This window comes from Ictalurus punctatus, chromosome 29 (genome assembly GCF_001660625.3).
Source record: "Ictalurus punctatus breed USDA103 chromosome 29, Coco_2.0, whole genome shotgun sequence".
NCBI lineage: Eukaryota > Metazoa > Chordata > Actinopteri > Siluriformes > Ictaluridae > Ictalurus > Ictalurus punctatus.
Genome location: NC_030444.2, coordinates 4,619,083 through 4,763,261, shown reverse-complemented (window position 1 = coordinate 4,763,261; position 144,179 = coordinate 4,619,083). Strand labels below are relative to the sequence as shown.

General features: G+C 39.0%; 4 protein-coding genes across 15 annotated transcripts in view; all 4 read right to left on the bottom strand.

Moving 5' to 3' along the window:
- fam184b (family with sequence similarity 184 member B) overlaps positions 1–16,869 on the bottom strand; it is a 67,192-nt gene extending 50,323 nt beyond the window's left edge. The window contains exons 1-5 of one of the 2 annotated variants that reach the window (XM_017461795.3): positions 16,425–16,869; positions 7,574–7,753; positions 6,800–7,450; positions 2,593–2,728; positions 1–25 (exon numbers count right to left, since the gene is read on the bottom strand). The exon at positions 1–25 is cut by the window's left edge and continues 127 nt beyond it. In XM_017461795.3, coding sequence (XP_017317284.1) covers positions 1–25; positions 2,593–2,728; positions 6,800–7,450; positions 7,574–7,753; positions 16,425–16,565 — 1,133 coding nt within the window. In that variant the 5' untranslated portion in view covers positions 16,566–16,869. The remainder of the gene's footprint in view (positions 26–2,592; positions 2,729–6,799; positions 7,451–7,573; positions 7,754–16,424) is intronic. The other variant, XM_047152200.2, reaches the window with a different exon arrangement.
- Positions 16,870–27,526: 10,657 nt separating this feature from the next.
- On the bottom strand, positions 27,527–64,352 carry tasp1 (taspase, threonine aspartase, 1). Of its 3 annotated transcripts, XM_053677318.1 has the most exons (15): positions 64,197–64,352; positions 62,261–62,478; positions 60,435–60,530; positions 58,817–58,884; positions 56,359–56,427; positions 49,209–49,329; positions 40,200–40,284; positions 39,902–39,981; positions 35,941–36,047; positions 34,085–34,225; positions 33,819–33,897; positions 33,519–33,629; positions 30,265–30,372; positions 29,614–29,687; positions 27,527–28,859 (listed from the first exon to the last, which is right to left on the bottom strand). In XM_053677318.1, exons 5-15 carry the CDS (start codon positions 56,422–56,424, stop codon positions 28,767–28,769), a joined length of 1,065 nt encoding a protein of 354 aa, XP_053533293.1. In that variant the 5' UTR covers positions 56,425–56,427; positions 58,817–58,884; positions 60,435–60,530; positions 62,261–62,478; positions 64,197–64,352; the 3' UTR covers positions 27,527–28,766. The 3 variants fall into 3 exon arrangements, with proteins under 3 accessions (XP_053533293.1, XP_017316940.1, XP_017316941.1); XM_017461451.3 differs by lacking the exon at positions 60,435–60,530; XM_017461452.3 differs by lacking the exon at positions 60,435–60,530 and having other exon boundaries at positions 34,085–34,222.
- Positions 64,353–67,917: 3,565 nt separating this feature from the next.
- On the bottom strand, positions 67,918–83,940 carry memo1 (mediator of cell motility 1). 5 transcript variants are annotated; one of them, XM_017461446.3, is made up of 10 exons: positions 83,805–83,928; positions 83,474–83,551; positions 78,258–78,339; positions 77,941–78,009; positions 77,734–77,846; positions 77,262–77,373; positions 74,890–75,032; positions 71,387–71,463; positions 71,065–71,169; positions 67,918–68,787 (listed from the first exon to the last, which is right to left on the bottom strand). In XM_017461446.3, the coding sequence occupies exons 1-10, from the start codon at positions 83,848–83,850 to the stop codon at positions 68,656–68,658; spliced, it is 957 nt and encodes a 318-aa protein (XP_017316935.1). In that variant the 5' UTR covers positions 83,851–83,928; the 3' UTR covers positions 67,918–68,655. The 5 variants fall into 5 exon arrangements, with proteins under 5 accessions (XP_017316935.1, XP_017316936.1, XP_017316938.1 ...); XM_017461447.2 differs by having other exon boundaries at positions 83,474–83,555; positions 83,805–83,927; XM_017461449.3 differs by lacking the exon at positions 83,474–83,551 and having other exon boundaries at positions 83,805–83,940.
- A 4,375-nt stretch (positions 83,941–88,315) lies between these two features.
- thbs2a (thrombospondin 2a) lies at positions 88,316–138,460 on the bottom strand. 5 transcript variants are annotated; one of them, XM_017461699.3, is made up of 23 exons: positions 138,246–138,459; positions 137,927–138,000; positions 137,603–137,674; positions 136,710–137,263; positions 133,703–133,787; positions 131,601–131,794; positions 130,231–130,371; positions 130,051–130,144; positions 129,294–129,464; positions 128,495–128,671; positions 122,210–122,383; positions 121,755–121,882; positions 121,357–121,509; positions 113,001–113,219; positions 112,806–112,913; positions 112,329–112,488; positions 111,469–111,587; positions 110,101–110,335; positions 107,561–107,788; positions 107,209–107,480; positions 99,738–99,835; positions 91,524–91,663; positions 88,316–89,690 (listed from the first exon to the last, which is right to left on the bottom strand). In XM_017461699.3, exons 3-23 carry the CDS (start codon positions 137,667–137,669, stop codon positions 89,683–89,685), a joined length of 3,525 nt encoding a protein of 1,174 aa, XP_017317188.2. In that variant the 5' UTR covers positions 137,670–137,674; positions 137,927–138,000; positions 138,246–138,459; the 3' UTR covers positions 88,316–89,682. The 5 variants fall into 5 exon arrangements, 4 of the variants coding, with proteins under 4 accessions (XP_017317188.2, XP_017317189.2, XP_017317190.2 ...); XM_017461700.3 differs by having other exon boundaries at positions 137,927–137,964; XM_017461701.3 differs by lacking the exon at positions 137,927–138,000.
- Between the last annotated feature and the right edge of the window lie 5,719 nt (positions 138,461–144,179).

The window sequence follows — 144,179 nt, the reverse complement described above, 5'->3', positions numbered from 1 at the left end:
GAGGAGCTTTGGTTCAACAATTCCTCTAAAGAGTAATTAAGAATTGTCTCTGTATTTTCTCAACCACTTTCAGAGTGAGACACAAAGACATATCTTAGGGCAGAGGTTTTAAGGGCTCAAAATTCTCACAACCTTTGAAACGTAAATAGTGAATGCTGTGTCTTACAAATAGTCAGGTTCGTGTATAGCATTTCATATAAGAATCCTTTTTTTAATCCTCCCTGCCTATCTTCAACTTTTCATATCCCTACGAAACCTGCTGCTGAAACCCCATCTTTATATCTCCTAACTCCCTAGCTTCCAACATCCTAACAAATCTACAACACCCTGACTCCTTTTCCTCTCTACCACTTCAATCAGCTACAAATCTCTTGATCGCCTCTGACTTCTATCTTTCAGACCAAGAAAGTATTTTTGCCTTGCGTCTTGGCTGTCAGATCTTCTATGCAGCAATCGGAGACAATTAAGAGCCACTGAGAGTAAGTGGAGGAAATCACAACTTGATACAGGTCATCTCTCATACTGCTCTCTTCTGTTAAAGTCCCCCTCCTGCTTCACCCTCCACCCTGACTGTTGATGACTTTGTCATCTTCATTGATAAAAAAAAACCCCAAAACCTGCCACTTTTTACCTCCTAGCTCAATTCCTGTGGTGCGCTATCCTTCCTGTCTTTAACATATTTTACATTTCCTCCTCTTTCTACAGTAGAGATCCTACAGATTCTGATGTCCAGTAATCCTACCACATGCCTGCTGGATCACATTCCTTCAACAATGGTCCTGATCATCTTGCAAGACCTTCTCCTCTCCATCATTTCCACTGTAAATTACTACATAAATCTGATCAAAACAGCAAAAGTTACAGCGCCCTCCACTAATATTGGCACCCTTGGTAAATATAAGCAAAGAAGGCTGTGAAAAATTTTCTTTATTGTTTAAACTTTTGATCTTTTGTTTTAAAAAAAATCACAAAAATACTCTGCTCTCATGGATATCAAACAATTGCAAACTCAACATAGGTTTATCCAGAAATTATATCTTTGTTAAATATAAGTGTGCAACAATTATTGGCACCCTTATAGTCAATACTTTGTACTAACTCCCTTTGCCAAGATAACAGTTCTGAGTCTTCTCCTATAATGCCTGATGAGGTTGGAGGCAAGGGATCTGAGACCATATTCTTCACAGCCTGCTTTGTTCATGTTTACCAAGGGTGCCAATATTACTGGAGGGCACTGTATATCAATCCTGAAAAAGCCCACACTAGTTACATCTGGTCTGTATCTACATCTACATAGATACATCAGAAACTACTGATCAGTATCACTTCTATCCTTTCTTTCAAAATCCCTTGAATATGCTGAATACAGTCAGTTTTTCCTTTTTAGGAGCCACATGCTTCATGCTGCTAGATCAGCCAACTGTTATTGGTCCTTATTCTCCTTCACCTCTCAACAGCATTGGACATAATCAGTCGCGACTCTCAATCCTCACAAGCCTTGGAATTAGTAGCAGAGCATGTAATGGCTTGCTTCTTACCTTGAGGAGGGACAGTCATATCAGGTGACATGTAGGGGATATGCTCAATGGAGACTCTACATTGGTGTCCCGCAAGGCTTAGTGCTGTGTCCTTGTTTGTTCTCCCTCTATGTCCACTCTCTCAGTGGTAATGTTGTCACAAAGTTTAATATACTCACATGGTATTTCATACCACCGCTATGCTAACAACACTCAACTTCTCTCCTTTCCTCCCTAAGATTCCAAAGTTTCGGCACAGATGTCAGCACTGTCTGATAGACATCTCATTATCAATGACTGAACCTAAATCCCAGCAAGACTGAGCTACTCTATATCCCTGCAGATGCTTCCAAACATCAATATCTGGGCAGAGGAAATTCGATTTCCTGGCATCTTATTCCCCCCACTGCTGAACGGTTTGACAGAAAATCAATTTTGACCCACGTGATTTCAGTAGATCGCCAACTTTATACTCGTCTATCTCAGGGAAAGTAAATGCTCCGAAAATGTATTTTGTTCTGAAGATTATTTAGAGAGTCCATTCACTTCTGTTATAAATTACTCTGTCATATTTCAAACAATGTGATAGAATAACAAAACTCTTCTTCTGGAATGGTAAAAGACTCCACATCCACGTTGGCAAATTGCAGTGGCCAACTGACAGAGGGGGTCTGAGGCTGCCAAAACATAGAGTGCTGTGACCAATTGCATGTACTGCTGGCTTTGTCTGCTGACAGATGCTTTTTTTGTGCATCCATAAAAAAAAATAATAATAAAAAAAAAAAAAAATATATATATATATATATATATATATATATATATATATATATATATATATATATATATATATACAGATGCTTTTTTTGTGCATCCATAATATATATATATATATATATATATATATATATATATATATATATATATATATATATATATATATATATATGGAGAGAGAGAGAGAGAGAGAGAGAGATACTGCTGCTAAAATACAAGAATCAACATTTAAATATAAGTTTCCTGGGTGCTTGTGGCCAGTTCACCAGAACATGGCTGTAGGTGTTTTTTTTCTGTTTACCTGATTTGTTTTGTAGTTCATTTTCTTGTAGCAATAATCGTTCTTTTGCCACAGCTAGCTCCTCCTCTGCTTTCCTAGTTATTCTTTCTGCCTCTGCAACTCTATGATGGCAATTTTCCAGCTGCTCCTCTAGATCCTAATGCAACATGAGAGAAAAAAGTACACTTGGTGCCTTTCAGTCAGATATATAGTCAGATAGTCAGGTCCATAAGTATTTGGACAGTGACACAATTTTTGTAAATTTGCCTCTGTATACCACCACAATGGATTTGAAATGACCAATCAAGATGTGATTAAAGTGTAGACTTTCAGCTTTAATTCAAGGGGTTTAACAAAAAATACTGAATTTAGGATTTTTAGCCATTTTTTTTCATAGTCTTTCCATTTCCACAGGCTCAAAAGTAATTGGACAAACTAACATAATTATAAATATAAGGATTATTTTTAATACTTGGATGTAACATGCCTTCAGTTGCTTCTTCAGTAAGTGAAAAGCATGCTCAGTTGGGTTGAGAGCAGGTGACTGGCTTGATCATTTAAGAACTTTCCATTTATTCGCCTTCAGAAAATCTTAGGTCATTATACATTTGTACTGTGAAGTACTGACCAATCAGTTTTGCAGCAGTGAACTGAATCTGAGACGAAAGTATAGCTCTATACACTTCAGAATTCACCCTGCTACTTGTATCAGCAGTCATATCATCAATAAACACCAGTGACCCAGTTTCATTGGCAGCCATACATACCCATGCCCATACCCACTTTGGATCATGAACCTTTCATTTCCTTCTCCAATGTTTTACTCTTTCCATGATTCTGGTACAAGTTAATATTAGTCCAAATAATCTTGTTCCAGAACTGGACAGGCTTTTTTTTATTATTTATTTATTTATTTTTTAGATATTTTCTAGCAAAGTCTAATCTGTTAACAGTGTATTGCATCTTGAGGTAAAACAGGGTATTTACGTTCATGAAGGTGCCTCTTGATTGTGATAGGTCTGTTTTGTTTTTTCAACCTAAAGATGGCCTCCTTCACTTGAATTTCTGTCTGTTACCACTGTCTGTGCAGTTCCCAATGATGAAGTATACTTGTGGGTTACTTCATTTCCCTGTCTACTTTGTCACTCATTCTGCAGGAATGAGCTCTGGTGAAAGTGAAGCCAGGGCAGGTATACAATGGATATAAAAAGTCTACACACCCCTGTTAAAACAGCAGGTTTTTGTGATGTAGAAAAAATCTGAACATTTTCCACCCTGAATGTGAAATTACCGTGTATACAAATTAAGTGAAAAACAATCAGAAACATTTTAGTAAAAAATAGGATAGCTGTATACATATGCACACCCTTTTATAGCTGGAGATGTGGCTGTGTTCAGAATGGACCAATCACGCTCAATGTTCAAAAGTAATTATCATGCAGTTGTCATCGATTAATTCATTCTGATTAACACCAAATAAAGATCAGCTGTTTCTGTAGCGGGGTATCTGCAGGTATCAGCACTTCAAATTTAATACTTTTAAATACCTTATTCAAGACATTTCCAAAAGATTTTAAGACCTACACGTCTCTTGAATCATGCTACACGATAAATCCGCTATAATGGATTGTGTTCATGCATATACATCCATTTCTGGGTTTAAGCAAACTAAAACCGGGTAAACTTCTATAGCAGGATATGGGAAACCGTAGCAAAAATCCTTTTTACATTACCATTTGCTCCAACAGTGAAAGAAAAAAAAACAATCCAGTATTTCATTTCCATGACTTTCCAAGATAGGACAAAAGCCGCCCTAAAACACTGATGAGCCACACACACACTCTGAGTGCAACACAGTCACATGGCTTTACCATTTCAAAAAGCAAAGAGCAAAAATAAAATCTAAATCTTCTTTACGGTGCTGGTCCGTTTGCATTTTTAAGACCTTTGAAACATGGATTTAATACATTTTAATGCTAATTAAGGCCTTATTTTTACATTAAGGCATTTAAGATATTTTAAGACTTTTTAAGGATCTGCAGACACCTTGTGTAGGATGTTCTTCACATCTTCTTGGTTTCATCCGACTGCTGAAGCCATGGTCAGCCAAGGAACATTGTAAAAGGCCGTCAATAACAAATAGAGACAATGGAGCACCATAGTGATATCACCAAGAACAGGACCTCCCTCTGAAATTTATCAATGGGCAAGTCAAAAACTTACCAGGGAGGCTACCAAGAGACATTCAGCAACATTAAAGAAGCTGTAGAAATCTCTGACAAGTACTGTTTACTCTCTGCATGTGACAGCATATCAACAATCTCACATATCTGGGCGATGGTATAGGGTGGCTAGATGAAAGCCCTTTCTCACAAAAAAAACATCCAAGCTCAACCAAATCACCCTAAAACATGTGGCAAAATGTGTTATGGTCTGAAAAGACCAATTCCAGAAGGTATAATAATTCAATAATTCCAAAAGGTATGTTTGGTGCAAACAAAACGCACATCACCAAAAGAACACCATATCCACGGTGCAGCATGGTGGTGGCAGCACTATGCTTTGGGGCTGGTTTTCTTCAGCCAGAAATGGGGCATTTATCAAGATGGAGGCAATGATGAATAGCTACTAATACAGTACCAGTTGAGAAAACATCATAAAGAGATCAGATGAAAACGGATGGTAAATGCCTCTCCCCCAAGATCTTCAGTTCAATTCAATTTTATTTGTATAGCGCATTTTACAATAGACATTGTCTCAAAGCAGCTTTACAGAAATATCAACATGGTATACAGATATTAAAGGTGTGAATTTATCCCAACTGAGCAAGCCACTGAGTGGCGACGGTGGCAAGGAAAAACTCCCTAGAGATCTTCCTATCTAGATCTAACACTCATACCCCATGCACCACTTTGAAGAGTATAATGACCAAAGTATTAAATGGGATAGAAACAATGTATTTTATGGCAGGATGGACCATGCTAAATAGGTTTCTGGGAATGAGTTTGTGAAACAATGGCCTTGTGTGGTATGTATACGTGTAGGTGTATAGTAGATGTGTGTGTGAGAAGGACAAGCAAAATATAAAACCATATACTATAAATGATATTTTGTAAACTTGTATGATACTTTTGATGCCACCACATTGCTCACCATGAAATACATATTAAATTGATACCAAACATTTTTTTGTTAAACATAGTTTAGATGACCAGATTTAGATCACATGATATCTCTGACCCACATTCCTGATCATTGTAATCTTGATCAGTCCAGCGTTAGCTTACTGCCACAATTCATAACGCTACTACACTATTACTTATTCAGCTTTAAATTTTGGAATGAAGGTTACAGGCATTCAGGCTTTTTTCAGATTTGTATCATTACAGCCTTTTTGTATCTATATGCGTGAGCAAAATGAGTACTGTAAGAAACGTGAGTACTGATAATTATCTGTAATTTCAGGTCTGGCCTCTCTAATCTCTGTCTCAGTTAAAGATTGAAGTTTCACCCACATCAGTAGCCTAGTTCTATCTTTGCACATGGACAGACCCATAATGAGTAAGTCCGTGCACAATCAGGCATAAAGCAGGGCACTTCCATGTTTACTTGGAAAAACATGATTAATTGAAACAATAATCGGCCATTTAATCAATCTTGAAAATAATCATTAGTTTTTCACTAGTCTTTCCCCAAACTGTTACCACAAAGCTGGAAGTACACAATTGTTTAGGATGTCTTTGTATGCTGTAGTATTATAATTTCTCTTCAGTGGAACTAAGAGGTCTAGAGCAACCATGTTTCAGTATGCCAATGACCCTGTGCACAAAGTGAGGTCCATAAAGGCATGATTTTCCAAGGCTGGAGTGGAAGAATTCAAGTGGCCTGCACAAAGCCCTGACTGCTGACTCCATGCCAGGCCTTCATGCCCGACATTAGTGCGTGGCCTCACTAATGCTCATGTGGCTGAATAGGCAAATCCCCACAGCCATATTCAAAAATCTATTGGAAAGCTTTCCCACAAGAGTGGAGATTATTCTACAGCAAAAGGGGGACTAAATCTGGAATGAGATGTTATGGGGACATAGGGGTATGAAGGTCAGTTGTCCAAATACTTTTGGTCATATAGTGTAAAAAAAAAGTGTTTCACGTGTTTCATATAAAAATGTTGAAAAATGCTGAAGTACTCCATTAATGCTTGAAGTTTTCTGTGTGTGTGTGTGTGTACCTCTATTCTTGCTTGCAGTTTACTGCTGTGTCTGTTGCACTTGATCAGTCTCTCTTCTTGTATTTCCAGCTCTGCGTCTGCTTTCTTCAGTCTCTGTTGCAGCAGTGAATTCTGGAATTTACAGTTCTCTTGCTCTCTCAGCTGCCATTGGCTTATATGTTCATCGAGGCTTTGCTGTAAAGCTTTTCTCGCTGCTTCCTTCTCTTCCCTCCTTTCCTTCTCTATGACCTCCATTCTGTTCTTCCACTCCTCCTTCTCTATCCCCCACTGTTCTTCTAATCTTTCTTTTTCCTCCTCTAGTGTTTTGAGTGTACTTCTCAGTGTGAGCAAACGTTCCTCCCATTCTTTCTCCACTTTCTTCCTTTCTTCTAAATCTCTCCTCTGTTCCTCACCTTCTTTCTTCCTCTCTTCTTCTTCTCTTCTCTTAGCATCCTCCTCCCTCTTGCTGTTCTCATCCCTTACTTGGCGTAAGTGCTGGCATTCTTCTTCTAGGCATTTTTTTTCCTCCTGAATTTGCTGCAGTAGTCTGGACTGGTTATCTCGTTCCATCTCGAGGCTGTGGTAGTTTCGGCGGAGATCTGCAGCCTCTCGGGTTAGCACAGCAACATGCTCAGCATGGTCTGCCTCAGCCCTCTGTTCCCGCTCCTCTACCTGAAAAACACGCACCACATAAATATTAAAATACTACATTCATTACTTGCCCTATGGCATACCACATAATTTGAATTCATGTGAGTCTGCAGATGTATATGCATGTATGTGTTTGTTTTCAACCTCTTCTACTGCGGCCTGGAGCTCTAAGAGACGGCTCCTAAGGGCAGATGTGGATTCCTCTCCGTCCTCATCCTGACTTGTGGATGGCTGAAAGTTGTCTGCTGTGTCTGTAGTAACATGTAGTAGCATTTGCAAAGTTGCTTCCTGCTCCTCATTCTTAGTGTTGAGAGAGTATATTACCTACAAACATACAGTAAAAAAAAAATAAATAAATAAAAAAAAATTTTTTTTCTTGATATTTGGTAAATTGGTGAAACTCATTTTGAAGGAAGACTATATACATAGAATATATACTTTTGTATATATCTGCATAAATATGACTTAAAACATCACCAGATTTTCGCATAAGTCTTAAAAGTAGAAAAAGAGAACCCAATTAAACAAATAAGACAACAATATTATACTTGGTCATTTATTTATTGAGGAAAATGATCCAATATTAAATATCTCTGAGTGGCAAAAGTATTTGAACCTCTAGGATTAGCAGTTAATGTGTAAGTGAGATTAGATTCAGTTGTTTACAATCAATGTTATGACAATCAGGTGTGAGGGGCACCCTGTTTTATTTAAAGAACATGTTTGTGGAAGTGTATCCTGGCATGAATAAATGAGACTTCTGAGGACCTCAGAAAAAGAGTTGTTGATGCTAATTGGGTTCTCTTTATCTACTTTTGGGACTTGTATGAAAATCCGATGATGTTTTAGGTCATATTTATGCAGAAGTGTAGAAAATTCTAAAGGGATCACAAACAAAGTACCACTGTGTGCTATGGCATTCACTGTGCTCTGGGTAATGGTGTGACTTCCAGTGTGAGCAGCACTTCTGTGTTTTCTTTTGATCTCATTCCATGTGCATTTGATTTGATTTGTGTATCTATCCATCCTGTCATTGGTGTATTTCCCTAGTGTGTCTTGATTGTTCTCACTTGTTTTCAGTTCTTTGCCTGCTTATGTTTTCTATTTAATCCCTTCTGTTTCTAGGTTTAATCACAAGGTCTTATCATGCTTTATGTTTGTTTACGTTCAAAGCTATGATTCCTGCTCCTGGAAATTCATCGTTGCTTCCTGTTTTTGACCTGTACTTGTTTTTAAAAACATTTTGAATAAGGATTTGTCCTGTCTGTTGTTGCCTGCCTGTGTAATAACTCATGCCGGGAATAATTGATGCAAAATTTTAGACTGCATTAAATAAATTAAACGCTGAGTTCAGGCTCCTGCATCCGGTCTCTCAACCTCACTGTATGTTACAGAAGACCTAGCTGCTCAAGGACGCACCAAATAAGCATTTACATTGCGAGTATGGAAATCCCTTTGGTCGCCCAGGGACACCATGGGCTGGGGAACGTGGTGGAGTTCTCTGGCCTCATGAGGAGGATGTTTCTGGTAACCAGAGAGGAGCCTTCCCTGGAAAAGCACTGCTGAGGATGCTGCTCCTCCTAGCCAATGCCTGCCTCAAGGCCCATGGCAGATTATGGATGTTCTCGCGAAGGGTCCAGGCCATCCTGTTTTGAAGCTGCAGGAGCCATGCCATAAACAGGGAGCTATGTCATGCATTACATAGCTTTCAGCGTGTTTGTTTCTTGTATCCACCCCCAACCTGTCTTGATTGTTCTCACTTGTTCTGACTCATTAGTTTATTTAAGCCCTTCTGTTTGGACAGCTGACATCTCTGATAGAGAGTAAAAGATGTAATAGTCAGGGACCCCTCATAACTGTATGGGCCACTTCTCTTTCAGTTTTATGCTGCCACACTGGGACTTGCTGAAGTAGTAATAATAATAATGTGGTACTCAGATTATTAAAATTTTCGCATGTGCACATCTATACTATTTTGAGGGGAATATATTGTGAAAATGTATTTTTTCAGTTTTTGATGGTTTTCAGACAATAAGGAGTTGCAGAAACATTGAAAAAATATGTGATCTGTACCTGGAGCCAGTTTCTTGCTAATATTATTTATGCCATGTCAGAGATTCAATTGAATAATCTTCTGTTATTGGCATCTGGTTAAAATCGACATACAGAAAGCAAGTGCATCATGCAGGATGACTTTGAATAAATCACAGTGACTGGCCCAGGGCACAAATGCTGAGATCGTCCAGCAAGGTCATGTAGTGATATATGATTGCCATAAATACCATAGTCATACAGCATTTTCTTTCTTCTTCTCACCTGTGTGCATGTCAGACTATATGAACACAGTATGAAGCTAAGCTACATATTACAGCCAAAACTATGCAGACACCCATATGTGCTTGTTGAACATCCCACTCCAGAGGCAGCCATCATTTGCTGTAATAATAACCTCCACTCTTCTGGGAAAGCTTTGAAATAGATTTTGGAACGTGGCTGTAGGGATTTGCCCATTCAACCACAAGAGATTAGTGAGGCCTAGGATGCGGTTTTCCAGTTCATCCCAAAGGTGTTCAGAGGGGTTCAGGTCAGGGCTCTGTGCAGACCACTTATGTCCGTCCATGCCTATCTTGGCAAATCATGTCTTCGAACCATGGATTCATGACTTTGTTTCATGCACAGGGGCACTGTCATGCTGGAACATGTTTAGGAGAGACCCTTTAGTTCCAGTGAAGAAAAACTGCAACAGTGTGATATTCAGATGTCCACATACTTTTATATAGTTTTCATATAGTCTAAGTTAGGACTGGCGCCCTGTCCAGGGTGTACACCGCCTTGCGCCCGATGCTCCCTGGGATAGACTCCAGGTTCCTTGTGACCCTGAAAAGGAGTAAGTGGTTGAAGATGGATGGATGGATGGATAGTCTAGTTAGTTATTTGTTCTTCAGCCAGTCCACAAGCGTTCATGAGTGTCTATATTTCTGCCTACTGGATTGATGTAAAAGGAGCCATCCATTCACTGGCCATCCCAATAGACATCAAAGTTGTTACTGCACATGTACCTATCATTCTCCATTTTCCACCATGGAAGAGTAATCAGTGAACAGCACCTTATCCAGATTCTGTACAGGAGTGGTTTGAAGATGTTGATCATGTCCTAGTGTCTGAACAAGTTCAGAGCAGTTGTGCTCATCATTAATAGAATCACCTGTATACAGAAAAGTAAAGAAATTGGAAGGTGTGACCTTCTCAGTGACAGCATTTTCAGAGCTGTTGACCATTTGTCCAGCTTGAAGCTGTAACATGTGAGGCTCACCCCAATGTTAGAAGGGCATGTGCACGGAGACATTGAATATCGAGTCTGATCAAATATCACCCCTTATATAGCTTGAAGTGCCAGTTATATTGCTTGTAAGAAGGGGCCAACTTCAAGCAATGCAGTCCAGCTGTGTAGAGTACAATAGCATGGGTTTATATTGATCTCCCCATTCTTGTGTCAACATAGCAGTCATGTAGCCCATTTAATCAGTCACATGGAGGACAAAAGGTTTCCTTATATCTGGCATTCTTATAGCTGGAGCTTGGGTAAGAGTTTTTTTAATCCCTCAAATGCTTGAACTGCTTCATCTGTCCATGCCACTGGATCATTCCCTTCAATATTTAATTCAAGGGCTTGCTCAACTCTATTCATCCATGATCTGACATAACTGCATAAGCCTATGAATGATCAAGGCTCTTGTCTGTGACGTTGGTGTATTTACGATGGCCAAACTGTGGTTCCGTGTTATTTCATGTCTTCTCTGAAAATTCTTTTGCCCCAAATAGACAACTGACTGCTGGTGCAGCTGGAATTTTTTTAGGTTAGCTTTTTGTACTTTAGATGCTAAAAGTTCAAGGAGGTAGACAACTTGTTCATGCTGCTCCTCATATTCTGAGGCAATCACAATGGCATCACTGTACTGGATTACAGTTGAGGGCAGATTAGGCAGTTTGTGGAGGCGTTGCCTCCAGAGAGTCTGGTGATGAATTGTAGACTAGTTATGGAGACTCTAGGGTCAATGGCCATGTCAATCAGAGAGAACTATCCATGTTCAGATTTTAGAGCACAGAACATAGTAGAGCACTCAGCTACTAGTGGGGTGCATTTACAGGTATGAATAAACTGGTTAGCTATCCAGTAGTCCACTGATATTCTGAAATTCTCAAGGTCCTATCAGATTTCTTATCTGGCCAAATAGGGCTTTGCTGGAACTGTTGATTCGAACTATAATGTCAGTTTTCTCTAACTGTTCAGTGAATTACGCTATTAAAATCTTGTAACCCTCAATGAGCATGAGCCTCCAGAGCATTCCTTGCAGTGCACATTAAATGTTCTACAGGGTTACTTGAATTGTTACTGAATTGTAGCCATACAATCCTTAGACCAACTGTTTATTGACTATGTAGTAAAACATTGGGGGTTCTCTTGTCTAACCAGAGGCTGACCCACTGCTTGATGGACATCATCACCTTAGCCTATAGATGGGCTGGATGCCCAGCTCCTACTGTGACATGCCACTTTACGATGAGTTTCCCTCCTCATTAACCTTATATAGAGCTCCTAGCACTTGGGACTTGTAGGACCGTACATGTTGTTCTGCAAATGCTGTTGAATCAGTCTATTACAACCTTGCATCCTTCAGTGAGTGTGAGCCTAGACAGTATTCCTTGCAGTGCACAGTAAATGCTCTACAGTGTTACATGAAATGTTACTGAATGACAGCCATCCAATCCACAGAGGAGGAGGTTCCCATTTCTAACCAGAGGCTGACCCACTGCCTAATGGAGGTCATCAGCTTGGCCTACAGTCCCCTCCAAAATTATTGGAACAGCAAGGTCAATTCTTTTGTTTTTGCTATGCACTGAAGACAATTGTGTTGGACATCAAAAGATCAATATGAGACAATAGGTCTCATAGTGACCTATTGTCATCTACATCTAGATGTGATAAACAACTTAGAACATGGCACCTTTTGTTTGAACCCACCCATTTTTCAAGTGATCAAAAATATTGGAACATGTGACTGACCAGTGTTTCTTATTGCTCAAGTCTGTCCTGTTAGATTGTTTGTTTAAACAATTACTAATTGTCTACTCTTGGTTTGAGCTGTGGCTTTTGCCTGTGAAGACTGCATTTGTTGTTAAAAAGGATCAACCAACATGAAGAGAGCTGTTTATTGGAGAGCCATTGCACAAGCCAGAGTCAAGCTTTTTATTTCCTCCTTCTCCATATTTCACCCAGCCCTGGAATATACATATTGCTCACCCTGGCTCGAGCACAGCATTTTAGACAGATCTTTGATGTCACAGAGTCCACTTTGAAAACCATAATCCATTACAATGACAGACTTTCATTGCTACTTGAAGTACAACTTTTCACATTCCAGGCACTGCAAAAATTCCATTGGTTATTCACAGCTAATCAGACTTGATGAAATGCATCTGCAGTGAGATGCATTTTTCTCCAGAAAAATAAGGAAAAGTGCAATTATTTGTTTATAGCTGTGGATTCCCTAAGAACGTCTTAGATTGTGCCATGACCTGTGTTAACACTATTGAGAGAACCAAGACACTGACCTCTACACATTCTACTTCTAGGACAGAGACAATTTCTTTGGTGCTCATTTATCAACCCACTAATAAAACAGTGATGGAAATTATCTTCAAAAGCTTAAAATTCCTCCAGGACAATCTTGAAGTAGCTTCCCTTAATAAGTAACCTCCACTCGTTTCCTATAGAAGGGATGAAAACATCAAAAAACCTGCTTACCAGGAGAGAATTGACACAGCCACTAACATCGCAGGCCCTAATGGATCATTTTTATTGCTCATCACTCCTTGTGCATTAGTGCAGGAGTTGTTTATTGTCTTTCCTCTAAGAGATGTAATGAACTATATATTAAGAAACCAAGAACAGACTGTCCAATTGTTTTGTCAAGCATATCCGTACCATCAGAATAAAGAATTTCTACTTTCCAGTGGCAAGACAATTCAACAGCAATTGACATAACATTAATAGCATATCTGTGTACAATTCCAGATGTTGATATGAGAGCAATGAAGTGAGGAAACATAAGCATAAGGAGCTCATCTACAGTCTCAAAACTTTGGAACACCATGGAATGAATATCAAGGGTCAGCGCATCTCCAAAACAGCAGGTATTATGGGGTGTTCCTGCCGTGGTTAATACTTACAGGCCTATTGAGGCCTGTCATGATAATTACTTTATTGACTTATCGTACGATATATGGACATGGCCTCAATCATTTTTGCTGACCTCGATATTGCCCATTGCCAATGTGTGTTTGTTCACAGAAGAATGAATGTCACCATGTCGTGTTCGGCGAGTAGAGACGGATAAAAATGCAGTTTAAGCATTTTATTTGTGAGGCAGGCAGACAAATCCAAATTGTGAATCAAAATCATTAAAGAGAACACAGGCACAGGTCAGGCGATCAGCGAACAGCAAAAGCAGGGATAATCCGATATAAACAAACGAGAAAACGGAACTAGATCAATAACACCAAGGATAACAAAATGAAACTAAAGGCTCAGCAAAGTCAGGTGGCAAAACACTGAACATGATTACGCACTGAACAGAGACAAGGGTTTAAATATACAAACTAATTAAAGACAAACTGAAAATAGGCCTGACACGTGAGGGAGACAACCAATGACAGGACGTGGGTGGAGATAAGACATGACTCAAAACAAAAACACATGCTGCACGTTGAGGGCTTCTGCACACCAACATTTTAGCCATTCGCACTGCTTCTGTCCTCTCGTCTGCTCCAGGGCTATCAAATACAAATCCGAACTTCGAATATTCGTCGAATTTAAGATATAAATGCACAATCAAATGCAAAAACTCTGCATATAAAGACTGCTACGTATCCTTCAACGTTCTCAGGGAGAAAACTTTCTCACACTTTAAAGAAGATTATTATTATTATTCATTACTGAGACATGTTTTTATAGAATAACTTGCTAGTGTTTTCCCTTCAAACAGTTACAGTATGTTTGAGTCAACAATGTTTTCTCACTTCCTTAAAACTTTGACACTTTCAACGTTTTTCCCCTCTCTGCTGAAAACCCCCCCAAAACAATAGAAACCATTACAGAAATTCTAATAGTTTCCACTACGAATACCATTACAAAGCATCAGTTAATCATTAAAACCATTACCATTATTTGTCCTTAATGGTATCCACTAGACATAACATGCCACCAATAGAAGGCAACAAATTACCCACAGGGACCATTACAGTTTCCATTAAAACCAATACAATTCCCATTATACATTCTATGAGGGTTTCTATATAGTTCCATCCATCCCTCTTTTATAAAGCTTATCCTTCCTTCAGGGTCACGGGGGAACCCTGAGCCTATCCCAGGGAGCATCGGGCACAAGGCAGGGTACACCCTAGACAGGGTGCCAATCCATCGCGGGGCACAATCACACACTCATACACTACGGACACTTTGGACATGCCAGTCAGCCTACCATGCATGTCTTTGGACCGGGGAGGAAACCAGAGAACCCGGAGGAAACCCTCACAGCACAGGGAGAACATGCAAACTCCACACACACAGGGCCACGGTGGGAATCGAACCCCCGACCCTGGAGGTGTGAGGTGAATGTGCAACCACTAAGCCACCGTGCGCATTTCTATATAGTTTTTTTTTTATTATTATTATTGTTTACACACATATCACTGTCAATTCAACATTAAAATGTAATTGGCCTGAATTGCATTAGTCACTTTTCATAATGATTAAAAGTTACAAACAAAGAAGCTTATTTTTTACTTTATTTGATCATTTTATTAATTAATTCATACATTTTTGATGAGTTAAAGAGCTTTTAGACCGCATGCAGCAATGTCTGTATGGAGGACAGATATTGGTACATCATAATGATCCCTTCCACATGGAGAAATGTCTATTTAGACGCTAAAGCATGTATTGTACTTACATGTGAATCTCTGCATAAGCCCAGGTCATATATTACACCTAATTAATTCGCAATCAAAGCATTTTAAATGCAAAGATGAATAGATTAGATAGATTACTGACCAGTGGCACCAATGATATACACAGTGGCAATGATATACACAGTAGCAATGATATACACAGTGCCAATGATATACACAGTGGCAATGGCATACACAGTGGCAATGATATACACAGTGGCAATGATATACAAAGTGCCAATGATATACATAGTGGCAATGATATACATAGTGGCAATGATATACACAGTGGCAATGATATACACAGTGGCAATGATATACAAATTGCCAAGGATATACACAGTGGCAATGATATACACAGTGCCAGTGATATACACAGTGGCAATGATATACACAGTGGCAATGATATACAAAGTGCCAAGGATATACACAGTGCCAGTGATATACACAGTGGCAATGATATACACAGTGGCAATGATATACACAGTGCCAGTGATATACACAGTGGCAATGATATACACAGTGGCAATGATATACACAGTGCCAGTGATATACACAGTGGCAATGATATACAAAGTGCCAATGATATACATAGTGGCAATGATATACACAGTGCCAGTGATATACACAGTGGCAATGATATACAAAGTGCCAAGGATATACACAGTGCCAGTGATATACACAGTGGCAATGATATACACAGTGGCAATGATATACACAGTGCCAGTGATATACACAGTGGCAATGATATACAAAGTGCCAATGATATACATAGTGGCAATGATATACACAGTGCCAGTGATATACACAGTGGCAATGATATACACAGTGACAATGATATACACAGTGGCAATGATATACACAGTGGCAATGATATACAAAGTGCCAATGATATACATAGTGGCAATGATATACTCAGTGACAATGATATACACAGTGGCACGATTCAGCACCGTGCTTTTGACTCTTACTGCCTTTGTCCTACCTTTGTAAGCTGCGCTATTTTCTTGCACATTCTGGTGTGCATTTGATAATCATAAAGCTCGTCTTCTACGCTGGAGAAGTCTGCAGCGGTCCCGTTACATGCATCCAGAGGCAGGCTCATCTTCCCCGAGCTAGACGTCATAACCCTGGAGCCAAGTCTTCATTTAGAAACTGCTGACAGATCACAAATCCGGCGATTGTTGTTGCGCTCCTTGATTCACTTCTAGGCATTTTAATGATAGTGTCATTTAGCCTGAGAAAACGTTCATGCGACCGTACCGAACGATATTCTATGACAAGTTGTCCGCTGGTTGACCCGATACCCCGTGAAATCAAAGTCTAATTCTATTGGCTACACGTTCACAGACATTTCTTCTCCCCCGTGATGCCCCGCCCCGCTGCACCGCACCGCACCGCACCCCGCTGTACAGAACACGCAGCAGCGGCACGCGCGCCTGGCCACGCGCCTGGATTCCTGGATTCACAAGGCGGGGACGGAGCCTTTGTGGAAAGCCAAAACTGTGAATCGTATGAGACACGTGATCACGTCTATACATTTTGGCACATTGGAAAATTACTTAAGTAGTTATTATTCTTGGCGTATTTACACTTCACTTGAGTATTATTGAAATGGAATAATTGTACAAAATGGTACATTTTGTACTCCTAAAATTAGTATTTTCATTCAAAGTAGTCAATACAAGTCAGAAAGGTCTCTATTTCTGTTATACAGCAGATAACTGTACGCTTTATATCAGTTCAGTGGATTCAGTCTAGCATCCAATCAAGTTCATGAATGCAGGGGGGAAAAAAACAAGAATCATTCATCAACAAAAAAAACAACAATCATGAATCATTCATCTGCTGTGAAGTCCTCATGTTATACAGTTTGGTTAAGCTATAGTTATCTGAGTGTGTTTGAAAATGTAGAAGCCACTGGATGGTGCCAAACTTGAAGATAAGCATGCCTGGTGTTACCTCAGTAAAAAGCTTCAGAATGCTGGAGTAAGCAAAGGCCCACCTAAAACACGTGATGTGATGTGATGTGATGTTCATTATCAAACTACTGTGCATTAATCATGCATAACACCAGCAAACATACAGAGATTGAATGATGTTTCTGGTAAAACAGCATGACTGCTTTAAAACAAAATCTTCTAATAGTTTAAGATAAGTAATACAAGTTGCACTAAAACAATGACATTAACTTAATTCCATCAGAAAAGGAGTACAATTAATTGGCACCCTGTCCAGGGTGTACCCCGCCTTGTGCCCGATGCTCCCTGGGATAGGCTTCAGGTTCCCCCGTGACCCTGAAAAGGATAAGCGGTATAGAAGACGGATGGATGGATGGAAGGAGTACAATTAAATGTAACCTTTATTTATTTATTTATTTATGTATTTATTAAACTTTCATCTGAGTATATTTTTGGCTGGATTCTACCACTTTTACCTGTGTAAGATTTTGACACGTTGTCTAAAATTTCACTTAACACTGCATTCAACTTGTCATGGAAGTGGGAAGTCAGAGCTTGGAATGAGAACATTATTGACCGTGTATTCAAGCTACAAAGTAGGGGAAAAGTCTTTTGTTATCAACAAGGCAGCCAGATAACTGTGATGAGTGATGTATATTTTCCTCTTCAAAACAGCGAGCTGTATAGTCATTGTTATATATTCAACAAGCGAATGTGTCTGTGTATTGATTTATCTAAAAACGAATAGTTGTATATACGTACAGAAGAACTCATTTAAAGGTAAGAATGGATACGTTGTTTACTGCTGATGCTATGTTCAGCCATATTGATCGCATGTTACCTACTGAACTTAGAAGGAACTCAGAATTGAGAAGACCACGAGTTGGAATTCCAAGTTGAGGGCTTTTTCTTTGACTGTTCTTGGTCAGAGGTCAGGAATAATGGGTTGCAACCTTTAGTTTAATTTCTCAGTACTTTTTGCACACCTGTTTGCGGTTAATTACTAAAAGAACAGGGTGTATTTCCAGGCACTTATGACCCTTTCTCCCTCCACTTGATAGCTTTACATTACAATGGCAACTGCAATACAAGCTGCCCATTCCCATCTCATGCACACTCACATAGACACACACACACACTTTTGTCTTACTATCCTTTGGAGGACTTTCCATCGACGTAATTATTAATGCAGCTAATTAATGCTGTAGTTACTCCTGAGTTTAACACTAATCTCAGCGCCGAAAAGAAATCCCTTCGACTCTTTCAGTATTTTTTAATAAAAGTTGCAGTTTAAAAAAAAAAACAAAAAAACAACAACAACAAAATGCACATGCGCACACACAAAGTCTTATAATAAATGAGTAAATAAAAGTCATTTCATATTGTGTTACAGTAGTGTAGATTAATTACGGGACTAAGCACATTAACATAGATATAATTAGGAGATTATTTATATCATGTACATTTATAATCTATATTTGATTTTCTTCATCAGTGGTTTGTTCCAGTAACCTGAATTAAACACTGCCTTACTGAGCTCCAAAATAAAACACGAGTGTGTTTTAGTGTAGTAAGAAAAGAATTACAGTCCCCACCGAAACTATTGGAACGGCAAGGCCAATTCCTTTGTTTGCGTGTTGTGTATAAAAAATACATTAAATAAACATGAGGGAGACCAAGTATGATTAATATGTAAGTTTACTGAGGTTTTACAGACCAAGTATGAATAGCATGTAATTTTATTGAGAATTCACAGGACTGGTGGGATTTTACACCAAAGACACACTGTACACCAAAGACATTTGGGTTTGAACTCTAAAGATGGATATGCGTTGAGAGTTTAGGATTTTAGCTTTTATTTCCTGGTATTTACATCTAGTTGTGCTAAACAACATAAAACATAGTCCTTTTGTATCAGACCATACAATTTTAAGGTGAGCAAAAGTATAGGAACGGATAAGGCTTGAAGTAAATTTAATTAAGTAACACATAATATTTGGTTACATATCCCTCGTTTGCAATAAGTGCATCAAGTCTGCGACTCATTAACATCACCATGTTTTTGGTTTCTTCTTTTGTGATGCTTTTCCAGGCTTTTACCGCAGCCGCTTTCAGTTGTTATTTGTTTCAGAGGGTTTCTCCCGTCAGTCTCCTCTTCAGGAGGTGAAATACATGTTCAATTGAGTTAAGGTCTGGTGATTGACTTGGCCAGTCTAAAACCTTCCACTTTCCACCCGATAAAGTCCCTTGTTGAGTTGGCAGTGTGTTCTGGGTCATTGTCTTGCTGCATGATAAAGTTCCTCCCAATTAGATTGGATGCATTTCTCTGTAAATTGGCAGACAAAAGGTTTCAGTAAACTTCTGAATTGATTCTGCTGCTACCATCATGAGTTACATCATCAATAAAGATACGTGAGCCTGTTACAGAAGCAGTCATGCAAGCCCAAGCCATGACAATACCTCCACCATGTTTCACAGATGAGCTTGTATGTCTTGGATCATGAGCAGATCCTTTCTTTCTTTACACCTTGGCCGTTACATCACTTTGGTAGAAGTTAAGATTGGCTCATCTCTGTGTTTCATTGCAAATTCCAATCTGACTTTCTTATTCTTACTGTTGATGAGTGGTTTTCATTTTGTGGTATGGCCTCTATATTGGATATTATTTTGAATTTGGCTTGCCAGAACTGAACAAATCGGTTGTTGAAATGCAGAAAAGAACTGTGAAATAACAAATAAAATAAAAAAGAATATAGAAAAGAAAATGTGCCAATAAGAAAATGTATGGAATACCTTATGTTTGTTTATTTGTCCAATTTTAAAGTGCCATTTGCTTGTTGTAACTCTACCAATTAAACTTCATTTTTAAAATCTGAATCTAATACACATATTTAACAATGTGTATCAGTAACCTCTAAGGTAGCTGAGAATGGAACAGGTGGAGTAGACACTGCTGCAGTGGGTTGTGTCTTTGACATCTCCAATGCTGACCGTCTGGGCTTCTCTGAGGTGGAGTTGGTACAGATGGTTGTAGATGGTTGTCTGGAAGCTGGCCAGTCAATTGATGATCTGATGCCTGAGCAGAAGTGAACACTGCTTTATGACCCAACCATAATCCCAAATTGACTCCTCCTGCCTTCAGCAGCACTCTTTTCCTCCAAACCAGTAATGTTAACCACATCAAGGAGCTCACTCTGCCCATGTTAGTGGCATTAAAGTTAGACAAGTATCTCAGGTAACCTTATTTCATATTTTTTTTGTAAAGTTTCTAATCGGAAGATGGTTGCATTTTTCTCAGTCCTGTTACCAAAACTCATGAGACATTTAAAAAGCATATTTAAAAGCATGTCAACTATTTCTTTTTCCTCTTTTTTCTATTCAAGAAAGTGTTTTTTTTTTTCAATTGTTGCACACATATTTAACAAAGTTATTTATTTTGGATAAACATTTGTTGTGTTTGCAATTGTTTGATATCCATGAGAGCAGAGTATTTTTTTGTGAATTTTTGGAACAAAAGATCAAAAGGTTAAACAATAAAGACAATTTTTCACAGCCTTCTTTGCTCATATTTACCCCAAGGGTGCCAATATTAGTGGAGGGCACTGTATATATATAGAGGTATTAGCAAAGCCAGCTGTCATTCAAAAGAACTTACATGACTGCAGAACGTGGCAAACAAGTTGAAAGGCTATCAGTTAAGAGGTGTGTGTCAGTTGTAAGGCTACTTGTGGCCTAATTCACAGACATACTGTCATCACAAATGCCAGTTGTTTACTGTAGCACTCTCTCTCTCTCTCTCTCTCTCTCTCTCTCTCTCTCTCACACACACACACACACACACACACACATCCAGCGAAAGAGAGAAAAAAATCTACTGAAGATATATTTGTGCTCTTTTCTGTCTTTTCCCTCTCTATCTCACGTGCCATCATGTCAGCGTGGTCATGCACTGTTCACCTGACAGGAGCATGTTTTTTATTTTCTGAATCATTTTCTCCTTCTTTGGGAAATCCGCAAACAGTCCAGTTGCCATACTCAACATGCATGACTTTACATATCCTGTGTCAATAAAAGGTTTCCTTGTCTTACAATCTTCAATGAGCCAGAAAAGCTGCCAGCATTCAGGCTTCCAGTTACCCCTGTCCACGCTTGCAGCTGCTGCTGTCCACAGTGCACAACACTGCATACGTGCACCGGCCGGAACAACTTGAAATATATATTATTGTTAATTGACCTTTCATTAAGTTCGGTAGGCGGTACAACAACTGAATTGTAACTGACTTTGCATTTGCTGCAGGAAACTGATCTCTAGTGATGTGTCTAAGTTTTTAACAATCATGTTGAAAAAAGATGAGGTACCTGGCGAGCCACATGATTTGTGTCAAAGAGCCATAGGTTCTCGACCACTGCCCTATAGCTTCACCAATGTACTAAAGATCTATGTGGCAATTTTTGCACTGTCATACAGCACAGTGTATAACACCTGCATGGGGGCTCCCCCATGTGACAAGTGACTTCCCCCACCATGGTTCCCCAGGAGTCTGCCACAGGATCTCTCTCTTGTGCTGGATTTCCTTAAGCCCCAACTGATGAGCCTATGTAAGATGCCAAACTGAAATTGGTCTCTTTAAAAAATGCCTTTCTGCAAGCAATTACTCCAGCAAAAGGAGTGGAAGAATTGCATGCTTTAGTGATACAGTTCATCCTGCATACATTGGTGGCAAGATGACTCTGGAGTGACCATGTGGTTAAACCCAGGATTTCTATCCAAAGTCATATCACACTCTCCAAACCAAGCTATTGATCTTGCAGCATTTCCATAAAGGTTAGCCTATAGAGTGTCTCTTGTTGTGAGAGTACTCGGTCCTATTTAGCCTGGATAGTAGCGAGCTGATCCTCAGAGGAACCATTCATATGACACAGAGGAAAGTCATGAAGAGCTCTATTGTCTAAACAGAGTCTGATTGTGTACTTCATCATGATGGCCAACAGATGGACCGGACACACTATCCCAACCATGACTTGCCACTCCAACATAAGTGGCTCCTCAACATAGGCATTACTTATAGGAGTGCCATGCCAGGAGGTATACACTGCTGCTACCTGGATGTCACAGTGCACTTTCTTTAGGTTGTACAAGTTTAAAATAACCTCTCACAGTAGCATAAGCACAGCAGTTATCGCCTTTCCAGTTAGTCATAAGGTGTGTTGATTCCTCGTGCCATTGGGGCACATTATCCATGCGATTCTCACTGTTCCTGGATATTAATGGGGGTAGTAAAGAATGCTAATTACATATGTAACTGTGGTTCTACATTACATGGCCAAAAGTATGTGCTCATCTGACCATCACACCCATATGTGCAATCTCATTTCAGATTTGGATCTCTCTTTGCTGCTATAAAAGCCTCAACACTTCTGGGAAGTCTTTGGCAAACATGAGTCAGCACACAGACTGGTTTGATCATCAAACTCTGGATGTTTATTCACATGATTGAAGTCTCTTCGGATCAACTTTTCATCAACAGAAGCATAACTTCAGAAAGATCTCATCAGCTCACTCTCAAAATAGAGAGGAGTGAAGGGAGGGAAGAAGAGAAGCAGGCCTAGCCAGACAATATCAGTATCAAGGTCACCTCTGACCTTGGTATGTTCTGATATCATACAGTATTCTGAGACAGTACTGAAGCACAAAGAAATAAGAAACATTCCATTCAGAATATTTAACATAGAGAGATAGATCAGTGATTATTGATCAATTGATCAACTTGTCCAGATAAAATATGAACCTGATCTAATGACTGCATTACCTGGTAAGTAAGAATACCCTAGCATGTCAGGAAGTTGAGGTCAGTCATGATACAGTGCCCCTGGAGCAGAGAGGGTTAAAGGCCTTGCTCAAGGGCCAAACAGTGGCAGCTTGGCAGTGGTGGGGTTTGAACCACTGACCTTCCGATCAGTAACCCAGAGCCTTAACCGCCAAGCCACCGCTGCCCCATGTGAACAAACTATATACTGTATAGTTTGTTCACATGTAACACCTGAAAGACATGGTTCTTCTGTATTACCACCATTTAAAAGCGCGTGGCTTTATTACCTAGAAGTGCTTGTTTCTCATACAAGGATATAAGTACACCAAAGTGCATCTGCCATTAAATCTAGAAGGAAGTTCAGGCCAAGCGGTTCTTCCACACAGCCAAGAGGTGCTGGTAGCACAGAAGGTCTGCAGAAACAAGCCAAAGATAATAAGTCGTGCCAGTGTGCTCCTTCTCTAACACAGTCTTCAACATCAACTGGCTTCTTAAGTGTGGATTGTTTTGGAAGATTACCAGAAGTGTATGTCATGCAGTTTTGTGAGTAATGCTACTCTCACCTATGATATCTGTTCACAGGCTCTACTTTTTTTTTAACCTAGGAATGAAACTTCAGTGCTTTCTACACACCAGGGAAAACTTTTTGGAGTGATACGATCAGTCATATTAATCCTAGGCATCGAAGTAAATTGCATATTTTCTTCTATGGGACACACCAGGCATTAATTACAGGCATTGTGATATGACAGCTATGAATATCAATTGGTTTAGTAGAGTGTGCTTGTTAGATGAGTCACAGCTAGAAATTGGGTGGCAGATCAAGAAATTTCCTTGTGTACACTCAAATTTTCGAACACATGCAGATTGATTTCTAAAACAAAGGATTAATTTTTTTTTTGTTTTTTTACACAAAAATGTCTCATTCGTGCAGATTACTGAGACATAGTGATTAGCTTTAATGTAGTGGTGGTGTGAGTCCTCATGTGGCATGCGAATGCAATCCAACAAAGCCAAGCATATCAGCATGATCCTTCCCATGATCAGTGGTATCAGAAGTTCCGTAGCTTCAGCTGGTTATCCTCACTGGTCTCCTCTTGCAGGCAATGAAAGGCTTCAGCTCCTGTGGTAAGAAAAGAGAGGGAGAGAGGGAGAGAGAGAGCGAGCAAGAGATGCGTAGTGAACTGTTCATCATTATTTTGAGGTTTAACCCACCGTAATTATACCGATTTTGCCAATTGGTATATTGTGGGTGTTAAGTCAATTGTTATGCTTGTCTCCATTCACCTTTTTTTTTCCCCCAGATTGTACCAATCATTTGTGTCAACTGTATTCATATTCGTTAAGGAGATTCAAAACAAATCTTTAGATAATAAAATCTTTAATGCAATCTTATATATGCATATCCTATTCTAGTTGACTGCTATTTTTCCCTACCTACCATTGAGTCCTACACATCAGGAGGAGCACTAGATGAAAAAGGGGGTGTAGGGAAGCTCTATTCTGAGTTTGACCCCAGGAACCTAAGTTGACCAGATCCTCTCAGACCGCATTCCCTGGTTCACCCACGTTTCCTTCCTGGGCTGGTGGTACAACTTTAACAACACAAGGTCCCCCTTGTACTGCCAAAACAGCTCTGAGCTGTCTAGGCATGGACTCCACAAGACCTCTGAAGTTGTGCAATGTATCTGGCACTAGGACGTTAGCAGTAGATCCTTTAAGTCCTGTAAGTTGCGAGGTGAGGCCCCCATGGATCAGACTTGTTTGACCGGCACATCCCACAGATGCTCGATCGGATTGCGATCTGGTGAATTTGGAGACCGAGTCCACACCTTGAACTCTGTCATGTTGTTCAAACCATTCCTGAACAAGTTTTTGCAACATGGCAGGGCACATTATCCTGCCGAAAGAGGCCACTGCCATTAGGGAATACCGTTGTCATGAAGGGATGTACTTGGTCTGCAACAGTGTTTAGTTAGGAGGTATGTGTCAAAGCAACATCCACATGAATGCCAGGACTCAAGGCTTCCCAGCAGAACATCACCCAGAGCATCACACTGCCAGCTTCCATTATTTCCATAGTGGGACTTGGTGCTATCTCTTCGTCAGGTAAATGGCGCACATGCACCCAGCCATCCACATGCTGTAAAAGAAAACTTGTTTCATAGGCCAGGCCACCTTCTTCCACTGCTCCATAGTCCAGTTATGATGTTCTGTGGGGGGAAATTTTTCCCATCTCCCACATAGGTTCGAGGATAAGCAAGGAAAACAAACCTTCTTAGAATCAGCACGAAATTTATTACAAAGGTAAACCAAAGCAATAAAGGAGGTTGTTCTCGAGAGTGAACACTGAAGAGCTGACCATATTGCACAATCTGAAAATCCCCAAGGGCGTGACATATTTGCCCCCTTTAATTGACCAATTCTAATTTGTCTTACACATTCTAACTGCTTTTCGCACCACTTGATGTCTCCTCATCCCTTTAAATCACCCATTTAACATTTATGTTATCTATAGCATGCAAGGCTGCTGAGACTGCACCAGGTCAGGATGACCTCCTTATCGACATCTGACCTTCTACTGTGAGTTCTGCCTGTTAATCTATCAAGGTTTTTACTTCTCCTCAGCTTAAGCAGTCCTCTGCATAACTTGCTCAAACTAAATTTATTACAGACTCACTGGAGCCTGCCTAGGCAGTGGAATGTGTTTATTCTGCACTTCTTCTGATAGTGATGTGCAAGTCCTAGGAATTGAGGCCATTTAATAATAATGAACTTGTTTTTCTCATGTCAAGTTGCCCTCCACACGTAGCCCACAATCCAGCTTTCATTTTCGAGTTACATAAAGACCAACATTATAGATTATATGCAGTATAAAATAGGTAATAATAAATATATAAATGTATTTTCTGATTACTTTCCACATGTTCACATGCCCATTGTAGGCTCTCTGAGCGGTGGAAGAGGGACAGCATGGTCTGTGGCTGAAATCTTTACTTGTTACTGCTCATGAACAAGGGCCCATACTACATGCTAACAATATCAAACTTAGCAGAGTAATAAGTTACAGGATGTTGCAAACAACCATATTGCTGCGTCAGGCGTGAACCCACTTCATGTACAAAGGTAAGTGTATGGCTTGCTTGGGTCACAAAGGCCTAGAGCTGCAGCAGACACCAAGCTGATTTTAACTCTTCAAATGTAGCCCGTGTGGTGTCAGGGCGTGTGATGGAGTCATGATGTCGAGGGTTACGTATAAAAAGATTTAGAATAGTTGTGAAATGGCATCATATGAATCAATCCATGGCCTACAATAACTGCAAAGACCTAAAAAGTCCTGCAATTTATGCAATGTAGCAGGGAAGGGCATTGCCACTAACTGTCTAGCAGGCAAAATTCCCCTACAGCTGTGTAACACACGGACTGAAGCATTGGACACTTTTTGGAATTTTCTGGAACATGGCTATGGGGATTTTTTTTGCTCATTCATCTACAAGAGCATTAGTAAGGATAGGCACTGATGTTGGGCAAGAAGGCCGGTGCATAGTCCAAGTGCTAATTCATCACAAAGGTGTTCAGTGGGGCAACTCAAGTTCTTCCACACCAACCTTGGCAAACCATGTCTCTATAGGCGTTGATTTGTGCACAGAGGCATTCTCATGCTGGAATACGTTTGACGTTGTTGAAGGTATCTGCATGCGTGCGCTTATGCACAAGAAGATACTGTATGCAGGTGATTCTCACCACCACTGCCAGTTATCCAGGGTTCGTAGAGCTACAGTTACTGTACATATGTAAATAGACTTCACTTACTCAGATTTGAGGACAGGCGAGGGTTAGGTTCCTACCAACACAGTTCATTACTGTATGTATTATGGAAGCAATGTCCAGTCAAATTTCTGAAAGAAATGTGACTAGACTAGAATAACCAGAAAACCAAACCTGATTTCATTTTTTAATTGTAAAAAAACAAAACAACCTAGTAGCTGTTTTCAGTGAACAGGTGTATGCAGGTTTACCTGATATTAGAAAGTGATTTGTCCTCGCTATCAAAATACTATTTATGTGATAACATTGCTATAACTATGTAACATGTTACAACAATATAATTTGCTATTGAATTCACACTCAAATGTCATCAATAATTAAAGTTCCATTGTATCCGTATTGCTGTAATACAGAATGAAACACTGTAAATTGTTTAATCAAGGATTCATTTTGGTGTTCTGTATAACAGTGTTTCTGATAAAGATATAACCCGAGAAATAAAAACTTAACCCCAAACATGCAGTCAAAATATCTCAATCGCAGGACAATTTCAAGTGTGAGCTGAAATTTATTTCACTATTTCACTGAACTAAACAAGCAAGGGGAAGTAAATTCAAATCAATGCAATAAGGACAAACTATAATAGAACACAAAGCTTTGCAAAGACACTGTTAATTGCATTTTGGCAATATGAAAAGAAAACATTTCATCATAGATAGCTACATCCTAATAATATACGCCATTGGATCTTTTAGATATATTATGAGAATGGAATTTATAACTCTCCTTACATTAAGCAATCATTTCTAAAAAGTAAATGAAATGTCACTGCACAAAATACATACAAAGATGTATAGCAGACATTAGGCCAGGTTTAATACAAAAATAGTGCAATTTTAATTTCTAGCGCAATCAGCACAATCAGTCATGCTTTCTAAAGAGGATATTTCCCTGCCCATAAACATGTATGGGACAACTTACAGTCACAGCAAAAATTTTACTAAAATATTATGCTACTGCAATTATACTTCAACATCAGCTTCCAAAAGTTAATTTGTGCAACAGTGATGAGAATGATTTATAATAAACATGTAACACAATTTAATGTTGCAGTGATTTAAAAAAAAAAACAAAAAAAAAAACATTCCCAGACAAATGGAAATGCCAGTACAGAGACTAGTGGCCAAATAAGGTGCATTTATGAGCCATAGTCTCTTTTTAAAATTAGCAATGCTCATAACAATACAAAGATACCATAAAAGCATTTTGTAATAGTCAGAACAAGCTTTGGTAAAGATGCTGTCTGATCCATTTTAAACAGTTTATTTAATAAAGGGGCAAAGCAAATATATATATATATATATATATATATATATATATATGGATTGTATAATATATACGAGTAATACAACTGAAAAACATTTATCTGTGCAAAGCAAGAGCAGCAGCCTGTATGTTAGCAAAACGCCTATTCAATAATTAGGTCCTGTTTACCTCCATGTCGCTTGCATGCTCCCCAAACATATATAAATATTGCCTGTTCGTCTTGTAGCGGTGTAGCTTATTAAAAAGAGACTAAAGACTAAGACTAAAGCTTTATTGATAAAATTACTCCTTTATGACCAAAATGAACAAGATGTAGCTTTAGGTCATCAGCCATTAAAACCGTTTATATGTTACATAATTGATGCCACATTCCCCAGACTTGTCAATAATGACTTTAGCATATGCATATTGCTATGTGTTTCACAAAAAAAAAGAAAAAAAAAGAAAAAGCGATCTCTCTGTTCAGTCACCCACACCCCCCAGTCGACACACTCCACCTTCAATCGCTAGTGACTGTCCTGCCACAGCCCCAGGAGGCAGTCTGGATATATGAGCCTAGAGAGAGAGAGAGAGAGAGAGAGAGAGAGAGAGAGAGAGAGAGAGAGAGAGATTCACTTAAGTTAGTGTTCACATCAATTCCAAAGTTTAAATTAATATAAGAGAAGACAAGGTATAAGATTGCGTTTTTGTGCTTAGCATCAGCACCATTTAGATTGAAGAGTCCAAGAAAGCTTTAAACATACAAGTAATATTGAATACATTGTAGTAGTACATTTAAGTAAATGGCGCACTTATATAGCGCTTTTATCCAAAGTGCTTTACACTGTCTCATTCACCCATTCACAACAGTGGTAGCAGAGGTGGGGTTGGGGGTTAACTCCATATTAATGCCCATGATTTGAGAATGGAATGTTCAACAAGCACATAGCGCAGTGATGGTCAGTTGTCCACATACTTTTGGCAATATAGTGTATGTGGACCACTGACCAATCACACTCATATGTGCTTGCATGGACACCTAAAGTGAAGGTCAACAAAAGAAGCATTCACTGAACACATCTGACTTGGCCTAACTCCCTAGGTGTTTAGGATTGTTTTCGCTTTATTGATGCACAGCAAAGCTGCAATGGTGCAATTTCCCTCCATTTAATAGAACTTCTAAAGGCACCTGTAAGTGGAAAAAAGATTCAACCCAAGCTCCACTGGATAGACTTGCTGTTACTAGACAAGTTTACGCAAAATTTCATTTTCATATTAATGGTACCAGTAATTTGAAGTGGTCTATAATTCTGTGATAATCTGTTCTTACCCTAGCTTTCCTGTCATTTGCAGACATGTAGCCCACACACATACTCTCCGTAGTATGAGTCCACAGGAACTCCACTGTATGTTAGGGGCAAAAAAGCAAGTTATTAGCGTTTACATACAGATAAACAAGGGATACACAAAGAAATACACAAAATAATCCCAGAAACACCAAGAAAAATGACAGCTTCCCACTTCTATATTGTAGACGAGATATACCCTGACTGTACTTCTGTCACACCCAAATTAAAAATAAAATGTGATTTCTTTGCATGTACAAACATTTTTAGGGTTTAAACACAATCTCTATTTGTATCTGTATATTGCGCCGAATAATTGGACCTCGATCTGCATTCAAAAAAAAAAAATGTGAGTGGTGTTTTTGGTTTGTTTGTTGTTCCACCTTTGTAGGCAAAGGAATTTACAGAATTCACAAGAAATAGCAACTTACACAACATAACTTGTTCAAATCCTGATTGTGTACATTTACTCAAAGAGCAAAACAAATATTCTTATTTAATGCCCAATTACCATTACAGAAGGTCTGGCTTTTTAGTATGGGTTAAGTAGTGTGATGCTGAAATATATAAATTGCTGCAAACATTGTGTCACTAAAATACGAGTGCTGTGCTGCAATTAGGAGTACAGAACATACCCAATAAGGCCGGCAAATTGTCAGAGCTGTGGTCCTCTCCACAGCTACAGCATCTCAGAACAATTATTCCACCCAGAACACCATCCTCGCTGGCCAGAAATGGTGAGCCTGTAAAAGACATAGTCTCCACCTTTACACATGCAGCCTCTTACAATTTTGTATGAATACACTCAGCAAAAAAAAAAAGAAATGTCCCCTTTTCAGGAGACTGTACATTAAAGATAATTTAGTAAAATCGAAATAAGCTTTACAGATCTTTATTGGAAAGGGTTTAAACGATGTTTTTCATGCTTGTTCAATGAACCATAAACAATTATTGCACATGCACCTGTGGAACAGTCCTTAAGACACGAACAGTTTACAGGCGGGAAGTGATTAAGATCACAGTTACAATAAGTTAGGACACTAAAGAGACCTTTCTACTGACTCTGAAAAACACCAGAAGAAAGATGTCCAGGGTTCCTGCTCACCTGCGTGAACATGCCATAGGCCTGCTGCAGGGAGACATGAGGACTGCAGATGTGTCCAGAGCAATAAACTGCAATGTCTGTAATGTAAGACGACTAAGACAGTGCTACAGGGAGACAGGAAGGACAGCTGATCGTCCTTGTAGTGGAAAATTACATGTAACCATGTGTACCCCCAGACGTGATCGAGAACTTGCGAATGCCTTGGTGGAAGAGTGGAGTAACACAACAGATTATTTGGACAGATGAAACCAAGATGATCTTGTAGAAGTGACGGGTATGGAGAAGGAAAAGAACGGCTCATAATCCAAAGCATACCGCATCTTTCTTGGATCAAAGATGGTGACGCGGTAGCACGCAGCGTCCACTTCAGGGTCCACAAATACGGTTCATGATATGTGTAGTTTATACCAAATGGGAAACTTTTTACCAGAGATGCACATCAGAGCCACTGGGGAACATGTCCATCATCGCCAACTTTTGCTGAACATTGGAAAACAAAGCTCAGGAGGAATAAATGATCGACTGTGGGAAGAGCTGCATGACCTTGTGCTGCAACATCAACCACGCCCTGGGACCGCAGTATTGCCTGATGCCACTGGCCAGGATTGAGAGATACGGAAACAGTGTATGAGGCAATGGAGGCCGGTGTCTGTGGTAGCCCAAACCTTGAAAAACAGACTCTCCTACACAAAACATTACTGTTGGCACTATGCATTCTGATAAGTATTGTTCTCCTGGCATCTGCCAAACCCAGATTCATCCATCAGACTGACAGAGAGTAAACCGTGATTCATAAGTTGACACTGGGCATTGCATATAGTGATCTTAGGTTCGTATGTGGCTGCTTAGTAATGGAAATTTTTGGAAATTTCATGAAGCACTCAAGCACAGTTCTTGTACAAATATTGCAGCTAAAAGCAGTTTGGTGAGTGATGTGAGACAAAAGTGAGCGATGTAACAGAGGACAGGTGAATTTGTGTGGTCATGGCTGAGCTGTTGTTGATCCTAGACACTTCCAATATCATAACAATAGCACTCTCAGTTGACTGCGACAGATCTAGCATGCCAGAAACTTTCCCTTATTACCTCTTAGCTCCCCCCTAGCATCATGATGCCTTCGGGTCCTTCTAACCTGGTTACTGAGTTTGGCCAGATGGTAAGCTGGTGGTTCCAAACTACTTCCATTTCACAATGATGGAGGCCACTGTGATCTTGGGAACATTCAATGCTTTAAGAAATGGTTTTATACCCTTGCCCAGGCATTTATCTTGAAACTATTTGATTGCAGAGGTCTACGGAGAGTTCCTTGGACTTCATGGCTTAGTTTTTGGTCCTGTACTGTGAAGTGTGGGACCTTACACACACACACACTTTTCTAAAATCACGTCTAAATCAATTAAATTTGCCACAGTTGGACTCCAGACAAGTTCAAGAGATATCTTGAGTAGGGATGTCATGAAAACCAATACTTCGGTACCAAGTCGGAACAAACATTCTTAAAATGTGACGGTACTTGTTTTTCTGCATTTCATGCGTACCGTTGGTAATGAAGGTACCGTGGTTGATATTCTTCCGGACCTGAAGGGGGCAGCAAATACGTGCAAGTGTTTTAGTTGGTCCCCACGTAGAGAAGAAGAAGAAGAATGCTTACAAGCACACGGGAAAAACTACAGAAAATGGCGACAAGTTTAGCTCCGCCCCAACTCGTTGAGAGGAAAGGTGGTAAGCGTCAAATATAGAAATACTTTGCAATCGAGGCAGATGACAACAAATGTATAATTGATGCTCTGAAGCCGGTGTGCAACTGATGCTATCGTTCATTTCAAACAAAGCGAGGAAACACCTGGAATTTGGCGAAGAACCTGAAAGACGGTCCTATATTATGTAAGTTTGAGGCAGCTGTCATTGCAGCCGTGAAAACCAGCTATCATTATGCTCCATGTAATGTTTGCGATAGCCAGTTATTTGTTAACAACGCTAACGCATTGCGGTGTTATAAACTACCTGAGAATGGGCCACCATGCACCGCCATTCAGCCCGTGTCCTGTCAGCTAAATGTAGCCTAGAGTCACTAATAATTATTCAAATGTTCATGCTTTTATTAAATCTTTTTGGCCTGTCACCTTATCAGTGTGAATTTAAACTAATGCTTGCATTCAGAGTATAAGGGGTGTGTGTGTGTGCGCTCGCGTTTCGGAGTGCACCTTAGCACTTGTTATTAGCACTGTTTTATTAGTCATTGTCAGACAGTGTTTGATAACTAAAATATCCCTCTCTCTCTCTTTTTGCCAGTATTAGCCAGAGGAGGATGTCCTCCAGGAGAGTTTTTAATTTTATGAAAAAAAAAAAAAAGGATTATTATTATTATTTTTAAAACCACACCGTGGTATCGACTTTGGTATCGAGTATCATGTACTTTTGGTGGTATCGGTACAGACTACTAGATTTCTAGATGGTATTGGTACATCCCTAATCTCAAGATAATCAAAGCGAATAAGATATAACCGGGCTGAATCTGGAGTGCCTTAGCCAAGGGTCTGAATAATTAGCTAAATTAGATGCAAGTAGAAGAAAAATCCTAAAAACACATGTTTGCTTTGTCAGTATTGATCATTTTGTGTAGCGTTATGGCCAAAAATATCAATTTAATAAATTTAAAATGAAAAAAGTGAAGTGTTTGAAGTGAATGTTCACATCATACTTCAGAATGGGGAGAAAAGTGTGATCTCTGTGACTGACATTCACATGTAGCTTCCCATATATGATAAAGTCAGAAGTACTCACCAATAAACTTGTTTTGCATAGCCTCCAGGAGAGCCTGATGAGCGTTGTCAGCCTGCATAGCTGTGGAACACTCTCTAGCTAACATGGTGCGCATCAGGTGCTCTCCACATCCTGTGACAATCGGCAAGAACAAGAAGATTCAGCTACAGATTACAACCTTTTGGTAATGTATGTATACTTACTCTGTGCTCTTTCCAACTTACTTAAAAGTTGGATGACTGAACTAAAATCTATGCAGAAAGTTTTAATGCATAGTCTCAGAATAGGCCAAACATATCTTATTTAAGGTTGTGTTCATACCTGAGGTACTCACGGCTGTAGAATAAGTTCTAGCATCATGGGCATTTTCAGCCCAACAACCACACCCATATTGAGCAGCCTTAGAAAAAGAGCGTAAGATGCACAAAGACATAGCAGTTACTACTGTGGTTCAGCCTTCACATAAAGATAGGAGAAAATTTATTCCAAGAAAATAGAAATAGTATTCAGCAGTTTTAATTGCAGAGGATTCACTGACCGCAGAAAATTGTAGTTAGTAGCACCTCAGAAGGAACAGTGATTCTTACCTGGCCTACTCGCCCTGGGTGTTTCATAGCTAAACCTCCACTAGAGACAGCGGCTGCAACATTCCCTTGCTGATCCACAACAACAGCTCCAACCGTGTCCAGGGAGGCAGGCTCCTCTAAATCCACCATTTCATTCACCTGCTTAAAGAAATTCTAATTACTGTTCTATGCACCAGAATTGCCACAGATGTAGTTTCATACACAGAAGATTGTTTTATCATTAAGTATTATATAACAAAATCACATGTCACAATTACAGGTATTCCCAGGGTTATTAGAATTCTTATGAACAAAATGAATATTCTTATGTACGTTTTACTTTTCATTATAACCGTACCTGAGTGTTTAGTGCTGAATGTTTGACTTTCTGTTTGGGGTATAAATATGAGGTGACACCAAGGCCTTTACTCATTCAGCATCTAACCACAAATGTAAATGCCTGGAGTTAGCTAGATCTGGGACTTTAAGTGGAATTGGGCTCTATGGTTATTTTTCCATCCACAATTGAACCTCTTTTGGTTCTAATAAGCCAAATGATAAGACATTTAGTAGTGACATATTTAGAGTACAAGTGAAGATAATGGAATGTGATTGCTAAGGTTTGGTAAGTTTAACAGCTTTATCTTTAAGATGACCGTGAATCACAGGCCCAGAGGGTATTAAAGAATGTACCAGGGAGTATCAGGTTATTGGACCTGTACACTGAGAAGAGATAACACCTGAAAGTTCATTGAAGCTTCAATTTAAAAAAAAAAAAAGTGCCTGTTTGCATCTTTTCCAAGAAGACAAGGAGAAAAAATCTAACAATTAGTCATAGTCAGCAGGATATGACTGAGATGTTGGGTGTTTTTTTCAACAAGAAATATCAAAGCATGTGTATTATGGAGGTAAGATGTTGGTCCTCCTTTCCCAGCTGTGGAATATTTCGAAGCCCTCTGGCCATACCAAAACAGCCTATGAAACTAATTAAATGCAATAAAAATTGGAAGAAAAAAAAGTTCTTCTATTTTTTCGCTATACATTGAAGACATGTGGGTTTGAGATCAAAATATGATTATGAGATGATAGATCTGAATTTCAGCTTTCATCATACTTCAATCTAGATGGGTTAAACAACTTGGATCATGGCACCTTTTCTTTGAACCCAGCCATTTTTTTTTTAAAGAATGAATAGCTCTGAATGTCTGCTCTTGGTTCGAGCTCTCATTGTCATTGTGAGAGAAAAACCCAAAAACAACAGTTAATGACCTCACCAACAACCTTCACAAGGCAGGGGTGAAGGTATCACAATCCACCATTCAAAGAAGACTTCAAGTGCAGAAATATAGAGGCCATACCACAAGAGCAGTATAAATCAGAATTTAGATTGGAATTCACAAAGAAATACAGAGATGAGCCACAAAAGTTCTGGAACCAAGATTAACATCTACCAAAGGCCAAAATGTAGAAAAAGAATAGATATACTCATGATCTAAAACATTTGCATGGACCTTATTTCAGGTTTTTAATCAAAATCCCATTTTTAAAAAACCATTGATTCAGGACGATGGAACCGGAAGAGCTAAAATGCTCTCGTTTGTGGGTTTTGGCATGCAAAATGACGTAATCCCTGCGCCACTCTATGGTGATTGGCTGTAACTTTAGGAAGCGCTTGATTTGATATGCAGTGGAGTTTTCTATGAGCTGAGGACGAACTTTAAAAGCCAATTGTGAAAAGTCAATTGTGCAGCCCTATGTGATAGGGTGGCACCTCGGCCAGGTTCTTTCCCCACCTCGTGACCCAAGTCCAATAGGATAGGCTCCAGGCTCCTTGTGTAGGATAAGCGGTACTGAAAATGGATGGATCATTAACTTACAGTTCCACTTGATTGTCGTCGTCTCTTAAAAGGGTTATCTTCTGGTTCCAACTTCTCTGCCATCTCCATCTTTCGTTTATTCCTTTTGTATGCTGACAAACTAAATTCTGCAACATTTCAAAAGAAATATCAGTATTTGATATTAGATGTTTCCGTCTCCAAAATATTTCTGTCCTTTATAATGCAGCATCAAAAATATCTGGTCCCCACTAGGTTATAACTTGCACTACTACTACTAGGTCTAGAGCCTGCAGGTTCAACCTATACATCTTCAGCAGCATATGAACCCTATTATGGTAAAATGGACTTCTGCAACTCCTTCCTTAACTGGCTTCCCTCATATGCCACCACTCTTCAACAAAATATCCACAAAGCATGCAGTTTAAGGCTCAACATCATACCATTAGCACATTCTCATTTCATTCTTCTCGTGATCACTTCATAGGCTCCCCATCATTTATTATTGAATTATTAATCATCCAAGCTAATGAAGACCATGGTGCTCAGTTGAAGAAGACCTAGCCAACTGAGTGTACAAAATATAGAAGCCACTTAAGTTTAAAATTAGTTCGACTGAGGTAGTTTTTTTTTTTAACTGATTGCAATAAAATAAATAAATAAATATAAATACACACACACACACACACACACACACACACACACACACACACACACACACACACACACACATTTACATTTTGAACGTAAATAAAAACAGAATGCAATGATTTGCAAATCTCATAAACCCATATGTTCTTCACAATAGAACAAAGAAAACATATCAGATGTTTAAACTGAGAAAATATACCATTTTAAGGAAAAAAATAAGGTAATTTTAAATTTGATGGCCGTAACATGTCTCAAAAAAGTTGGGACGGGGCAACAAAAGGCTGGAAAAGTAAGTGTTAGTAAAAAGAAACAGCTGGCGGAAGATTTTGCAACTAAGTAGGTTAATTGGCAACAGGTCAGTAACGTGATTGGGTATAAAAAGAGTATCTTGGAGAGGCAGAGTCTCTCAGAAGTGAAGATGGGATGGAATCTGGATGAAAGTATATGTTGCTCTAAAATCTGTATATCCCTTTCAGCATTGATGGTGCCTTTCCAGATGTGCAAGCTGCCCATTCCATAGAAATTGTACCATAAATTGTAGACACAATTTTTCACAGATTGCTGAACCTCTGCCCATCTTTACTTCTGAAATACTCTACCTCTCTAAGATACTCTTTTTTTATATATACCCAGTCAGGTTACTGACCTGTTGCCAATGAACCTTTTTTCTTAAAATGGTACATTTACTCAGTTTAAATATCTGATATGTTTCCTATGTTCTATTGTTAATAACATATGGGTTTATGAGATTTGCAAATCAGTGCATTCTGTTTTTACTTACAGTTTACAGTGTCCCAAAGTTTTTGGAATTGGGGTTGTGTGTTTGTAATATCTATCTATCTATCTATCTATCTATCTTTATATATATATATATATATATATATATATATATATATATATATATATATATGTATATGTATGTGTGTGTGTGAGAAAAATTATTTGCCTGATTTCTTATTTTTATGTATCTCATATACTAAAGAGTTTTATAGCTTCAGATGAAATACAACATAAAACAAAGGCTACCTGAGTAAACACGCAATACAGTTGTTGTTTTTTTACTGAAACAAAAAACAAAATCCAACATCTATCACTATGTGAAAAACTAATCGCCACTTAAACCTAAAATATGGTTGTACCACATTTAGCAGCAATAACTGCAACCAAACGATTCAAGTCAGGGGACTGGGCTGGCCATGGCAGGACCTTGATATTGTGTTCAGTAAAACATTTTTATGTTGATTGTGATGTATGTTTTGGACCATTTTCCTGTTGTAAGATCCAACCACGGTCCGTTTTAAGCTTTCTGTCAGAGGCAGTCAGGTTTTCATTTAATATTTATTGATATTTGAAAGAGTCCATGATGCCATGTATCCTAACAAAATGTCCAGGTCCTAAGGCAGAAAAACAGCCCCAAAACATTAAAGAGCCACCACCATATTTAACCGAGGGCATGAGGTACTTTTCCCTGTCACTACCTCTCTGTGTGCGCCAAAACCACTTCTGGTGTTTATTGCCAAAAAGCTCTATTTTGGTTTCATCTGACCATAGAACCCGATTCCATTTGAAGTTCCAGTAGTGTCTGGCAAACTGAAGATGCTCGAGTTTGTTTATGGATGAGAGTAGAGGCTTTTTTCTTGAAACCTTTCCAAATAACTTGTTGTGTGACTTTGGATTGTAGTTTTGGAGACTTTCTGACCACAAGATGCAACTAACATCTGCAATTCACCAGTTGTGATCTTTGGAGATTTTTGTGTCCAATTCCAGGTCTATTCATAATATTTCCAGTTGACTGGAACTTTTTAATTATTGCCCTGATGGTGGAAATGAGCATTTTCAAAGCTTGTGCTATTGTTATAGCCATTTTGTGAAGCTCAAAAACCTTTTGCCACACATCACAGCTATATTCCTTGGTCTTACCCATTGTTATGAATGACTAAGGAAATGTGTTACCTCATATTTATACCCCTGTGAAACAGGAAGTCATGGTTGAACAATTTCATGTTCCTAGTCACCCAGGTGTACTAAAAAAAAAGTAAAATATCAATATGGGAATACACGGCAAATATATGTTTCTCATATGAATTCATGGGGTGCCAATAATTGTTGCACACCTATATTTAACAAAGCAGCAAAGCATCCCTACACCATCACACTTCCACCACCATCCTTGACCATAAGTATGATGTTTTTTTTTGTGGAATTCTGTGTTTGGTTTATGCCACATGTAATGGGATCACTATCTTCCAAACTGTTCCACTTTTGACTCAGCAACTGACAGAACATTCTCCCAAAAGGTTTGAGGATCATCAAGGTGTATTTTGGCAAAATTCAGACAAGCCTTAATGTTCTTCTGGGTTAGCAGTGGTTTCACCTCACCACTCTTCCATGGATGCCATTTTTGCCCAGTGTCTTTCTGATAGTGGAGACATGAACAGTGACCTTTATTGATGCAACAGAGGCCTGTAGTTCCTTTGATGTTGTCCTTGGCTCTTTTTTTTTGACTTCCTGGATGTGTCTTTGCTTTGCTCTTGGAGTTATTTTGGAAGGTCGGCCACTTCTGGGAAGGTTCACTACTGTCCAGAGTTTTTCCATTTAGAGATAATGTCTCTCACTGTGGTTCTTTGGAGTCACAGAGCCTTTGAAATAGCTTTGTAATCCTTCCCATACTGACGTATTTCAATCAGCTTCTTCCTCATCCTTTCTGAAACTTATTTCAACTCTGGCATAGTGTGTTACTGTGTAAGACCTTTTAACCAAATTCATGCTGTTGAAAAAGTTCAAGTGTTGTTTTGATTGAACAGAGTTTGCAGTAATCAGGCCTCGTTGCGACTAGTCCAGCTGAACCCCATTATAGATATATTACAGTTTCATAGATTTGGGGAATTAGTAACTATGGGGGCAAATAAAATTTCACACCGGCCCAGTTGGTATTGGCTAACTTTTTTGCTTCAATAAATTAAAAAAGTTATTAAATAAATGTATCATTTAAAAACTGTATTTTGTTTTAACTCAGGTTGCCTTTGTTTGAACTTTTTTTTTTTTAGACTTTTTCACAGCACTGTGTATATATCTATATATATCTATATCTATATATCTATATATCTATTTCTATATATCTATATATCTATATATATATATATATATATATATATATATATATATATATATATATATATATATATGTATGTGTGTGTGTGTGTGTATGTGTGTGTGTGTGTGTGTGTGTGTGTGTGTGTGTGTGTGTGTGTGTATAAAATGCCTGGGATATTAATGTGACTTAATATTTGTCTTTAAAAACAGACAGAATTGAGGTTAGTTGTATACTCTGTATATTATGCAAAATACTTACTGGTGGCCATCTTCTCTGAAGGACATGGAGGTATACCATGACTGACAGCCCATTGCTGAGCTCCACTTCCAGCTAAAAAACTAAAATAAAAAATAAAAATGCATGAACCTATTTCCTTTAAAACAGCGAGTCTTGAGATACATCTGCCAGTAGCAAAACACCACTGAGCATGCAGAATGAGGTACAACTAACAGACATTAGATATCTAATCTACGCTCCTGCTGAAGGGGATACAAAACTATACTGTACAGAATTAAATAAAATGAGGGCCATTTGGCTAATAAAAACATGAGCTCACCAGGGAGGAATTCTTCCAGCTGAAAGCTTCCCTTTCTGTGCTTCATTCAGTAGTGTTCTGGCCACCAATACTGGATTCTTGATTCCTGAGAAATATCAACAAATGTGGAGATTTAAAATACCTATAGGAGTTGGCATACATGTCTGATTAAGCTGAAATGATTTAAAACTAGATTGTACATTTTCTGCAGAAAATATGAGTGGTGCTTCCCTGTTCAAAATTCCACACTGACATGCTTAGCTGTTCATGCTGATCAGTAGGAGGAGCTACATGTGTGTATGCATTTCTTGGAATATAACTAACATGACCTATATCTGTAGCCATAATGATTGTATTTTACACGAGTTGTTAACATAATAGGCTTTATGGCAGTCCATTTGTGTGCACGTGATGTCACTAGAATAGCCATAACACAGTTCTCCGCAGTCAGTCAAGTGTTTTGATATGTCACATGTCTATGTTGCGGTAGTTTTGTGATTCCACTTATTTTTCGGGTTAATGTGCACGTGACATGCAGGTGATGCGCACATTATGTCACCAGTATGTATGTGAGATAACATTAGTGATGCTTTGCTACGCAAATACCACTAATCAGTATGGCAGTATTGTATTCTTATTTCATAGTGTCCAGGTAGTTGTTACTCCATTTAGTGCTTTAAAGAGAAATTGCTGTAAGTAGAGTGGGCATTTTCACTAGACATGGCACTGATCCAATATGCAGGATCAGTACGGGACAGGAAAATATGGTGGATCGAATATCACAGGAAAAAAAAAGAACAAAATTATATAACTAACATAGTTTTTGTTAGGATTGATTTATATTTTCTGCTTAATTATATTTTTTATATTTGCAATGCATTTTTGTTTGAAAGAGTTGAATTTAAAAATATAGGCTGTGGTTTTGTTTAAGTCATGTTTTTAGCTATGTATTCTTGTCCTATAGTTAAAAAAAATTATTTTAAAGCTTAGAAGTTTTTAAAGAAATCTATAGTGGATGGGATTGGTGTCAGATGATACTCAAGGTTTCACTACTGGTATAGGCATCAGAAAAGAAAATGTGGGCTAGCCGGTCTGGTCCGATCCAACAGAAGAGGTATTCCAAATTGCTGAAAAGGTTAATGCTGGCTATGATAAAAAGGTGTCAGAACACATAGTGCATTGCAGCTTGCTGTGTCTGGGGCTGCATTGCCACTAACCAGTCAGTGTATCCATGCTGACCGCTGTCCAACACTGCAAGTGCCTACAATGGGCACATGAGCATCAGAACTGGACCAGGGAGGAATGGAAGAAGGTGGTTTTGTCTGATGAATTATGTTTCCTTTATATCATGTGGAGTGTTTATCATTTACCTGGGGATGCACTATGGGAAGAAGGCAAGCTGGCAGAGGCAGCGAGATGCTCTGCTGAGGACCTTGGGTTCTGGCCTTCATGTGGATGTTACTTTGACACGTACCACCTACCTAAACATTGTTTCAGACCAAGTACACCCCTTCATGGCAATGTTATTCCCTAATGGCAGTAGTCTCTTTCAGCAGGATAATGCACCCTTTCATACTGTAAAAATTGTGTTGGTGTTGACTTGGCCCCTGTGGCATTTGCTTATTTGGACAAAAAAGTCCAATCCATGGGGGCCCCACCTCACAACTTACAGCACTTAAAGGAGCCTCAATAGGTCAGAGCTGTGTGGCAGCTGTACGGCTCATCCATGTAATTTTATTCTATTTTAATCAGCTCTTTTATGAGTGACCAAGATGCCTGCATACGCACACCAAGAGGCAACAAGATTTTTTGAAAACTTAGTGATTTTCTACCTAGAAATTTACAGCATTTTGCATCTGTATAAACAAGGATTGGGTTACAGACACTGTTGTATTCTGTGTAAACTCCAGAGACTGTTGTGTGTGAAAATCTCAGGAGACCAGCAGTCTCTGAAATACTCAAACCAGCCCTTCTAGTACCAACAACCCTGCCATGATCAAAATCATAATGCCACTTTTCCATCATGCTGAGGTTTAATGTGAACATTAACTGAAGATAACTGCATGAATGTGCAAATGTTTCTAATAAAGTGGATGAGTGCATGTTATGCTGTAATTAATATGGTCTAACATTAATATATATTTATAAAAATTAATTGCCAGCTCTACTATACATTGTGAAGAGTTTTTTTTAAATGGTCATTTAAATATTCATGTATAATAGTGATAATAGAGGAAATAATAGTGAAAACATCATGTGTCCATGATAGATGCTCTTATTCTCTGCAAAAGTTTTAAAGTAGCATTACTGTCCACAAGATTTTATTATTATTATTATTTTTACACATAGGCTTATACAAGGCTTATGTAACTGCTGAGAAAATGTTTTCACATCACAGTTAAAAGTTGCATTTGCTCACAATCGACAGTTCTGATTGTCACTACTGAACAGGCTAATTTAAATAAAACAGTGGGGGAAAAATTATTCATTTTTGATAAAGATGTACTTAATTATATTCTTCAGACAGTCCCCTCCGAAGCTATTGGAACGGCAAGGCCAATTAATTTTTTTTTTGCTGTAGACAGAATACATTTGATTTTGGGATCAAAAGATGAATATGAGAAGAGAGATTAGAATTTCAGCTTTTATTTCCTGGTATTTATATGTAGATGTGTTAAACGACATAGAATGGGTGACATAGACCACCCAATTTGTAGGCAAGCAAAATATAGGAATGTGACTGACTGGTGTTTCTTGTTAGCCAGGTGTGTCCTCTTAGATTGACTGCTTAATAAATAGCTTTGAACATCTACTCTTGGCTTTGGCCTGTAGTTTCACATGTGAAGACTGCATTTGTTGTTAAACATAAGCCAAGCCATTTTGAAGCTGAGAAAAGAGGGAAAATCAATCAGAGGCATTGCCAAACATTGGGCATAGCCAATAGACCCTTTTCATATGATGTCACCCAACTTCCGTTCTGACTCAAATCAGTGTATATTTACAGTGTAAATTTTCACTTACAACACGGTCTAAACCTGATGAAGAATACAAATTCTAGTATTGTCCTGCCCAACTTACATTAGCGGAGGAGTTATGATAACGGTAGTTGTTAGATTTCTTTTCTGCAAAGTCTTTAAGTTTAAGCTGCAAACTCTTGTTGCAATCGTGTTTCCATATTACTGATGTTAGCTATAAATTGTGTATGATAATAATGAGTCTTTATTGTTCATATATACAGTAGAGCACAGTGAAATTGTTTTCTTTGCATACCCCAGCCTGTCAGGAAGCTGGGGTCAGAGCACACGGTCAGCCATGATAAGGCATCCCTGGAGCAGAGAGGGTTAAGGGCCTTGCTCAAGGGCCCAACAGTGGCAGCTTGGCAGTGCTGGGGCTTGAATCCCACGACCTTCCGATCAGTAACCCAGAGCCTTAACCGCTAAGCCACCACTGCTCCATTTATGGTTATTGTTAGATAAAAGTCAGTAACGTATTCATGGTTAATGTTGTGCGATTATACATTAATATAAGTAAAAAAGTAAACACTTGTTAGTGAACTTAGTAAACCAAGAGCGATGCATATTTTTCTTGTTGCTGCTAGCTAGCCTACTTTCCCATCCAAGGCAGTTACACGTTAAAGAACTGGAAATGATCATTAACGTTATCAAAAGAATCAAAATATAAGAACCCATAAATACATAAACATTATTATTCTAAACTTTACCTTTCGTGTTGTTAGTTAGCACTTTCCTGAAGTATCCAGTGTGCGTAAGGTAAATCGGAAGTACATATACACTGCTTTGTGGAAAGGTGGAAGTTTTCTGACGTCATTGTGAAAAGGGACTATACAATGATTTGGAATGTCCTGAAAAAGAAAGAAAACACTGTACAGAGCAACAGACACTGAATGGATCGGCCAAGAAAAACAACATCTGATGGAAGAAACATTGTGAGAGCTGTGAAGGAAAAACCCCAAACTAACAGCTAATACAACAACCTCCACAGAGCACGGATGAAGGTATCACAATCCACCATTTGAAGAAGACTTCAAAAGCAGTAATATAGTGGCCATACCATAAGATACAAACAACTTATCAGCAGTAAGAATCAGAAAGCCAGATCAGAATTTGTAAGACATACAGAAATGAGCAACAAAAGTTCTGGAACCGATATTAACCTCTACCAAAGTGTGGAGAAAGAAAGGATCTGTTCATGATCGAGAACATACAAGCTCATCTGTGAAACATGGTGGAGGTAGTGTCATGGCTTGGGCTTGCATGACTGCTTCTGGAACAGGCTCACTAATCTTTATTGTTGTAACTCATGAAGGTAGCAGCAGAATTAATTCAGAAGTCTACAAAAACAATCTGTCTTCCAATTTACAGAGAAATGCGTCCAATCAAACTGGGAGGAACTTCATCATGCAGCAAGACAATGAGCCAAAAAGGACTGCAGACACAACAAAAAACTTAATCAGGGAAAAGGTAGAAAGTTTTAGACTGACCAATTAACCCAGTTAAACATGTATTTCATCTCCTGAAGAGGCGACTGAAGGGAGAAACCCCCCCAATACAACAACTGAAAGAAGCTGCAGTACATGCCTGGAAAAACACCACAAAAGAAAAATGCAAGTTTGTTGATGTCAGTGGGTCAGCAATGTTTTAGTAATGAGAATTTTATCATACTATTGACAGATGATTTACATTAAAAGATCACTGTGATATGCACATTATTTTTTAACCTTACCTTGGTGGCTGTCTGCAAAGATTATGCTGTCCAAAGAGCCAGTTTAACAAACGCAGCTGTTAAAACAGTCAGTCTGCTTAAAGATGCCAAAAAACTTTGCTAGCTAACTGAGATTTAAATTTCCTCACACAGCGAATTCATGATTTGCTCACGTTTTTGCATCGCTATGTGCCATAGTGAAACGGACATAAGCCTAATCAATTCCGTTTGCAGATAGCAGCTGTCAAAATGTCCTCTTGCTTCCACACACTGTATATAGAACTGTGAACAAAGATTTAAAATGTCTGACAAAGACAATGAAAAATTTAGTCAACAGAACCGATGTGAGTGAACGAATCAGCAGTTATTTCCCCACAGACGTTAGCATGAACAGAGATCAGTTGAGTGAAGTGAAGACGATGAGGGTGATGTTTTAATGCCCGGAGCTTTTCCGCCGACGATATTTACTTCTGACGACATGTCGCTGATAGTCAAAGTAAGAACTCACTTCCCATTGTAAAAATATGACCCATTACCATTTGGCAGTAATGATTTTTTTAGTAGGATTAAGTTATAAAGTAGATTAAGTGGCATAGAATTGTACTTTTCTCTGTTTTCACTTTACAGGGTAACCAGACTTGGAAAAGCTAGAACAGCAAGGAAAAAAAAGTGTACAAACATTCCCTAGCCACTTTATTAGGAGCATCTGTATACCTGCTCATTCATGTGGACGTAAATGGTCAGCACTTGCAGTGACCACCACTAATATTGGCACCCTTGGTAAATATGAGCAAAGAAGGCTGTGAAAAATTGTCTTTATTGTTGAACCTTTTGATCTACTGTTGAAAAAAATTCACAAAAACACTCTGCTCTCATGGTTATCAAACAATTGCAAGCGAAACAATGAGAAATGTTTATAAATATAGGAAAAAGACCAAAATAAATCTCCATTAAACTCCATATAACTCGGTATCATTTGACCTGTTTGTTTCCAAGCAAATTTGATCATAATAAAATGATTAATTTCTTAGAATTACCTAGTCACTCTAGTCTGTCTGGTGAAACTACCAGAGATACAATGCAGGGATCCACAGGGCCATGAAGTTCAGACAGATCCTTCCAGTGCCCTACATGCACCATGATGCGTCAGCCATCTATCTGTCTATGTAATCCGTACACTAAGGTTTAGAGAATTCAGTAATGACCAGCAAGCTGAAAATCACATTTGATGTTATGGGTTCGAACCCTATTTGTACCAATGCCACATTAAAGGTGGCTGTCACAGCTGGTTCAGAGCTTGCCAACTGTGTCTGAGTTAAGCAATGCAGCTTAGTTCCTGGTTTGGAAGAGTCTCCTAGACGCAACCACAGACGTAGTGTACACATGCTCCTTGGTCGGGCTCCAAGAGCACTAGGAGGGCTCCATGGAAAAGCTGCAGTGTGTGGCTTCCGCACCGAAAAATACATATTTTAGCTCAGCTATGTCTGATGTCAAGCCAGCCTTATGCTAATGCTGAGATTAAATAGACATGCGATATAGTTTAAATAGATTAAAAACGTACTGTTATTTAACAAAGAATAGTGTATAATCGCTGATATGATGACGTTTTCTGTTTGAATTTGATTTAATACGTTATGGAAGAGTCAGAGCTTTGCAAAAGTTAGTAAGTTTCCCGACACGGGTGTTAGTTCCTGTTGTCATGTTACTGAGAAGCCGGCAAGCGCGCAAGCTCCTCGGTCCTGATTCTGAAGACTCGAGACTCATGGAGGATATGTAAATACAAGAAAAGCCCAATGTGCCGTTCATTAATGGCCTAAATTAAAAAGTCTAAATATTACAAATCATTGTAGTATAAGAGAAATAATATCTCAGAAATACAAACTCAAACACTACTAAAAAGTAAAACATTATTTTGTTATTACTATTATAATTATCATTATTATCATCATCATTACTACTAGTAGTAGTAATAGTAGTAGTAGCAGCAGCAATGGTGGATTCCTCCTCAAGATTGCAGAGTATTTTCAAAATTGACATGGTAAAGAAATGTAGTCCACAGATACAACATTTCAATGCATTTGGATCAATGGCAGATTTGAAGATCATTTTTGTAGTTTTTCCACAAATGATCATTGTAGAGAAAAATCAGGAATCAGTAAGAATTTTGGAGAATCAATGCAATGCTACTTTAACATTACTTTTTCAATTTATTCTTGCTGCTATAACATTAATTTGATTTACTCTATGCTGCTATAATACTATTTTGAATGACTTTGTGCTGCTATAACCCTATGTTGCAACACTGAGAACACATAATACAAAGACAACAGTCCCCCCTCCCCTCCACCAGACAGACACAGAGACACACATGCACAGAGAGAGAGCGAGAGACAGAGAGAGGAGATTGCTCTCTGAAAAAAGTGGGTTAGGTTGATGAAGACGGCAGTGGCACACTGAGCTGTTGAAAATTATCACAAACAGCAAAACTCACCAAATACAATCACAAAAGTTTACAAACTACAAAGATGAATAACAAACTCCCAAGCCAAGCTTCTTCCAGGCTTTACACAAAGAAAACGATTCAACGCGTGTTCTTCACTCTGCTGAACTCAAATGGCTACTGCGTGCATAAACGCTATAAATAAAGTGTTGTCTTTCAAAGTGTACTTTGGCTCGATCCAAGACAAACAGCTCCATCTAGCGGACGATAAAGATATTACTAAACATAACACAGATATTATCAAAGATAACCTGACAGTTATTATTCCTTTTAATGTTATTATTTTTGGAGATATGAGGTTGCCATCACACATGGTAACATACTGTAGTGTCTTGTTTGTGTGTGGCACAGATCATGTCCATAGGTTAATGTGAAATTGATTTATGGACGCAAGAAACATGTGCAACAGTTGTCAATTCGCCAATATGTAAATAGTTCGGCCAATTTTTATTCGATTCCTTATTGCTTATCACCCTATAGAAAGACATGTATCCCACACATATGTAGCACAGTTCAAGACAATCAGACCTACAGTTCATGAGGGTAAGATTTTTGTAATTTTGGACAAATTTTCAATGTTCTGGAAAATCTGTCATAGCGGACTTTATGGGTCCTGAGGGCTTTTTGGTTCCCCATGAGAAATAAGGTACGTACACCAATTTTCATACATTTTGGACTTCTGGGGTGGAGGGAAAAATCACATACATTTTGGGTGTGGCCTATAGCGTCACCTATGGGCTCATGTGGTCCATTTATGGTGTGGAAGTTACTCATGGCCTGTAGTATCAATGTGCCAAATTTTTAAAAAATGTTACCGTTCAGATCTTGAGTTATTGGGCACTGTATGGAGATAAGGAGAATGATAATAATAATAATAATAATAATAATAATAATAATAATAATATTCTTATAAGAATAACAAAAGGTTTCCTCCTGACAGAGGAATCCCAATAATATTTGCAGCTGCAGTTGTAGTTAAAGGAATCTTTAAAGTCTTGGGTGCTGCAGCACCCTCAGAACCGCTACATCCCATGTCCTTGCTGTAAGCTAGCAAGTCACAGATGCATAAGGCTCAGACAGAAAGTGGATACACTCACTGTGGTGAGGAGAAAGCACAGGAAGATAAAACAGAAGTCCATTGCATCTTTCGAGGACAGAAAAACAGTAGATGTGACCATATCTACATTAGGTTTGGCATGTGCACAAAGCTGAGTATAGAAAAAGGGAAAGAAGTGCCATGGCATGAAGGCATTTATAGCAAATACCATGAAACGGTCAAGTCATAACTTTGTTGAAAATCATGGCATTGGCATGTGTGCTCGCACATTAGAGAACATCCAGGTGTAGGACACCCCGGCTGCTTAGAAAGGGTGAAATAAAACTCAACGCATGAACAAATGTTTTAGCTTCGACAATGGACTGGAATCAAGAAATGAAAGGAATAATTGAATAAATAAAGCCTAATTTCAACCAGATATGGTAAACAGGCATAGTGCAGCATAATCACTTTGTTTGAGTCGCTTCCCGTATGCTTCTGTATCTTTTATTCCTATTTATTTAATGTTATGCTTTTGTGCGCATTTTTCTTCCTCTGTGTTATTAAACTCTTCTCTAGTACCCAACATGCTCGACTTCAAAGACCCCTTAACAACACCAACTACAAGCATTTATACTTCACCCTGAATTATGTGTATACAGGTCATGCACAGTAAGTAGCACTAAAAAAAAAAAAAAAAAAAAAAAAAAAAAAAAAAAAAAAATTCAGAGATTGCTTATTTCTGAGTATATAAAAACATTAATCAACTCACCGCTTAAAGCACCAACTGCTCCATAATCTAATGATTTTCCCTCCATGATGCTGGCATCACATTCAATATCCCCAGCCAGGTTTAGATTGGAGCCTGTACCAGCATTGGTGAATGGTGAATCCTGTAAACAAAAGACAATACTAAATGTGTTTCTTTTTTGGACATAAGCACTAGTAAAGTTAGCACTTTACAGTCTGGTAAACCCAAAAAGTAAAAAATGAAAACATTTTTGCATTGAAGGATTCTATTCCGACTCCAATGAAAGACACTGCCACATTTGCTTTTAATTTCACATTGAATAAATAAAATTTTAAAAAATAATAAATATGACCATGAAAACGATGTCTTCCCTTATAACAGCCTTTATTTATAGCTTAGAGGACTGACCAGTAATCCACACATTCATTATTCATTTCATGTTTAATAATAATAATAATAATAATAATAATAATAATAATATCCTTAACTCTCTTTTTTTTAAAGAGCAAATAACCTTCACAGATTATTAGAATTCATTATATTTATATTGCAATTTACATGTTGGCGTCCTCAATAAACCTGATGTCATCTATATTATTTCAGCTAAAATTGACTTTTATTTAACATTCATTTGATTTAGAAGAATAATATCTATTTATGAAAAGAAAAAAAAAACACATTAGTGACATTTAGCAAAGATTCTAAGTTTAAAATGGAAAACAACAGCATTTATTATAAATTGACCAATATTTTGACTGCATACAAACTGAAATAATTAGTCTTGCATTTCACCCAAAAATGAAAATTCGGTCATCAATTACTCGCCCTCATGTCTTTTCCAAACCCATAAGACTTCCGTTCATCTTCGGAACACAAATAAAGACATTTTAAATGAAACCTGGGAGATTTCTGTCTCTCCATTTACAGTCTAGTAACCAAAACTTTCAAGCTCCAAGGCATCGTAAAAAAGTAACCCAAGTGAAAACAGACGGTGAACACAGACTGAGTCACAAAGAACAAATCTTCAGATTTTGACATAGAAGAGGACTTGCATTTTTCTGTCCACTGTCGCAAACATTTTTTTGTTCCTTCTCGTGTCAACACATCACGCATTCGTCGTGGTTCTCTCACGAACGCATGTCGGAGATCTATGCAGGAGTGAAGATATTTTGTGAATAAAGACTTCAATCAAGTCTTTTTGCACATACAAATCATTCATATTGCTTCATAAAAATTGGGATTAAATCACTGAGTCACATGGATTACTTTTACACTGCCTTTGTGAAAGTCTTATGGGTTTTGAACGAAATGAAGGTGAGTTATTGATGTCAGAATATTCATTTTTGGGTGAATTAACCTTTTAAATATCATCTTTACATTTCATTCATTACATCTTTAGGCACACCAAATGTTTTTACCATGGTATTTGTGAAACTGTCTGCTTATTTACCTAATGAAATCTTTGAAGAAAGAATAAGCAAGGAGGTTTTTCTGAAACTCATTTGTTATTTTAAATGAGAGTTGTCAAATTGTTATAGACAGAAAAATCCAATCTGGGTAAAAACACATTCTGTGGACGTTTTTGGCTATTTGCCAAGTCAGACAGGTTTTCTTATATAACTGTGCATTTTTATGGCATATGGCATATGTACACTTCAATTTGCCCTCAGATTAAATTTAATTTACATGACTCATGCCCTAATTTATGCAGGTATTTTTATTTTTACAGTGAAATTATGCAAGTTTCAGTGAAACTGAGTTAGAGGTGTTTTTCTTTGAGGATGCTGCAAATGTTACGTAAATGTGCTGTGTAAAGCAAGGCAGCTAGAAAACTGGACCATTTTGGTCACATTTAAAAAGCTTTGCTGAAAAATGTCGTCAAGCTAAGTTTCATACAAATAACATACAAATAAGACCTTTAACTCATGTAATAAAATGCTGAAAGAATTTAATTAAACATTGAAAAACATACCATTAAAAAATGAATACAATTGCATCTGGTATGTTTTAGAGTTGCTACAAGGTTGACAAGCTCAAAAAAATGTGCAATGATATCCAAGTGTCTGTCTTTAAATAGCCCTGGTGGGTGGTTTGTTTGTCCAATAGCCAACGTCAAGGTCGGAGCTCTATTACTCAACTGAAGGAATTACGAGCTGATAAAAATCCATATCCATAAATGTGAGTCAGAATACATGAATTACACAGTGAAACTATACCCTATTGCCAACATTTTAGTGCAAGGTTCCCACATGTAAAATTCTGATTATCAGTGAATGATATTTGCTACTTTTACTTATTATTCGTTCTATACTTATTGATTAAACTGATATTCAATTTGACTTTAGGTTCTTAAAATTGTGAGGCATTAATACCAATACTGTGTCCGATTCTGTGCTCCATTAAAAAAAAGAATAAATAAATAAATAAATAAATAAATAGATAGATAGATAGATAAATAAATTAATAAATAAATAAATAAATAAGGTACCCAATACCTACATCTGATACCGTATTGGTCAGGCATTCACATACTTTTGGTCATATATTGTATTTCACGATTAATGATGGTAGCCGAAGCAAAACAGACTACAATCTATGCTGTGCAAAAATATCAAGAAACCTACAGGCAACCTGATAAAACATTAAACATAAAACTTTACACAAGAAGTTCACTGCTAGCAGCAAATAGCAGCACCCAATGGTGCAACACACAGTACCTAGACAAGAACAAAATACATACAGGCATTGCGAAGTGAATAAAAACAACAGCACTTATCCAATATGTTGACGTATAAATATCCGCTCTTTTCGACTGCAACACAAAGAACAAGCCAGTGTTCTAGCTCAGTGGTTAAGATGTTGGACTACTGATCGAAAGGTTGAGAGTTCAAATCCCAGTGCCCACTAGGCTGTCACTGGTGAGCTCTGGAGTAAAGCCTACAACTCTCAACTGCTCAGATGTAGAGATGAGTTAAATGTAAGTCGCTCTGGATAAGGGTGTCAGCCAGATGCCATGAATGTAAATAAGCAAAGCTAAGTAGCACGTTGTAAGTTACTCTGATAGTTTAAGACTAAAAGCCAATTTATACCAGACACAGCACATACAGTGGTGCTTGAAAGTTTGTGAACCCTAGAATTTTCTGTATTACTGCTTAAATATGATCCAAGTCATCATCAGCTTTTCAAACAAGTTTTCAAACATATAAATAGAACCCAATTATAAGTGAGACAAAAGTTCGAGACGAAACGCTTCTCATTTAAATCAAAAAGTTCTATTTTGGTCTCATCTGCTATTTTTCCAATAGCATTCTGGCTTGTCAATGTGACCTTCAGCAAACTGCACACAGTCAGCAATGTTCTTTTTTTTCAATGTTCTCATGATAGTGGACTCATGAACACTGAGAGAGAGGCCAATAGTTGCTTAAAAGTTACCCTGGGTTCCTTTATGACCTCACAGACTATTCCATGTCTTGCTCTTGGGGAGTACTTTGTTGGTCCTCACTACTGGGGAGCGTATAAACGGTCTTGAATTTTCTCCAATTTTGCACAATTTGTCTGACTGTAGATTGGTGGAGTCCAAAATCTTTAGAAATGGTTTTGTAACCTTTTCCAGCCCGATGAGCATCAACAATTCTTTTTTTGAGGTCTCATTTGTTCATGCCATGATACACGTCCACAAATGTGTTGTGAAGGTCAGACTTTAATGGATCCCTGTTCTTTAAATAAAACAGGGTGCCCACTTGCACCTGATCGTCATCCCATTGATTGAAAACACCTGACTCTAATTTCACCTTCAAATTAATTGTTAATCCTAGAGGTTCACATCATTTTGCCACTCACAGACGTAATATTGGATCATTTTCAAGTCAAGTCGATTTTTATCGTCATTCCTCTATATAGCGTGTATACATTGGAACAAAATGACATTTCTACAGAACCATGGTGCAACACTGAAAAAGTACACAAGACTACATAAAGTGCAATACACAGCCACGTGAGACAAGTGCAAAACAATAAACACAGAAAAAAAAACAATAAATACACAGGACAATAGATAGACAGAACATGGACTGTAAACTGCAAACTATTGTGTCATGTAGCAGCACAAGTATAGCAGCAAAACTGATAGCAATGATGATCTTTTTTAGCTGTCCTCACAATTCGCTGTAGGGTCTTGCGATCAGAGGCTGTGCAGTTCCCATAACACACAGCGAGACAACTTCTCAGGATGCTCTCTATCATCCCTCTGTAGAAGGAGGTGAGTATAAGGGGTTTGGGTTTGGTTCGCTTCAGCCTCCGCAGGCAGTGGAGGCGCTGCTGGGACTTCTTGACTAGGAAGGTGGGGTTGAGAGACCAGGAGAAGTCCTCAGTCATGTGCACCCCAAGAAACTTGGCGCTTTTGACTCTCTCCACAGTTGTTCTGTTGATGTGCAATGGAGAGTGGTCCACTTGGGTTCTCCTGAAGTCGATAATCATCTCTTTAGTCTTATCAACATTAAGAAATAGATTGTTGTCTCTACACCATTCTGCAAGCTGGTTCACCTCCTCCCTGTATGCTGACTCATCATGTTGCTGATGAGGCCCACAACTGTAGTGTCATCAGCAAACTTGATGTGATTAGAATTGCAACACAGTCATGATAAGCAGGGTAAACAGCAGTGGACTGAGAACACAGCCCTGGGGGGTGCCGGTGTTCAGTGTGGTGGTGCTGGAGGTGGAGTTGCTGATCCTGACGGACTGGGGTCTCCCAGTCAGAAAGTCCAGGATCCATTTGCAGAGGGAGGTGTTTAAACCCAGCAGGCTCTGCTTTGTTATCAGTTGGATGATTGTGTTGAATGCTGAACTGATGTCAGTGAACAGCATCCTTATGTAATTGTCCATTTTGTCTAGATGTGTCAGAGACAGATGGATGGTAGCAGATATGGTGTCCTCTATATGCATATTGAAATGGGTCCAGTGTGGTCGGAAGACTGCTCTTTATGTGTTTCATGACTAGCTCCTTGAAGCACTTCATGATGGTAGGTGTGAGTGCAAGAGGCTGGTAGTCATTCAGGCAGGACACGGATGTTTTTTTTTTGGCACAGGGATGATGGTGTTCGTCTTGAAGCAATAAATAAATGACCAAGTATAATATTTCTGTCTCATTTGTTTAATTGGGTTCTCCATGTACTTTTAGGACTTGTGTGAAAATCTGATGATGTTGCAGGTCAAATTTATGCAGATATAAAATTCTAAAGGGTTCACAAACTTTCAAGCACCACTGTACAAAAGTTCATTCAATTCCATTTTAAAAACCATTTCAATAAACACTGACCAAAGTATGTCCATGGTTTTATACTTCATGTCTATTTATTATTTCACTCATGCACATAAGCACCATAGAATTACACTAAAAAAATGAAATTGATAAATAACAAAAATGACAGTGGAATTTATGTACATTAATTTTGCCATAATATTTGATGTGGATCAGCTCGTTAGTTCTTTAGCAAAATATAGCTGCTGTGGATTCAGAGTTTTAGGCAGAAACAGTTATGGTAGTCTGCTTTTCAGTGTTTCATTAATATTCTTATTAAGGGCTGTCACGATTTCCCCTTTAAGCAGCGTGCTGCAGAGCATGTGAATGCACGCTGCTGTACAAGGTGCGCGAGCACCTGCTTTTCGTTGTTGACATTCGTGACATTTGGACACGTGCATTTGTTATGTTTTGTTATGTCTCCTCCCTGTTCTGTCATTGGTTATTGTTTCACGTGTGTCTGAATTGCCCTCAGCCGTCAGCTATTACAACGCTGATTATGTTTGTATGTATACCGCGCGCCTCCCAGCACACAGCGCGGAATATTAGATAGAGTAAAATAGAGAAGTTTAGTTTAGACCCGATTCGTTACCATAGTTAATCATAGTCCGAGTTTATGTCCATGTTAGGTTCCTTGTTAAAGTTAGTTAGGTTAAACATTAGATTTAGTCCACGCTGGTTTCTCCGCTACCAGTCCCTTGCTGTTGTTTATGTTTCATGTTTGGTATATCGACCCTGTATCCCGTGACCGCGACTTTGATCCCTGCCTTGCCCAGTTTATGCCTGTTTGCCAATCGTCTGACCATTGCATGTTTTGGATTACGTTTATGGATTACGTTTATGGATTACGATTTGGATTTTCCTTCCCTTGACTCTCTTAAATAAAACTGTTCATACTGCACTTGCATCCGTCATATCTCCGTTACGTCACAATACGTGACAAGGGCCGAGCACCAATGGTGCAAGGCACCTATTGTTTTTCTACGGATTCTGCTTATTATTATTTATTTTTTTTTTGTGGCAGGGTGTCTATGGCAGCCCGTAGAACCATGTGGTAAAAAGGCACACAGCTTCAGGAAACATTTAGCTACAAATACACCAAATCTGGGCCCCAAGCTCCCAAAGCTCTAAGGCCACCAACAGGTTAAAGTTTGGCCAAATTTCAAAGTACATTTATCCCCATAACTTTCGTAAAAAATTTTAATCCCTTTGCCTAAAGTTATGGCTTTGCTTTTGTTCTGACTCTTTAGGCAACAATTGTGTGCCTGTGCCTGCTGGTTGCAGTTTTAAGTTCTTTTAGTATTTTGTTTATATGAAATAAATTTTTGCTTATTTATTCGGAATTAAAACTTGGCGCACATATATTTATAAATATAGCTTTAATATAAAACATAATACTTAAGTTAAATCTAAAATGAATAAACCCCCAGCTATAAATAGAGATAATTTACCAACAGTTGATTTTGAAAAATAGTTCAGACTCCTAGTTGATTATGGGTTCAAGCAGCTTTACATAAAACAGGCGCCTCTTTCTTTTCTCACATCTGGTTAGCTGACTGCAAGCTTTCCTCTCATTCACTATTGCAAAACACCACCATAAATGACAGCATGTTTCATATGAATTAAATGTATAGGGTAAGCTGGGTTGTGCCACAGGCATATGACATGAAGGGACTAGTGGGCAGGAGGCGGATTCATTATTTGTGCTCGAATAACTGTTCATTTTTATTTCATTCAAAAGTGCAGATCTGTTCAAATATCATTTCATGCACGCAATGCATCAGTGCTCTTTTTTCACAACTTTGATTAATAAGGACCAATGTTACTAAATAAAAACAAGATTAGATGAAAGACAAAAATTCACTGAGCCATCACCTCTAGCTCTATAAGAGCTGCAGTCACTGCCTCCACTGCCATGGCACCATCTCTCAACCTCTCCATGGCCTGCCAAAAAAAGTATATATAAGATCATAGAAGGCCATATTAGGGCCAAAAAGGTCATAGAAGTAATCTGAATTTATATATTGTACATTAAAAATAAACACTTGTAGGACAAAACAGGGGAACCTGTCTATAACCTTTTCCATTATTCTTATTATTGGACATCAGCTGAGTATAGCCTTTTTATCTACTTAAAAATGTGCATAACACACAGATAGGCAGACAGACAGAGAGACAGACAGAAAGCTGGATCACTTTATTCAAGCCAAAGGAAAATACACAAACACACACACACACACATACACACACACACACACACACACACACATATATATATATATATATATATATATATATATATATATATATATATATATACATATATATATATATATATATATATATATATATATATATATATATATAAAAATAAAAGAATACAGTGTAAGAACGTGATGTGGGAGTGCAGTGGAGTGTAAACATTGTAGATATAAGCAGCTGAATTGAGAGGAATGAAGTGGCAGTGCAGTGAAAAATTGTCAATATACACAGCTATAAAATGAATAGGGATACACAGTATTGTATAGAGTGAAAATGAGAAAAGGAAAGAAAAATGAATAAAAGTAAAGTGGCAGTGCATATTGGATATGAATAGTGTATGGTAGTATAGCTCAACTATTGTCTAATGAGCATGTCTTAAAACTGGCTCAGTGCAAAATAGTGTCCCAGAACAGTGATGAGCTGTTGTACAGTGTGCTCACTATTGGTACTGCCCCATTCTACAGAGGAGCTGAATGGGTCTTCTACTAAATGAGCTCCACTGACCAGTAGCTCATGGAGGGGATGCTGTTCATTGTTCAGAATGTCTGAGTTTATTGTGTGTCCTTTTTCCACCACCACAAAACCAACCCGAGAGCAGTCCAAGACCAGACCAGCCTTCTTGATCAGTTTGTTGAGTTTTATTTTTTTTTTTTTGCATCTCCAGCTCTGATGCTGCCTCCACAGGATACTGCTGCAAAGAAGTATCGCTACCACAGACTGGAAGAAGGTCTCTAACATCTTGATGGAAACACTGAAAGACCTTAGCTGCCTTAAAAAATAGAGTCTGCTCATCCCTTTCCTGTACACAGCCTGGGAGTTGGCGTTCCAGTCCAGCTTGTTGTTGACATGGTACCAAGGTATCGGTAGGTGTCAACCAGCTCAACATCCTGACCCATAATGGCAACGGGGCTGGTTATGGTCCGCTTCCTCCTGTAGTCCACCACCATCCCCTTGGTCTTGGCCACATTGAAGAATAGCTGGTTCTTCCTGCAACTCTCCATGAAATTGTTGTCCAGGTAGCTGTACTCCTCTTCCTGTCCATCCCTGATGCACCTGACCACCAGAGAGTTGTCAGAACTCTATAATGAAAGTCTATGATACAGGGTGACGAGGAAGGGGAAGACGTCGACCTTTGAGTCTCGCGATAGCCGAGTGTATGTCACATGCCACTTCTGCATCAGCTGCAATCACCACAATGGAGACTGTGAATTCCCTCAGCAGATAATGTGCACTTAAACCAACAGCCAACAGTTCAATGTTTGGGCAACAGTGAAGCTCCTTTGCATTAACATATCCCAGCTTACAGCATGTGCAACCCCTCCACCTTTCTTCTTACCATTCAATGTAGCATCTACGTCCACCCTGACTGTCTGAAAGCCAAAGATGGAAGGCATCTCCTCTTTGCCTTTATTTTGAGTCCAACTCTGCATCTTCTGTATGGTCTCAGCAGTTCTTCAAAAATATTGAACAGCATTCCAGAGCGTGGAGCAGATGTTTGGAGTGCCAGCAGATGATCGTGAGTGAACATGAAGCCACCTGCTTGCTTCCCATGGTTCTCCATTTCAAGTGTAGAGTGTATTATTATTATTTTTTTTTAATTATGTGCCTAAACAGACTGAAACTTACAAAGAAAGTTCAAGTTCACTTGCGCATTCACATCATTTTGTGAGGTCCCATTGCAATTTGACAGATCTGGAACATTTTTCCAAATCAAGATCTTCTAAGTTGGTAGACTCTTACATAAAAAGTGCTGTATTACAAGAAAAAGGTGCTTTAAAAAGGTGTTAGTTAAGTGGTATGCACACGTGTGTAAGTTAATTTCATGTTTTTTTCTGTCATAAAACATTTCTATTTGTTTTTCACTTGAATTTTGTTGGTTGCTATCACATTAAAGGTGGAAAAATATCTGACATGATTTATCTTTTACATCACTAAAACTTGCGATTTTTGTAACCGGGGTGTGTAGACTTTTAATATTCACTGCACATAAATAAATAAAAGAAAAACAAGTCTGCAAGACATTTATGATGATGGATTAAAACTCTGGTAATAAGATATGAAACGTACTAACCTTCTGACAGGCTCTTTTGCACACATGTTTATACTCCTTGGCTTTGGATTCGGAATGATACCCTGCCCCTGCATAAAAAAAAGAAATAAAAAGCATTCATATTTCAATATTACCTAAAAAACAACACGGTTGACAGTTTTAAGATATTAAAAGTTACATTTTTAGAAGTAGTTCTGAGTAACTGATTTCTTGAAACATACACTAAATGGCCAAACATGTTGGACTCCCCCAAACTGTTGCCACAAAGTTGGAAGCACACAATTATATAGGATGAATTTGTATGCTGTGGGATTACAGTTTAAAAACTAGACTGGACCTAAGGGGCCTAGTCCAAACCTGTACCAGCATGACAGCGCCCCTCTGCACAAAACCAGCCCCATAAAGATACGGTTTGTTTGGAAAAACTTGAGTATCCTGCACAGAGCCCTGACCTCAACCCCAGAGAACACCTTTGGGATAAATTCTCACCCACCATCAGTAACTGACCTCACTAATGCTCTTATAGCTGAATGGGCAAATCCCCACAGCCACGCTCAAAAATCTAGCGGAAAGCCTTCCAAGAAAATGTATGATTTTTATAACAGCAAAGGGGGACTAAATCTGGAATGGGATATTCAAAAAACACATATGGGTGTGATGGTCAGGTGTCCACAAACTTTTGGCTATATAGGGTTTTTTTGTGGTAAATTACACTATCATTATTGTTTATATTTTTATGACTTCTGTCATATAATATCTTTTCCGTAAGCTTTTTTGTTGTTGTTTTTTTTAAACTTCTGACTCGTGTATCAATTGTGGCTCGTTTTTCTTGCTTCCACATGTTTAATTGCACAGGAAATTTTTTGTTTGATTGTTTTTTTGTTTTTTTAAAAAACTTTTGTTGATTTATTCATGGGCACTTCTCACCTCACTGCCTCTCTCTGTGCAACAATTATAAATTGCTTATTCAGAAAATGGGTATTAAAACGGCTGCTCGTGCAACATTACAGATCAGGTGAATGCACCGAAAGGATAGCACGAAATGGCCTCTTGTGTATGAGCTCACACAGTGCCCACAATTGGCAAGTGTTGCTCTAATTAACAAGGGAGGGACCAAGGTCATCCCTCCCATCCAGAAAGCAAGGCCAATTATGATCTCACAGACCCCTGGTTATCATCGGGATTCAGAGTTACAAAAGTTTACCGCTGACCCATTTGGAAGCCCAGCTATCCAAGTTTAAAAAATTTATATGGAAGTAACAAAAATGGTTGCTAAAATAATACAGTAACACAGGTGGAATAAAAAATATAATGAAATGAAAACTGATTCCTAATCTACTTTTTATAGACCAGATTCTGCTGAGACTCATAGATGGTCGGGTCAAAACCATGGATCCAACCTGCCTTATGTCAACAGTCCAGGCTGGTGGAGGTGGTGTAATGGTGTGAGGAGTATTTTCTTGGCAACTTTGATCCTGTTACTACCAATCAATCATTATTTGAATGCCACAGCCTATTTGAGTATTGTTGCTGACCATGAGCATCCCTTCATGGCCAAACTTCACCCATTTTCTAATGGCTACTTCCAGCATGATAATGTCCATTTCACAAAGCAAAAACATCTCTGGAACAGCCTTACCCCTGGGGTTGCTGGGACTACGGTTGCTGCTATGGCCTTGGGACTGCAATTACCACATTCAGTTCTGCACTCGGGTCTCCTTTGGTGAACAGTGGACTAGTTCAACAAACAGACTTCATGTTAAAACCATAATGAACTTTCTTTTACTTTCATACTATCCATTGTTACCCAGATGAGGACAGGTTCCCTTCTGAGTCTGGTTCCTCTCAAGATTTCCTCCTCATATCATCTCAGGGAGTTTTTCCTCACCACCAGCTCTCTCAATAGGGATAAATTGACACACTTAAAATCTGTATCCTGTGTTTATATATTTCTGTAAAGCTGCTTTGAGACAACGTCCATTGTTAAAAGCACTATACAAATAAAATTTAATTGAATTGGAGAGCCTCTACAAGACCAGGGTCATCAGGAGGGCCCACAACATCAGTAGGAACAATAGCAACCCATAACACAGCCTATTCACACTCTGACCAACAAGCAGATGCTACAGGAGTGCTGAAGTAAGAACAAGGCTGAAAAACAGTTTTTATCCACAGGCCATGAGAGTTATAAATAACTCTCATCCACTGCCCCTCCCCCCACCTCGCAGAGACAGTATTTAGCAGATGCCTTTATCTAGAGCGACTTGGCAGTACTGGGATTTGAACTAACAACCTTCTGATCAGTAATCCAGCGTCTTAACCACTGAGCCTACCTCTGCAGGCCTTTGCACATTAATTTCTTACATGTTTTTCCATCTTTTTCTTTCTTCAGTAATTTATGCTTTTGTGCTGTCCTGTTTAAATTATGTCAGAGGTTGCTGGGAGGATTCACAGAGTAAGAATGTAACAGACTGTTTCCTGTACATATGACAATAAACTCTGGAATCTTGAAAAGTCGTCTCAAACTGGTTTCATGAACAGGACAATGAGTTCAATGTTCTTCAGTGGCCTTTCCAGTCACCGGATCTGAATCCAATAAAACACCTTTGGTAGAATGGGAGATTTGCACCATGAAAATTGCACCTGAACAATCTGCAGGAATTGTGCGATGCGATCAACACAGACCAGAATCTCCAAAGGAATGTTTCCAACATCTTGTGGATTCCATGCCACAAAGAATTGAGGCTGCTTTAAGAGCAAGCGGAGACCCTACACAGTAATGGTATAGTGGTATAGGGTAGGGGTGTGTCTTTTTTTTGTCCAGAATGAAATGATAGCAAAGGCCTTTACACCATGGTCTGTCTGAACATTTGATTCTGATTGGCTGGAAGGTGCACATTCAGAGAGTATAATGCACAGGTGGTTCCAGTCAGTTTAATCCCCGTATTAAATTAATGTGTTGCCTATAAACAACTGTAACCATAGTAACACACAGTTACAGTCGCATACAGCATCACAGACGCAGGTAATTCACACACGCACGTCTCTCTCTCATAACTATTTATTATAATTCATTCAAATAAATGCAATCTTATCGCACTACTTTATCTCTGTGTATGATTTACAGCAGACAGTATTCTAGTTCTAAGTACCGTGATTAAAATAACAAATGAAAATACCAGTTATTTTTATCCTTTCTGTCAAATTTTGCACTGCAAACATAAATAAATCACAGCTTTAACTTGTCACTGCTGGCAAGTGACCGCGAAATAAGTGGGATAATTCATAGCTAGGTGTGCAGTACATGATTTTAATGCACTCTGCGGCGGTTCTTTACCTCCACATCATGCATTAAAACGACACCTAGCCATGGATTATCCCATGCTTAAAACATACCTAAACATGATGCCTACTGAATCTGCTTTTTCATGTTCAAAATTAAATTCAGAAAATGTAAACACATACCTGCATGGACCAATACAAAGCCTACAGCTTTGCCCTCTTTGCTGGAGATCTGCATAGTTTGCTCTTTGCTGTTCTGTATTGTTCTTAAATAATTTATTGGGGACACGTTCCCTTTGCACCCTGTTGATTTTATCGCTTTCTCCATGACCCGTGCACAGAAGCAGTTGCATCTTGGTCTACCAATCTCTCACAGCATATACATACTGGCCCTGTGATCCCTAAAGAAGAAAATCAGGACAAAACTATTTTCATAATGTGTTGAATATGAAGAGTAATAACATTTATTCATTTACAGTACTCATTAGATACTATTCTTTTGTTACATAGAATGATACAGCTTGATACATGCTGCATCATGACCGCTATGAACAACAGAACTGTGACAAAAATATCTTATACAGGTGCATCTCAAAAAATTAGACTATCGTGGAAAAGTTCATTTAATTTAATTCAAAAAGTGGAACTTTTGTATATTCTAGATTCATTACGCATAGTGAAATATTTCAGGCCTTTTATTTGTTTTAATCTTGATGATTACGGCTTACAGCTCATGGAAATCAAAAATCCAGTATCTCACAATATTAGAATAAAGAATTTATAATACAGAAATGTCGACCTTCTGAAAAGTATGTTAATTTATGCACTCGATACTCAGTCTGGGATTTAATCCTTTTGCAGGAATTACTGCATCAATGCGGCGTGGCATGGAGGCGATCAGCCTGTGACACTGCTGAGATGTTTGTTCTGGAAGCCCAGGTTGCTTTGATAGTGGCCTTCAGCTCGTCTGTATTGTTGGGTCTGGTGTCTCTCATAGATTCTCTATGGGGTTCAAGTCAGGCGGGTCGGCTGGACAATCGAGCACAGTAACACCATGGTCACAAACCAGTTACTAGTAGTTTTGGCACTGTGGGCAGGTGCCAAGTCCTGCTGGAAAAGGAAATCAGCATCTCCATAACGCTCGTCAGCAGATGGAAGCGTGAAGTGCTCTAAAATCTCCTGTTGGACGCTGCATCGACCCTCAACTTGAGAAAACACACTGGACCAACACCAGCAGATGACATGGCAACCCAAATCATCACTGACTGTGGAAACTTCACACTGGACTTCAAGCAACTTGGATTCTGTTCCTCTCCACTCTTCCTCCAGACTCTGGGACCTTGATTTCCAAATGAAATGCAGCATTTACTTTCATCTTCCCCATGTTTGTGGTTGTGTACTGAACCAGACTGAGAGATTAAAGCCTCAGGAAACCTTTGTGGGTGTTTTGAGTTAATTATCTGATTAGAACTCTTCTTGGGTTGACATTTCTGTATTATAAATTCTTTATTCTAATATTTTGAGATAATATATTTTTGACTTCCATGAGCTGTAAACCGTAATCATCAAGATTAAAACAAATAAAAGTCCTGAAATATTTCACTTTATGTGTAATGAATCTAGAGTATATTTAAGTTCCACTTTCTGAATTAAATTACAGGAGAAAAAAAAAAAAAAAACTTTTCTATAATATTTAAATTTTTTGAGCTGCACCTGTATATGTGGATCTCAGGTCCCAGTTCTACAGGATCCCATGCCCTTAATAGATCAGTTTTATTTAGTAGGTAATAATTTATTGAAAAGTCTTCGAGCATGGGGTCCAGTAAGACCGTGCAGGCTGTACGTTTATACTGACGATTATAAACATTAAAATGTAATGACGTCTTAGAAGTAAAAGCACTGCAGAGAAGATTGTCTCATAGTAAAGCATCACACTGAGCAAAACATGGCGCTTTACAGCCTAAAGTACACAGTAATGCATTTCAATTAATGTCGTAGGCAGTTAATACAATTTTATTAATCGTGCAAAAAAATAAAAATAAAAATAAAAACCAAAACATATATATTTTAACTCAGTACCCCAGGTAGTTTTCAGTGTGCATAAAAGGTAAATACATACCAATAACGTATGTTTTGCTGTACTGTCTATTTAGTACTACCAATTTAGCAACGTTGTTCCCGTTTGTTTATTTATTTATTTATTATTTATTTCTTCCTCCTCCTCCTCCTTCTTCTTCTTCTTCTTCTTCTTCTAACTATGAGTGATCTTCTTCGCTAGTTCATCTAGCGTCTCGCAAACCGATGACGAGTGCTTTTACCGCCATCTACTGTACTGGAGTGGTATACGGTCATGTTTTGCGCCTGCGTATTGACGTCTGGGAGCACGAAAAGAAAACCACCATCAGGCTCTGGGTTACTGATCAACAGGTCAGGAGTTCAAGCCCCAGCACTGCCAAGCTACCACTGCTGGGCCCTTGGGCAAGGCCCTTAACCCTAAATTGCTCAGTTGTATAAATAAAGTAAGGATAAGGGCATCCGCCAAATGCCATTAAATGCAAATGTAAATTTTGACTCAGAATGAACGATGGGGATAAAGCCTGAAGTTTAAGTTATTTTGACCCACTTCCTTGACAATAAGAATATTTACAAATATATATATAGCCTAATATTAATAATAACGTAGCAAGTGCTAAATCATCTGAGGTATTTTATGGCTTATATCTTGCACAGACCAACCAGCCAGTGCTGCTTTTATTGTAGTGTGGGATTATTTTTCTCTTTTTTCCATGGTTATACGATGAAAGAGGCACCATTTAAGGTCAATTCAATGTGATTTTTGCTCATCTCATGATGTACCTGTATGTATATATATATAAAAAAGAGATGCACCGATACTAAATTTCTCAGCCAATACTGATAACCAATAGTTCTGCCTTTTATGCCTTCTTTTAAATGAATAATAATTAATTCCACAATTCTGAAAGAAATGCAAACAAAAACTTTCTCTCCATTTCAACAAGTTGTTTCACAGTAACTGGTCTCATATACAAGCCAGTTATACAAGCCATATATACAAGCCAGTTGTGTCCAAATTATGTTTACACTATAGAGTGGCTAGGCTGTCTTCATGCATGTAATAAATAAATTTCTTTGATTAACGATTATTTTTACAGAAGATTTTTTTAAATAATACAGAATAAAAATAAATTATTAATTTTTCAGGAGACTGTATTTTAAAGATAGTTTTGTCAAATACAATTAAGTTTTATAGATCTTTATTGGAAAGGGTTTAAACGATGTTGTTCATGCTTGTTCAATGAACCATAAACAATTTTTGCACATGCACCTTTGGAAGAGTCCTTAAGACACTAACAGTTTACAGGCGGTAGGTGATTAAGATCACAGTTACAATAACTTAGGACACTAAAGAGACCTTTCTACTGACTCTGAAAAACACCAGAAGAAAGATTCCTGCTCACCTGCGTGAACATGCCATAGACCTGCTGCAGGGAGACATGAGGACTGCAGATGTGTCCAGAGCAATAAACTGCAATGTCTGTAATGTAAGATGACTAAGACAGTGCTACAGGGAGACAGGAAGGACAGCTGATTGTCTTCGCAGTGGAAAATTACATGTAAACATGTGTACCCCCAGATGTGATCGAGAACTTGCTAATGTCTTGGTGAAGAGTGGAGAAACATCTCACAGCAAGAATGGACAAATATGATGCAATCCATGAGGATGAGATGCACTGTAGTACTTAAAGCAGCTGGAGGCCAGCAGATAGACTGTTACTTTTGATATTGAACCCTGCCTTGAAATATTTCACTTCAGGTGTAATGAATCTAGAATATATGAAAGTTCCACTATTTTTAATCTCCCATGCTTGCAATAACTGCATCAAGCCTGCGACTCTCTGATTTCACCAAATTGTTGGTTGCTTCTTTTGTAATGCTTTTCCACAGCCTCTTTCAGTTGTTGTTTTGGTGGTGTTCTCTCTTCAGTCTCTTCTTCAGGAGGTGAAATGCGTGCTAAATTAGGTTCAGCTCTGGAGATTGCCTTGGGCAGTCTAAAAGACTTTTTAAAAGACTTTTCCCCCTGATAAAGTCCTTTGTTGAGTTGGCAGTGTGTTTTTGATCATTGTCTTGCTGCATGATAGTTCTTCTCGATTAATTTGGGTGCATTTCTCTGTAAATAGTCAGACATAATATACCTGTAAACTGAAAAAACAGAATTCATTCTGCTGCTACCATCATGAGTTACATCAATAAAGGTGAGCGAGAATGTTCCAGAAGCAGCCGTGCAAGTCCAAGCCTTCGCTTGTCCACTTTGGCCTTTCCATCACTTTGATAGAGGTTAATCTTTCTTTGCTAATTCCAATCTCTCTCATTAAACACTGTGACTATATCAACATGCAAAAAGACGAGCCTAAAATAAAAAAGAAAAAATAACTTTACCAAAATCTCTTAATTTATCAATAAATTATTATAGACTATTATTTCCCCAAAAGCGAGTTCCGTACATAAGCGTCGTGGGGATATTCTGCATGTGGTTGCGCAACGTTGACTTTCCTGATTGGCCGTAATACCTACCCGCCGCAGCCAATGGGAACACTTCTCTATCAGCGCCAGCCCTCACAGGACCGATCAGATCGCCTCAGGTAAGTCTTAATGGAGCCTAAAGTCTTAACATGTAGTTACTTTAACAGATGTAGTAGAAGAAACTTTGATATGGATAAAGCTGTGCGCATGTACTGGTTGAATCCATTTTCAATCTATTTATCTTAATTTATGTTCACCATCACAGTTTGTTCAGTTTTTAAAACCACTGGTCTGTTAGCCTACATATAGATTCACAAATAGAAACTTGCTCAATAGTTACATAGAGAGACGTATCATGTTTGTAAAGGGTTTTAGCTGTCATTCATACAGATGCCACTATGGGCTTTTAATATATAGCTTTTATTTTTCAATTGCCCTGACCTCAATTCTGTCACTCTTACATTTGTTGTTTTAGACTTGGAAGGAGAAAGAGACAGTCAGTTCAGCAGGATGGGGGGGAAAAAAAACAAAACAAAACAAAAACACACTATACTAAATTTACTTCGGACAACCTAAAGCTAAAAAAGCTACTCGTGAGAGGGCAGAGGATCATGATATGGAAGATAAGGATGAATGAACGGTGTTAGTTTTGTGCCACACATAATTCATGAACGTTCCTGTCTTGATACTCAAGAAAGCATAAAATAGACATAAAATAAGTTTAATGTTATTATATATTATAAAAAGTATTCCCAGTACCCACCAGTAATATTGGTGGTACATTTCGCTGCTTGTTTTAGCAATAGTTTGTTACATTAACACCATTACTACACTTCCTATGGGCTGTCAGTCAGTCAGTCTGTATTACCATGCAACGATCTATATCCAGTAGTGGCTTTTTTGGGAACTGTTTTTGTTGACTGAACAAAAATAAACAAAACTTTTGACCATATGTCTGAAATGCCACTTACTCAATATTAATTTCTTGTTAATAGAACTGTTGTATAAAAGCAATATCACACACAGTTGTGCTGTTGTACTGAATATCTGTGCCGGCGGGAGTACCTGTTGTACTACTGTATTGTTGAATCAGTGTCATGCTGAGATTTAAATTAAACAGCACTCTTGTGATATTGCTGAATTATGCTCCACTTAAAACCACATGTGATCAACACATAACAGGAAAGATTCGTTCTAGTTCTAAATGGCGGTCAAAATTCTATTTAAATATGCTACTAAACCATTGATAAATAAAAAAAAAAGGTTAATTTCAAAAATAAGAAAAAGGGAAGAAAGTATAAGGATAAGAAGAAAGACATTTTAATTGACTGAAGTAAAAAATAAAACAACTTTGACATATTGTAATCCAGAGGAATCGGGGACTTTGTGTATTGTGTAGCCCTTTACTGAAAACTGAAACAGGTATTTGAACAATGATGGCAGTATTACTCACTCACTACTATTCTCAGCATCTACAAGAATGTAGCAGAGTAGTCAGTCACCTCCTTTTTCTTTCTTTTCATAACTGCAGCATTATAATGATAGATCTTTATTTATTAGGTAGGTTACATTAACAGATATCTGCAAAGAGGGCAATGTCAAGATGGATATATCGTTTACTTTATTTCAACTTTAACGGAATCAAACGTTCTAACAGATATTTAAGAACTTGACACGTAAAGTCCTTGCAGATTCCATCACACTACAAAATCCACTGCTGGAAAGCTAGCAAGAAACTGAAAACCATCCACAGCAGCGCAGGCTGCAATTGTACTTAAAACTAGAACATTTACCAAGTTGAGTCAGAAATAAAAAAAAATGGAGGGGATGCAAGAGTTGGATATTTAATTAGTATTTAATGCTTTTAGCTCATCTCAGCAAATCTAAGGTCCTTCCACTGGAAAATTCAAGGAGAAAATAAGGAAACAGGGTTAGAAGGTGGAGAGGTTGAGGGTGCTTGGGCTGTTTAAAATAGTTGGGGAAGTTTCTGGGGTCTTCAACGAAAGCCATGGAAGTTGCTCCTGGGTGAATTCACCTCAATGAACTACAAGAGCTCCAGCAGCATAACTCACTGAGCTGTCTGACCAGTTTCTACACTGGCTGGACTGAGCGTAATTGAGGAAAGAAAAGTTCATGTCTAAACCATTCTTCTTCAGCTCTGCCACAGCCTAAAGAAAACACAAGAGAGTAATCTTTTAGAATGTAATTTCATGAAATGGAGAAACCTCATGCCATTTAACATGTATTGTAGATCAAGAGATAAGGTCATCTAAAAACAAAACACAAATTCTAATATACATACAGTATCTCACAAAAGTGAGTACACCCCTCACATTATTGTAAATATTTGATTAGATCATTTCATGTGACAACACTGAAGAAATGACACTTTGCTACAATGTAAAGTAGTGAGTGTACAGCTTGTGTAACAGTGTAAATTTGCTGTCCCCTCAAAATAACTCAACACACAGCCATTAATGTCTAAACTGCTGGCAACAAAAGTGAGTACACCCCTAAGTGAAAATGTCCAAATTGGGCCCAAAGTGTCAATATTTTGTGTGGCCACCATTATTTTCCAGCACTGCCTTAACCCTCTTGGGCATGGAGTTCACCAGAGCTTCACAGGTTGCCACTGGAGTCCTCTTCCACTCCATGATGACATCATGGAGCTGGTGGACGTTAGAGACCTTGTGCTCCTCCACCTTCCGTTTGAGGATGCCCCACAGATGCTCAATAGGGTTTAGGTCTGGAGACATGCTTGGCCAGTTCATCACCTTCACCCTCAGCTTCTTTAACAAGGCAGTGGTCATCTTGGAGGTGTGTTTGGGGTCGTTATCATGCTGGAATACTGCCCTGCGGCCCAGTCTCTGCTTCAGTATGTCACAGTACACGTTGGCATTCATGGTTCCCTCAATGAACTGTAGCTCCCCAGTGCCAGCAGCACTCATGCAGCCCCAGACCATGACACTCCCACCACCATGCTTGACTGTAGGCAAGACACACTTGTCTTTGTACTACTCACCTGGTTGCCGCCACACACGCTTGACACCATCTGAACCAAGTAAGTTTATCTTGGTCTCATCAGACCACAGAACATGGTTCCAGTAATCCATGTCCTTAGTCTGCTCGTCTTCAGCAAACTGTTTGCGGGCTTTCTTGTACATCATCTTTAGAAGAAGCTTCCTTCTGGGACGACAGCCATGCAGACCAATTTGATGCAGTGTGCGGCGTATGGTCTGAGCACTGACAGGCTGACCCCCACCCCTTCAACCTCTGCAGCAATGCTGACAGCACTCATACGTCTATTTGCCAAAGACAACCTCTGGATATGACGCTGAGTACGTGCACTCAACTTCTTTGGTCGACCATGGCGATGCCTGTTCTGAGTGGTACCTGTCCTGTTAAACTGCTGTATGGTCTTGGCCACCGTGCTGCAGCTCAGTGTCAGGGTCTTGGCAATCTTCTTATAGCCTAGGCCATCTCTATGTAGAGCAACAATTCTTTTTTTCAGATCCTCAGAGAGTTCTTTGACATGAGGTGTCATGTTGAATTTCCAGTGACCACTATGAGGGAGTGTGAGAGCGATGACACCAAATTTAACACACCTGCTCCCATTTCATACCTGAGACCTTGCAACATGAACAAGTCACATGACACCGGGGAGGGAAAATGGCCAACTGGGCCCAATTTGGACGTTTTCACTTAGGGGTGTACTCACTTTTGTTGCCAGCGGATTAGACATTAATGGCTGTGTGCTGAGTTATTTTGAGGGGACAGCAAATTTACACTGTTACACAAGCTGTACACTCACTACTTTACAATGTAGCAAAGTGTCATTTCTTCAGTGTTGTCACATGAAAAGATCTAATCAAATATTTACAAAAATGTGAGGGGTGTACTCACTTTTATGAGATACTAATATATATATAAATATATATTAAATGAAACAAAGTCAATATTTAGTTTGACAACTCTTCTCTTTAAATAAAAATTTGTAGTCTCGTGCACACTTTATGCAGTTTTATATGGAAATGAGCTGTAAGTTTTATTGACCATCTTCCAGAGGCAGTCACAGTTCATCTGGAGACTTTGACTGTCGCACTTGCTTCTTATTTTTGCAGCAAAACCCAGCAGCCTTAATTATGTCTTTTGTCTGAAAAGTGTCTCTTACATAATACACTGCTTTCTTTAATGACATGCAAATATTTCTCTCTAATATTTTGTGCTGGAAAACTAATGTTTGGGAATCTAAATTGTTTTTCTACAGACTCAATCATGTAGAAGTGACAAAATAAAAATCTATAACAGTACTGTGTGTATGTATATTTCACACATGCACACACTAATATACAGCTTAATTTGCACAGTGTTACTCAAGGCTACAAGCTCATTTTGAATGTAGTCCTATACTCTACTATACTATAAAAAGAAGAAAAGCAACTTGCATTTAGTAGAACTCCAATGGGGTGGCGACCACAAATAGTATTGTGATATTTTCTCAAGTAGTTACTGAAGGAGACCGGGTCCAGCTGTTCTATAATTCCCATACCCTAAAGGGAATAAAATGTTCACGTTAACACTAAACTTTTTGTTACAGGCTTCTTCAAAAAGCAAAAAACTTAGATATGCATTTAATGACAAATTAATAGATTCTCACATTCTTTGATCAAGCAAAATGAGTTTTTAATAATAGAAATCGTCCAAACTTCTATTACCCGGTGTGTAAACTCCAAAACAATGACTTAATACAAATAGAAATAGGTTTACCATCTTGTCCAGATGCTCAATGGATCTATAGATTTCGCCCTGATTTTCATCATAGTATGTGTAACGGAACCGCTGACCTGAAAAGATGGCAAAAATGTTGAGAAATTCTGACAAGACTCAATGTTAAATCTGTTTAAACTGTTCACTTATTATAGGTTCTCTCATTGTTACCCCAAAAGGCAAATCTACTAATTAACTTGCAATTTACAATCGTGATGTTCATCGTTTTTGTATAACGGCACAATTTGTAGTGTGTTATTCCGCTCATACCATAATGATTTCGCAACAATTACAATGTTTAATTTTGTGTACAGCGCTGTGAGTGTTAACGGTTTTTATTTAGATTTAATGTTGTGGAATATCCGAGAGACAACTGAGTTCCTGTTCTCACTTATGTTATAGCTGAAATAAACAGTGTCTCTCTCTCTCTCGTTTGTCATTTTATCAGGAAACCTGAAAACATAAACTCATCACTGCTGATCAATGGCATTCAATAAGCAGTTACTTTAGACATAACATAATAGAACATTAATATTAACATATTCATGTTAGAGCTGGAACTACCCATGCTGTTATACAAAAATAAATGCACACCTTCTAAACTTTTGAACAGATTTGAGCATTTAACCTTGCTGTCATATATTATTATACTACACACACAAACTTTACATTCGTATCATTACAAATTACGAATTACTAGCAGCAGGCGCGTACACTGACAGACCACAAGCTTAACGAGTGCCCTATTCGGGTGTGCGTATAATAATTCAATTTTGTATGGCCTACAGGCATCACACAACACAAAATGCTGGGCCTGAAATACAGCTGTTACTGTCCAAGATCTGTGTTAACCATGCACGGTGATGTGGGAATATAGCTAGTAAGTTGTGCCAGCTGGGGCTATGGGTGCAGTACAACCTAGGAATTTTGTACCTCGGTCAACTCCCATCTGTCACAGATGCACACATCACCAGAGTGATTATATGGTAACTAGGCAAGGCCTAGAGAATATCATATATAATATTTAAAAACTTTCTAACCATGGAATCTTAGGTAAAATAATAGCATTTACAACCACGTTGTTAATAAAAGGATCCACTTATCGAAGTAGGATAGTTAGTAATACAGCCTTAGATTAAACCAAGTGCTTAGGTTTTGCTTAAGAGAGGTATGTTAGTAATCCCCTCTTTCCTAACAACTTTATAGCTAGATTGTGTAATCGGTAGCTTATAGGATATTGTTCCAACAACCATGACAATGACAGCTTGGTTTGTTTTTTGACATTTTGTTGATGTATAGGACAAGTGCCGCAAGTTTGTTAATAGATCTAGTTAGGTGCCCAAAAACTCCCCAAAGGTATTGCAGAGATCCAGGCCCATTTATGCTACAGCTAATATTGTCAGATCATAGTCCAAGATAGGGGTCATTCTTTAAGAATACAGGAAAAAACTTCTCTGGTCGCCTCTCTTCCTGATAGAAATACTGCTACCTAGGGTTTAAATACCAATGGTACTTGAGTATCCTCAGGGCAAAGGGCCAGAAACATGTGCCATTTACCATGCTCTGGCCAACAAGACTGAAAATCCATGTCTATGGCCAAGGTGTGATCTCCAATGCATGGTCAGAAGGCGGTGTTAAGCATTGCTGATACAAGACCTTAACTACTGTACTGGTGTTGCATTTACCATGTGGCAGAATAAAAGCAAAGTTCTTGGTACCAATAACAACTACCAAGTTGGTTCCATAGTGTTACGGAGCTTATGGCTCGTTTCCAATAGCAGCACCTGGGGGAGTATTCCAAAAAGTGATTTTTTTTAACCAAAAAAAAAAAAAACCTAACCTTCAACGTAATCTGTTGACATTTCTAGTCCTGTGATCAAGGTTAATCAACTCTGAGTATACTGACTTAACCAAAGTACATTTACAGTGTTAAAAGACTTCATCCAGGAAGCACTGATCAATGGATTTATAACGGGCGCATGAGGCAGACGTATTAATCACAGCGGACTGTAAAATACTGAGGGCAGAAATACTGTGGTCTATGAATATATTATCAGGTTTTGAGTATAATTTTAATGAAGGAGGAGAGTTGCAATAGTAAAGAAATGCCTGCATTAAACACTTAATAGTTTGAGCTGTCTTGGTTTCCATAATAGAATTGAAATCAATTAAGTTACAGTAAAGGAAATTACCAGCAAATGAAAACAGTGGATTAAAAAAAAAAGCCAAATGCATTTTTGTGAAGGCATATTCGGCTCATAGAGGAATCCAAAAACAGGTTTAATGCGCAATACACGACTTTCAGTCTCAGAATTTCTGATCCCTTCACATTACACGACTTTAATCATCTGTGGTTTGGTGGATGACAATCTTTCACCTGGAGTGCTCACTGCCAAAGTAAGATAGAACCTCAAATCCCACTTTCTCACAAATAAATCATGCGATTTTGTCACTATTTTGTATGGAAACGAGAAAAAATATTTGTTGGGAAGACGCAAGCAGTGAGGACTGTCTGATCTACAAAAAAGACTTGAAGGTAAAGTGAAAAAAAAAAGTAGTCTTTAAACTGAAAGCACCCAGGAATCACATCATTTTTGCTTTCATTTCTTCTGTTCCTAACACCCATTTGAGTATGACATGCTGCAAATTCTTATAGAAGCAATATTATGTTTACACTTTGCCCGTCCCCTCCCACACAAATAGATGGATGTGAAACTGGATTCAGGAATTGATGGATTGGATTTCTCTGAAGACTCTCATTTGCTGTTTCTCAGCTATGATATTGCGATTAGTCAGAGAGGGTTTTACACTACACAACATGAAGAAAATCAAACATGCCTGAAAACATCAGGCCCTCAGCAATCGCTCTCAAGTAAGTATCAAGAAACTTGTATGGCTTTATTTCTCTCTAGTATAAACACTCAGAGTTTCTTTGAGATGTGTTTGTGTGTCCAGCTATTGCAGGCTAGACCACAGCTTAAGATCATTTAACCACTAACAGGGCACCGGGCAATAAGGATCTTCTAAAGTTACACCATTGGAAAGTGTTAGTTAAGCGGAATAGCACTCGCAGTCTTGGTGGTATTCCATAATAATTAGTGGATAGTATTTTAGCTAATGTCAAACTGATTCCTAAATTCCAAACGTTCTTCATAGATTCTCGTCAGGTCTTTGTGCAACAACAATGCATGTTTACAATCAACCAAAATAGGTGCAAACACAACAGACTTTTGCTGAGAAAGCAAAAGCAACAGGCATTATAAAGTCAGGATCAGTCTCTGTGAATTAACAGACCCATTTTGAATATCTAAATTTTAACAAACACACATCTAGGTCACGCAAGCTTCCTAACTTTTCTGCCAAGGTTAGTACTTAGTGACCTCAGACAAATCATACTAAACTCAGAAGGGTTGTGCGTATGTGTGTGTGAGTGAGAGAGAGACAGAGAGAAAGGGAGAAAGAGGGCGGGAGGGGGGAGAGAGAGGGAGAGAGAGAGAACCCACCCCAGTGGCAAAAATCTGATGAAATAATAAAAAGGTTGGAGGGATCAGCAAGGTATTTGCTGAGCAGCTTGCCATATTCCTGCTCTTTAGATTCACTCAGAGCTCCCACCAGCACAGGAACAATGCTGAACTCATCTTTGCAGCTGTGATTTAGAAGGAAAACAACCATTACTATTAATTAATACATGTCTAGGTTATATGAAATATACAGGTGCATCTCAAAAAATTAATATCATGGAAAAGTTAATTTTTTTCTGTAATTTAATTCAAAAAGTGGAACGTTCATATATTCTAGATTCATTACACAAAGTAAAATATTTAAAGCCTTTTTTTGTTTTAATCTCGATGATTACGGCGTACAGCTCACGGAAAACAAAAATCCAGTATCTCAAAATATTAGAATAAAGAATTTATAATACAGAAATGTCGACCTGAGAAGAGCTCTAATCAGCTCATTAACTATTCCATGATATTAAAATTTTTTGAGATGCACCTGTACACTCACAGTCCACTTTAATAGGAACACCTGTACACCTGCTCATTTACGCAGATATTCAACTCCGCCAATTATGTGGTAGCAGCACAATGCATTAAATCATGCAGACATGGGCCAAACTTCAGTTAATGTTCACATCAAAAATTAGAATGGGGGAAAAGGTGATCTCTGTGACTAACTGTGGCATGGTTGTTAGTACCAGATGGACTGACTGGAGTATTTCAGAAACTGCTGATCTCCGGGGAATGTCACACACAATAATCTCTAGAGTTCACACAGAATTGTGCACAAAACTCATCGAAAAAAAAATCACAGAGTGAGCGACAGTTCTGTGAGTGGAAATGCCTTGTTGATAAGATAGGTCAAATGAAAATGTCCAGATTTTTTCAAGCTGCCAGAAAGGATATAGAGTGTATAATCCTATGTACTCTTTTATTCATCTAGGCAGAACAGTTTAACATTTTATAAGGTTCAGACATCGTAACAGGGTTTTTCCATACAAGTGTTTCTCAAAATGTTTACGTTTCTGAATAATGTATATGAAGCCCTATTCTAACACGGACCTGTCTCCAGCACTAAAACTGACTTCCCTATCTTCAGGAAACAGTATGGTAAAATTGTTAAATTTTTTATTTATTTATTAATTAATTTTTTTAAAGAGTTTAAAAAAAAAAAAAAAAAAAAAAAAAAAAAAAAAAACCTGCCAAAACTGGTAAACAGTCAGTACATTTACATGGACAACAATAATCCAATATTAACCTGATTAAGACAATACTCTGATTAAGAAACTAGCATGTAAACAGCAATCTTTTATTTATTATCTTAATCTGATTAAAGTCATACTCCAAGTAAACACAAATGGAATTAAGACATGTGGAGTATTCCTGTTTTAGTGGCGTTATCGACGTGTATTACAGACATGTAAACACCTTAATCACACTATTAACGTCGTGTGGGAGTTTTCACCACATTTTGTGACAGGACACATACACACACGGCAAACAAGACAGCACGGCTGCTTCTGAAATCGCATACTTACCTACTATATAGTAAGATATACACGTATCCGAGCTACTATATAGTAGGAGATATACACGTATCCGAGCTACTATATAGTAGGAGATATACATGTACCCGAGCTACTATATAGTAGCTCGGGTACATGTATATGTACATGAGCTACTAGTAGCTAGTAGGAGATATACATGTATATCTCCTACTAGCTACTATATAGTAGGAGATATACATGTACCCGAGCTACTATATAGTAGGAGATATACATGTACCCGAGCTACTATATAGTAGCTCAGTACGCGGTTTGGGACGCAGCCCACGGTTTCAAGTAGTCTATTTGCACGTATAGCATGACAAATACTTAACTGCACTTGAAAGCTTTTGTAAAAATTTAACATAAAAACACCCAAAACTGTATACGGTACCATAACGATGTATGTCAATACGTGAAATTCTGGAAGGAACGTCGAACGATTTGGCGTGATGACGTAATGACGTGTGCCGTTAATCGATCTATGAACTATAACATGTACAACAGGAACATGAAAGGAGAATTCTAAAAGCAACTCATGTAAACACCTTAATCAGAATACTGTCTTATTCAGAATAAGGACAATAATTAGATTACTGCTGTCCATATAAATGTAGTCAATGATTGCCATTATTCCCTGAAATGATAATAATGGACGCAGTATATCTACTATTTGATGTGCGTTGCATGCACTGTACTTTTCAGGATGGCATTACATATACACAACAATGTAGTATACATTACTGTATTATTAAACATGATGTTTTGGGACCTTATTTGATGTACCCATGAGCAATGGTGGTTCATGATTGAAAGCCTTGTGATCACTACCTTTCCATTGCTTTGGCAGTGTAAGGCAGGTGCATCTCAATGCTGTGCTCATCCTCATCTGTTTGCAAAGTCATCCTCTCAAACATGCCTGTTTTCCAGAGATCAGCATACACTAAAAGGGGGAAATACAAATAAATTGTTGGTGTGTGTGGTGCAGGGGCAGCAGTAACGCAGTTTTTTTTTTTGAGGCACCAATACATATTAGCGATGCTATAGGTTGTTATTCATAAAGTACAGGTTTAAATAGATGGTTAGTTGCCTAGTTAGAGAATACCTAGTGAAAAACACATTATTCAGGGAGGGTGTTGTGACAAGCGTAGCTCTGCTAAATAAGGAAACCTACATTTTTGTGGAACTTATTAAATGCTAGCTCTCAGATCCTAATGGGACTCTAAATGAATGCACACAATTGCATGTGCATTCTTTTAGAATAATATACCATTCTAACAAAAACTAATGAACAGAGCTTTACCCTTCTGGTCGATCCTCAGGTCATACAGTGGCGTTCTGTAGACCTCAGCAGGGGAGAGAGCACATCGAGACAGGGGCACATGGTGGGAAGGTCCAAGAATAAATACCCTCCGGCTACCAAACAAGAATGCTGTCAATTATTCTAACATCATTCTCAAATGATTCAAACTTCAGCTCAATATTGCACTACATAGTCATTTAAACTCACGTAACAGAAGGGTCCACTTGCTTGTAGGCATGTGCTGCACAAGCGCCGCAATATGTATAACCAGCATGCCTGAGAAATAGATGGTGGGGCTTAAGGCTCTTCTTCAGTACGAATTCAGCACTAATTTATATCTACATTAACCTGTTTGTGATTGGTTACCATGTTCAGTGTAAAGCGAATAAAAGAAAGTTGCGTCAGAAAACCAAAGTAAAACCAACGTAGCAAAATGAATGCAGGACATCATAAATCAGAACTTAAGAAGTCTGCAAATTATTATTTACAATGCTCTTCATTTATAAACTTGTACAGTCACATACGGTGCTATAATGGCTCTAGCAGGTCCTAATGTAGATTGTGCTTGAGATAACCAGCCCTCCAGCTGTGCATTCAGCTGGGATCCTAAAGTAAGAAAGAAAGAAAAAATAAAACTCATTAAATAATCAACAGCTTAACTATCAAAAGTTCAAGACCGTATTTGGTGCTCTAAATCTTTGGCATTCTTTCTTTCTTTAATTTGAAAGGCTTCTGCCCACATGCATAATATAATATGTCCATTACTTAAATTATCAATATCTGTATATTAAACTTCCCAACTAGACAATCTAAAGATTTACTAAGCAAATATAAGTAAACACTAGTATATTACAGTTATATTTACCATAATACCCACTGTGAAAATGACAGCACCTCATGTTCTTGATTACTCACCTTGCTCTGAGAACAGGTGAAGATATCTTAAAACTACAAAATCATACTTATTCATACAACATCTGTAAACCACTGTATTACCAACATTTCTATTATCGTCCTTGCTATTTTTTTATTCATTTATTTAATTCATTGCATTTTTTTCCCCCAGCATGAGGTAACTAAATAAAGGAGAACTTTCTGAGTTCTGGAACATTTATAATGCTCCCCTCAGGGCTGTACCCCAAACACATTATGAGCTCTATTATAGGATGCCTGACAGGGGTGGGGAAAAAAACAAGTACATAAGATGACCAATTATTTTGATAATCAATTCATTTACTGCTGATTTTTTTCTACTGACTATTCAATTCCTTGGATTACATTTCAAAATACTAATTAAATGCTAAAGTATTTTTTTTATTTAAAATATTTAAACTACCACTACTACTGAATGCTTAAGGCTTAATTAAATAAGTCATTAACTGCCATACAAAATGACTGATATTTATCTGTCACAGCATTAGATTATTATCAAGTGCATATGGAGACCAAATGAGATGTCCAAACTAACCTAAGGTGACAGCATTCCTGGTTTCAGACACTTTTATACAACTAATATTATGTCAAGTCCAATATCCACTGGCTGTCTCACTAACTGAAACACTCCAGTGCTAAATTCATTTTGCTTGCCATTGCATACAATGAACATGAAAGTATACACACCCCTGTTAAAATAGAAGGTTTTTGTGAAGCAATAGAATGACGCAAAGATAAATCATGTCAGATCTTTTCTCATCTTTAATGAACAAAAGCAATATACAAATAAAATGAAAATCTGAGTTTTTAGGGGGGTGGGGGGTTAAACCACCAACAATAACCTAGTTGCAAAAGTGTGCACACCCCTAAACTAATACTTTGTCGAAGCACCTTTTTATTTCATTACACTGCTCAGTCATTTTGAGTAAGAGTCTATCTGCATGGCATATCCTAACTTGGTGATATTTTCCCAAATTGAAATTCAGAGAGTAATCAGTACTTGTCAGACATTCCTCCAGCTCCTTTAATGTTGTTGCTGGTCTGTTGGTCTCCCTGGTACGTTTTTGTCTTGTAAATTTTGGAGGGATGTCCTTTTCTTGGTCATGTCACTGTGGTGCTCCATTGTCTTTACTCTACATATAACATTTTGAAAATGTGTGTGTACCCCTCTCCTAATCGATTCCTTTCGACAGTGAGATCCTGTACAGGCTTTGTCAGCTCTTTGCAGACCGTGGCTTCAGCAGTCAGATGAAACCAAGATGATGTCAAGAAAATCCTACAGAAACAGCTGGTCTTTATTCGGGGTTGATCAGAACAATTGAATTGATGTCAGCTGTATGATGATTACTCTTGAACATAAGATTGAATGTGATTGGTTCATTCCCAAATGGTTCATTCCCATGTCCCAAATTATAAAAGGTTGTGCACTCTTATGCAACAAGGTCAAAGGAACACTTATTTTGCCTACAATGTTTGATTGTTTTTCCCCCTTAATTTTTTATTATACGTTGTAACTTCACATTGAGGGTTGGAAATATTCTGACATTTATCTTGGTTTAAAACAATTTTAATCACAAAAACTTGCCATTTTAACAGGGGTGTGTAGACTTTTATACCTACTATATGCTTCATGATATTTTGAAACGAGAAAACTTTTGTCTCATAAACTAATCCTTCATTTGAGACCATGCTCATTTTTAACCCATCCAGCTGTCATACAAACTACTACTTGGCCAAAGTAGGTCGGGATAATGTTTTATGATAGAGCATGAATGATTAATGATGGCCATAAAGGTGCAAAACAGCTAGAAAACCCAGATATGATAGTGCAAATCAGCAGTTAATAAGCATGATTCAAACCAGTACATTGTGCTTGCACCGCTTTCCCACATTCCCACAAACAAAAGTATTACAAATCAAAATATTACTCACATGAAAACACAATGTCATTAAGCCAACAGTGTAGCATAATGTAGAGACAGCTCCAATACTTTAGAGTGCTGTTATGTGCACCGCCATTTCCATCAAATGCATTTTTAGTCTAAATCAAGTGATGTAATGCACCACGGCAGTGATGTCTCTATCTTGTGGATTAGTTTTGCAGCCCTAAAATAAATTATCTGTTGCTATTATTGAGGTCTCCCAAGTATTACAGAAGTATTATGACAATAAAAATGTTATTGTACACATCAATTTGAGTATTGCTGAATACAAAGCCAATAACAAGAATCTAGCTGGCTAATTCTAGTGCACTAGTTAAGGTTGTGCAGGTTTGTGGAGCGAGTTTACTCAATTTCCCCAGGGCTCCGAGTGTCTATCATTATCATCATCATGGGCTATCTGGCTTTAAAACAGTTCAAAGGTAAAGGATTCTGTTAGGATGCCAGCTCTGCAAAATCATACCAACAATTTGGAAGCACATCTTTAGCCATACTTCTTTCAGGTGCGGCGATGTTAGTCATACATAAGCTTGCTTATGATGTGTGTATTTGAAATTACACCACCACTGCTGGGCCCCTGAACAAAGCCCTTAACCCTCAACTGCTCAGTTGTAAATAGCTACTGATGGAAACAAAAGTACTTTCTGAATGTGGCAATTCTACTCCCTATTGAAACGAAGCCTGCTGCACCGCAGTGCTGTGGCATGCGCGGCACTTTCCCACATCCCACCGCCAGCTGCACTATACACGTGAACCGAGGGCTTGGTCTGGCTGTTGGTAGGAAGTATTTTACTATACATATTAATTAATTTTAACCAATGGTCACCAACCATGTTCCTGGAGATCTACCTTCCTGAAGACTGCAGCTACAACCATAATCGTGCCCACCCGACCATCTAATCATTGCCTTAAGAAGTTCTGATTTGTTGGATTTTGGTTGGAGATGAAACCTGTAAGAAGGTAGAGCTCAAGTCAGAGGGTTGGTGACAAAGTAACTTAAACAAATGCTAGCTCTTTCCAAAAACAGGAATACAAATAGACATGGAAACACTAAGCAAAATACAGTACAGTGCAGCACAAATACTATAATAGTATACACTAGTTCACTAACACAGCATAAAACAACACTAGCCAGACTCTTTGTTTTCCCCCCCGTTTTGTGGCTTTTAGCCTACTTAATTGGACATGGGACTGTGGCAAGACAGTTGCTGTTGGATCACCTGAACATGATCCAACATTTCACATTATTGTCTCTATAGAACAGAGTATTTGCCAAATCCCACAAATGTCTTGCACATTTTAAAACAAACCAGACACCAGAGAAATCAGACAACAAAAACCTCTTCACATATTTTCCTCAAAACATAAACACTTATACACAGCAGCTAATGACAGAGAGCTGGAAGAATTAAAACCCTTACTGTGACGCTTACTACTTTGCAATCGTAAGCACGCGAACGTCGAATCGATTAGCATCCCGTTTGATGAACGTCTAGACCGAATGCCTTCTCAAAGGATTTCATGCCACCTTTTAATTGCCTTGTCTTCAGAAAGTGAAATGCATGCATGGTCAATAGGGTTCAAGTCATCCCAGATTTTTACAGCCCATTATGTACATTTTTAAGCAGACCGCAGCCTGGTTTTTATGTTCTTAAGGTTCACCAGGTGTTTTGCATCTTGTGGCAAACTCTTAAAAAGGACCTACTGGTGTAATGTTCTATCAATAGGAGCTCACCAGTGTGTTCTTGCTAGTCAGTACCGTACCGAAAGTCTGATTTAGACTAGAATGATGTTAAAACACCTCGATTGCCTTCGTCGCTGACCCGATCTCAAGCCTGTGTGATACCCCGGCACACTGAAATGTCAAAGAGATGCGAATACCGAATAATCGCACCTTTTTACATTGGTGATTGAACGATCAGAGTGCACACAGGTCACATGAAGTCAAAACACGTTTTAAGTGCCGTAATATCTGACCAGATGAGCAAGGCAGGTCAGAGGGATGCAGGTTTTGCTTGCCAGGAGCATGTAGATGAAGTCCAGGCAGTAAAATTCATTCTGATTTGCCAGTGCCAGCAAACTGACACTTTAAGCCAGCTTCAAAATCTGCTGACTAATAAGATGCCAGTTTGGAAACAGCACAGCTAGCCAAGAACCCAACTCAGAGGTTAGACTTAGTTGACACATCTAGGCAATCGGGTTATGTTTTTGTGCGTTAACTACAACACGGTCTAACATGTACACCTCTAGATCTAAGGCAGTATACGATCTAGGTAGTTAATAATCGTAGCTAATTTGTGTTTTCTATCGAAGAATGGCTAGTTAGCTATAACAACTAGCTTCCCATATGCTGCGTTGGATACTAACAGGAAAATCATTTTTTTTTTAAAGATATCCGCAGCACCATAGCCATCAACTGATGCTTGATTGTTTTTTGTTTTTTTAAATCTGACATTGCTTTACCTAACTACATTCACTTGTAATGTAATACATCAGCGATTTTATTCATGATATTTTTAGCTTACCGGTTAGCCAAATACATTCTTAGCTAGCCAGCGGCTTTGTCCCTAAACTCACTCGGTAATACACAGCCATAACAACAAAAAAAAAGGGTTCGTTAAACAAATCACTACATGTGATCTGATCAGCTGGCTCTAGGCCCTAAAAGTTAGTGTTAATAATACTTGCCAACTAAGCAATAACAACAACGAGCACTCGAATGCAAGCCAAGGCCTTGTTATGTAGACCGAGGTATTTAAAAATTCACAGCTGATCACACAGCCCCCACCCGTTCAACGCCAGCTAGCTAATGTTAGCTAATGTTAGCTAGCTTTGCAGGACATCGGCCCCCTTTCCCCTGGCTCTACCTGAGGCGGTGTACCAGCTGCCGGCGTGGCTCGCTTCTCTGCACACCATTCGGTTCGACATCTTGGTACCCGAGCCGCCTATCTTGGTCAGATTAAAAAAAAAAAAAAAAAAAAAAATTAAAAAAAAAAATTAAACTCTGATTTGTCAGTAGGGAGGAAACTCAATAATACTTGGGGAACAATAGCCAAACCGCTAGCTAGCAACAGAATGAACAAAGTAGTTTGAGAAAAGCCGCACACGAACGCTGAGGATGTCAGAAAACCTAACAAATACTTTTACGTGGAAAAAGAAAACAGGAAGGTCATATCAAAAAGCCGAAAGAAAGGTCACTTGATATAATTGATGGCTTTGTAGAACAAAGCACGGAGTAGTTCATCCCCTTGCAAGCAAGTTCGAGCGGTATCCGGATGGGTTGGTTTGCCAACACTCTACTGAGGTCCTGTCAGAAAGACTGCGAATCTTATTGGGCCATGAAGTTAAAGACATACTGACTTCTGATTGGTCGACGAAAGTAAAAGGGCGTATCGGAGTGTCGTTGAATACCCAATCAGCACTTTCGTGAGACCCCGAATAGCTGGGATCTATTATAGGTCTTTTTTTTTTTTTAATTTATACTTATCTAAAAGAAGGGTCCAAAGAACTATGCATTCCTTTGTTTAATTACATTTTATTATCTGATAAGAAACGGTATTACCCAATTGGGATATATTTATCCTGCTACTGTTTGAAAGCTACTAGCAATATTGTATGCTATAAACACAGACATATAGAGGTGAGAGCTGGTGAAGTAGTTTGCTCAAGTTTACTGCGAAGAAAAGTATATCATGCTAATATAAGGTGTAGTTTTTCCTTATTATTAACGTTATTTTAGGTTCCCGGGTGGACTAGTGGCCAGCACGCCGCACTCTCACAGTTGCGGCCCCGGCTCAAGCCCCACTGCATGCGCTAGTCCCAAACCCGAAAACGTGGAGAGTTACGCCAGGAAGTGCATCCGGTGTAAAACTTCTGCCGTAATCAAAATATTCGGATGGTTGATCAGCTGTGGTGACGCCGAACGGGAGAAGCCGGTGCTGGAAATGATGTCACTCATTTTGAACGAATCTTTAATATGACTCGGGAACAACGAGTCGTCTCAGAGAGTGATTCGTTCATTTTTGAACGCGCATGCGCAGCAACATCCCCATAGGTACTGTACAGGAAACATAAATGATTAGTTCATCTCTCGAGTCTTCGTCGTTCTATCTTCCCGTGACCGCCCCATACCCCCAGCACAGTATACTGTATATAAAACCTTTAATCAGTTGAACAGTTTCTGTTCATGTCCTATTCTACTGTCATGACAACATGTGCTAAATACTTCTGACATACCCCCTAGAGTAGGATGTCATGGTAGATGCTGGGCATTCAGCTCATCTGGAGGTGAAATCCACCACATGATTGTCCAGTCTTTGACAGATGACAGATGAACAGTTGGTCTCAGGTGCATAGCAGACAAAACAAGAAATGCACTGTAGGCTTACCTTCATAGAAAGCTGCAAGGTCAGTCAATTGATTTACAAACTTGCATGCTATGAATTGGGCAGAAATCCTGAATAACAAAAGGTCACCCCAGTCATCTGGCCACCAACATATACAAGGAGAGCTTAGTGCCAGAGCATGCAATTTTCTCACTCTTTTCACTGAAGTAACTAATAAAAAGACAGTTTTTAGAGACATTCATTCCGGATCAAATCTTGCATAAACGAGCAGTAAGGGGTAGATTCCATGCTAGGCTCTTAGATAAACATTGTGGACACATGCCATGCCTCTTTCAGAAACGTTCTTGAGTTTATGAGACCCAAGAGAGATGCCAGCCTTGGGAACTTGGGAGTTAATTAATCTATCAATAGTGACTGCTAGTCCACGACCCCCATATATATATATGTATATGTGTGTGTGTGTGTGTGTGTGTGTGTGTATATATATATATATATATATATATATATATATATATATATATATACACACACACACACACACATACATACATACATACACACACACACACACACACACACACACACACACACACATATACATATATATATATGGGGGTCGTGGACTAGCAGTCACTATTGATAGATTAATTAACTGCAAAAACAAACATAAAACCACATTGTTGCATGTATACTGGTATGACTGGTATACTTTGCTTTTGTTATCTAAAGGAAAAAGACTCTCGTGTTGAAAGTAGTGACTTCCTTGTGCTGGAACCAAAACTACAGTCTAGATAACATGTATCATCATGTTTATTTCATCTTTGTTGTTTGTTAAGGTCCCCTGGTAGACAGTTTACTTCTGTATTTTCTGGTGAAAAGTCCAGGAGATTATTGAGTTATTGTCATCCTTGGTGTGATTAAATTGAAATTCTGGAAGATGTGTACAAATATACATGCAAATAATTGTCGTGTTATGGCACGTAATGGGGGTTAGGACGGATGCCAGTGCAGATAAGAGCTTCATTAAAGTAGAGAGAGGCAGACAAATCCAAAACATGAGAAAAAAGCATGGTCAAAAACAGGTAATGGGTCAGGCGATCTGCAAACGGGCATTAAACAGGCAAAGCAACAGCATGAAACGAGAAATGAGAAGAAAGATCACAGAATATGAAACAAAACGAGGAACAAGGTACAGAGGCTTGGTACGTGGAAATCTCACGCCATACTTTGCGACGAACAAAGAGACACGAAGGGTTTAAATACCAAACATAATCAGGGGTGAAACACAAAACAGCTGAGACTAATTACACATACAGGAAACAACAAATGACAATACAGGGGTGGAGTCAGGAGTCAGTCAGTGATATAAATCATAACAGATGCACGTGTAGAAAGTAAACAAAGCCAATGTCACTGAAAACACAGAAGTGCGTGCTTGCTCTTCGGCTCTCACTGTGTGCTCCAGCGCTTAGCACGAGGGGAAATCATGACAATAACGAATGAACAGATTGCATTTAAAGTAATCACAGTCAATCAGTATGTTTTAATCTCTACTTCCATCTTTGATAGACATAAAATTATGGTTTACAATGACTTAGATGTGTGTAATGTTTTCTGGGAACACATATTTCACTGTTGGCATGTATAATATACACACACACACACATACATACATATATATATATATATATATATATATATATATATATATATATATATATATATATATGTATGTATGTGTGTGTGTATATTATATATATATATATATATATATATATATATATATATATATATATATATATATATATATATATAGGTATAATAATTATGTGGGTTACTGTCTCCTCCATTAGTCTTCTCTAAGCCTCTATTTGCATTCCTGTATGCAGAATCCATGTCTTGAATTTTATGTTGCACTGGAGGAAGCATGTTACTTTCTTACACTGTTTGTGTACATTTATAGATCATCTGTAATACTCCTTGGTGTTAAATGTTTGCTGAATTAGTAGAAACATAAACAGTTAGATTCAGTTGCCTGGTAATGTAATCTGTGTGAAACATCTACAGTAGGTGCTATTCCAGCTCTATCGTTAATAATTAATACTTTATCATCATGTTTATTCACCCTGCCATCTACACTCAACCTCAACTTCAACAATCCTCACCCTCACTTAATCTCTTAGCACACACTGGTAAAGAATGCCTGATGCAAGACTGCTCCTATTATAAGTTCTTATATCAAGTGAAAGCAAAGCAAAAAAAAAAAGAGTGATCTGCATTAGAGTAACTTTTCCCTTTCAAAGCAAGTGAAGTTCCAACTATACTCAACAAAAAAAGAAATGTCCCTTTTTCAGGAGTCTGTATTTTAAAGATAATTTTGTAAAATCTAAATAAGCTGTACAGAGGAAAGCTTTGGAAAGGGTTTAAACAATGTTGTTCATGCTTGTTCAATGAACCATTAACAATTTTTGCACATGCACCTGTAGAACAGTCCTTAAGACACTACAGGTGCATGTGTACAGTTATAATAAGTTAGGACACTAAAGAGACCTTTCTACTGACTCTGAAAAACACCAGAAGAAAGATGTCTAGGGTTCCTGCTCACCTGCGTGAACATGCCATAATCCTGCTGCAGGGAGGCATGAGGACTGCAGATGTGTCCAGAGCAAAAAACTGCAATGTCTGTAATGTAAGATGACTAAGACAGTGCTACAGGGAGACAGGAAGGACAGCTGATTGCCCTTGCAGTGGAAAATTGCAGGTAAGCATGTGTCCCCAGACGTGATTGAGAACTTGCAAATGCCTTGGTGGAAGAGTGGAGAAACATCTCACAGCAAGAACTGACAAATCTGGTGCAGTTCATGAGGATGAGATGCACTGTAGTACTTAAAGCAGCTGGTGGAAGCACCACATACTGACTTTTGCTTCTGATATTGACCCCCCCCCCCCCCCCCCCCCCCCCTTGTTCAGGGGTTTCATTTCTGTTCGTCAAATGTATGTGAAACTTCTTCAGTTTATGTCTCGGTTGTTGAACATTTTTATGTTAATACAAATATTGACACATGTTAAGAAATTTGCTGGAAATAAAAGCAGCTGAATGTGAGAAGATGTTTCTTTTTTTTTTTTTGCTGAGTATATATGACATGAAAAGTCATCGTGCTACATGTACATTTTACTTGTATTGCTGGAACTCTAATTCACTTTTTATTATTGAGCATGATGTTTGTCTTTTAAATGTGTTAGATATTCACATCGGTCTTTAATGTGTTTATTAGATTTTAACATTCAGGTTTAATATGGAAAGATATTTGACCTAGATCTTACTATACTGATGTAGTATTAAATGCATACAGTCAGCATGTGTATAAATTAGTCTACAAATCTTTATTCAAGGAACAATGTAATAAAAAAAATAGTGAGGCATAAAAATGACAAGATTTAACAAAAGACTAAACAGGAGGCTTGGAAACCAAACCCAAAATATATTTGCAAATCTGATATATTACTACCCATCCATAAAGTATGAACACTGGTAAATGGCCTATTGGCGGAAAATCATTTCAAAACAATCTTTGGTTTATTACCTAACAGATGTATAAGACTTGCAGTGTGCATCCTATTTGGAAAATAGTGACTATAAAAGTTCTTCCAAGAAATAACACAACAAAATACAGATGGTGTGCCTTAAAACTCACATTCTATCTCACATTGTGGTGGACATACTAATCAAGCACTGAATGTATACATAGAACTGTGTATACATAGAACTGTTTAATGCATATTTAAAAGAAAGAAAATAATAGTTACTATTAAAATTTCAAATGTCTGTAGTTGGTGTAAACAAATAAATAATTATATACAATATCCTGCAACATCTAGACATATTCTCATGAAATTGCCACATAAATAATTTACAAAAGAAAAAAAATCTTAATATTAACATCTCCAGTGCAAAAGGCACTAAAATATTCATAAGGTCCTTGCTAGAATGTACATGCTCCCAAACTTACAGAATAAACAATGTAAACTACAAACTAAAAAAATCTAGATAAACCTAAAAAAAAATGAAAATTTCTAATACAAAAACATCTTGTGAGTAGTGTGGCGACTGATTTGCTTAGTTCGGCCTGAGCAGGCAGAAACTAAAACCTGACAATTCACTGACACTTTGAACTTGAAAGCCCAATCTACTGAATATTTGCCCTTTAGAAAAATCTCATAAAGCCTGTTGCAGCAAGTTGGAAAAACGGATGTGCTGTAAACATAATACTGACTCAAAAAACAACCTTTTTCTTTTAATAAACACATTTTAATTATTATTCAGGTGTTTATTAGATGACTAGTTTATGAATAATTTAATGATACAGATTATGGATACAACATGAAAACATAATTCAGAAATGCTATTGGCCTATAAACTAGCAATTTACATGTATTTTCAGTGGCAAACAGGAGAAAGAACCATATAACACATAAAAATAGATCTGAAGCAAGAAAAACTTGCTTCATGTGCTCAAGACTGGATGTGAAGAAGAATACTGATTTTTTTTTTTTATGGGTGCTGATTTGAAGGTTTGTAAAGATGGTGTAGTAGTGGTGCAAGTTTCTATGTCCTGTGTGAATTTTGGTTCCATCGCATTGTACTTCACCTCTTTCCATCAGTTCTACTCATATAAACACAGACATTTCATGTAGCTGAAAAAATCCTTAGTAACCATAACTTGTCATCTTCAATCATCTAGGGAGAAAAAGAGCTCTATGTTTATATTGCAATTGTTGGCATAATGAATTATGGCTCATACTGAAATGTTCTTGATTATTAGCAGACAGGAAGCCCTTTAAATTTGTGAACCCTTGTAGAGTTTTCTATATTTCTGCATAAATATGACCTAAAACATCATCAAATGTCAGATGACATTTCATACAAATCTATAGACAAAGAGAACCCAAATAAATAAATGAGACAAAAATATTATACTTGATCATTTATTAATTGAGGAAAATGATCCAATGTTACATATCTGTGAGTTACAAAAGTATGTGAACTTCTAGGATTAGCGGTAAATTTGAAGATGAAATTAGAGTCAGGTGTTTTCAATCAATGGGATGACAATCAGGTGTTAGTGAGAGTAAAACCCTCTTTAATTCAAAGAACAGGATCGATCAAATTCTGATCTTCACAACATGTTTGGGTTGTATCATTATGTATCATGGCATGAATAAAGGAGATTTCTGAGGACCTCAGAAAAAGAGTTGTTGATTCTCATCAGGCTGGAAAAAGTTACAAAACCATCTCTGGTTGTAGATTGGTGGAGTCCAAACTCTTTAGACAGATTATGTACAAATGGAGGAAATTCAAGACCATTCTTTCCCTCCCAGGAGTAGTTGCACAACAAAGATCACTCTAAAAGCAGATGTGTAATAATCCATAAGGACACAAAGGAACCCAGGGTAACATCTAAGCAACTAAAGGCCTCTCTCACGTTGGCAAATGTTAATGTTCATGAGTCCACCATCAGGAGAACACGGAACAACAACGGTGTGCCTGGCAGGGTTGCTAGGCCACTGTTCTTCAAGAAGAACGTTGCTGCCTGTTAGCAGTATACTAAAGATCGCATGGACAAGGCTATTGTAAAAATGTCTCGTGGATGGTTGAGACCAAAATGGAAGATTTTGCTTTAAATGAGAAATGTTTGGAGAAAGGAAAACACTGCATTCCAGCTTAAGAACCATATCCCATCTGTGAAACATGGTTTGGGCCTGTTTTGCTGTGTCTTGGCCAGGACAACTTGCCATCATTGATGGAACAATGAATTCTGAATTATTCCAACGAATTCTAAAGGAAAATTTCAGGACATCTGTTCATGAGCTGAACCTCAAGAGAAAGTGGGTCATGCAGCAAGACAACGACCCTAAACACACAAGCCGTTCTACCAAAGAATGGTTAAAGAAGAATAAACTTAATGTTTTGGAATAGCCAAGTCAAAGTCCTAACCTTAATCCAATAGAAATGTTGTGGAAGGACCTGAAGCATGTTCATGTGAGCAAATCCATCAACATCCCAGAGTTGAAGCTGTTCTGAACAGGGGGCTAAAATTCCTCCAAGCCAATTTGCAGGACTGAACAACAGTTACCATAAACTTTTAGTTGTAGTTACTGCTGCACAAGGGGGTCACACTAGATACTGAAAGCCAAGGTTCATATACTTTTGCCACTCACAGATATGTAATATTGGATCATTTTCCTCAAATAAATAAATGACCAAGTATAATATTTTTGTCTCATTTGTTAATTTGGTTCTCTTTATCTATTTTTAGAACATGTGTGAAAATCTAGTGATGTTTTAGGTCATATTTATGCAGAAATATAGAAAACTCAACAGGGGTTCACAAACTTTTGAGCACTACTGCATGTCTGATGGACATGGAAAGGTTTGAAAATTTTAAACATCCCTCAGTTTTCTCCATTTTTACTCCATGCAGATATGTATCAATGCTGGGACTGTTACATGCTTAAAATTAGCTTCATATTACATTACTCAGATATAATTGCAAGGTAGTGAATTACTTACCTTGACATTCATATTTAAGGTCAGAAAAGAAAACCAGTTCCTGCGAGAAGACAAATAACCCCAATCGTCCTCCTGCAAATGTCTTATCATAGACTGGGCCAGAGTCTGCCATGATCTGTTTCCCCTCATATACTACCACTCTGAAAAAAGGCATAAATAATGTTTTTGAAAAAAAAAAAAAAGTAAAAAAAAATACAATTAAATTAAATTAAAAAAAAAAATTCCTCAAACCATTCCTGTACAATTTTTACAGTGTGGCAGGGCACATTATACTGTTGAAAGAGGCCACTGCCATTAGGGAATACTGTTGCCATGAAGGGGTATACTTGGTCTGCAACAATGTTTAGGTAGGTAGTATGTGTCAAACATCCACATGAATGCCTGGACCCAAAGATTCCCAGCATAACATTGCCCAGAGCATCACAATGCCTCTACTGGCTTGCCTTCTTCCCATAGTGTATCCTGTTCCCATCTCTTCCCCAGGTAAGCAACGTGCACACACCCAGCTGTCCGTATGACGTAAAAGAAAACATGATTCATGGCATTTTCGGAAGTGGACAGGGGTCAGCATAGACACTCTGTTCACTTTCTGCCTACTATATCCCACCCCTTGACAGATGCCATTGAATAACATGTTATTCACGTTACCTTTCACTAGTTTTAATGTTACGACTGATTGGTGTGTGTGTGTGTGTGTATAAAAAGTATAGCAAAATATATATGTATATGCAAAAAAGTTGTCCAATACCAACTGGGCCTGTGTGAAAATGTATTTGGCCCATAGTTACTAATTCCCCAAATCTATGAAACTGCATTCATAATGGGATTTAGCTGGACTAGAGACAACCAGACCTGATTACTGCAAACCCTGTTCAATCAAATGAACCTTTAACTAGAACATTTTCAACAGCATGAAGTTGGTTAAAAGGTCTTACCCAGTAACACACTATGCCAAAATTTTTAGAAATTCCAGAAAAGATGAGGAAGAAGGTGATTGAAATACATCAGTCTGGGAAGGGTTATAAAGCTATTTCAAAGGCTCTGGGACTCCAAAGGACAACAGTGAGAGACATTATCTCCAAATGTAAAAACCCGGCACAGTAGTGAACCTTCCCAGAAGTGGCCGACCTTCCAAAATTACTCCAAGAGCAAAGCAAAGACACATCCAGGAAGTCACAAAAGAGCCAAGGACATTATCAAAAGATGTACATCAATAAAGGTCACTGTTCATGACTCCACTATCAGAAAGACACTGGGCAAAAGTGGCATCCATGGAAGCGTGGCGAGGTGAAAACCACTGCTAACCCAGAAGAACATTAAGGCTCGTCTGAATTTTGCCAAAACACACCTTGATAATCCTCAAACCTTTTGGGAGAATGTTCTGTGGATTAACGAGTCGAAAGTGGAACTGTTTGGAAGACAGGTGTCCTGTTACATCTGGTGTAAACCAGACATAGAATTCCACAAACAGAACATCATACCTTCAGTCAAGCATTGTGGTGGAAGTGTGATGGTGTGGGGATGTTTTGCTGCTTCAGGGCCTGGGCAACTTGCAATAATTGAGGAAAACATGAATTCTGTTCTCTACCAGAAAATCCTAAAGGAGAATATCCAGTCTTCAGTCCGTCAGTTGAAACTCAAGCGCAACTGGATTAAGTAAGTGAAAGACTAATCTCAGTTATTGGAAGCGTTTGGTTGCAGTTATTGCTGCTAAAAGTGGCACAACCAGATTTTAAGATTAAGGGGGCAATTAGTTTTTTACATGGTTGATAGGTATTGGATAGCTTGGAGATATATATATATATATATATATATATATATATATATATATATATATATATATATACAGTGAGGGGGAAAAAGTATTTGATCCCCTGCTGATTTTGTACGTTTGCCCACTGACAAAGAAATGATCAGTCTATAATTTTAATGGTAGATTTATTTGAACAGTGAGAGACAGAATAACAACAAGAAAATCCAGAAAAACGCATGTCAAAAATGTTATAAATTGATTTGCATTTTAATGAGGGAAATAAGTATTTGACCCCCTCTCAATCAGAAAGATTTCTGGCTCCCAGGTGTCTTTTATACAGGTAACGAGCTGAGATTAGGAGCACACTCTTAAAGGGAGTGCTCCTAATCTCAGTTTGTTACCTGTATAAAAGACACCTGTCCACAGAAGCAATCAATCAGTCAGATTCCAAACTCTCCACCATGGCCAAGACCAAAGAGCTCTCCAAGGATGTTAGGGACAAGATTGTAGAGCTACACAAGTCTGGAATGGGCTTGGACCATTGCCAAGCAGCTTGGTGAGAAGGTGACAACAGTTGGTGCGATTATTCGCAAATGGAAGAAACACAAAAGAACTGTCAATCTCCCTCGGCCTGGGGCTCCATGCAAGATCTCACCTCGTGGAGTTGCAACGATCATGAGAACAGTGAGGAATCAGCCCAGAACTACACAGGAGGATCTTGTCAATGATCTCAAGACAGCTGGGACCATAGTCACCAAGAAAACAATTGGTAACACACTACGCCGTGAAGGACTGAAATCCTGCAGCGCCCGCAAGGTCCGCTGCTCAAGAAAGCACATATACATGCCCGTCTGAAGTTTGCCAATGAACATCTGAATGATTCAGAGGACAACTGGGTGAAAGTGTTGTGGTCAGATGAGACCAAAATGGAGCTCTTTGACATCAACTCAACTCGCCGTGTTTGGAGGAGAAGGAATGCTGCCTATGACCCCAAGAACACCATCCCCACCGTCAAACACGGAGGTGGAAACATTATGCTTTGGGGGTGTTTTTCTGCTAAGGGGACAGGACAACTTCACCGCATCAAAGGGACGATGGACGGGGCCATGTACCATCAAATCTTGGGTGAGAACCAAGTTCCCTCAGCCAGGGCATTGAAAATGGGTCGTGGATGGGTATTCCAGCATGACAATGACCCAAAACACACGGCCAAGGCAACAAAGGAGTGGCTCAAGAAAAAGCACATTAAGGTCCTGGAGTGGCCTAGCCAGTCTCCAGACCTTAATCCCATAGAAAATCTGTACAGGGAGCTGAAGGTTCGAGTTGCCAAACGTCAGCCTCGAAACCTTAATGACTTGGAGAAGATCTGCAAAGAGGAGTGGGACAAAATCCCTCCTGAGATGTGTGCAAACCTGGTGGCCAACTACAAGAAACGTCTGACCTCTGTGATTGCCAACAAGGGTTTTGCCACCAAGTACTAAGTCATGTTTTGCAGAGGGGTCAAATACTTATTTCCCTCATTAAAATGCAAATCAATGTATAACATTTTTGACATGCGTTTTTCTGGATTTTCTTGTTGTTACTTTGTCTCTCACTGTTCAAATAAATCTACCGATTAAAATTATAGAATGATCATTACTTTGTCAGTGGGCAAACGTACAAAATCAGCAGGGGATCAAATACTTTTTTCCCTCACTGTATGTATATATATATATATATATATATATATATATATATATATATATATATATATATATATATATATATATATATATATATATTACATTGACATTTATGGCAGTTGGCAGACATGCTTATCCAGAGCAACTTACAGAAGTGCTTTGAAGTCATTATCAATAAATACATCCCGTTACTAGTTCACTAGGTCATGGACTAAGAATACCTTCAGTCTAAAAACTTTGTTGGGAGGTAATATAGTAAGAAAAACACACAAACAACACAACTTTTTTAAAAATGAAAAGTCCTAATTTAAAGTTGAAAACAAGTTTAGCAGCTGCATTCTGGATCATTTGCAGAGGTCAAATGCCGCTACATGGAGTTGCAGTAGTCCAGTCTCGAAATGACAAGGTACTGAACCAGCACCTGAGTGGCCTGTATGGATAGAAGTGGACAAATCCTTCTGGTGTTGTGAAGGAGAAATCGACATGAGCATGTCAGATTAGCAGTGTGGTGGGATCAGAGAGTTGTCCAGGGAGATCACAAGATCCTGACATGGTGATGAATCACCTAGGATGAACAGCAGTTCAGTTTTGCTGGGATTAATTTTTAACCGATGAGCTGCCACCCATAATGAGATGTCTGCTAGACATGCTGAGATCTGAGCAGAAACAAGAAGATCTGAGGGAGGGAACGAGAGGATGAGTTGAGTGTCATCCACATAGCAGTGGTACGAGAACCCATTTGAGGATATGACCTCACCAAGAGATTGAGTATAGAGGGATAATAGAAGAGGACTGAGCCTTGTGGGACACCAGTGGAGAGTCTGTGGGGAGCAGATGTGGATTCCATCCACGTCAACTGGTATGAGTGACCTTTCAGGTAGGAAGCAAACCACTGCCATGCTGCACCCTGAATTCCGAGACTCATGAGGGTGGACAAGAGAGTCTTGTGGTTGCCTGTGTCAAACGCTGCTCAAAGGTCGAGGAGGATGAGGACTGATGACAGCTTGGCTAATCTAGCAGCATGTAGCTTCTCAGTGACAGCCAAAAGGGCAGTCTCTGTGGAATGTGCCGCTTTGAATCTGGACTGGTTAGGATCTTGGAGGTTGTTCTGTGAGAGGTAGAAAGACAGTTGATTGTACACAATGCATTTGAGGATTTTAGAAAGAAAAGAGAGAAGTGATACCGGTTGGTAGTTGCCGATGTCAGAAAGATCCAGAGTGGGTTTCTTCTGGATGGGGATGACCCTTGCTCCCTTGAATGCAGTTGATACATGACCAGATGATATGGAGCCATTGATGATAGTCGTGATGAAGGGGAGGAGATCTTGTAAGATGGTCTGGAGCATTGTGGAAGGGATTGGATCTAATGGGCAGGTGGTAGGATTGCAGGACAAGATGACCTGCAGGATCTCTTCTGCTATTAGATTAGAAAAATGTGCCAGTGAAGGAGAAGGGGAAACCTCAGTGGGTAATGTATTAGTTGTGGTAGAAGTGAAGGTCTTCCCATCATAAAAGGCGGCAAAGTCTTCAGCAGTCAGGTCGGATGGAGCAGGAGGAGCTGGTGGGTTGAGTAGTGAAGAAAAGATCTTGTGAAGCTTGCAAGGGTCTTGTGTGAAAGTTTCCAGGTGTAGAAGGCAGTCTTATCAGAAGTAACTTCAGATGAGATTTTGGACAGGAGTGTGCGGTAAGACTCAAGATCTGTGATCTACGACAGTTGTGATTTCTTCCACTTTCTCTCTGCTGCTCTTTGTTCTCTCTGACTGCGGCATAACACATCCGACAGCCAAGGAACAGGGAAAGAAATCTTCCAGGGTTTAGAACATAGAGCTCAGAGGAGGTCCATGGATGAGAAAGTGAGGAGAGGAAAGTGTCTGTGGCTAACTGCAATGGAGTCAGGGTCTGGAAGGGATGATAAGGTGCACGAAGCTATGGAGGAAGGAGAGATAGAATGGAGGTTTTTATGAGTACTAGAGAAGCATTGATAGCTGGTTTTAGCCAGGATAGGGAGGGTGATGGTGAAGGATACCAAGTGATTATCGGAGGTGTGGAGTGGGCTAGCATTTATGTCTGTAGCCTGAGAGGGGTGGCTAAAGAACAGGTCCAGGACATTTCCTCCCTTGTGTGTGGGTGGGCAGCTGTTGAATGTCAAGAAGGTATGCAGAAGAGGGAGAAGGCACAAGGACTCGAGCTTGTCAGTGGGGAGGTTGAAGTCTCCAAGGACTGTGAGAGGGGTGCTGTCGGTAAGGAAAAGGCTGAGGAGCATGTCCATTTCTTCAAGAAAATCTCCTAAGGGGACCAGAAGGGCGGTAGATAACGATGATGAGAAAGTTGATCTGGGAGCTAAATTTAACTGCATGGAATTCAAAGGATGAGATGTTGCAATAAGACTGGGAAAGAGGTATGAAGCACCATCTCCGCGACAACAGCAGACCTGTACGACCACCCCTGCCAGTTTATCGTGGTGTGTGAAAGAAAGCATAAGCAGAGGATAAAGCAGCCAGTGTAGTTGAGTTTTGTGGAGCTATCCAGGTCTCAGTTATCTAAAGCTGAGTTGAAATCAGATTTCTTTACAACAGACTGGCAATTCCAGAGCTAACCTACCACTGCTGTTTGAGACTGAGACAACAGAGGAGGGTAGATGAGATTACTGGTAGTTCAGCCTCTGGTTTGTTGATGAAGGCTTCTAGGTCTGAGAGAGGTGACAACAGAGATAGGTTGTCTGCAGCCTAGTCAGGAATGAAGTTAGTGAAGATAGCGCTGAGAGGGAACTGGTAAAACTTGAACAAAAATAAATAAATGCTACTAAACTTGATGCTTTATCTAAATTTATGCTTCTAACCACTACAGACACTAGATAACCTTTTTGATATATCTTAGTAAACCCTGCTCACAATTCACACCTTAAGGGAGACTGAAATTACTCTTGATTAACCAACTGAGATAACTAATTAGCATAGACCAAAACAATTCCAAGCAACACTACATAATCAACAATACTATACAATTTAGCAATTCTAGTGGCAAGAATCTAGATTCAACTGAGTCAAATAGATAGTACACAAAGTCAGAATCCTACCTTACCAGTAGAGAATACAAGATAGAACAACTTAAAGCACGCACACACACGCACACACACGCACACACACGCACACACATTGTATACATATACAGTGCCATCAACTAATACTGACACCCTTAGGGTAAATATGTGCAAAGAATGCTGTGGAAAAAATTGTCTTTATTGTTTAACCTTTAATGTTTTCAAGTTTTTAAAAATTCAACAAAAATACTCTGTTCTCATGGATATCAAACAATTGCAAACACAACACAGGTTTATAAACAAATATCTTAAACAAATGTAGGTGTACACCAATTCTTGGCACCCCTATGAATTCATATGATAAAAGTATATTTGAATTATATACCCATTGATATTTAAACATCTTTAGTACACCTGTGTGACTAGGAACATGAAATTGTTCAACCATGACTTCCTGTTTCACAGGGGTATAAATATGAGATAACACATAGGCCAAATTCCCTTAGTCATTCATAACAATGGGTAAGGCCAAGGAATATAGCTGTGATGTGTGGCAAAATGTTATTCAGCTTTACAAAATGGGAAGTGGCTATAAGAAAAAAGCACAAGCAGTGAAAATGGCAATTTCCACCATCAGGACAATAATTAAGAAGTTCCAGTCAACTGGTAATGTTATGAATCAAACTGGAAAAGGACGTTTGTCTATACTGTCTTGACGCACTGTGAAGAGGATGGTTCGAATGGACAAAATATCTCCACAGATCACAGCTGGAGAATTGCAGAAGTTAGTTGCGTCTTGGGGTCAGAAAGTCTCCAAAACTACAATATGAAGTCACCTACATCAACACAAGTTGTTTGGAAGGGTTTCAAGAAAAAAACCTCTACTCTCATCCAAAACCAACTCAAGGATCTTCAGTTTGCAGACACTACTGGAACTTCAAATGGGATCGGGTTTTATGGTCAGATGAAACAAAAATAGTGCTATTTGGCAATAAACACCAGAGGTGGTTTTGGCGCACACAGAGAGGTAGCCATATGGAAAAGTACCTCATGCCCACGGTTAAATATGGTGGTGACTCTTTAATATTTTGGGGCTCTTTTTCTGCCAGAGGATCTGGACATTTTGTTAGGACACATGGCATCATGGACTCTATCAAATATCAACAGATATTAAATGAAAACATGACTGCCTCTGCCAGAAAGCTTAAAATGGGCCGTGGTTGGATCTTCCAGCAGGACAATGACGCAAAACATCAAAATCAACACAAAAATGGTTTACTGACCACAAAATCAAGGTCCTGCCATGAACATCCCAGTCCCCTGACTTGAACCACATAGAAAACCGGTGGGGTGAACTGAAGAGGAGACTCCACCAGCGTGGACCTCGAAATGTGAAGGATCTGGAGAGATTCTGTATGGAGGAATGGTCTAAGATCCCTTGCCATGTATTCTCCAACCTCATCAGGCATTATAGGAGAAGACTCAGAGCTGTTATCTTCGCAAAGTAAGGTTGCACAAAGTATTGCCTAAAAGGGTGCCAATAATTGTTGCACACCTATATTTAACAAAGATATATATTTTTTGATAAACCTGTGTTTTGTTTGAAATTGTTTGATATCCATGAGAGCAGAGTATTTTTTCACAATCTTCTTTGCTTATATATACCAAGGGTGCCAATATTAGTGGAGAGCACCATATATATGATATTAATGAAATATTATTTGGTGTTGTTTTTCTCACCTAATGAATCCAGTCTTAGGTCTATGAATGAGATGCCACCTATATGCAGTATAGTCCTTCCAGCCAATGTTCTTAGGGTCATGCCACAGTGTGCGAACCTGGAAGAATTTGATTATCATTTATTAAACAACATTTTTACTTCTAATGATCTAATGATATTCAGTCTATTAAGCACATGAATAATAAGTCATGAATAAAGTTAAACACACACACACACACACACACACACACACACACACACACACACACACACACACACACACACACACAGTCATAAGTAGTCCATAAGTAGTTGGTGGACAGTGACTCAATGTTTGCACAATGGATTTGAAATAAAGCAATCAAGATTTCATTGAAGTGTATACTTTAAGCTTTAATTCAAGGAGTTAACAAAAAATATTTCATTAACTGTTTAAGAATTACAGCCATTTTTTCAGAGTCCCTCCATTTTCACAGACTCAAAAGTAATTGGACAATCTACTGATAAGCAGTTTCATGGCCAGGTGGGGCTGGTTTCCATGTTATTTTTTATCTACAAATTAAGTAGATAAAAGGTATGGAGTTGATTCCAAGCCTTGAAATTGCATTTGGGAGCTGTTCCTGTGAACTCTCAATATGCAGTCCAAAGAGATGTTGATCGTGACAGAGGCCATCATTAAGCTGAAAAAAACAAAACAGACCTATGAGAGATCATCAATTTGGTACATTCTTAAAAAGAAGGAATGCACTGGCGAGCTCAGCAACACCAAAAGGCCTGGCAGATCATGGAGACAATTAAAGTCGATGAATGCTGAATTCTTTCCATATTGAAGAAAAAAGTTTCACATCTATCCAAGTCAAGAGCACTCTGGAGTAGGTAGGTGTACCATTGTCAAAGTCTACAATCAAGAGATACCTTCATGAATGTAAATACAGTTGGTTTACCTCAAGATGCAAACCACTGGTAACACTTAAGAGCAGATTAGACTTTACTAAAAAAAAAAAAAAAAAAAAAAAGAGCCTGACCAGTTCTGACACAAGATTAACTTGTACAAGAATGATGGGAAGGAAGACTGTGGAGAAGGACTGGAAGGGCTCTTGTTCCAAAGCATACCACATCATCTGTCAAACACATTGAGTCAGTGTTATGGCATGGTCATCTATGGCTGCCAATGGAACTGGGTCGCTGGTGTTTATTGGTGAGGTGACTGCTGATAGAATTAGCAGGATGAACTCTAAAGTGTATAGAACTATACTTTCTGCTCAGATTCAATCAAATGCTGCAAAACTGAGAGGACGGCACTTCACAGTACAGATGGGCAATGACCCAAAACATACTGTGAAAGCAACCCACTGGCTTCTTAAGGCAAAAAAAAAAAAATGTTCTTAAATATCCAATGACCTCAACCGCATTGGGCATGCTTTTCACTTACTGAAGACAAAACTGAAGACAGAAAGACCCACAAACAAGCAGCAACTGAAGGCAGCTGCAGTGAAAGCCTGGCAAAGCATCTCAAGGGAGGAAACTCAACATTTGATGAAGTCCATGTGTTCCAGATTTCAGTGCAAAGGATTTGCATCCAATTATTAAAAATAATCCTAATATTTATGATTGTTAGTTTGTCCAGTTACTTTTGAGCCTGTGAAAATGGAGGGACTCCATAATTCCGACACGGTTAATGCAATATTTTTGTTAAACTCCTTGAATTAAGGTGAAAGTCTACACTGCAATCACATCTTGAAATGGCTAGGTCATTCAAAAACACTGACTTCTTTTGATTAAGCCATTCATTTGGTCTAATCAGAAATTAACACATTTTGCCACAGGGTTTGGAATGATTTAGTTGCGCTTGGAAGTTTTTTGTGAGAGAGGGCTTCCGTCTAGCCACCCTACCCCATATCCCAGACATGGGAGAGATTGTTGTCACATGCAGAGCATAATCAGTACTTGTCAGATATTCCTGCAGCTCCTTTAATGTTGCCATAAGTCTCTTAGCAGCCTCCGTAGGAAGTTTTTGTCTTGTCATTTTATAAATTTTGAAAAGACACCTGTTCTTGGTGATGTTACTGTAGTGCTCTCTGTATTTCTTGGCAAATTCCAATCTGCCTTTCCGATTCTTACTGTTGATGAGTGGTTGCATCTTGTGGTATGACCTCTATATTTCTGCTCTCGAAGTCTTTTCGATCGGTGGATTGTGATACCTTCACCCCTGCCCTGTGGAGGTTCTTGGTGATATCACTGACTGTTGTTTTTGGATTTTTCTTTACAGCTTTCACAATGTGTCTGTCATCAGCTGTTGCTTGTGTCCTTGACCTACTCATTCAGTGTCTGTAAATCAGTGTTTTCTTTCTTTTTCAGCTCATTCCAAATTATTGTTTTGGCCATGCCCAATGTTTGTGCAATGTCTCTGATTTTCCATCTTTTCTCAGCTTCAAATGGTTTGCTTTTCTCCCATAGACAGCTCTCTGATCTTCATGTTGGCTTATCCTTTTAAACAACAAATGCAGTCTTCACTGGTGAAACTGAAGGCTAAAACCAAGAGTAGATGTTCAAACCCATTATTAGAAGTAGGTGCAACATTTCTTCCAGATGAAAGAAAATTCGGTTTTATCTTTACAAAAAAAAAAAACCCTTTCACAAGGCTTTCATATGAAGAAAAAGAGGATAAAGGCGCTTGGACCAGATTGATCCAACAAGTGACAAGTGATCACGGATGAGCTTACACCCAGGGTTTCTCCTGCACGTGTTATGGGAGATGGAGTTGGCTAGCTGGATGCGATATAAGTCATGCATTTTATTGTTTTCCTTGTTTGCTGTTTCAAAGTCCTGGCACAGAACGTCGTGGACAACTACGGGGGTACGAGACTTAAAACATCTTTCTGAAAAATACAAACAATGTAAAAGTAGCCGCAGCCATCTTGACAATGCTATGAGGCTAATTTTTTTGGGAAGCTTAGCATTGCTGAAAAGCTAGCTGTAGGCTAGAGGATTGGCATTAGAAGTCAAGGGCAAAATTTATTTTCAAGTAGTGCTACTGGCTATTGTTTAGGCAACATTACAGTGTTTATTTGAGTGATTACCTTGATTACTTTATTACTGATAATACACCCACATTAAACTCAAATACACTGATTTGTGGTACCTTATTGCATGCTTTAACAGTTGAATTTTCATTGCATGCTGCCAGGGCTGGGGTTCGATTCGCGCCGCTTCCCTGTGTGTGTGGAGTTTGCATGTTCACCCCGTGCTGTGGGGTTTCCTCTGGGTACTCTGGTTTCCTCCCCCAGTCCAAAAACATGCATGGTAGGCTGATTGGCATGTCCAAATTGTCCATAGTGTATGAATGGGTGTGTGAATGTGTATGTGTTTGTGCCCTGTGATGGATTGGCACCCTGTCCAGAGTGTACCCAACCTTGTGCCCCATGCCTCCTGGGATAGGCTCCAGGTTCATGCGACCCAGAAGGATAAGTGGTATAGAAGATGGATGGATGGAGCTAAGCAGTGATGATACATTGTTATATCACCTGTTAAATTGCTATTTAACAATTACATTCAGTCGCACATTACTAACGGTGTTATTTTCAGTTTGTTTGCACCCAAAATTTTTAGCACCAGCCACCACTGATCTCAAATCCAAATGTCTTCAGTCTACAGCAAAAACAATTGGCTTTGCCACCTTAATAGTTTTGGAAGGGACTATAGGACAATATATATATATATATATATATATATATATATATATATATATATATATATATATATATATATATATATATATATATACAGTGCATCCGGAAAGTTTTCACAGCGCTTCACTTTTTTCACATTTTGTTATGTTACAGCCTTACTCCAAAATGGATTAAGTTAATTATTTTCCTCAAAATTCTACAAACAATACCCCATAATGACAACGTGAAAGAAGTTTGTTTGAAATCTTTGCAAATTTATTAAAAATAAAAAACAAAAAAAGCACTTGTACATAAGTATTCACAGCCTTTGCCATGACACTCAAAATTGAGCTCAGGTGCATCCTGTTTCCACTGATCATCCTTGAGATGTTTCTACAATTTGATTGGAGTCCACCTGTGCTGAATTCAGTTGATTGGACATGATTTGGAAAGGCACACACCTGTCTATATAAGGTCCCACAGTTAACAATGCATGTCAGAGAACAAACCAAGCCATGAAATCCAAGGAACTGTCTGAAGACCTCTGAGACAGGATTGTATCAAGGCACAGATCTGGCGAAGGGTACAGAAACATTTCTGCAGCATTGAAGGTCCCAGTGAGCACGGTGGCTTCCATCATTCGTAAATGGAAGAAGTTTGGAAACATCAGGACTCTTCCTAGAGTCGGCCGCCGGGCCAAACTGTGCGACCGGGGGAGAAGGGCCTTAGTCAGGGAGGTGACTAAAAACCCGATGGTCACTCTGACAGAGCTCCAGCGTGTCTCTGTGGAGAGAGGAGAACCTTCCAGAAGAACAACCGTCTCTGCAGTACTCCACCAATCAGGCCTGTATGGTAGAGTGGCCAAATGGAAGCCACTCCACAGTAAAAGGCACATGAAGGACTCTCAGACCATGATGAAACAAAGATTGAACTCTTTGGCCTGAATGGCAAGCGTTATGTCTGGAGGAAACCAAGCACCACTCATCACCTGGCCAATACCATCCCTACAGTGAAGCATGGTGGTGGCAGCATCATGCTGTGGGGATGTTTTTCAGTGGCAGGAATGGGAGACTAGTCAGGATTGAGGAAAAGATGAATGCAGCAATGTACAGAGACATCCTTGATGAAAACCTGCTCCAGGGCGCTCTGGACCTCAGACTGGGGCAGAGGTTCATCTTCCAACAGGACAACGACCTAAGCACACAACCAAGATATCAAAGGAGTGGCTACAGGACAACTCTGTGAATGTCCTTGAGTGGCCCAGCCAGAGCCCAGACTGGAACCTGATTGAACATCTCTGGAGAGATCTGAAAATGGCTGTGCACCGACGCTCCCCATCCAACCTGATGGAGCTTGAGAGGTCCTGCAAAGAAGAATGGGAAAAACTGCCCAAAAATAGGTGTGCCAAGCTTGTAGCATCAATCTCAAAAAGACTTGAGGCTGTATTTGGTGCCAAAGGTGCTTCAACAAAGTATTGAGCAAAGGCTGTGAATACTTATGTACATGTCCTTTTTTGTTTTTTATTTTTAATAAATTTGCAAAGATTTCAAACAAACTTCTTTCATGTTGTCATTATGGGGTATTGTTTGTAGAATTTTGAGGAAAATAATGAATTTAATCCATTTTGGAATGAGGCTGTAACATAACAAAATGTGGGAAAAGCACTGTGAATACTTTCAGGATGCACTGTATATATAAACTAATAAAATTTCCATGAGTCATTTTCACACTTGATTACTTTAAGTATAACGTACTGTCTTCATATGCTAGCTGTCCTCTATAATGTTGCTGGTCTATAATACCAGGGGCTGTATTTAGAGGAGTTAATACTGAAATTGTGCATATCAGTATTTAGACCTCAGACATTACTACAGTGAATTTAACAAATCTACATACCTCTGTTAAAATTGTAGGTTTTTGTGATTTAAAAAGATAAATCATGCCAGATCTTTTTCTACGTTTACTATCGTTAACCAACAAAAATCAAGTTTAAAAAATCAAAAAACAAAACACTTATGAGCGGAAAAAAACCCTACAATAACCTGGTTGCACAAGTGTGCACACCCCTTAACTAATACTTTGTCAAAACACCTTTTACTTGTAATGTAACACTCAGTCTTCTTGAGTAAGGGTCTACCAATTTAGCAGAAATCTTGATTTGGCAATTTTATTCCACTCTTCCTTGCTTCAGATCTATCAAATTGCAGGGGGATCTTCTGTGCACAGCCCTCTTCAAGAAATTCCACAGGACTGAAGTCAGTGTGCTTGGGGAACCAGCATACTGGCTGGCCTAGACTGGGGTCAGGGTGCTTGGCGGGAGGCAGGACAATGACAGCATCCGCAATGTCAGCAGGAAGTGGGGCAATGGCATTATCCACAAAGTTAGCAGGAAGTGGGGCAATGGCATTATCCACAAAGTCAGCAGGAAGTGGGGCAATGGCATTATCCACAAAGTCAGCAGGAAGTGGGGCAATGGCATTATCCACAAAGTCAGCAGGAAGCGGGGAAATGGCATTATCCAAAAAGTCATCAGGAAGTGGGGCAATGGCATTATCCACAAAGTCAGCAGGAAGCGGGGAAATGGCATTATCCACAAAGTCAGCAGGAAGTGGGGCAATGGCATTATCCACAAAGTCAGCAGGAAGTGGGGCAATGGCATTATCCACAAAGTCAGCAGGTGTTGGCGTGATGACATCCTCTGTAAAGTCAGCTGCTGACAAAGCGACAACTTCCTCCATGGCATCAGAGAGGGCAAAATGATGACTGCATTTCCCAAAGTCAGAAGACAGGGCCAGGGACATGGGAAGGCATTTTACATTGGGGGTGCTGGAATTTTAAGCACCAGACATGTGGTGTGTTCTATGACATCACAACCAAATGATAGTCAAATCATTTTTCTTTTAACAGAGAATGTGTTGATTACAATAATATATATACCACAGCATGCTTAAATTATCGAATCAGAAGGCATGAATTAATTTTATATAAGAGCACAGCACTGACAACAGCATGGAGGTTAGTTCCTGTTCTTGATTGTTATAGTAGCTATACACAGTCATTCCCTCATCTTTTTTCTCTCTCTTGAATTTAAAGAGATGAAAAAAAAGGCATCTTGTCATGTTACTAAGAAACTGGAAAGCACAAACTGTGTACAGGGGCACTATCATGCAGGAACATGTTTGGGCTATACCCCATAGTTCCAGTGAAGGGAAATTGTAGTGCTACACCATGCAGAGGCATCCTATACATTGTTTGCTTCCAAATTTGTGGCAACAGTTAGGGGATGGTCCACATATGGGTGCCTATGGTCAGGTGTCCACAAATGTTTTTGGCTATATAGTGTTGGTTCAGGTGTTTTCTTTGAAATTACTAAAAACAGCAAATTTTTTGCTATACCAATACAAATTATGGCAGAGGTGTCAAACTCAAATTCTGCCTGGGCCAAATCAGCATTTTATGAGACCTTCAAGGGTCATAATCACAGTCTATAATTTATTATTTTTCTTTACTTATTCTATCAATTAATGCCAATAACCTAGGCTCTAAATCTGGTGTGAATACTAGATAGTGTAAAAAAATAAATAAATAAAATTGAGCAGTAGTGTACTACAGTCTGTTTCAGTATTATTTTTTTCAAATTCATGCAGGTCAAATGAAACAAGGCTGCAGGCAGCATTTGGCCTTGTATTTGACACATGTATTATGACATTCCATAAACACTAAAAGGGCTTTTAGATTAACAAATATACCAAGAAAAAAAAATCTGATAATTTGAATTTTCAGTGTAATTTCTGTCTTGAGAAAATGAGTACATATGGCTCACCTGGCCAGGGGTGTCACCAGTGTGCCAGAGGGCATTGCGTAAGTTTTCCCCAGTGCCTGTGGTGGAGTTAACCACTTTGAGGGAGACACCTGAGATTCCAAAGGCCTTTGATGGCTTCTCTTCCCAGTACGTTTGGGTGATCTGCTTCCACATAACCACATAGAAGCGCCCACTTGACTGGTAACCAAACACAAAGCCAGCATAGTCATCATCTCTGTCTGTGTTCACATAGAAGGTGCCACTGAAGTCCACAGCATTGAACTCATCATAGCCTAGAGAAGAAATCCCACCATTTGAAGATACCAGCCCACATTGAGGCTATGAGGTGCTATTTGAGTACTTTTGAACTTACCTACTGCAATTCCAGGGTCTGAATTGGCAGTCTGGACCAGTTCCTTACCCTGATGCTTGACTACCCAGTTTGGATCAATTTGAGTGGTCCCTTTGGGATCCAAATGCACCATCTGGAACTTTCTGAAGTCGGTTATACTTATAGCATTGTTCTCTGGGCACATGTCCAAAATGTCAGGGATGCTGTCATTATCAAAATCATCCTGGCAGACATCACCTCGACCATCACCTATAAAAAGTTACATTATGTCAAACTGCACTGTCATTATATTATAAATGATATAGTTGCTAAATACTTAAACAAAAAAAATTAATACACTAAAATGAAATTCCTGGATCAACTACACTAACAAAAAATATGCCATTAGCCAAAATCGTAATAGGTCCAGAGCTTGACATCAAGTTAGATAAGGTATTATAGGTTAAAATGACACGAAATTCTGAAAACAAAGTGCCTCTATAGAAACTATTTTCCTCATCAGACATTTTGTGGCAGCAGGGATATGGTTGAGCATCAGCTGTGGACTGAGAGGAGGTGAGTTATGATTCTGACATGTGTCTTTTTACCATCAGGCTATATATTTGTGTCTGTTTATGTTTTCAGAGCGAGAGAGTGGCATAGCTGGCAGAGCTTGCAAGACATGCTCACAGACACACAGCGTGAATATGAACCTTGAGTGAAAGCTGTGAGCGGCCCGTAGTGACGGCCTGTTTTGTATTGGTCCCATTTTGATGATTTTTGGAAAGTCTGCTGACAATAATTGTGAGCCCTGAACTCTACCCAAGTCTTGGTCCCCACACATCCACACCGGGGTTCTACAGTGGTGCCAAAACCCAGGCTCTGGCATTGGCACTTCCCTACTTGGTGAGATTGTCATGTCCCTCGCCAGCCTCCACCAAACCCAACACCAAATGCTTCTCAACCTGCACCACAAGCAGCAGCTGCACTTCAAAGCCCTCATGCAGGAGTAAGCCGAGAGCCAGTGGGCACTCCAGAAGTTTCTGTAGCCCACCATGTCTCCAGCTGTGTCCCCTGCAACAGTGCTACATGTGACACTCTTGGATGATCCGGATGCATTCTTGGAGCCATTCAAGGATGTGGCAGCTGTGTGGGAATGGCCAGAGGAGGTATGGACTCTGCAACTCCTCCACTTGCTATTGGGAGAAGCCCAGATTGCCACCCAACAGCTGCTGCCTCAGACACAGCTGGAGTATTCAAGCATCAAGGGGGCAGTCCTGTAGTGCTTCGGCTGGACACTTGAGGAACACCACTGACAATTCCGATCGCTGTTGCTCCCTGAAGTTGGCCACCTGTTCATGCACCAGCTGAAAGACTCCTGTCACTGGTGGCTCATGGCAGAGGAGCAGGACATGGAACAGATCATCAAGCTGGTGGTACCGGAGCAATTTGTCACTCGACTCCCAACATGAACAGCGGTATGGGGCCAGTGCCACCATCCCACATCGCTGGATGAAGCCATTCAGTTGGGGGAGGATCACATGGTGGCAGTTATGGTCCAGCTGTCTCCCCCCCTCTTCTACTTCTCCCTCAGTTCCAGCTTCCCAGAACAGAGATGCAGGGACCACAAAACCGGCCCCAAACCCAGTTTCCTCCCTGCTTTTCCTCCCCCCTTCCACTTCACCTCTGATATCTCTTTCAAATGAATTTGAATGGACCTCATCGGGCCATTAGAATTGACTGCAGGAGCACATCCCTTGGTGTTTTAGTGGACTAGGCAACGCAATACCCAGAAGCCATGGCTCTTTGCAACATCTCAGCATGCAGCATTGCAGAGGCACATGTTACCGAGTCTGGATCCCAAAAGAGACCCTTTCTGACCAGGGCCCGTCCTTTACGTCAAGCTCTATTCACAAATTGACTGAATTATAAGGGATTTAAAAAATTTGCACCAGTGTTTACTATCTGAAGACGAATGGGCATGTCAAATGGTTTAATCGAATGCTTAAAAATATGATTTGTAAGTTTGTTCACAATAATGCTCAGAATTGGAATAAATGGCTCTGTTGTTTAAGTATTAGAGGTTCTACTTTCCCCATTTGAATTATTGTATTGGCACAAGCCTTGTGGCATGTTAGATAACATCAAGGAACACTGGGAGGAGGTACTTTCTAAAAGCAAAAACAAAATTCTGTACCTTCTGGACCTGAGTGCAAAACTTCATACCTTAAGTCAACTAACACAGGAGAATTTGTGTCAAGCCCAAAAAATGACATCTCTGACTGTACGACAGGGGTACTCAAATAGGGAGAAGTCTACTATGAGGTCAGGTAAACAGATAGAAGTGAAGAACATCAAATGCACACTCACAGACATGTGTGGAGTGTGAAAGTGAATCTTGTGTTATAGCCATAGACTTACACTGAATGTCTAACTTAAAGCTCATAGAGCTAATCATTTATAGTCCATAGAGTTATGCTATGATTGTTTTGGACAATTTTTTAAAGTTAAGCCTTTATAGAACTGCTAATGCTGTGAATAATAGAAGGATTGCTTAAAGTCTAGATGACACTTTGACCCACCATCTGAGTCCATCTGTTCTTTGTTGGCTACCAGCCTGCAGTTGTCTTTGTCATCAGGAATTCCATCATTATCATCATCAAAGTCACAAGCATCTCCTTTTCCATCCTTGTCATGATCTGCCTGGTTGGCATTAGGAACATAAGGGCAATTGTCTAGGTTGTTCTGATGGCCGTCCTCATCAATATCCTGGTTGTTGTCACACTGATCTCCTACAAGGTCATTATCTGTATCAGCCTGTTGGGCATTAAAAATACATCAGCTAAAGTGGTCATATCTCACTTCCGTGAGAATGTACATACAAAAAATATAACAATTTTCAAAATAACTATTACATAAGAATATTTTACATATTACAATCTAATGATCAACCATAACATTAAAACCACTGGCAGGTGAACTGAACAACATTGATTATCTCATTACAATGGCATCTGTCAAAGGGTAGGATATATTAAGCAGCAAGTTAAGTAATTTCTCAAAGTTGATATGTTAGAAGCAGGAAAAATGGCCAAGCGTAAGTATCTGAGCGACCTTGACAAGGCTCAAATTGTGATGGCTAGATGACTGTTAGAGCATCTCCAAAATGGCTGGTCTTGTGGGGATTTCCCAGTTTGCAGTGGTTAGTACCTACCAAAAGTGGTCCAAGGAACTGGCGACAGGGTCATGGGCACCCAAGGCTCATTGCAGGGCACATTATTCTGCTGATAATGCCATTAATACCTAAAAAAACATCTGCAACAAAGTTTACATAAGTGACGCATACACACCTGGCCTTCCACATGACGTAAAAGAAAATGTGATTTGTCAGACCAAGCCACCTTCTTCCATTGCTCCATTGTCTAGTTCTGATGCTCACATGGCCAGTGTAGGCGCTTTCATGGGTGGACAGGGGTCAACATGGGCACTCTGACCACTCTGCGACTACTCAGCCCAAAATGCAGCAAGCTGCAATGCACTGTGTGTTCTGAAACCTTTCTGTCATGGTCAGCATGAACTATTTCAGCAGTTTGTGCTACAGTAGCTCTTCTGTGGGATCGGATCAGACAGGCTAGCCTTTGCACCCTACACACATCAATGAACCTTGGATGTCACCGGTTCACTGGTTGACAGTGCTTCCTCGGACCACTTTTGGTAGGTACAAACCCTTGCAAACCGGGAACACTCCCCCAGAAGTTGAGCCATCACAATTCTGCCCTTGTCAGTGTTGCTCAGATCTTTCCGCTTGTCCATTTTTAATGCTTCCAACACATCAACCTCAAGAACTGACTGCTCACTTGCTGCCTAATATATCTCACCCTCATATAATATATTATATTACATTCCATCCATCCATCCATCCATCTCCTATAACTATGTACCATTAGTACCTGATCAGGGTTATGAAGCAGAGGACAATTGTCACACTGGTCTCCCACTCCATCCATGTCGGTGTCCTTCTGATCACTGTTGTATCCATACACGCAGTTGTCATTTTCATTTAGGATGCCTGGAATACAAAGAGTAAGAGTCCACATGCAATAAAGATTTCCTTTGTCATACTCATAGATGAAGTTCAAGCTTTAGGGATATCATAACCAAAGCTGTCTGTAATCTTGGCAATGCTTCTAAAGCCAGTTTTAGATTGTGTAATTACAGCTGACTTTTAAGATTTATTACTTGTAACAATGTATGTGATTATAGTAATAATTCAATAACAAACTGGGCGATAATCTGTTCCCCATGTCAGATTATACGCTGAAGACCCTCTAATGACAGACCTGTGATTAAAGAAAATTCTTTAGTTACATTGCATAAAACTATGTCCTTTTTACATCATCAATCAGTAATACGAATTGTTTCTGTGCATTACCATGCATAGTAACATTGCAACACACTGTTTAAGGGGCCAGACATGTAGGCTGGTAAGATTTTATAAATTAATGTGATTAATTTGTACTTGTATTTGCAATTTGCCCATGAGTTTCATGCCATCCTTTGCCATTCTCCTTTTGACTTTTACACAAGCATCATAGCAGTGGTTACACTCTTTGATTTTAATTTTTTTTTAAAAATACCCTAGAACTTTGCTCTCCTTGGTTGCAATGCTAATAAATTGGCTGTCAATGTGCATGTCACAGAACTAAAGACCCAGTGTTGTAAAATGAATATTTAAAATCGAAAAAAATTTACAAATGTTGGTTTCCCAATTATATTGGACTTTATTGTAAATTACAGGGTTAGGCCATACCATCCCCATCAATGTCAACAGCACAGGCATCTCCTTCTCCATTGTTATCTGTATCTATTTGAGCTGGATTGTGTTCATATGGGCAGTTATCACACCGATCACCCACATCATCCTTATCATAATCAAACTGCCTGGGATTAAACAGCAGAGGGCAGTTGTCCTGTTGGGAGCAAAAAATTTCAGTTCACAAACAAAGAGGAAAGACAGATTTACTGAGCTGAAGCAAAAATCATATTAAAGTATGATGACTAGAAACTGGGTGACTTGCTGACAGTCTTCAATACTTGAAGTAGGTAAGTAATTTGTAAGTAATAAAAATGGCAAACAGTTCTGAAGGTTATAAAGTAAAATATATTCCTAGGCTTTACCCATTCCATGCATGCACATCTTGGAATTATGTAATAGCAGTGCGCTAACATTACAATTGAATTAAAACACATTTATATCTTTAAAAGACTAGCTGACAAGATCTCTCACCCTCTCATCCATAATTCCATCGTTATCATCGTCCTTGTCACATGCATCGCCTTGTCCATCCTTGTCAAAGTCCTCCTGGCCAGAATTTGGAAGGCTGGGACAATTATCCTAGAGGATAAAAGGCAACAAGTAATCAAAACCATCAGTGAATCATATCTCCTCAAAATCAGTATATTGTCATGTATCATGTATTACCTTCTTGCAATGGTAGGTGGCATTAGCTCTACACACCAAGTTCTGGTTGGGCCAACCATCCAGATCAGAATCTTCTCCACAGATAAAGCCATCTCCTGCGTAGCCAATCTTACAGTGACATTTATACATAGGATCACTGAAGTGGCTAAGGTAGATGCATTCGGCGAATCTATGACAATTATGTGTCTTGTCCTTGCAAGGGTTGTCAGGTTCACAAATCTGTGGGATTAAAAAGATGTCAGGTGTTAGGTCTACTCACATCATGAACTCCACTTCCAGCCTGCACCGCGGTCTACACTCTTACACTCTCACCTTCATTTTAATCACCTGCATCCAATTCACATCATAGTCAGAGCCACAGTATAAAAGGACTTTCATTTCACTCACTTTTTGTGAAGTATACGCTTCATTCATTGTGTTTGTGACAATACCAAGCCTGCTTTTCTCTCTGTTCACATTTTCGTTATTGACCCTGTGTTGCCTCGTGTTTTTGATATTGTCTTGCACTCAATAAACTCCCCTACCTGCATTTGCATCTGTCTGCCCATTCATCACATGACATGAATACTACGCCTCTCCTGTTGGTGCAGCAGGCGAGCCGAGCTGGTGGCGGCTCACGGCTACCTTACAAGAGTGCAGTGCCTACTCATCATACAGCTCAACGCCAAGGTAAATCGTTATTGATCGTTATTTGCTGAGTGTTTTTTTCATAGTGTCTTGCCTCTGACTCTAGCCTTTAATCTCTAGTTGGATTAAAAGTGAAAAATAGCCAGGTCAGTTGAAATATTTATTAAAAAACTTTAAATAAACCTTATTAGTAAAACAGTCCAAAGCTCAGATTTTTTAAACACATAACATGAACATTTTCTGTTAATAAACGCACAAGAAGTTTGTGTTAATATCAGAAGAAAACGCACCACAGTCTGAACACACGGAAGTTGGACATGTTAGTCTGTGACTTGAGGAGAAAGAAAGCTGCAGACAATATGGACTATGTCTATACTGTGGAAGAAATGTATATTTTTGGAGCCAATTGCATTATGAGACCTGAAAACAAACAACATGGCAAGGTGACCACTTGATAACCCCCATGCTAGAAAATTTAAAAATCATGTTGCTTGTTTGTTTTTTTTTTTGTCCTGGTGTTTACAATCTAATTTCTTCCCCCCACTCATCGATTTTTGAATTGGCAGGCAACTTCTTAAATGAAAAAAATGTTGATTCACAAATGAAATTCTTCTAGTCCCACTCAAAGGTTCAACAGTTATGCATACACTGGATGGTTTGCCACTGAGTCCAGGAAATAATACCTAAAGTACCATTCCTCTACTGAACCATCTCATTTATGATCACCAAGTCTTCCTAGAACCTGGTGATCCTATGCTCACCTTGGCTCACAATGCACAACCCAAATCATCTCCTGGAAACATGGTGAGCTAGCATCATGGTGAGCTAACATCATCCACATTGTTTTAATTTCTGTCTATCTCTCCTTTGCCATGCAACCCAGATTGAATGTCCTGAAGCTGCAAATATGGTGGAGTTCCTCAAACTCTATTAGATTCTGGCAGAGTCCACCGAATTACCACCTCAGTGCTCTTGTAATTGCATGACATTAGAGAAGGTGATGAATAGATGTCCACCATATGGCCATGCCATATGGACTCACAAAGGTTCCTTCAGTCTTCCAGGTGTTCATTAACGAGGTGTCTTCCAGATGTACGTTAATTCCTAACCCTGTTTGTGATAGCGTACATTTACATTATTCAATTTTTTTTTTAATCCACAGAAAAGAAGTCATGTATGTCATGAAATTCAGGGAGAATCAGGTCTTCATAAGGCAGGAATGAGTTTCATCATACCTCAGTATAGTCCTGTGGTTATATCCTCTCCAAGAATGGAGTGGAGATGGACAAATTGAAGGTCAATATTCTAACATCTCAGTCTCAACCCATCACCCGAAGGAATGTCAAAAATTCCTGGGGTGTGCCAACTTTTACTGGGGTTTCAGCTCGGTGATCACTCTGTTGACTTTATTCCTAAAGGGTTTAGCGAGAACTTTGAGATGGACCAAAGAAGCCATGAAAGCATTCAAGAATCTGAAGGAATTATTTACCAGCCCCAATTCTCCATCACCCAGATCCTTTGCTCCTATTTATTGTCAAAGTAGGTGACTCCAAAAGTGGAATTGGAGCCATCCTCCCAAGACAAGACAATCTGCACAAAAATCATCCATTTGAGTCCTGCAGAAAGAAATTATGAAACTCCTAGCAATCAAAGAAGAACTCCTGGTAATCAAAGCCTTCAAAATCTGGAAATCTGTCTGAATATCTTCCAAAACACTGAATTCTCAACAAGACAGGTGGACCCTCTTTTTTACTTTCTTTAATTTTATTCTTACTTACAGACCATGATGTAAGAATATTAAAGCTTCCATCATCATTTATAGTCAGTCTCATTACCTGATACATCATGCAGGACATCCAACATGCACAACAAGAGGACCCAGCCTCCTCAGAGCGAGGCGATACCTCACTCGTTTTGGACACCCAAGCATTCATAGAAACATCAAGTTCATTTAAAACAAATTCTGGTGGTCATGATTTCCCAAGGTTTTCAAGAATGTCTCAAGATTTGCCAAGCCTTGCACACTCGGATTACTGTCACATACCCCCAAGGACTCCTGGAACCTCTACCCATCCCACAGCAGCCTTGGTCTCACATACACTATATGGCCAAGAAGTTTATGGACACCTGACCATCATACTCGTATGTGCTTTTTGAACATCTCATTTCAGATTTAGAGCCCCTTTGCTGTTATAATAACCTCCATTCTTCTGAGAAGGCTTTCCACTAGATTTTGGAGAGTGGCTGTGGGGACTTGCCCATTCAGCCACAAGAGGATTAGTGAGGTTAGGCACTGATGCCAGTCAAGAAGGGGTGCAGTCCAGAGAAGCAAATTAGTAAATGAATCACATGTAAATGAATCATACGTAAATGAATCACATGAAAATGTATCACTTGAATATGAATCTCATGAAAATGAATCATACGTAAATAAATAAATAAATAAATTAAAGACAAGAAGGGGTGCAGTCAACATTCCAAATTATCCCAAAGGTATTTAGTGGGGTTTAGTGGGGTTGAGTTCTTCCACTCCAACCTTGGCAAACCATGTCTTCACAGGCCTTGCTTTATGCACAGGGCCATTATCATGCTGGAAGATGTTTGGGGTAGCCCCCACACAGGTCTCTTTAACAAACAAAAGTAAAAAATTAAAATAAATAAATAAACTAATAAATATAGCTGCAAGAGGCAATCCGTGGGGTCCAAGCACTCCTCGAAAATAGCACCCACAGTGGCCAGTTCTTGCCAAGATACATTGCAGACCATGCAGTGCTGTGAAGTATTTTTTCCTGATTTTTTCCATTTTTTGTGTATATCTCATGCTAAATAGTATTAGATTTTCAAATGAAATACAACATAAACCAAAGGCAACCTGAGTAAATACATAATACAGTTTTTATTCATTTATTTATTTATTTTATTGATGCAAAAAAAGTTATCCAACACCCATCACCCATGTGAAAAACTAATTTCCCCCATAAACTTAAAATCTGGTTGTGCCACCTTTAGCAGCAATAACTACAACCAAATGCTTCCGATAACTGGAGATCAGTCTTTCTCAGCGCTGTGGTGGAATTTTGGCCCACACTTCTTTGCAGAACTGCTTTAGTTCTGAAGACTTTAAGAAGACTTTAAGAAGACTTCATTCTCCTTTAGGATTTTCTGGTAGAGAGCAGAATTCATATTTCCCTCAATTATTGCAAGTTGCCCAGGCCCTGAAGTGGCAAAGCATCCCCACACCATTACACTTCCACCATCATGCTTGACTGCTTATATACACAACACTACTACACTACTTCTATCTACACTACATCTCTAGGGCAGGTGATTGAGTCTCATGGCTTCTCATATCATTGCTATGCTGATGACACCCAGCTCCATTTGTCCTTCCAGCCTGACGATCCATTTGTCTCTGCACGCATCTCTGCTTGCCTTTCAGACATCTCGGTCTGGATGAAGGAAAACCATCTTAAACTTAACTTGGCAAAATCTGAGCTTCTCATCATCCCAGCCTGTCCCTCAATCAACCACAACCTCACTGTACAGCTCGGCTCACTCACACTCATGCCAACCAGGATGGCCAGGAACCTTGGGGTGATTCTTGATGACGGCTTGACCTTTGCAGACCATATCTCAGCAACTGCAAGGTCCTGTAGGTTCATCCTTTACAACATCAAGAAAATCTGACCCTACATCACCAAACAGGCTACACAGATTCTAGTCCAGGCCCTTGTTATCTCTAAACTGGACTACTGCAACTCACTGCTTTCAGGCCTCCCAGCCAGCTCCGTCAATCCCCTTGAGATGATTCAGAATGCTGCAGCGCGCCTCGTCTTCAACCAGTCCAAGAGAACCCATGTCACACCCCTCTTCATCTCCCTCCACTGGCTTCCTGTAGCTGCCCGCATCAAGTTCAAGGCCTTGATGCTCACCTACAAGACCTTGTCAGGAACAGCACCCTCCTACCTCAACTCTCTCCCGAAGGCCTACGTTCCCTCTCGCAATCTGCGATCGATTAGCGACCGACGTTTAGCAGTTCCAACTCCAAGCGTGGCTCAAGGTCCCTTTCCAGAACCTTCACAGTAACTGTTCCTCAGTGGTGGAATGCACTTCCAATCTCAATCCGGACCGCAGAATCTCTCACCATCTTCAAAAAACAGCTAAAGACCCACCTCTTCTATGAACACCTAACCAACTCATAATTTAAAAAAAAAAAAAAAAGCACTTACACCTCTACTCTGCACTTTGCTTCTTCTGGAATTCAATTAATAGATCTTGTATGGTAGCACTTCTTGTATTGTTCTCTGCTTGATATATCGCTTTGCTTGTATCTTTCTCATTTGTAAGTCGCTTTGGATAAAAGCGTCTGCTAAGTGAATAAATGTAAATGTAATGTATATATATATATATATATATATATATATATATATATATATATATATACATATAACATAAACAAAAGCACACAGACACATTTTTTTAAAGTAAAAGTGATCATTTAAGTACTTTAGGAGGAGGTAGGTCTTTAGACGTCATTTGATGATCACCAGTGACAGCCATTTGGACATCTAGGGGAGGTTCATTCCACCACATAGGTGCCAGAACAGTCTTGATGCATGCCTTCCTTTTACCATGAGAGACAGTGGGATCAGTCAGGCAGTGCTAGAGGATCGGAGGGAGCATGGTGCAGTGAGAGGTGTGATAAGTGTTTTGAGGTAAATGGGTCTATTTTTGGCTTTGTAGGCAAGCATCAGTGTTTTAAATCTGATGCAGGTAGCTATCGGAAGCCAGTGGAGGGAACGCAGCAATGGGGTGGTGTGGGAGAACTTAGGAAGGTTGAAAACCAGTCTCGCATCTGCATTCTGGATCAGTTGCAGAGGTCGAATGGCAAAGCTGCAGTAGCCTAGTCTTGAAATGACAAGAGACTGAACAAGCACCTGAGTGGCCTGTATGGATAGAAATGGATGACTCCTTCTGATTGCAAAGGAAAAATTGACATGAGCATGTGAGGTTAGCAGTGTGAGAGGAAAAGGACAGTTGATTGTCCATTGTTACCCCAAGGTTGCATGGTATAAAAACCCATTTGAGGATATGACCTCACCAAGAGACCTTCACACAGGCACAGTTGGTACTGGATAACTTTTTTTGCTTCAATAAACAACATTATCATTTAAAAACTGTATTTTGTGTTTACACAGGTTGCCTTTGTTTTAAGTTAGATTTTGTTTGAATTTCTGAAACAATTTAGTATGAGCTACACAAAAACAGAAGAAATCAGGATGGGGTAAATATGTTTTCACAGCACCATACTTTTGTTACTTTACTACATTTATAAGCAAGCACTTATGACTTGAAACAGATGTCTCAAAGAGGAAATACAAGCAATTATTTCCTTCTCCATTGCAAAATAAGGAGGATAGAAAGCACATGCTGTAGACTCGAACACAGATCTCAAAGCCTTGCTGTTTGTTCTCAGTCATGTATGTTCTGAGCCACTGAATTTTACCTTGATCTATGTGTATGACCTTGCTTTGTTTCTCTGATATCCCATTTGGATTATCCTTCTGGATTTTGTCTGTGTTTATGGTGTTTTGATCTGTGCCTGGCTTCTGACTATTTTTTTTGGATCTCCCTGTTGGTACAGTTTACTCTGAGATATATCTGTGTATGCTTTCATTTTAAAACACTCTCCATCTACACTGGCGTTTTCATTTTCCAAAAACTGCTCATCCACACTGAAATGTGCAAAAACACTTAAATCCCTATACTGCTCATAAAAACGTAAGAAGCTTTGGCCTGCGTCATTTCCATCAGGCGTTTAAAAATGCAATCTGAAGGTTGTATAAAGTGACATTAATCTTTAACAATGCTATCAAACTGGATAGCAGGCACAACAAGTGTAGTACAACATCGTCCACTATCTTGTTTGTTTTGAGTTTGAATGGGTCACATGACTGCATCAAATGATTAAAAATACTTTTTTATTTATTTAAAAAAAAAAAATCTCAGTTTTCTCAAACGGAGAATGGCATTTTCAAATTCATCCACTTGGAAGAGAGTTTTTGAAAAGCTCTGTTTTCATTGGACAAAAATTCGCAACATGGATAGAAGGCCAAAACGTAGAGAACAGATGAATTTTCAAATTTATCTGAATTAATATGGATGTAGCCTTAGATTGTGCATTTATGGATCCTAATCTTGCCCCTGAGTCCTCTACATTACACTATCCTTGTGCCAAGGGTTTTCCAGGAAAGAAACCATTTTCAAGTAAGTGGAATCTTTTATTTTGTTAAATATCACTAAATAACACTGTTTCAGCTGACCACACACTGTCAACCATCATGAAATCTGATATGCTATCTAACCATTCTACCATTGTCAACTATCAATCATATTAACTGATTGTCAAAATCAGAAAATTACTTTCATAGCTCAAAATAAGTCTTTTGACAATAAATACTTCAGAGCTGTGATTAAGTTGCTGTTCTTTTGTAGAAGAACAGAGTAAGCTACTGAACACGTGCAGTGTCACCACTGTCTTTTTGCTGATTGGAGCAATTGCTAATGTTATAACAGGTGTTACAGGTTGTCACAAGTGACACCACTACCCCTACTTGACAACCACTGTAAAAGATGAACCATATAAAATAACATTCAGCTGTAAATTGTAATCTCTGGATTATTCAAAGTAAATTCTTGTCTTTTGTCTATAAAAATGGCGAGGTAGGGCCCTTGTTGGCTTCTATTTATTCACGGGACCGCTACTGAGGCTTAAACCACAAGTATGTGATTGTTAATTTTTTAATTACTTCTGTCTTCAGTTAATTCAATTTTATTTGTACAGACATTGTCATAAACCATCTTTAAAGAAGTCTGAAGTATATTTATATCCCTAATGAGCAATCATTACTTTTTCACAATTGTATGTGATGGAGTCAAGCAATACTGAGTGTGTTAACTTGGAAGGATGTTCAGTATGAAGTATGATGGTCTTTATGATTAAAGAAACAGTTTGGTTACAGGTGTACAGGTAAAAAAAAAAAAAAAAAAAAAAAAAAAACCTGAGAAAAAAAGCTGTTAATACTGAAAAACTATTATACCTTAATTGTTTTAATAAAACTATTCAAATAGCATTTGTATTTAATTACAGTTCCAACCTGCCCCTTGCACTTTGTTTATCACACCATTACTATATTTTGTACATTTTTAAATGTTTTCTATATTGATATGCAAAGTGCTTATTGTAGTGTACTTTTATGTGTAATGAAAACTGATTAGGGAATAATACATTTAGGGAATAAAATATTTTTACTTACATGTGTACATACACACTAAGAAACATTTTTAATCCTTCAAGTTATTTTCTTTATGTGCAAGTGTATACCATGTAGTAAAATGTATATTTTATATAATTTGTGACAGCATATTAATCCCTTTAATAATTTCCTTTGGAGTGCTATTTTACGAATGTATTTAAAAAATTAAATTTTATTTATAACCATATTTAAAAAAATAATGGACTATTTAGCAAGGGATGGTTATTAGGGGGAAGTGAAAATATGACACAGTAGTGCAAAAAAGACGCATGTTTGATTGGTTTCTTCTCTTACCTGAGGGCCTTTTACAGCTTACCCACTCATGAGTGGAAATTCAAGATTCTAACAGTACAGTCACCTGCAGTGAAAGTCCAGTTACTACCGCTATACAATGGTGCCAAGGCGTTCCTAACCTGCTTATTGTTCCTGGCAAATTCCACTCCCATGCCAAAGGGCTGGTTTCCTTTGTAACGGGCAGGACAAGGAAGGCAGTGGAATCCTGGGTCAGTGTTCATGCAGCGCTGTTTCCCAGTGACTTTAAAGCACAAATCAGGCACCAGATCACACTACATATGAAACACATGCATGCACGCACACACACACACACACACACACACACACACACATGGAGATGGCAGTGAAATCAGGAACATTTTGGACAAAATAAAACAAAAGTGTGACAAAAGTGTGCAAAGAACAGACTGTTTATCAAAGTGTACTGATCGGTGCATACTGGAAAAATACAGGGTCTTTCACACCATGCAGATTGCATTAACACATTCTTTCCAGCTTCCTTTGTCTCTCACCTTACCTCATTCACATCCTCGCAAAATGTTCCATTGCCCCAGAAACCGGCGGGGCAGGTACCACATTCCCATGAGCCATCAGGTGTGCTGGTGCATTCCACCCCTCCAAAGCAGGGATTGGACAGACAGCCATCTGATAAAGGGAGAAACAAAAAGAAAGAAAGAATGACCTAAAACCTTTTTTAAAGAGTGCATTAGAAGAATAGACATAATAATTTTAAAAAAACCAAATCAGAAATCAATGCATCCAGGAATATGGTTTAACACACAACACCTTTTTTTTCAGGTTACTACCTAATGTGTAAGTAGTGTGAACAGTATATGACAGGAACATGTGAAACATACAATAAATTCAATGCACAGTACAGGTAATTGGATTATACAAAATGACAACAGAGAACAACAGGAGCAGTGTCAGGATAAACTAGATAGTAAACAGAAGTCACCACCATTAACATACCAGCAGGGCAATCCTGCTTGTTGCATGTCCCCGTCTGTTCGGCTTCTCCTGAGCACCATCTTCCTCCATACTGTGGCAGAGGGCTATTACACACACGTATTCGACTCCGCACTCCTCCACCACATGTCACTGAGCATATAGCCCATGGGGACCATGGGCCCCATCTTCCATCAACTGCAAGAATGTGAGGTCAAAAAAGTTCTTTAATAATGCAATAGTTTGTGTGTATATATATCTGTGAATGGTTTCCAGTGTTCCAGTTCTTTTCAATGTCCAGTAGTAGCAATTGCCAAATTATGTGGACACCTGACCATTACGCCCTTATGTGTATTTTCAAGTCAAGTCAAGTCGAAAGGGTTTTTATTGTCATTCCTCTATATAGCGTGTATACATTGGAACGAATTGACGTTTCTTCAGGACCATGGTGCAACACAGAACAGTATGCAAGACAACATAAAGTGCAATACACAACAGTGTCAGACAAGTGCAAAACAATAAATACACAGACCAAAACAATAAATACACAGGACATTAAATACACAGAACATAGACTGTAAAGTATTGTGTAATGTAGCACAATAGATTACACTATTACCTGCACTCACACACATCTTTAACACATCCCTCTCTACTGACACATAACCTACCTCATTTAAGCAGGCCCGGGTTACCCCACTGCTTAAAAAACCATCACTTAACCCTGCTGTGGTTGACAACTACAGACCTGTTTCCCTCCTCCCTTTTCTTTCCAAAACTCTTGAAAGAGCCGTTTTTAATCAACTCTCCAATTTTCTCAAACAGAACAACCTCCTGAACACCAAGCAGTCTGGCTTCAAGATCAATCACTCCACGGAGAATGCTCTGCTTTCTGTCACTGAAGTCTTACGACTAGCAAGATCAACCTCAAGATCATCTGTACTCATCCTACTCGACCTCTCTACTGCTTTCGACACTGTGAACCATCAGATCCTCCTGTCAACTCTCTCCAGCCTGGGCATCACCGGAACAGTTCTGCGCTGGGTGGAATCCTATCTCTCAGCCAGATCCTTCAAAGTATCATGGAGGGGAGGTATTTCTGAAACTCAGCAACTCACAACTGGTGTTCCACAGGGGTCAGTTCTGGGTCCACTGCTCTTTTCTATCTACACTACATACCTGGGGCAGGTGATTGAGTCTCATGGCTTCTCATATCATTGCTATACTGATGACACCCGGTTCTATTTGTCCTTCCAGCGTGACGATCCATCCGTCTCTGCAAGCATCTCTGCTTGCCTATCGGACATCTCGGTCTGGATGAGGGAACACCACCTTAAGCTCAACCTGGCAAAATCTGAGCTACTTGTCATCCCAATCTGTCCCTCAATCAGCAACAACCTCACTGTACAGCTTGGCTCAACCACACTCAAGCCAACCAGGACAGCCAGGAACCTTGGGGTGATTCTCAATGACAGTTTGACCTTTTCAGACCTTTACATCTGAACAACTGCACGGTCCTGTAGGTTCATCCTGTACAACATCAAGAAAATTAGACCCTATCTCACCGAACAAGCTACACAGATACTAGTTCAGGCTCTTGTTATTTCAAAACTGGACTACTGTAACTCACTACTCTCGGGCTTCCCGGCCAGCTCCATCAAACCCCTCCAAATGATTCAGAATGCAGCAGCACGTCTCATCTTCAACCAGCCCAAGAGAACCCATGTCACACCCCTCTTCATCTCCCTCCACTGGCTTCCTGTAGCCGCCCGTATCAAATTCAAGGCCTTGATGCTCACCTACAAGACCTTGTCTGGAACAGCGCCCTCCTACCTCAACACTCTCCTGAAGGATTACGTTCCCTCATGCAATCTGCGATCAATCGACGACCGACGCTTAGTACTACCTACTCAGTGTGGCTCAAGGTCCCTTTCAAGAACCTTCAAACTAACTGTTCTTCAGTGGTGTAATGAACTTCCAACCTCAATCCGGACCGCAGAATCTCTCACCATCTTAAAAAAAAACCCAGATAAAGACCCACCTCTTCCGTGAACACCTAACCAATCTTTAAAAAAAAAAAAAAAAAAAAAAATTTACTCTGGCACTTATACTTATACTTATACTCTGCGCACTTTGCTTCTTCCGGAACTCAATTAATGGATCTTGTATAGTAGCAATACTTGTATCGTTCTCTGCTTGATATATCGCTTTGCTTGTATTTTCTCATTTGTAAGCCGCTTTGGATAAAAGCATCTGCTACATTAATAAATGTAATGTAAATGTAAATGTAGCAGCAGAATTATAACAGCAATATTTTCAGCAAAAATGAGTTCCATAATATAAAGCGACTGATGCAGCTATGTAACGTGCAGTGTGCAGTGGTACTGAGTCTTACTGGGTTAGGTGTTTGACTAGTCCAGTTGAGTATTGCGGGGCAGCAGGGAGAAACTGTTGTGGAGTCTGCTGGTGGTGGCATGGATGCTCTTGTACCTTCTGCCAGATGGCAGGAGGGTGAATAGTCCATGAGTGGGGTAAGAAGGGTCGTCCGCAATACTGGTGGCTTTGCAGATGCAGCAGTTGTTGAAAGAGGTATCAATGGTGGGTAGAGAGACCCCGATGAGCTTTTCAGCTGTCTTCACAATCTGCTGTAGGGTCTTGTGTACAGCGATATTGTGTGGGTCCTGTTTAGGGTCTATACAGTGATCGGAGGCTGTGCAGTTCCCGTACCACACGGTAAGACAGCTGGTCAGGATGCTCTCTGTCATCCTTCTGTAGAAGGAGGTGAGGATGGGAGGGGGGAGTTTGGCTCTCTTCAGCCTCCAGTGCTGCTGGGCCTTCTTGACTAGGCAGGTGGTGTTGAAGAGTCCAGGAGAGGTCCACAGTAATGTGCACACCAAGAAACTTGGAGCATTTTACTCTCTTTTGACAGTCATGAGTCAGCAGGGTAAACAGCAGTGGACTGAGTAAACAGCCCTGGGTGGCACCAGTGTTCAGTGTGGGGGTGTTGGAGGTGGAGCTGCCGAATTCTGACTGACTGGGTCAGAAAGTCCAGGATCCAGAAGGAGGTGTTTAAACTCAGCTTTGTTGTCAGTTGTTGTGGGATGATTGTGTGAGTGTAACAGGCCAGTAGTCATTCAGGCAAGACACAGATGATTTCTTTGGCACAGGAATGATGGTGGTTGTCTTGAAGCACATTGGGACAACTGCTTGGCTCAGACAAATGTTGAAGATGTCTGTGAGGACATCTGCAAGCTGATAAGCACATTCCCTCAGCACCCACCCAGGTATGTTGTCAGGACGTGCAGCTTTCTGTGGGTTAACTCTGCACAGAGTTTACATGATGTCTACTGCAGACAGACTAAGTACTTGTTTGGTGAGAGTTGGGGTAGTCTTCCTCGCTGGCATGTGTTCTGTGCTTCAAACCATGCATAGAAATTGTTTAGTGCATCTGTGAGCAAGGCGTCATCATCACAGCCAGGTGGTGTAGCTTTGTAGTCTGTGATGTCCTGAATGCCTTGCCACATAGGCCTTGTCTCCTTGGTGTTTATTTGATGTAATGGTGGATTCTTTCTTTGTAGTTCTGTTTTGCCTCTATGATAGTCTGGGACAGATTGGTCCTTGCTGTGCGGAGGGCTGCCTTGTCATCGGACCTGAAGGCTTCAGCGAGCACACTTCAGCAATCATCCATGGTTTCTGGATTGTGCGTGTGGTGATGGTCGTGAAGGAAGTTACATCAGCTATGCACTTGCTGATGTAGCCAGTCACTGATGCTGTGTATTCCTCCAAGTCTGTGTTGTGGTGTATAGCAGACTCTCTGAACAAATGTTCAGGCTGTGTGGTCAAAACAGTCCTGAAGTGCTGAGCTGGCTCCCTCAGACCAGGTTCATATCTGTTTCAGAACTGCTCTGTATCCTGGGATTAGCATAACAGAGATGTGGTCCGAGCCGCTGAGGTGGGGACAGGAGGCAGCGTTGTAAGCACTGTGAATGTTTGTGTAAACAAGGTCTAAAGTGTTTGTACCATGGGTTGCAAAACCAACATGCTGGTGGAATTTTGGTAGCAATGATTTCAGATTTGCGTGGTTAAAATCTTCAGTGATAATGAAAAAATCATTACTGTCTGTAAGTTACTGATGGCCCTGTAAAGTTCACTTAGTGCTTCCCTAGAATTAGCGCCGGGTGGAATGTACACTGCGACAATGAGCACAGTGGTAAACTCTCTGGGCAGGTAATATGGTCAGCATTTCACAGTCATAAACTCCACCAGCAACGAACAGTAGCTTGAAACCACGATGGCATTCCTGCACCATTTATTGTTTATGTAAACACACTGCCGCAGTTGATCATTCCATTACAGATTTAGTCCCCTTTTGCTGTTATAAGAACTTTTCTTCATTTGTAGACTTTCCATTATATTTTGGAGCATGGTTATGGGGATTTGTGCCCATATAAGATCATTAGTGAGGTCAGGCACTGATGTTGGACAAGAAGTCCTGGTGCACAGTCAGCACTCTAATTCATCAAATGTGTTCAGAGTTGAGGTCTAGGCTCTGTGCAGGCCACTCAAGTTCTTCCACCCAACCGTGGCAAATAATGTTTTTATAGACCTAGTTTTGTGCACAAGGGCATTGACATGCCTAAACAGGTTCGGGCTAGGCCTCTTAGTTCCAGTAAAGAGGAACTATTAATGCTACACCATCACACCCATATGGGAAGACTCACATATGGGTGTGATGGTCAAGTGTCCACATACTTTTGGCCATATAGTGTACTGTATATCTTGTCATGTGCATACACCAATAGCCATAACATTAAAAACACTGACATGTGAAGTGAATAACATTGATTATCTTCTTATAGTGGTATATATTAGGTAAATGGCACACTTATATAGCGCTTTTATCCAAAGCGCTTTACACTGTGTCTCATTCACCCATTCACACACACCACTGGTAGCAGAGCTGCCATGCAAGGTGCTAACCTGCCATTGGGATCAACTTGGGGTTCAGTTCTTGCCCAAGGACACTTCGGCAAGTGGAGTCATGCAGGTCGGGAATTGAACCGCCAACCCTACAATTAGTGGACAACCTGCTCTACCAACTGAGCCACAGCCGCCCTGGAAGGGGGTTATACCTATATTATGTAGTAAGTGAAGCGGGGAAAATGGACAAATGTAAAGATCTGAGTGACTTTTTGACAAGGGCCAAATTGTAATGGCTAGATGATGGGTCACAACATCTCCAAAAGGGCAAGTCTTGTGGAGTGTTCCTGGTATGCAGTGGTTAGTACCATCTAGTCCGAGCCCTCAGAAGAGCTACCGTAGCAGAAATTTCTGAAAAGGTCAACGCTTTGATAGAAAAGTGTCAGAACAGTGCATCGCAGCTTGCTGTGTATGGGGCTGCAGACCAATCAGAGTGCCAAAGCTGACCCCTGACCCCAGCCAAATAACCTACAGTGGTCATGTGAGCATCAAAACTGGACCATGGAGCAATGGAAGAAGGTGGCCTGGTCTGATGAATCACATTTTCCTTTAAATCATGTGGACAGCAGGTGCGTGTGCATCGCTTACCTGGGAAAGAGATGGCACCAGGATGCACTAGGGGAAGAAGACAAGCCAGTAGAGGCGGTGTGATGCTCTGGGCAATGTTCTGCTTGGAAACCTTGGGCCCTGGCATTCATGTGGATGTTACTTTGACATGTACTACCAACCTAAACATTGCTGCAAACCAAGAATACCCCTTCATGGCACCAGCATTCCCTAATGGCAGTGGCCTCTTTCAGCAAGATAATGCGCCTGTTACACAAAGATTGTTCCAGAATGGTTTGAACAAAGGGTTCAAGTTGGCTTGGCCTCCAAATTCCCCAGATCTCAATCTGATTGAGCATCTGTGGGATATGCTGGACAAACAAGTCCGATCCATGGAGGCCCTTCCTCGCAACTTACAGGACTTAAAGTATCTGCTGCTAACGTCTTTGTGCCACATGCCATAGCAGACATTTAGAGGTCTTGTGGAGTCCAAGCCTCGAAGGGTCAGAGCTGTTTTGGTGGCACAAAGTGGACCTACACAATATTAGACAGGTGTTCTGTTTTAATGTTATGGCTGATCAGTGTATATAAGGCAATATTTAATATTATCTCCATATGAAGGTATCATTATTTTAATCAGTGACTCACTCAACATATTGACTATATTTGGGATGTCAAGAGTTAAATGCAAAGGAAGAGCTCATCAAAAATGAATCACTTTCTTCATTGAATATATAAAGCCAGATCATATGAAACTTAAGAAGTGTGAATGCTGTCACTCACTAGGGCATGGCTTGGAATCACAATGTTGTGTCTCTCTGCCACTTCCTTCACAGTCCATCCCCCCCAACTGGGGTACTGGTGAGTTGCAGTGGCGAATTCTGGTAATCTGGCCTTCACCACATGTTACTGAACAGGAGGACCAAGGAGACCACAGGCTCCATCCTCCATCCTGACGAACTGAATACCACAGTAGCATTTATTATTTTCAATACATTAGACAATCCAGTACACACTTATTATTGCATATAGAGGTAATTAAATGCAAAAACAGATGTCACAAAGTCTCCAGAAGAACTGTGGTTGACTCTCCAAGATGCTTAGAAACAAAATACCAGCCAAATTCCTTGTAAAACTACACAAAATGTACCTGAGATTACTGATGCCTTTTAAAGACTAATGGTTGTCATCCCAAAATATTGACTTTGTGTAATTTAGTGTTTATTGCTTCTTAGGTAAACTTTTTTTTAAAATGTATAATAAATGTAATTTAATAATTTTTGGAAAATATTTGCTTTACAGCATTTCTTTACACACTTTTGTACACTTATATGTTTGCATTTTGCGTATTTATATATTTCCAACATGCTGACATTATGTTACACACAAATCTATTTAGTCAATTTAGCAGGTTTAAAACATTACCGGATTACCACAACTAAATACAGTGCATGTAAGGAAAAAATATCTTTCAACTCTACATGCCAGAGTCAGTATTAAAGCAGAGATAAAAAAAAATGAAATGACCTATTAGCACCACTGTTTGCACTGAAATATTAATGTAAATAATGTACTTTCTCACCTCTACTGTCACATTTAGCCAAGCTACATGTGCGTGTCTGGATAGAAGGACCACTACAGGGGTTGCTGGTCGCATCACATGACCTGCCTCTCTGCTGGGTGCCCATACCACATGTAACTGTGCATTCTGTCCACTCAGACCAGGGTGACCAGCCATCCTCACTGTCCTTAGCTGCAAACAGTCACATACAAGAAACAATACAAATCTACAAAGTATTTTTCAGATCCTGCTAACAGTATAACTATAAGTGCAACCAAACCCAGGCAGAGGTTGGATAATGTTCACCTCACCTCAGCCTCTGCAGTCCTTTTCATTGTGGGAATGTGGGAGCCTATCTCATTAACACTGGGCACAGGATAGGACAGTTCACATTGGATGGGACACCAGTCCATCACACCAGTCCATCACAGGGCACCATTCACACACATATTCACACACTCATTCACACCTAGGGACAATTTATCTTAGACAATCCACCTCACTGCATGTTTTGGACTATGGGAGGAAACTGGAGAACCCATAGGAACATGGGGAGAATGTGTGAAACTCCACCCAGAACGTAGGTCATCCAGGATCGAATCCTGGAGCTGGAGGTGGCAATGCTACCCGCTATGCCACCCTGCTAGCTAACGTAATATCTTCAATTTCACACTCTAGTCTGAACAGATGGTACGGTTGATATACTGAAGGCCTACCTCAGAGTGTGAAAGGAAACAGATTCTGTTGTGTCCAACTAATCAAAAATAATTCTATTTACGTAGACACATTGGACAGCACTCTCCATCCAGGAACACTGGAACGGCACAGGCCACAGGAGGACAAGTAATCTGGTGGCACACAATCTTTGACTCCTACCAACAAAAAGAAAAGCTCAGAAAGGGGAACAATGACATTTAAAGCCTATATATGCCAAATCTCCTACATCTATGTCTTCTACCTGACAAGTGCATTTGGTGCAGCTATCCACCACCCAGTCTTCTTTATCCTCAAACAAGCGGCCATCTTGCCAGCACATACGGTTGTGTTTGATATCCTTAATGTTGCCAAGAGCTTTCTTCATGACTGTGTTTTCCTCACTCTGAGAGAAAGACAAGCACAATGGCATAGAATCCATAATGATTCTTATAAAAACAGTAAACTGTGGATACATGACTGGATTTATAGCTAATATCGCTAATAATCACAAAATCAGGAAAAATTTTCAAAGTGAGAAATATCTGACAGTTCTGTAGAATATAAGGTCCACACAAATAGGTGGAGCTATTTCCTTGGTAGCTGATAACAGAGGAATCTAATGGGCATTGTATATATTTCTGTGACACATTTGAGTATATATCTGGTGGATAGAGGAATAAAAGACTGAGAAAGGTGGATAATCAGAGAGATGCTGGTTGTAATATCCACTTCTAATCTGCAGTTATTTACTCTGTGATAGATGCAGGTTTATGAGCGAGTATATACCAAAACAGGCATGTGTGTGTAACTGTGTGGAAAAAGACTTAAGAAATTAACAGCATGTGTTTTAGAGTGTGCGTGTTAGAAAAAGAATAACATTCAGAGAGAAAGATGGAGAGTGGTGTGAATCCAAAGTGGCACACCACTTGGTCTGCAAGAGCCTCAGGGACCAAGTGTGTTCAGCAGCAGCTGAATTTCCCAGAGATTGTGCCAAAACTCTTTCACTGCTGGGATGCTCCCAAAGGGAAAAAAAAAGAGAGTGATGTTTAAACACAGCCAGACATGTCTCGGCTCCCACTCACAAACAGGGGAACACTTACTGTGTCCTGATTAAATAAATCATAAAAACCCAACTGCCGCTGGAATTCTATTATTTAAGCTTAGTTAACCTCAAGTACTGTTCAGCAATAACTTTGAATAAAAGCAGATTAACATATTTATGCTTACACATGCCAGGAGTCATTTCTGGGTGAGGTTTAATGTGGTTTTGTTCTCTACACTCAATAAAATTATGAGTGCTACATTAACTCATACAGAACTAATCAAAATCAATATTTAATGGGCATAACTATATATAAGCATTAATAAAAAAAATTTAAGTTTGTGTGTGCATGTATCCAGTAAACATCAGGACAAAACCTATTAGTTAGGAGCTATTAGTTACTTAATATATTCTGTCCTGTTATAAAAATAAAGAAATTACTTTTATAACTCTAATTCTTTCTCTTAATGCACTTACACTTAAAGAATTGTGTAATGGCTGAAGACACTAAAATCATCATTTAGACAAGAGAGTTCTCATGACAGTTAAAAGAAGATCATTTACAATTGAGGTTTGAGAAGGCAGCTTACCACTTTCTGTAGGCCATCCATTAGGTTTCCGACCACTATGCGGAGTCCGTTGAGCTCCTGCAACATGGAGCTGAGCTGTTCGCACGAGTGCTTACACGTGTTTATTTCCTCCATTTCTTGCCTGATAAAGTTAGTAGAGATGGCTGGACTGACTTCCATGATGTCTTCACCCTTGTCTACCATGTGCATGTCATCTGAGAGATTTCCAATTTACGCACACGCACACACACACACACACACACACACACACACACACACACACACACACACACACACACACACAAAGAGACAGAGAGGCAGACAGAAAGATAGATAGATATAGACATAAAAAAAACATTAGCTAGAGATGAAATAACAATGGAACGTGTCTCATTCTGGTTGATGGGTGTAAACAATTTTTCTCCATTAGGCTATACAAATCTAGACCTAAAATTCAGCAGTATTGCACTTGGTAACTGGCTGATTTATCATTTCCTTTTGGCAACTTAGGTAGGGGACCAAACAAGAGTAACAACTGCAGATGCTAAAATGACAAGTGAGAATTTACAAGTGAGGATTTGAAAGTACCAAAATAAACACCCTGACAATATTTGGAAATAATTCAGACTCCAAGATTTATTACTCCTTTTACCATCCAGCTTATAAATGATAAATATTCTGTAGAAGCTTCGCAGCTTCATAGAAACACTTTTTAATTAACCAAGAGACCAAAGGCCTGGCCTAAGAGATGGAGAATATGAAAAAGTAAAGGAATTATGATCACTAATCCAAGACTTGCATTATTTGGGGAAGCAATCCAAGAAAATAGGAAACAGGAAACTTTAGTTCACACAGCCAGATACCAATATGTGTGTTTGTGTGTGTGTGTGAGCACAACTTCACAGCTATCTTTGGAGGTACTCAAAGTCTGTTATTCTTGAAAGACATGTTTATATGAAGAAGGCACTCCTAAATATATCTTTGAACACAAGGCTTGTTATTATGGTGTGTATACAGGGTGCTAAAATACTAAAATAAAGACAATTAAAGAGAAAAAAAAATGTGCATGTTGTGTAGACTAGTGTTCATCTGTAAGTAACAATGACAGAGTATTGTCAGTCAGTCTGGTCCACAGTTTGACGTGGCACTGTTAACTGGACCATTTCATGGTACCTGAAAAAAGGGTTTAGGAAACCTTCACATCTATATATTTAGCGGAAGGAATCTAGAAGCCACAGTTACTTTAAAAGCTCAATGCAGAAACATTCAACGCAACGTTAACTGCACTATAAGCATGTGTACAATTCTTGTGCCCCATGTACAATTCTTCATGTAGTTATGGTAAGACAGTCTAAATTTCATTAAAAGGAAATTAAATCTATGTCAGATGATGTTTTTTGGACAAAAGGGAAGGCAAATCCAAATGGTATTGATTTAGCTGGGTGTATGGACTTTCCTGGCCTGCTCCAAATGTGAGCAAAGGACCACAAGGCATAATGCCCAGTGTAAGTGTTAGCATGGAGTCAGCCAATGCATGAGGTCACTGCCTGTGTGTTTATCTGTGAGCATGTATAAAGGGTAAGTAAAAGGAATCTTAACTCTATAATATTCAGTGGCTTTTCCCCAAAATGGCTATAGCACATAATTGTAATATAAATCTTTGGAATAAAACTCTTCTTAAAACTTCTTTATAGTATGTGCACCCTGGTTGACCTCAGTGTAGTTCACAGCCACAGTCAATTCCAATAAACTTGACATAATACAGGCTGATCCACGGGCTTTGTGAAACACTTTTGCAAATGCCCGTAAGATTTAGAATGGAAACAGTCCAGCAAAAAGAAACCCCAAACATGTAAATTAAAACAAACATAATCTTCATCACAAAAAAGCCAAAAAACAAAAAATAAACCAAAGAAACTGCATGATAAAAGTAAAGGAATTATGTAGCCCTTGATCATTTTCCTTGATCAAGCAGTTATAGGCTGTTTAAAGTCCCAAAAATCTTGAAGCAAATCAATATTCTGCAAATAAGCACATACTAATTCATTCTAATAAACATGTCCATATGGTTAGTCTCATTAACATTTTAAAAACTCTTTTAGGCATTGTTATTCCATTCTTACCAGGCTTGGAAATCTCACAGCCCTTTTTTCTCAGAATATCTTCGACAGGTGTATCAAAGATGAAACAAACATTCTGCAACAAACCCTGCAAGATGTTAGAGGTGTTAGTACTGGGGTAATCTATTACACCAATATTCTTTATATAATTTTCTGATAAATTACTATTAGTCTTTTAAGTAGAGAAAGATGTAATACATTTTCTACAAAGACAATCTATCAGTCATTCTGAACAGAAAGTTCAACGTACATACTGTAGCAGAGTTGCCTGACTGTTACAGTACATACTGTAACAGATGCATATGAATGGAGTTTAAACCACTGGGAATTGTAAGACTATGATGTAATGCTGTGAGCAACTGAGCAACTCTGATAAGGGAATATGTAATCTTTAGTTATAGTGGGTTTGAAAAGTACTCAGACCTTTTCAGTTTTTGCATACTTTGTTGAGCTATAGATTTAAATAGATTAAATGTATTTTTTTGCCCATTAAGCTACACACAATAATCCACAATCACAAATCAAATACACATTTTTATTCTTGCAACTGTATTAACAACCAGAAATTAAAATATCTAATTTAACTAAGTATCAGACCCTTTAATAAAGTACTCATGTGATTTGATTATCGTTTGTCTCTAGAACTTCACCGCAGTCAAATTGCCACTTGTGGTACATTCATGGTACAAACATTTGTGTATAAGGTCCCACAGTTCACAGTGCATGTCCAAGTAACTCTGTGTAGACTGCCACAATCAAATTGTGGTGAGAGATGGACCTGAGCAAGGGTGTAAAACCATTTCTAAAATTTGGAATGTTCCCAGGAGCACAGTGGTCTCCATCATTGTAAAATCAAAGCAGTTTGGAACCACCAAACTACCACAAACTACTTCCTACTTCTGGCCATCCAGTTACCAGAATACAAAGCAAGGGTTAGAGAGGTGACCATGATCCTAATTACCACTTTAACAGAGCTTCAGAAGTCCTCTTCAGAGATGGTAGAACATGCTGGAAAAACAACCATCTCAGAAATACTCCATCACACTCATGAGTAAAAAAGCAGGCACATGAAGGACTCTGAGATGATGAGGAAAAAGATTCTACCCAAAGCCCAGACTCCAACCCCATAGAATATCAGTGAAAAGATTGGAAGGTAGCAGATCACACACTCTCCATCCAGTCACATTGAGCTTGAGTCAATCTTCCAGATCACATTGAGCTTGAGTCAATCTTCCAGGAAGAATGGATGAAATTGCCCAAATCCAGGTGTACAAAGCTTGTACAGACTGAAGAAGGTACAAAGATGTGAATGCTGCTGTAAAAGGTGCTTCTACAAAGTACTGAATATTTACATAAATGAAGGTCTAAATATTTATATAAATGAGATTTCAGGGGTTTCTTTATTTTTTAATACATTTGCCAAAAAAGAAAAACTTGACTTATTTATTTATTTATTTATTTATTTATTAGCTTTGTTATTGTTAGTTATTGTGTGTAGATTAATAGACAAAAAAGTGAATGAGTCCATTTTAAAATCAAATCTATAAAACAAAAAAGTGTGAAAAAACTAAAGGGTTTGAATGACATTTTCCTTTAGAATTCATTAGTATAATTTAGAACTCATTGTTCCATCAATGATGTCAAGCCATCCTGGCCCAGATGCATCAAAACAGGCCCAAACCATGATACTACCACCACCATGTTTCATGGGATACGGTTCTTATGTTGGAATGCAGTGTTTTCCTTTCGCCAAACATGATACTTCTCAAAAAGTTCTATTTTGGTCTCATCCATCCACAAAAACCTTTCCAATAGCCTTCTGGCTTGTTCACATGATCTTTGAACTGCAGACGGGCAGCAGTGTTCTTTTGGAGAGCAGTGATTTTCTCCTTGTAACCCTGCCATTCACACCGTTGTTGTTCAGTGTTCTCCTGATGGTGGGCTCATGAACATTAACATTAGCCAATGTGAGAGAAGCCTTTAGATGCTTAGGTCACTCAGGAACCCTGGGTTCCTGTGTGACCTCATGGATTATTACATGTCTTACTCTTGGAGTGATCTTTGTTGGTCTTCACGCCTGTAGAGGGTAACAGTGGTCTTGAATTTCCTCCATTTGTACACAATCTGTCTGACTGTGGATTGGTGGAGTCCAAAGTCTTTAGAGATGTTTTTTTTTTTTTTTTTTTTTTTAACCTTTTCCAGCTTGATGAGCATCAACAACTCTTTTTCTGAGGTCCTCAGAAATCTCGTTTGTTTGTGCCATTATACACTTCCACAAACATGTGTTGTGACGATCAGACTTTGATAGATCCCTGTCCTTTAAATAAAACAGTTGGTTCACTCACACCTGATTGTCATCCCGTTGATTTAAATCACCTGACTCTAATGTTAGCTTTAAATTAAACTGCTAATCCTAGAGGTTCACATACTTTTTGTCACTCACAGATATGTAATATTGGATCATTTTCCTCAATAAATAAATGCCCAAGTATAATATTTTTGTCTCATTTGTATATTTGTGTTCTCTTTGTCTACTTTTAGGACTTGTGTGAAAATCTGATGATGTTTTAGGTCGTATTTATGCAGAAATGTAGAAAATTCTAAAGGGTTCACAAACTTTCAAGGAACACTGCAGACATAATGAGGACTGTATACATGTTGTAAACTGATTGGCCAGATGAGAATGAGACTATGCTTCTGAAGATTTTATATGTGGGGTGATTAATTCAAGTCTGGAATAAACAGTAACAAATCAAGGTAGCGTGCCCTGAAATAGACTGGTGTCCCATCTGTGGGGTGTGTTCTTGAATCCCACCTACTATTCCCAGAATAAATTCCAGATTGAGATGAACTCTGACCAGGATAAAGCATGAATGAATGAATGAACTAGGTAGCAGCAAAAATAACACAGTATAAAGGCTCATAATTAGACAAAGGGTCAGGATTAGACTTCACAGAAAAGGGTGCTGGAGGAAAGACACTATTTGAGAATAAGAGAAATGCCTCTTACCCTGAAGTGACTCTCCCTGTTAGATCCCTTGGCCACATACATGTAGCTGCCGTCAGCTTGCAAGTGGTCATAAAAAGACTCATCCAGGGTAAAGCTATCAATGAGGCTGCAGTCCACATAAAGGTTGGCATTCTCTCCATGCACATGCAATGTGATGTTCTTCCATTGTGAGTCTGATAGATCCACATCCTCAAAGGACACTACGTTCTGGGAGCCCTCCACCCAGTAGACCAGGTCCAAACTATTGGCACGTCCATTAGAGATGATCTCGAAATGTCGACGACCACCAGAATCCTCTAAGCCCACAAGAGTGCCACGAGACGCTCGATCCTGACGTATGGAAGCCACAAACACAAAGCCGTCATTGTTCTGGATCTGTCTTAGGAGCTGCTGGAGGACAGAGGGGCTGACTGGAGGAATGTGGTCAAAGCGGATGAAGCGGTATGCTGGAGAATCCCATTCATGACCCTTGAAGACTTTAGCGCCAATCGTCTTTCTGGTGATGTTGCTGATCTCAAACAAGTTAAAACTGGATTCATTGTCCACTTGGCCTCCTTGGGAGTAAATATAATTTAGACCTCTTACCATTTACTGAGCAAATGCGCCACGATACTAAGATTATCGAAGCAAATACTCTAAGATATTGGCTCAACAGCCCATCATGCATACAGTAAAATCATTCTAAACATCTAAAAATCCTAGACTTAACTGAACTATTGAGTTATTGAGAAATATATATATATCAATCATTATATAAAGCATACAGTACATAGATAGGAACCATATGCCAATCATGTCAACCAAAAATAATGGAAAACCTTATTTTAATAATGGAAAATTCTTTAGAATTTTTTGTCATAATGATACGGAAAATAAGTAGGTTATGCATTTACCTTGTGGTATTGCTGTGGTGTGCAGTAACAGCACTGGTAGCAAGATATGAATTATCCTGAGTATCATAACTCCTTAAAAGAACAGATTTTTTTTTTCTAATTAGATTTCATCAAATATTCAGCATTCAGGGTGAATATTAACCACTTGTTCAAGTTGTGTTCTAAGTATAATATTGAGGAAAATAATACCTCATGCAATAGTGAGTAATATCTATGCCTCTAATAAATTCTTGTAGTCTTATATATTTATCAAAAAACGACACTTGATGTACAAGCTGAAAGAAAAACTCAGCAATGATAGTTGGAAAAAAAAAATCCATATACCTGTTAAAAATGAAATCCCAAAAAAGGCAAATTATCCTCTGGGGCGGGGGAAATGAAAACATATATATGTTCTACTAAAAAATATAGATATTTATTTAGTTTGCTTTTTAATATATATATATATATATATATATATATATATATATATATATATATATATATATATATATATATATATATATAAAATATAGGCTAGATAAACCGAGAGAGAAAAAAAGGAAAAAATGGACTAAAAGAAGTTATGCAGTTGACACAAAATGTTATCCAGAATGCACAAAAATAACAGACCAGCCTTAAAATAAAAATACCGATGCCTCACATGCAAAATCCAAGAAGTCCCCTAAATCCACAGGAGCGCAGGGGTGAGGGAAATGCACTGAGCGTCATCGACCCGTCTTATATACAGTGTGAAAAGGGCACGTCAGTTGGATGTATATGGAATCTGCGTCTACTGTAGAGCTTTCGTAATTCCGATATTATAATAAACCCAAAGCCCACTACGGTTTGGCTCCCTCCTACTGTATCCAATAACAAATTCATCTTTGTGAAATCTTCTTGAAGGAGGAGCATGAAAGGAAAACGAAGACGTCTTAAAGGCGTACTACCGTTCTGAATAATATAGGCTACTAATTAGTATTGCGCCATATATCAGTATGCGCCATAGTAATGCGCCATAGTATTGCGCCATATATTAGTATGCGCCATAGTAATGCGCCATATATTATCCTAATCAGTAGGCTATGGCTTCACCATAGTTTATGCCTAAATAAAAAAGCCTTTTGGACTACTGTTCAGGCATAACAATGCATAGGTTAGGTGTGCTTATGACATGGATGTGAATTCATTTATATAGGGTTGGTTTTAATTAGACAGAGTTTCTTTGTACATTGTCTGAGCTATGTGTTAGTAAGTAAAACAACATGCATGATATACTGTATTATGTAAAAATTCTCAACGTGTTGACTATTTAAATTTGAAAGAAACAAAAAAGTATATCATATTATATAGGAGCATGACAGCCTTTTTCAATACTTACTGGAAACCATTTTTAATGACATGTTTGGTAAAAAATTTTTTCCATAGATATATAAATAGATTATATTTTCCATAACGATTTATTGATAAAAAAAAAAAATGTAGGCTATCATAATCCATGATCAACATATTCTAATATTGTATGAACAGAGTAGACTGAAAAAGGTTACATATTAAGATATTAAGTGACATTCTGTAATTCGTTGCTTACAGCAATAAAAACAATAACATGGTTTAGAAATCTTCAACACTTTACACATTTGTAACCAGTCTCTTCTTAAAAAAAACAAACAAACAAAAAAACAAGGAAGCATGGACATATGAGGGGAGTGGTGGCTTGGCAGTTAAGGCTCTGGGTTACTGATCGGAAGGTCGGGGCGTTCAGGCCCCAGCACTGCCAAGCTGCCACTGTTGGGCCCTTGAGCAAGGCCCTTAACCCTCTCTGCTCCAGGGGCACTGTATCATGGCTGTACTCTGTGCTCTGACCCCAGCTTCCTGACAGGATGCGGTATACAAAGAAAACAATTTCACTGTGTTCTACTGTATATATGACCAATAAAGATTCATCATTATCATTAAGAATCTTGAATCAAATTATTAGACTGGTGAATGGTTGGTAAGGTGGGTCTTTTGGAAATGGATAAAGAGAATTGTGAGTTTATAATTTTTGAATATTAATGACCTTGAGAAACAATGTATTTACTGCATTTACTGCCTCTGTAATATAGAATGCCAAATTTACAGATAACATCTGGTTATTGAAATAATATTATATACACACACACACACACACACACACACACACACACACACACACACACATATATATATATATATATATATATATATATATATATATATATATATATATATATATATATATCCCCTCTGGGTACTCCAGTTTCCTCCCCCAGTCCAAAGACATGCATGGTATGCTGATTGGCATGACTTTTAGGCAATTCATATTTGCTTTTTCAGTAGATGTGCCAGGAAATCAAGAACTAGAAAATGCATATCTTCAAAGATGATAACATTCTTTCAGACGGGTGGGAGCATAATTTAGTGGGAATCTGCAGCAGGAGCATGGAGGAGTGGACAATTAACATGGCACATCTGTTGCTTATTTGTGTGTGGGCTATATTAACAGGCTTTTTGTCTCTCCTTCTCTCTTAATTTTGTTTCTTCTGGATAGTCGAAAAAGAGCACATACAACCACATGGCACTTCTAGCATGTGAGAGCAGTCCTAAAATCTTTGAAATGGGCTGAACTCACAGCAAACTTGGTGAAATGTGTGATTGGATTCATGGAGGTACAGTAGTTACTCATCCAGAATGCTTTTACTGCCGCTGTGGTTGCCACTGTATTTTTTCATTTGCCACGGCAAATCGCTGAGTGGAGCTACAATCATAGAATTTCTATAGGCAGGAGCTGAATGCATCTAAACTCATTCGAGTGGCAGTTCAAGTTAAAGAGGTTGTTTTAATTAAACAAAACTTCCACTGAAGTTAATATACTGCACAATATGATTCTCATTTCGTTATTTTTGAGGGACAGAAATCCTAACGTTACAGGGATTTATTTTTTATGTTTTATTTTTATAACCATAAACTAAACTTTGTTGACAGCCTTATAAGAACTTACACAAAATGTTCACTTATGGTCATTTGTAGGTTTTATTATTATAATATTATACATTATTTTTTATAACTACAAAAGTTCCTAAGAATGGAAAGTCATATTTCATATGTAATATAGTTATATTGTGCCCTGCAATGGATTGACAGCCTGTCCAGGGTGTACCCTGCCTTGTGCCCGATGCTCCCTGGGATAGGCTCCAGGATCCCCGTGACCCTGAAAAGGATAAGCAGTATAGAAGATGGATGGAGATATATAAATATATATAAATACATGACAATTCGAACTCTTGATCATTCTAACTAATGCCATTCATTACGAAGTATAGCTACTGCTTATGCATCATTTCAGGAGTTTTCAGGTAATATGGTGCTGAACAAAAGACAACTTTAAAAAAAAAAAAAAAAAAAAAAAAAAGCTTAAACCAATATCTCTGTGGAATATATTTGTTGCTGAAATGCAATTGTTTTATGGACCACTAACATCTTAACTTTGACAGCCCTAATATAAATTAATTTGCCATTTCAGATTTCTTTACCATCACTGACCAACATCCAATACATTCATTACTTTGTGTGTTTTCTGTTCTTTAATTATTGTAAGCACCATGTACCTATTTAATCTAAAGCTTCAGTTGACTAACCAATGTTAGCACATAACTCGATATCAAGCATTAGGTTTTCCTATTCTTTGTTGTACTTGAAATGAGAGATAGGCTATTGTGGTCAAGTAGTTTATTTGCTAATTAATGGCAACAGTAAAATAAATTTGAATAAACATTCCAGATTAGACTCTTGCTTTAGTCAGGTGATCTGCCCAGAAAGTCACGATGGCCTGAAGAGGCTTATCTTTACTACTTGGTTTGTCTTCACATCTGACAAACTCCTTCAGTGTGTAACAAACCAGCTCAGTTGGGTTGAGATCTGGTGATCTGCAGACAAATAAATAGTAAATAAGAGTTATTTATTTGACTTGCTCACACTTCATAAATGAGTTCACTTAATTGGCTACCCACGAAAGACAGACAGATAAGAAACATTCTCAGCTGGTGTTTTCATCCAGTTAACCCTGTTATCAGCAATACACTGTCTGACTGCTGTATGTTTCTGATCATTGTCTTCATCACACAGAAACATTAGAAAATACATAATTGATATGTAATTGATATGCTAATATAACTGAAATAATAATAATAAAAAATACAAAAAGGAACTGCTCATTGTGGTCAGTTGTGTAGTCATGAACTTTTTACGTTGAAAGAAGCGATGAGGCCCTTTGAAATGTTGCCATACGTGTGACGTCAAGTTTGATTTTATGATGCATTCTTTGTCAAATTCAGATATATCAGAAGCGCAGTTGTAAATGAATAAAATTACAATAGTAAACACGAAATGATTCAACGTAGCTATATTGAGTTGAACTAACATTCAGTGACAACTAGTGGTCCCGCTCCCTGATGGGATATGGATCCCCAAACGTGAAGCTTAATAGGGTGCTTAGCATTTGGTTTCACGACACAAAACTTTTTTCCATATAATACATCAAAACAAATCATTCCAAAGCAACCGTTGATGCGTCAAAGGAGGTTACATTGTCAAAGGTCTCTTTGGCAGCCATTCACTGCTGAACTCAGGTAAGACACAGGGCCTTGTTGTGGTCATCGATCACAGGGTCTATCCTACAAATCTATAAGCTGCATTGCACAGTAACATTCTGCTCACTGGGCTTTGCCGTATGTGCACCCAAGTTTCTTTACACAGCTCCTGATGGTGCTGGTTGATTCTCGCAATTGCAATCGGGACTCTGAATATTTCTGGCAGACCGCTCATCATCCTCATTCAGTAGATCATCAAGAGCTTATAGTACTATAAGCAAACACACACAAAGTTGTATATGTTATCAGTTTGATCAAGATTGTATACAGATCAGATGGATTGAGAAAAGAAGCATACCCATACCTGTTCATTTTCAGTGCAGTTGGTTTTTTAGTTGTAGGAGTCTGAAGATGACTATGTCGTTTAATCATGCCGTCGGTGATGCACATACCTGACTGCAACAAGAAACCCCTGATGTCAGTCATGAAGTGTCCGGCTCTCCACATAGACCTGATCTTGTCACTAATCTCAAGAGAGATTTTTAACTTAGCTGAAAGTCTTGTCTCGTAGAAAGCCTTTTAAGACCCAAGCTCTATTAGTAGGGGTCATGTTGAACTTCCAGTGACCAGTATGAGGGAGTGTGAGAGCGATGACACCAAATTTAACACACTTGCTCCTCATTTACACCTGAGACCTTGTAACACTAACAAGGGAGGGAAAATGGCTAATTGGGCCCAATTTGGACATTTTCACTTAGGGATGTACTCACTTTTGTTGCCAGCGGTTTAGACATTAATGGCTGTGTGTTGAGTTATTTTGAGGGGACAGCAAATTTACATTGTTACACAAGCTGTACACTCACTACTTTACAATGTAGCAAAGTGTCATTTCTTCAGTGTTGTCACATTAAAAGAGATAATCAAATTTTTACAAAAATGTGAGGGGTGTACTCACTTTTGTGAGATACTGTATATATATATATTTTAAAAAAATCAAACTGTGAAGATGAAGGGAAATTTTGATAGTTGTTTTAGGTACATAAGTGTTACTGGTAGGGGCGCACGGTGGCTTAGTGGTTAGCATGTTCGCCTCTCAGTTTCGGGGTTCGATTCCCGCGGCTCTGTGTGTGTGGAGTTTGCATGTTCTCTCCCTGTGCGGCGGGGGTTTCCTCCGGGCTTTCCTCCCCCATGTCCAAAGACATGCATGGTAGGCTGATTGGCGTGTCTAAAGTGTCCGTAGTGTATGAATGGGTGTGCGATTGTGTGCCCTGCGATGGACTGGCACCCTGTCCAGCGTGTACCCCACCTTGTACCTGATGCTCCCTGGGATAGGCTCCCCCGCGACCATGAAAAGGAATAAGCAGTTGAAGATGGGTGGATGGAAGTCTACTGGTTGTAGAACAAAAAAAACAGGCCTCAAATTGTAAAGAGTTCCACATATCAATTTTGTTCCCTACAGAAGGGACCCTTCAGAGTTTTCACTTTAGATGTTGGAGCTTTCAGAGTGAATAGGGCATAGTCATGACCCCCTCAGATGCTACAGTTCATTGAGAAGTTATGACCCTTATGCGGAGTGATTCAAAGCGGGGCTACCCACAGCAGTTATTTGTAGGGTTGTTCCAAATTAAAGTGATGCTTAAAGTCTTTATGCTGCATGGAAAAATGGCTGCAACAACAAATGTTAAATGTAGGTCAAAGCCAAGTAAGAAACATTAGATTTAGTAATAAGTAAGCTCTTTGGAGGTTTTATGCATTTTTTTTATTATTATTTTTTTTATCAATGTGTTTGTTTAAAATTTGTTTGGGATTGACTTCACTATTCATCCATTTGTGAGCGACACTGATGCCAGTGACAGCAGCACTTAGGTAAAAGATAAAACTTGAAAGAACCAATTGAACAATCTCAGTAGCAACAGCTGCAAAAGAACAGCTGTTATTTATTTTTGTATATACAGTCAGGTCCATAAGTATTTGGACAGAATTGTTGT

Excerpts from the sequence above, each read along its gene's own strand:
- thbs2a (XM_017461699.3), bottom strand. The coding sequence starts at position 137,669 with ATGATACTCAGGATAATTCATATCTTGCTACCAGTGCTGTTACTGCAC. Across the intron at positions 137,264-137,602 it reads CACCACAGCAATACCACAAG|GAGGCCAAGTGGACAATGAA; the intron begins GTAAATGCATAA and ends TTTACTCCCAAG. Across the intron at positions 107,481-107,560 it reads AGACCCTGGAATTGCAGTAG|GCTATGATGAGTTCAATGCT; the intron begins GTAAGTTCAAAA and ends TTTCTTCTCTAG.
- tasp1 (XM_017461451.3), bottom strand. The coding sequence starts at position 62,405 with ATGGAGAAAGCGATAAAATCAACAGGGTGCAAAGGGAACGTGTCCCCA. Across the intron at positions 36,048-39,901 it reads TTCAGAGAAGATGGCCACCA|AATTTAGTTTGTCAGCATAC; the intron begins GTAAGTATTTTG and ends GAAATGTTGCAG. Across the intron at positions 34,226-35,940 it reads GACGACAATCAAGTGGAACT|CAGGTGAATGAAATGGTGGA; the intron begins GTAAGTTAATGA and ends AATTTCTTTAAG.
- memo1 (XM_017461446.3), bottom strand. The coding sequence starts at position 83,850 with ATGAACTACTCCGTGCTTTGTTCTACAAAGCCATCAATTATATCAA. Across the intron at positions 83,552-83,804 it reads AAAGCCATCAATTATATCAA|GCGGCTCGGGTACCAAGATG; the intron begins GTGACCTTTCTT and ends TGACCAAGATAG. Across the intron at positions 77,847-77,940 it reads CAAGTGGACCCTTCTGTTAC|CCGGAGGGTATTTATTCTTG; the intron begins GTGAGTTTAAAT and ends CTTGTTTGGTAG.